The sequence below is a fragment of the Phyllobates terribilis genome, unplaced genomic scaffold (assembly GCF_046119375.1).
Source record: "Phyllobates terribilis strain yellow unplaced genomic scaffold, ASM4611937v1 Scaffold_4__5_contigs__length_816908805, whole genome shotgun sequence".
Lineage (NCBI taxonomy): Eukaryota > Metazoa > Chordata > Amphibia > Anura > Dendrobatidae > Phyllobates > Phyllobates terribilis.
Genome location: NW_027362764.1, coordinates 426,656,708 through 426,800,886, shown reverse-complemented (window position 1 = coordinate 426,800,886; position 144,179 = coordinate 426,656,708).

Below are 144,179 nucleotides of genomic sequence, written 5' to 3'. Positions count from 1 at the left end.
GTCTGTACTCGTTCTTTGCCTGTTCGTTCCGCCTTCCAGGAGGCTGTATTTCCAGGCCAGTCTGAACACGCTCCTTGCCTGTTCGTCCTGCCTCTCTGGGTGCCGTATTCCCAGACCCGCTCCTGTATCCCGCTGCAGTGTCGGTCTCCTCCGTACACTCAGTTCCAGTCTGAACTCTCTCCTATCTTTTACCTGTTTTTTCTCTATGTCCGTTCCTTTCCTTTTTCTGCAGAGTCTGAACTCGTACCTAACTCCTGCTCGTTGTCACTGTACTTCCATTTGCGAGTTTGTGGTCCACTCGCTACTTCTCTGCAAGTACCCTGTGGGTATCTGGTTCTGCCTTTCCTTTCTAGTCTGTTCCGTGTGAAAAGAGACCTGTTCCCACCGCGTCTGCGGTTTTCGCTTTGCTCAGCTCTGTCCGCCGCGTCTGCGGTTTTCGCTTTGCTCAGCTCTGTCCGCCACGTCTGCGGTTTTCGCTTTGCTCAGCTCTGTCCGCCGCGTCTGCGGTTTTCGCTTTGCTCAGCTCTGCCGCCGCGTCTGCGGTTTTCGCTTTGCTCAGCTCTGTCCGCCGCGTCTGCGGTTTTCGCTTTGCTCAGCTCTGTCCGCCGCGTCTGCGGTTTTCGCTTTGCTCAGTTCTGTCCGCCGCGTCTGCGGTTTTCGCTTTGCTCAGCTCTGTCCGCCGCGTCTGCGGTTTTCGCTTTGCTCAGCTCTGTCCGCCGCGTCTGCGGTTTTCGCTTTGCTCAGTTCTGTCCGCCGCGTCTGCGGTTTTCGCTTTGCTCAGCTCTGTCCGCCGCGTCTGCGGTTTTCGCTTTGCTCAGCTCTGTCCGCCGCGTCTGCGGTTTTCACTTTGCTCAGCTCTGCCCGCCGTGTCTGCGGTTTTCGCTTTGCTCAGCTCTGTCCGCCGCGTCTGCGGTTTTCGCTTTGCTCAGCTCTGTCCGCCGCGTCTGCGGTTTTTGCTTTGCTCAGCTCTGTCCGCCGCGTCTGCGGTTTTCGCTTTGCTCAGCTCTGTCCGCCGCGTCTGCGGTTTTCGCTTTGCTCTGCTCTGTCCGCCGCGTCTGCGGTTTTCGCTTTGCTCAGCTCTGTCCGCCGCGTCTGCGGTTTTCGCTTTGCTCAGCTCTGTCCGCCGCGTCTGCGGTTTGGCTGTGCTCGGCCCTGTCCACCGCGTCTGCGGTTTCGAATTTGTCTCCCAGTCTGTACTGGACCCTACCCAGCCTGCGCTCTAGTCTGCCTGTTCCTGTATTCCCCGGTGTGGGTCAACAGCCGTGTCCGGAGTCTGACCTGGAGTAGACCCTGGTTCCTCTGCTCGGTTCCTCCCTGGTGCACTGGCGTCGTATGCCATCGTGCAACCTTGGTCGGATCGGGCAGATACTTAGTTACGCCCCTCCAGGCACTCTCCGGATCATAGCACAGTGGAATCACTACATAAACACGCACACGCCAGTCAGTCCGGGCGTGTGCATTACAGCATGCTCAGGCCATGGTTCCCGTTGAGCCCCACGGCCTTCGCTCTCTGAGACTTTTATCCAGCGAATACGTGCATTAAAAATAAATAATTTTTTTTTTTTTTTTTCTCTAGCTGAGTTCCAGGCGAATTACGCACCCGTCCAGATGGATCTATCAGCTCTCGTTCCTGCGGATCCGCCACGTTACTATGGGGATCCAAGACAGAGTCGTGCATTTGTGGAGCAATGCATGCTACACTTCAAGTTCTACCGTCTTTGTTTTCCCACCGATCGGGTTAAGGTATGATTCATTATGTCTAACCTAGCGGGTGATGCCTTGGAATGGATCAACCCCCTATGGGAAACACAGGATCCTATTGTCCTGGACATAATGGCCTTCCTGGTGGCCTTTCTAATGGTCTTCGATGATCCTAACCCGGAGGCTCCTGCTGAAGCTTCACTTCCCAGTATCCCGTAGCAGCCCCGATGGGTAATGTGTGTGGGTAGCGCAATAGTCCTCCAGCCCAATGAGACTACTGCCCACCCAGAATCCTCACAGGGTGACTACACTCTCCGGAATACTTCTCCCAACCTCAAGAGGCAGTCCAGACGTGCTACACGTAGAGGCAAGCCGTCACGCCAGGGTCTGTCCTCCCTGAGACCTCCTGACCCCAACCTTGAAGTCCCTACTGAAGCTTCATCTCCCTGTATCCCGGAGAAGCCCCAACTGGTAATGTGCGTGGGTAGTGCACCAGTTCTCCTGCCCGAAGAGACTGCTGCCCACCCAGAATTCACACCGGAGGACCCCCTGTTGCCTCCTGAATCCCCCGGGATACCACTTGAGGACAATTGGAGAGAGACTTCCCTATACCCTGCACCTGATACCTCGCCCGCTTCGTCCAGTGAGTCCGACCTAGTGTTCTCTGAAGCAGAGGTTATCCCTGAGTCTCTACACCCCTCCGATCAGGCGGAGGATCTCCAGTTGTCTCCTGAACCCTTCGGGGTGCTGCCTGGTAGCGAAAGCACAGAGACTCTTCTATACTCTGTACCTGATACCTTGCTCGCTTCGTCCAGTGAGTCCCACCTAGTGTACTCCGAAGCAGAGGTTACTCCCGAGTCTCTACACCCCTCCAACCAGGCGGAGGACCTCCAGTTGTCTCTAGAACCCTTCGGGGTGCCACCTGGTGGTGAATGGACAGAGACTTTCCTATATCCTGGATCTGATACCTCGCTTGCTTCGTCCAGTGAGTCCGACCTAGTGTACTCTGAAGCAGAGGTTACCCATGAGTCTCTACACCCCTCTGACCAGGTGGAGGACCTCCAGTTGTCTCCAGAACCCTTCAGGGTGCCACCTGGTGGTGAATAGACAGAGACTTTCCAATACTCGCTACCCGATACCTCGCCTGCTTCGTCCAGTGAGTCCGACCTAGTGTACTCTGAAGCAGATGTTTTCCCCGAGCCTCTGCACTCTTCTGACCCGGCAGAGGACCTACAGTTGTTTCCTGACTCCTCCGGGGTACCACCAGATAACAAAGAGACAGTGACTTTTTCTCACCCTGTACCTGATAACCCGTCTATTTCTTCCTGTGAATTTGACAAGATGTATCTTGAAGCAGAGGTTATCCCCGAGTCTCTACACCCCTCCGACGAGGCGGAGGACCTCCAGTTGTCTCCTGAACCCTTCGGGGTGCTACCTGATAACGAATGGACAGGTACTCTTCTATATTCGGTACCTGATACCTCGCCCGCTTCATCCAGCGAGTCCGACCTAGTGTACTCCGAAGCAGAAGTTACCCCCGAGTCTCTGCACTATTCCGACCCGGCGGAGGACCCCCAGTTGTTTTCTGAATCCTCCTGGGTACCACCAGATAACAAGGTAACAGGGACTTTTCTACACCTTGTACCTGATACCTCGCCCATTTCATCCTGTGAGTTTGACAAGATGTACCCCGAAGCAGAGGTTATCCCCGAGTCTCTGCACTCCTCCAACCCGGCGGAGGACTTCCAGTTGTCTCCTGAACCCTCTGGGGTGCTACCTGATAATAAGTGGAGAGAGACTTCCCTGTGTGCTGTTCCTGGTACTCCACCTGTTTCGTCTGTTGCTGAGGATGGCTGGATAGGAGGTAGCATCCTAGCTACCCAGATGAGACCAGTTTCTCCAGTGGACAGTGGAAGTGATCTCCTTGAAGTAAACGATTGGCCCTCGAATTCCATGCGGAACATTCTGGCAGGCCTGAAGAAGAGGGGACGTAAGGGGGGGGTACTGTAACATACCTGGCGGCGTTCTTGCATAGTGGTCCATCTCCCACTGTGCAAGAGCGCGCACTTGATCTCCAGTCCAGGGTGTCTCTCTGGCTTCCCTCCATGCTGTCTGTTTGCTTCTGTGTCTGCTGCTTAAGGGCGGCGCCCGATCACTTCCTGCTTTTTGTACCTGCTGCAGGCACACCCCTTGTGCGTCCTCAGCCTATTGCTGTCTGTCACCTGGTATTTAAACCAGTTGCCCCAATTAACCCATGCCTGAGCATCTTGCCCTGTCAGTTGGCTTTTGTCTCTGACATGCCAGGTCCTGTCTATGTTACCTGTCTTGCAGTATCTGTTCCCATGTCTGTACTGTGTCCTATCTGTGTACCTTAACCTGCAGTCTGTACTCGTTCCTTGCCTGTTCGTTCCGCCTTCCTGGAGGCTGTATTTCCAGGCCAGTCTGAACACGCTCCTTGCCTTTTCGTCCTGCCTCTCTGGGTGCCGTATTCCCAGACCCGCTCCTGTATCCCGCTGCAGTGTCGGTCTCCTCCGTACACTCAGTTCCAGTCTGAACTCTCTCCTATCTTTTACCTGTTTTTTCTCTATGTCCGTTCCTTTCCTTTTTCTGCAGAGTCTGAACTCGTACCTAACTCCTGCTCGTTGTCACTGTACTTCCGTTTGCGAGTTTGTGGTCCACTCGCTACTTCTCTGCAAGTACCCTGTGGGTATCTGGTTCTGCCTTTCCCTTCTAGTCTGTTCCGTGTGAACAGAGCCCTGTTCCCACCGCGTCTGCGGTTTTCGCTTTGCTCAGCTCTGTCCGCCGCGTCTGCGGTTTTCGCTTTGCTCAGCTCTGTCCGCCGCGTCTGCGGTTTTCGCTTTGCTCAGCTCTGTCCGCCGCGTCTGCGGTTTTCGCTTTCCTCAGCTCTGTCCGCCGCGTCTGCGGTTTTTGCTTTGCTGAGCTCTGTCCGCCGCGTCTGCGGTTTTCGCTTTGCTCAGCTCTGTCCGCCGCGTCTGCGGTTTTCGCTTTGCTCAGCTCTGTCCGCCGCGTCTGCGGTTTTCGCTTTGCTCTGCTCTGTCCGCCGCGTCTGCGGTTTTCGCTTTGCTCAGCTCTGTCCGCCGCGTCTGCGGTTTTCGCTTTGCTCAGCTCTGTCCGCCGCGTCTGCGGTTTTCGCTTTGCTCAGCTCTGTCCGCCGCGTCTGCGGTTTTCGCTTTGCTCAGCTCTGTCCGCCGCGTCTGCGGTTTTCGCTTTGCTCAGCTCTGTCCGCCGCGTCTGCGGTTTTCGCTTTGCTCAGCTCTGTCCGCCGCGTCTGCGGTTTTCGCTTTGCTCAGCTCTGTCCGCCGCGTCTGCGGTTTCGCTTTGCTCAGCCCTGTCCACCGCGTCTGCGGTTTCGAATTTGTCTCCCAGTCTGTACTGGACCCTACCCAGCCTGCGCTCTAGTCTGCCTGTTCCTGTATTCCCCGGTGTGGGTCAACAGCCGTGTCCGGAGTCTGACCTGGAGTAGACCCTGGTTCCTCTGCTCGGTTCCTCCCTGGTGCACTGGCGTCGTATGCCGTCGTGCGACCTTGGTCGGATCGGGCAGATACTTAGTTACGCCCCTCCAGGCACTCTCCGGATCATGGCACAGTGGAATCACTACATAAACACGCACACGCCAGTCAGTCCGGGCGTGTGCATTACAGCGTGCCAGGAGACTCTATGGAATGCTTTCTCAGCATCCAACGAGAGTATCTAATTACCACGGGATACTCAGTGAAGGGCATCAGGAGGCACCCCAAGGCATAGAGGCTGGGACTGGCAGTAGGATGCCTTGCGGTGGACAGCCGAGCTCGATCCTTATAAAAGCTTTTTAACTGCAGCAGCTTTAGTGAACGCTACTGGAGCTGGAATTACGCGGCTGCTGGCATGAGACTTGCCCTCCAATAGATCCTTGTAAATGGATTTAAAGTGTATTCATTCAAATTAGAGAGACAATTTAAATTAAAAAGCTTAGAGCTGCCTCCACCACAGGGGGGCTCGCTCGACCCACCAGCAGACAGGCACCAGTATTGGGAGAGGGGGGCTGGCCGACAGGGTTCACCGCGGCTCTGGTACAAACCCGGCGACACGGAGGTGGCACGGGCAGGAGCGGACTGAACGTGTCGGCTTCTCACTTTTTGGATTTTAGAAGGGCATGACATGCCTATATCTGTGTCTCCCCTTCCTTTTACTCCTCCACCTCTTTTCTTTTCTCATGATTATATGTACTTGTCACTTTTTCATGTGTTAGTTGTGTCTTCTGAGCAGTTTGTCAGCTTTTGGACACCTTTGAAGGTGTTTTCTATGTGTTTTTGTTTGCCTGCCATTGGTTTTAACGGTGTTCGAAGGTGTTCGACGAACAGTTCGACGAACAGTTCGGCGAACACACGGGTGTTCGACGAACCGAACCGAACTCGAACACTACGGGGGTGGCTCAACACTACTACTGAACACTGAATGCCTCAAAAGGTCTAGTATTTAAACCCCAGACCACACCCTGGGGTGGAGATATGGTGAACAACCCCCTACCCGCTTTATAGTCGTTCACAAAAAAACTGGCCCATTACAAATGGCTGATTAACCTTCTTAACATATCATGCAGGAGTAAATTTCAAGGTTTCACATCACTGAAGCTAATAGCCTCAGTGCAACATATATCCCCACCAGAACTCTGCCAATGACTTTGTCACACCAGTGTTCACTCAGGGCTGGGACATTGACGTTCGCTGTGACCACCGGGGCCTTCGGATACAAGTCTCACTTTGATACGCACTCTAGGCCAGGACTTCTGATGTGCAGTAACCTTATATGGCTTGCTCAAGGATATAAAATCCAGCCTAAAATGAACGCCTGGATGAAAATGTGGTGTGACGGAGCGCGGAGAACCAGACAGCAGGGGAAGTTGGAGAGGTGATCGGTGAGTATGAGTTTTTTTGTCTTCTTACACCTTAGGTTTATTATGGTCTGGTATCTGAAGATTCTCATAGCATTCTAGAGAACATTCACTTTATGAAGAGTAACTGCGATTTGGCAAATTAAAATTTTTGCCAGATCTGCTCATTTCTAGACCATATCACTAGACCATATGGCGAACTTTAAATACAGAAAAGCAGTATAATAAGTGGAGCAGTGGGAAATAAAGACCGAAGATTTCCACTTTTTACCTGGAGATAGATTCTTTTAAAAAATCATTCCTTTGATGCATTTTTATGACTTGTAATACTTTGTTTCCAAACCACAGCGAAGATGAGAGACAGAAAAGTTTTGAAGCTCAGATGATAGATCAGGGTATTAGTCATTAAATATTGTATGCCAATGGCTCTATTAGTTCATACTTTCACAATAGTTTTTGCATAAATTGATACTAAGTGAAAAGAAAGCAATTTCAATAATATTTTCTTAAATTATTAGCCTTGTAAATGAGCTTAAAAATAGAACAATTAGCTTAATCTAGATTATGTTTTCGAAACAATAGAGAAACAAGGGAAAATTCTAATTTGTTTTATCCTAGCAACACAAAGATTGTGAAATAATTTGAACTGAAAAGTGGAGTCTGATGAAACAATATTAGAGGTAAAAATGTGTTTTTATAACTTCTTTCTTTTATGCCTTAGTTTCAAGTCTCTTGTTACTTCTTACTAGCATATAAGAGGATGACATTTTGTTCCAATAAAAAATAATTACAAAGGTTTATAGCCAAGCTAATGAACTGCCTTAGCAAGTATTTCTTTAATGTCACTCACATACTAAATTATATGCTTGGAAGAACTATTTTTAAAGACTACAAGGTGCCAGTTGGCACTTTACTAGTGAAACACATTTGATACAAACTTACATATATGCTTAAAATGCATTAAGTGGAGAAAATTATAAAAAGGTTACACTTTAAAATGTCATTTTTGTTTTCTATACATCTAGATTGTATATTGTTAAAACAAATAATGCATGACAAATGTTTGTTTAAAGGGGTTCTCCGAGAAATTCAACAAAATAAGTTAATAAAATTAATAATACACATCTAAATAATTAATATTTTTCTAAATAGCTTTATTTAGCAAAAGGAATTTTTTATCTAGTGCACTGTTTTAGGATTTTAAAGATGGCAACTGTCATATATTATTATGCAGCCCGTCCTAGATTTCAGAGGACATGTAGTAGGATGGACTTTGTGAAGTACATCTGCTCAAGACAGACATCAGGTCAGAGCCGCATTCTGTCAGGCATCCTGAATGTGCATTCCTCTGTTCAGCCAACTTTTACAAGATCATAGTTTTGCCTCTATACAAGTCACTAGTGCAGCCACACTTAGAATACTGTGTACAATTTTGGTCTCTAGTGTATAAGAAGGACATAGCTGAGCTAGCGCAAGTGCAGAAAAAAGAGACAAAGGTTATTAAGGGAATGGGTGAACTGTAATACCAAGATAGGTTATCAAACTTGGGGATATTCAGAGAGGAAGAAGACTACAAGCCTCGTTAGAGAGTTGATATTGACTTTTAGGATTGCTACTTCCTATAGGTGGCACTAGAGTTGTAGTTTTCTTCCTCTCTGAAGAGACAATTTGCAGATTTCGCAGAGGAGCATTGCAGCTTAAAAGTCTCCTCACCTTGGCATGTCAGGCATGACATGTCTCTCTCCACAAGGAAAAGCATTACCCTTTGGATCCCAGTCAGATGCCTCTCACCCAGCCAAACCAGATCTCACAATTTGCACTTATGAGGGGCAGTACCTCAAAACACAGTGTCTGCAAATTGAGATTTTGGTTTTGGCTATTATCCTAAGTAATATGACAAGGCTCGTAAAAGAGTCGATATTGACTTTTAGGATTGCTTCTTACTATAGGTGGCACTAGAGCTCTAGTCCTATTCCTCTCTGAGGAGACAATTTGAAAGATCTATTGATTAAAATGAACTTTGTTTGTGGGACAACTCCTTTAAGTTCACCGATCAGCTGATGGTCGCTTGACTTTAAGTGCCGTAGCATTCAGCTGATTGTCATGTGACCATCAGTTGATTGCTGAAGCCCGTAAAACTGAACATGGGAAAATTTACAAGAATTTTCCCATGCTCTCTATATCACCGTGGCTCATCAGCTGATCTTCAGCTGATGAACCCCAGTGACCCCCCTGAAGCACTGTATACTGATAGGGGTGATTTTACACCCCTGTCAGTATACAGTGCTGTATTCTACAGCTGTGACATCAATGATTGCTGATGTCACAGCTGTAGAAATGATCTGGATCGTCATGGGACATTTGCCGCTGATGAATTACGTCATTGACGGCGGACAGGTGAGGGATGCGGTTGTTGTTTTTTTATATTTTTGCAGGAGATTGAGGGCTTCGCGGAGGCGAGTAATAAAAGAAATTATAGAACTGTGTCTGTTTTAATTCATTAAAATAATTTATTATGGCCGTGTCTTTTTTTGAAAAAGCACAGTTCACTTTACCTTGTGGTTAGTATTCGGGGCGTCTTATAGACGCCCTCCATTACTTACCTGGGCTTCACGTCAGCCACCAATACTAGGCTGACATGAAGCCTAACCCCATTACCCCCTGCCACCGCTACAGGGCAGCGTGGAAGAGCGAGGCTAAGCATCAGATTTGGTGCATCTTATGGATGCGGCATTTCTGGGACCGCTGAACAGTGATATTAAAAGCTGTAGAGGGTATTAGTATTCATGGCCCCTTCCATGGCTATTAATATCAACCAGGAGCCATCTAGTTTAGCCTTTGCTGGCTAGATTTTATTATAGGGGGACCCCACGTCAATTTTTTTCTGGGGTCCCCATGTAATCTAGCCAGTAAAGGCTAAACAAACAGCTGCGGGCTGATATTAAGAGCCATGGAACATTGTTAGCTAATGGCCCCTTCCACGGCTACTAATATCAGCCCCAGAGCTTGGCTTTCCCTCTGCTGGTTATAAAAATGAGCCCACGCCATTATTTTTTTTAAATTTTAGCCTCAGTGCCTATAATTCAGACGTAGCACCGCTTTGGACGCAATTTTTTTCTGCGTCCAAAATGTTGTATTCTATTGAACGCAGGTAAATCCACATCTGTTCACTGAACCATGCGGATTTACCGCATTCAATACATTCTAGTGGTCAAATTTATGTTGCGGACACTAGTGACTCCAAAAGAGAAATTGACATGCTGCGGTCCTGAAAGATGCCCTGCATGTCAGTGTCCACGGGTTATCTGCGGCCTCTGATGCACGCATAGTGGACGTGAGATTTCTAGACATCCCATTCACTATAACGTAATATCTGGATGCTGCGGGTTTGGCGCTGTATATACATACAGCGTCAAATCTCCAGCGGCTCCTGATCGTGACCACGTACCCAAACTCATCCGCAGCGTATCAATTTCTGTAGTGGACCCGCTAGTCTCCACTGCAGATTTTGACCGATTGAACTGTCATTATACGTGGTGGATTCACATGTACTGACAACAAAAGTGCGGTGTTAAAACACCTCGTTTTGGATGCAACATAAATACGTTGTTTCCAAAGCGCTGCTGAGTGCTGATCTGGGAAGGGGGGCATACTGGCTAATGAACCAGCTGTGAGATGTTAATTATGGTCAGAGAAATGTTTGCCTAGAGGGACATTCCCTGGCTAAAAAAATATCTTCCAGCAGTAGTATAAATTACATGAAAAGAAATGCTAATGAAGACTGGGTGAATGGGACTGGCTGACACTCAGCTCTTTTGTTTCGTGATGTCAAGATGTCAATCAGACCTTTTCATGACCAAACAAAGTAAAGAAACCACATAGAAAGTGTAAACAAATCATTTGAAATACAATAGACACATTCCTTATTCATTTAAATGAACCAATATACTCACCTCAGCTCTTAAGTAATCCAAGGGCTTAAGCAAAGTCCCACCAACTTTATTTAGCTCCAAAAATCACTCATTGGATGCTCAAAAACGCTTCAAAGAATGCATGTAAAAACGCGTCAAAAATGCGTAAAAAAGCATGTGAATCTGCATGTGATTTTCTGCCAGGGAGAGGAAAAAATGCTCAGGAAATTTCTGCTTCAAATATGCATCGTGGGCACATACCCTTAGTGTATCCGTCACGTGCTTCATGCAGTCCATCCTACTGCATGTGTTCTAAAATCTCAGACGGGCTACACAATGATATAAGGCAGTTGTCATCTTTGAAATCCTGACAGAATGCTCTGAACAGTGTTTAATATTTAATTGTGTATAATTTATTTTATTTACTTATTTTATAACATGCCCTTCAGCTACTGTGCCAATGCGCTGTGACCCCATTTACTATGCCTCATTTTTTGGGAGGGTAGTAGCAATTACAATTTATGGCTACCCCTGACTTATATGTACATATATGGATGAACCACGTTAATCATGTCTCTCGTCTTATGGTTTTGATTAAAACTAAATAAACTTCACATAATGTTATATATAGTTGGTACAAGAAAGTGCGTGAATAAGTAACTAAATAAATAAAATCACACCTTTAATTTGATTTTCTGTATGAATTTTGACCAAACTTTTTATTCATAACACCATTGGGTGTTTATCAATATCAAAAACAATTTCAATTCTGATATTTATGATTCTTCATCAGCAGCTGTGGCTGATTATTGCTGGTCACAGGCATCAGCTGATGAAAGTGCTACTCTCAACAGCATATGCCTGCTCTTGCTGATAGCAGCGAGAGCAGGCAAGACTGATGAGAGCATTCATCAGCCAGGGCCTGTGTAATAAATAAATAATGACCGGCGGTAACCTTTTCACCGCTGGTCACAGCTGCTCGCTCACAGCTCTCTGACCAGCAGTAATGATCTTACCGCTGATCAGAGCCCTTGTTTGCAGCGCTGTCATGCATATGACAGTGTGGGAATCAACATATGTTCGGGTCCTGCATTTATCTGAATGGGGTCCAAGTTTGGGTTCGAGTTCGAGTACCGTCCTGGTAGCCGAACCAAACCTTTTTAAATGTTCGTCCCAACCCACCAGACCCAAACATTCATATGTTCGCCCATCACTAACCACAACTCACCTATAAAAGAAACCTATAGAGAGAGGAATTTGACCTCACTTTCTCCAGGCAGTGCAGCACTCTACATGCCTGTTGCTGGGGTCCTGATGACAATGGTTCCCCTGATCTATTCTAGGCCCCCCTCCAGTGCATTCCCTGCTCAATCCTCAAAATAGAGAAAGAAACAAGTCAGTGAGCTATTTGGGCTACTGTATGACATTATTGGCAGTCCTACACTTGTGTATTGCCCTTGTAAGGGCAGGAGCAAACACATTGGGCATGACAGGGAACTGTAGGCAATCTATAAACCGACATTAAAGGGGTTGTCCACTACTAGGGTAACCCCTTCTCATTCCTCATGTTTGGCACTGATAAAATAAAAACACTTATACTCACCTCCTGCGCTGATGCTGTTCCAGCGATGTCAGTACTCGTGTTCCCGGCGCTCACATGCAGTTGTTATGTCAATGTCGTCAGCACTATCTCCTGGCCTCCAGACAAATTGAACATCAAGAGGAAGTGAGAGCTGTGGCTGGCTGCTCAGTTCCTCTTGATTACTAATACACTTGATGCTATACATCACAGATCTGTTCCTAAAAATTAGGTGAGAGCAAACCATTTATTATCATTCATTGTTTTTCATGTGTACATTTTTGCACATTATTAGGCTAATTTGCGGCAATTAACTGCCACAGTTTGTTACTTTGTGAATCAGCCCCCTTTGGTAAAACTGGTTTAATTACTTCTATCCATTTCTGTATCTCCTTATAGGCCTTTGGGTTTTACTTGTTAATCCTAATATACAGTGCCTACAAGTAGTATTCAACCCCCTGCAGATTTAGCTGGTTGACACATGCGGAATTAACTTGGCATTGTGACATTTGTACTGTAGATCAGCCTGGAAGTGGGAAATGCACTGCAGCAACTTTTGTTTTTCTTTTTCTTTTTTTTTTTGTTTTTTTAAAACGTTAAAAGTTAATTCAGAGTGTCATTTATTATTCAACCCCTCAAACCACAAGAATTCTGTTTGGTCCCCCTAAAGTATTAAGAAGTAGTTCAGGCACCAAGAATAATGAGCTTCACATGTGTGGATTAAAGATCTCTTTTGCCAGCCTTTTCTGACTATTTAAGACCCTCCCCAAACTTGTGAACAGCACTCAGACATGGTCAACATGGGAAAGACAAAAGAGCATTCCAAGGCCATCAGAGACAAGATCGTGGAGGGTCACAAGGCTGGCAAGGGGTACAAAACCCTTTCCAAGGAGTTGGGCCTACCTGTCTCCACTGTTGGGAGCATCATCCGTAAGTGGAAGGCTTATGGAACTACTGTTAGCCTGCCACGGCCTGGACAGCCTTTGAAAGTGTCCTCCCGTGCCGAGGCCAGGCTTGTCCGAAGAGTCAAGGCTAACCCAAGGACAAGAAGGAAGGAGCTCCGGGAAGATCTAATGGCAGTGGGGACATTGGTTTCAGTCAATACCATAAGTAATGTACTCCACCGCAATGGTCTCAGTTCCAGACGAGCCCGTAAAGTACCTTTACTTTCAAAGCGTCATGTCAAGGCTTGTCTACAGTTTGCTCATGATCACTTGGAGGACTCTGAGACAGACTGGTTCAAGGTTCTATGGTCTGATGAGACCAAGATCGAGATCTTTGGTGCCAACAACACGTGACGTTTGGAGACTGGATGGCACTGCATACGACCCCAAGAATACCATCCCTACAGTCAAGCATGGTGGTGGCAGCATCATGCTGTGGGGCTGTTTCTCTGCCAAGGGGCCTGGCCATCTGGTCCGCATCCATGGGAAGATGGATAGCACGGCCTACCTGAAGATTTTGGCCAAGAACCTCCGCTCCTCCATCAAGGATCTTAAGATGGGTCGTAATTTCATCTTCCAACAAGACAACGACCCAAAGCACACAGCCAAGAAAACCAAGGCCTGGTTCAAGAGGGAAAAAGTCAAGGTGTTGGAGTGGCCTAGTCAGTCTCCTGACCTTAACCCAATTGAAAACTTGTGGAAGGAGCTCAAGAATAAAGTCCACATGAGACACCCAAAGAACCTAGATGACTTGGAGAAGATCTGCATGGAGGAGTGGGCCAAGATAACTCCACAGACCTGTGCCGGCCTGATCAGGTCTTATAAAAGACGATTATTAGCTGTAATTGCAAACAAGGGTTATTCCACAAAATATTAAACATAGGGGTTGAATAATAATTGACCCACACTTTTATGTTTAAAATTTAATAAAATTCAACTGAGCAACATAACTTTTTGGTTTGTAAGATTTATGCTTCTGTTCATAAATCCTACTCTCGTTTGCAGTTTGAAGGCTCTAACTTATTTACATCTTATCAAACCAGCTAAATCTGCAGGGGGTTGAATACTACTTGTAGGCACTGTACATTTAAAAATATATCACAATGCTTCTCCCCTTGTTATAAACAGAATATATTCTCTGATAGTATACACTCCCCATTAACTTTAGGATGCTGGTAAATTTCTTGGCTGTTTTTCTTGGCTGTTTCTTTGCGTGAATTTCTGCACATGGTGCTCATGCTCTGTATTGAATAAATCATTTGCATATCTTACCTATTGATTCTGCAATTTCTATAAATCCACATCTTTTCCTTCTTGGAGCTGCAGTGTCAATATTGAGGAGTGTAGGTAGGAAACTAATCTAAAGAGAGGTACTCAATGTATAGAAGAATTGGGCTATTCATAAAGAATCCTAAATCATGTTTAAGTTGATAATTAGTTTTCTAAACTCTTGTACAAAGACCAGGGCACATGACGAGCACAGAGACAAAGTTTTGCAGATGGATTTACTATATAAGGATGCTTTTCGGCCATTTACAGGAAAATTCCTTAAGAGACAAGAAAGAATAATGGATTTTTAAACCTATAACAATAGCTTCATACCATAATCTAACACCAAAAAAGGATAGAGAGGAGTGTAACCAAGAGCCACTAAGATATATCTGGAGGGCACCACTCTCAAACAAATACAGCCAGAGATATAACTATTAATGAGAAGAATAAATACATTTTATTATGCATAAGTTATTTTATATAATGAACAACAAGTAAAAACGTATTGTTAGCGACTGAGGTGAGGGGCCAAGCTAGGGATGAGATGGAATAACCCAAAGGAAAAATACACCATTTCACCAACTGCAGAGTGATCCACACTAGATATGCCCGGATATATATTCGGACATGCAGAACATAGCCTGTGTCCTGCTTATAAGAGAGACACCAGAGCTATATACATAAAGCTCAAAAGTCGCAAGTGCATTCAGAAACAATCTTTCAGAGTATGTACAAGATACTTTAACATAGTTCAATGTGTACAGATCTGATATTGAAAGACATTACCTTGGGACATATTAGTCAGAAGTGTGGAGGAGCTGCTGTGAATGAAAGGATAGCGCGCCTCTTGAACTTGTTGTTCATTATATAAAATAACTTATGCATAATAAAACGTATTTATTCTTCTCATTAATAGCTATATCTCTGGCTGTTTTTGTTTGAGAGTGGTGTCCTCAAGATATATCTTAGTGGATCTTGGTTACACTCCTCTCTATCCTTTTTTTGGTGTTAGAAGAAAGAATAATGGAATTAGTCATAACTTAAGTAACCCCAGCATATTGAAATCTGTGACCATGAGACGTGTTAGATCCAACGTCATCATGTAGTCCCAGTCTTATAAAGAAAAGGACCATATAAATATAGATAGGTAGATATTTTTTTTGCTCAAATAGAATGTGCTAGTATTATGTAAATTATAGGAAATAACATAATCATTTAAGCTGTGGCAACAAAATATTTACTCCAATATTGGAGAAAAATGGGCTAAATAGTAATCTAACATTCAGCAATAGAACATGTGATAGGTAAACAGGAATCTGTACTAGTACTGACAAAGAATATTGAAATTTATAATTTGGTCATTATTTTTGTCAGATTGTGAAAAGTAAAAGTTAGTGAAGAATATTTGCAACTAAATTCACATTAAAATCCTCTCATGGGGAAATATATTTATGAGTGGATTACTGGCAGTTTAAAAGTCATATGGATGGTTCAAACTATAAATAAAATATAATCACATTTATTCAGCAGGAATTTGTTTTAAATCATCAGTTATTTAAGAGAGTCTGCACTCGTCAGGCAAACATATTTTATTATATAACTAATCAAGTGTAATTACAAACGCTGTTGCTGAAAATAACATGGATACAAAATCAAATGCAAAATGCAAATTATTGCTGAACTTTATATTTCTGCCTCATACACAAATAACAGTGTATAAAAATGAAATGCATTAGTTTCTTGTTTTGGTGCTGTTTGTGTGTCCGCATCTAGAATGGTATTTCTAGAATAAAAGAAAGTTGTGTCCAGATGTTGTTTCTAGAAAAAAAGAAAACCCTCAAAGCACAATAGGAACTTATCCATGTAATTTAGTGAGGAAAGAAAGGGGTTTAAGCTCACCTGGAAAGGTTGTGTAAGACACAACCACTGATGAGATGAAAATGTCAGCTGCTGCAATATCCATGAGTGTTTTCAGAGAGATACCAGGGTAGGGTGGAGTTTTGATATGTGTTGCTGATTTAAATATGATCCAAGAGATCTCAGGAAAAAACAGTTTAACGTCAACGCGTTTCAGAGTCCATCTGACTCCTTCCTCCGGGCAACCACAAATGACTCATTTGTGTCATTGAGTCATGAGTCATTTCAATACCCCTCAATGTATTCAAAATGGCTTTCAGGTAGTTTATTAACCCTACAGGTGCTTTTCAGGAATTAATGCAAAGTGACATGACAGGAATGAAAAAATGTATTTTTACCACCTAAATGCTTTTAACTTCTGAACAGGCCTCTATAGCTGGAAGACTCTAAGCTTAGTCGTTATTTGGCTATGAATTTCCTTGGCAAACATCAGGACCCCACGATCAAGATCTCAAGGTGGCAATGAGGTTAAATAGGGAGTTCCTACACTCTACACTCTATTAACCATCTAGATGGTGTAGTCACTATTGCCAGCAGCATTTAAGGGATTAAATGGCCATGGTCGGTGCAGCAATAGTGTACAGCTGACAGCTGCTGGATTGTCACCCGTCAGAGGATGCTAGTCTCTTTTATCTCAGGTCAGTTTTAAGTCGTATTGGCGGTAATTAAGGGGTTAAAATGTGATAGAAATACATATCCAATTCATGCAACTTCCAGGACTTAAAAGATCTGCTGCTAATGTTTTGGCTCTAGTTACTACAAGATACCTTCAGAAGTCTTCATGCTGGTCATTGGGTGGTACTAGGGGCACTAATACAATATTAGACAAGTGGTTTTGATATTATTACAGATCAGTATAAAGCAGATATTGACAAAACGTAAAATGTAAGATCTTGACCATAGCAACTATTCTCATTTCTGCTATTATTTTTCCAATGGGTCTTAAGAAAATAAAATTAAATATTTACTGGTACTGTTAATGAATGATAAATACTCTCTTTAATATATAAAAATATGAATGTCATAATGTGTTAAAACAGTAATATTTAATTAATTATATCAATACAAATATATAAAAAATTCATTATGTTCCCATTAAAAAGACACAACAAATGAATACAGCTCAGATCGTGCAGCTAAATATCAGCAAAAAATGCATTTATATAACATAAGGAGCACTTAGCTACTAAAATGACCTCTAAGAAATGTCATTTTCTAATGGAATATGTTTTGTCATATGTGCAAGGAAAATAATTCTCCGACAGAATGTCTGACTTGCATACTTGATGTCAATCTTTAATTTGTAGGATAGGCAGTTATTATTATCTACACAAAAAGGCTTATTTATGTAAGGGGTATGGTAGAAATTGTCACATTGTGATGATTAAGGTGACCCTTTACTAGAATGTGCTATGCAATAATTTCTACCATTTACTTACGAGTTACAGAACATATTGACAGATATTCACTTCATTATCAATTGGGTAATATTTGCTTTACACCCAACACTCAGCCTAAAAATAATAACATTTCTGCCTTTAAAGAGAACCTGTCAGCAGCAGGTCTCTGCCCCTCCACCAACCTCCTCTGTTTCTTGTGCAGTTCACTGATTGTTCAGAGACCTTCTTCCTTTTTAAAATTCGGTGCACCGCCATCACTGTGTGGGCAGCGCGTGTACAGTGGGAGCCGGTGTCCCGTGTGCAGGACTTCAATAAAATGTCCCCGGAAGTGGAGCATGCACAGATCGTGATTTCGGCTCTGAACTAGGCTAAGGGATCACGTGTCATAACAACTGCATGTGAGCCCCAGGAAGGAGAGTGCTGACACCTCTGGAAAGTCGGTGGCACAGGAGATGAGTATAGGTGTTTTTTATTTTCATAGGCACAAACATTCAGATTGAGAATGGTTTGTACTAGTGGTGGATAACCCCTTTAATTTATGTCTGCCTTTTCCTTGGGACTCAACTTCCCTCTTCCCAACTATGAAAATCATTGAAAACATGGAGTAGCACAGTCCCAAATTAAGCACATATATCAAAATTTATTAAGAATAAATAAGGAATACATATCAGTACAATCAATGTAGACAAAGTCACTAGTAGGACACAGATGTTAAAAACACACTTCAACAACCAAATTTTATGGGTGGGAATAAAATAGAGATTCAAAATATATATATGCAAAGTGCCAGTGCTCCTATCCTCAATAGTATCAATGCAACCTATAATGGGGCCAGCAGACCCAAGATGTCAGTCTCTATTTAAACCACAGTACATAGATAGTAAATATATAACACAAACACTAGGGCCAACGATATCTAGGAGTATACAATGTATAATGTACCCGAGTGTGGTGTATCACTTTAAGGAAGCAGAGACTCACATACAGTGAACCCCATTTTAAATCTTACCAATTGTTCCCAATGTGGATCAGTGTAACGCCAGCCCCAACGTGAGTATAATTTGGGCTTCCTCAGGGGCCTTTGAATAACTGTGCGTTGGGGTCACATTTTAAATCACTCACCACAGGTGTGCCATATCGCAACTCCATTAGCGGTGCATGCATGGTAACACACGCCACGGTACTAGAATCACTTCCAGTCCCATCCATGACACGGCTGGTCAGAAGAAATCTCTGATGATGTAAGTTCCCCTGCTCACATCAGGGAAAGAGTGACCTTCAGCAATACTCCGCATCTCATGAGGTTACAGGCATGCGCAATGACAGGAAACCATTTTAAATGAGGGCAAAAGTGACCAGAGATGACACCGTATGTATGGGAAAAAAACACTCACCAGGTTATGGATGTGGAATGATCACCATAACATCAGAATAACAATAGCATCAATGGGTACGTACATAATACAGTCATATGAAAAAGTTTGGGCACCCCTATTAATCTTAAGCTTAATGTTCTATAAAAATTGGTGTTTTTGCAACAGCTATTTCAGTTTGATATATGTAATAACTGTTGGATACAGTAATGTTTCTGCCTTGAAATGAGGTTCATTGTACTAACAGAAAATGTGCAATCTGCATTCAAACAAAATTTGACAGGTGCATAAGTATGGGCACCTCACCAGAAAAGTGACATTAATAGTTAGTAGATCCTCCTTTTGCAAAAATAACAGCCTCTAGTCGCTTCCTGTAGCTTTTTATGAGTTCCTGGATCCTGGATGAAGGTATTTTTGACCATTCCTCTTTACAAAACAATTCCAGTTCAGTTAAGTTTGATGGTCGCCGAGCATGGACAGCCCTCTTCAAATGATCCCACAGATGTTCAATGATATTCAGGTCTGGGGACTGGGATGGCCATTCCAGAACATTGTAGTTGTTCCTCTGCATGAATGCCTGAGTAGATTTGGAGCGGTGTTTTGGATCATTGTCTTGCTGAAAGATCCATCCACTTTGTAACTTCATATTTATCACTGATTCTTGAACACTATTGTCAAGAATCTGCTGATACTGAGTGGAATCCATGCGTCCCTCAACTTTAACAAGATTCCCAGTGCCAGCATTGACCACACAGCCCCAAAGCATGATGGAATCTCCACCAAATTTTACTGTGGGTAGCAAGTGTTTTTCTTGGAATGCTGTGTTTTTTTGCCACCATGCATAACGCCTTTTTGTATGACCAAATAACTCAATCTTGATTTCATCAGTCCACAGGACCTTCTTCCAAAAAGAAATTGGCTTCTCCAAATGTGCTTTTGCATACCTCAGCCAACTCTGTTTGTGACGTGCTTGCAGAAACGGCTTCTTTCGCATCACTCTCCCATACAGCTTCTCCTTGTGCAAAGTGCCTTGTATAGTTGACCGATGCACAGTGACACCATCTGCAGCAAGTTGATGCTGCAGCTCTCTGGAGGTGGTCTGAGGATTGTCCTTGACTGATCTCACCATTCTTCTTCTCTGCCTTTCTGATGTTTTTCTTGGCCTGCCACTTCTGGCCTTAACAAGAACTGTCCCTGTGTTCTTCCATTTCCTTACTATGTTCCTCACAGTGGAAACTGACAGGTTAAATCTCTGAGACAGCTTTTTGTATGCTTCCCCTGAACAACTATGTTGAATAATCTTTGTTTTCAGATCATTTGACAGTTGTTTTGAGGAGCACATGATGCCACTCTTCAGAGGAGATTCAAACAGGAGAACAACTTGCAAGTGGCCACTTTAAGTAGCTTTTCTCATGATTGCATACACCTGGCTATAAAGTTCAAAGCTCCATGAGGTTACAAAACCAAAAAAAGTGCTTTAGTAAGTCAGTAAAAAGTAGGTAGGAGTATTTAAAACAAGAAAATGATAAGGGTGCCCATACTTATGCACCTTTCAAATTTTGTTTGAATGCAGATTGCACATTTTCTGTTAGTTCAATAAACCTCATTTCAAGGCAGAAACATTACTGTGTCCAACAGTTATTACATATATCAAACTGAAATAGCTGTTGCAAAAACACCAATTTTTATAAAACATTAAGCTTAAGATTAATAGGGGTGCCCAAACTTTTTCATATGACTGTATTTGTTAAAGTGACATTTCAAAACCAAAAAAAGGAAAAAATATATATTAACAAAATTAAATAAAGTGAAAGTGCAAAAGGACAATAAACCAGCCATATACAGTACAGACCAAAAGTTTGGACACACCTTCTCATTTAAAGATTTTTTTTTATTTTCATGACTATGAAGATTGTACATTCACACTGAAGGCATCAAAACTATGAATTAACACATGTGGAATTAAATACTATACAAAAAAGTGTGAAACAATTGAAAATATGTCTTATATTCCAGGTTCTTCAAAGTACCCACCTTTTACTTTGATGACTGCTTTGCACACTCTTGGCATTCTCTTGATGAGCTTCAAGGGGTAGTCACCGGAAATGCTTTTCACTTCACAGGTGTGCCCTGTCAGGTTTAATAAGTGGGATTTCTTGCCTTATAAATAGGGTTGGGACCATCAGTTGTGTTGTGCAGAAGTCTGGTGGAAACACAGCTGATAGTCCTACTGAATAGACTGTTAGAATTTGTATTATGGCAAGAAAAAAGCAGCTAAGTAAAGAAAAGCGAGTGGCCATCATTACTTTAAGAAATGACGGTCAGTCAGTCCGAAAAATTGGGAAAACTTTGAAAGTGTCCCCAAGTGCAGTTGCAAACACCATCAAGCGCTACAGAGTCACCTCTGCTTCTGAGGATAAGTTTATCCGAGTCACCAGCCTCAGAAATCGCAGGTTAACAGCAGCTCAGATTAGAGACCAGGTCAATGCCACACAGAGTTATAGCAGCAGACACATCTCTACAACAACTGTTAAGAGAAGACTTTGTGCAGCAGGCCTTCATGGTAAAATAGCTGCTAGGAAACCACCGCTAAGGACAGACAACAAGCAGAAGAGATTTGTTTGGGCTAAAGAACACAAGTAATGGATATTAGACCAGTGGAAATCTGTGCTTTGGTGTGATGAGTCCAAATTTGAGATCTTTAGTTCCAACCACCGTGTCTTTGTGGAACGCAGAAAAGGTGAACAAATGTACTCTACATGCCTGGTTCCCACCGTGAAGCATGGAGGAGGAGGTGTGATTGTGTGGGGGTGCTTTTCTGGTGACACTATTGGGGATTTATTCAAAATTGAAGGCATACTGAACCAGCATGGCTACCACAGCAATTTACAGGGGCATGCTATTGCATCTGGTTTGCATTTAGTTGGATCATCATTTATTTTTCAACAGGACAATGACCCCAAACACACCTCCAGGCTGTGTAAGGGCTATTTGACCAAGAAGGAGAGTGATGGACTGCTACGCCAGATGACCTGGCCTCCACAGTCACCAGACCTGAACCCAATCGAGATGCTTTGGGGTGAGCTGGACCGCAGAGTGAAGGCAAAAGGGCCAACAAGTGCTAAGTATCTCTGGGAACTCCTTCAAGATTGTTGGAAGACCATTCCCGGTGACTATCTCTTTTCTTTTCTTTTCAAAATTCTTTTTATTATTATTATCAAAGAGTAAATTTCACATACAGGTTACAAGATTTACTTGTGGAACAAGATTAAGTAATGTGTAATGAGCAATTGTTAAGCAATATGAAAACAAACTAGAAGAGAAATGGGGTCCGCACTATGATAGTGTTCCAGTCCTCGGAGAACCGGACGGACCAGTTGTAGTGCGGAATGTAAGTCTGTTGCAAGAGTAAAGTAATACATATTTGAGCCCGCTCATGTGTTCTAAGCTTGCCTGAAAATCAAGGTGCTTAGAATCAACGATATGCATAAATTTAATTAAAGATTAATAGAGAGTAAGATCAAAGAGAGAGGAAAGAAGAAGAATAGATACAGTAAGAGGGGGGGTAGATGGAAGAGAAGGATAAGGGGAGGGGGAGGGGGGAGGTAGGCACGATATGTCACGGAATGAGACAAGGTAAGATTTAATTTATTTATTAAGGGATAAGGATCTATAGGTAATCCCTGGGTGCCAAGTGTCTAGGAAGGAGGCTTGAGCGTGGTTCACCAATGACATCATTTCAGCCACGTGGTAAAGCATATGAACCTTATCCTGGAGGTGCAGTAAGGTGGGAAGGTTAGTGGTTTTCCAGTGGATCGGTATTAACAGTTTGGCTGCAGCAATAATATGCTGGGCCAAGATCGATGTCTTTCTATGTTCAGGCCAGATCAAAAAGTTCAATAAAACTGTCTCTGGTTTCAGAAGCAATTTTTTCTTTACCACAGTGTGAATAAGGCTCTCTACTTGTTGCCAGAATTTAAGGATGATGGGGCATTGCCACCAAATATGAAAGTACCTACCAGGACCCGTTCCGCATCTCCAGCACGAAGTTGATGCATCTGCACTCCAGCCTGAACTCCGGAGAGGTGTATGAAACCATCTCATGACTATTTTGAATGAGTTCTCTTGAGCTCGGACACACTGGATCGGGCCATGGGAGTGCTTAAATATAGAGAGAGTCTGGACCTGCATGAAATGATAACCTAAGTAATGTTCCCAATGGGAAATATATGCTCTTTTTGGGCAGGTATCAGAGGTCAGTAGGGTCTGGTAGATAGTAGAGAATATTTTCTTGGGTCTAGTGATCCTGGTGCAAAGCATTTCATAATCAGTTAGAGCTCTGGATAGATTGGAATGCTTAATATGTCGTTTTATAAATTCTTTGATGGAACCGTATTGGACAAAGTTTAGAGATGAAAAGCCCGGGTGATGCTACAATTCCGGTAGTGGGGCGAGCGATACTTCCCGTAGTAAATGATCGATAGAGATGTTAGAGTACTTTAGTTGGTCTCTAGTTTGCCCTGAGTGTGGCATTGAATGGGCTAGAATGTCCGAGAGCCTAAGTATGGGGGAGAGAGACGGGGCTAAGATGTCACTGGAGTCTTGCCATATTTTGAGTGTGGCTTTAGTAAGTGAGTTTGGTATAGAGGTGTTAGGTCGGTTGTGAGACTGTGTTAGGAAAAGGGATCTGAGAGGGAGAGGAGCAAGTGCCTCCTCCACCTTGATCCACTGCTTATCTTCGGAGCCTCGTATGATGTCCACCGTCCTAGACAAAATTGCGGCTCTATAGTAGCGCCTGATGTCTGGTGCGCCCATCCCCCACACGTCCTTGGTAGTGTCAGCAAGGGGTAAGATATGCGAGGCTTTTTGTAACGGGGCCGGGTGGTGGAACCTCTGTGCCTAGGAACAAGGAGGGATCCCGAGGGGCAGGTGTTAGTCTGGGGACGACCTTGTAATTGAGCAGGTGGCTCCCACGGATCAGATAGCGGGGACTGACCGGTGTAGCGGGTGGACACAACAGGAGGGTAGCAGTCTCTGGGTGAGCAGGCGGGTGGTCACATCAAGTGACGGCAGAACGGGTAAGAGTCTCTTGGCAGGCAGGCAGGTGGACACGGCAAGTGATGGCAGAACAGGTAAGAATCTCTTGGCTGGCAGGCAGGTGGTCACGGGAAGTGACGGCAGAACGGGTAAGAGTCTCTTGTAAGGCAGGCAGGTGGTCACGGAAAGTGATGGCAGAGCAGGTAAGAGACTCTTGGCTGGCAGGCAGGTGGTCACGGCAAGTGACAGCAGAGCCTCCAGGTAGGCTAGCAGGCAGGTAGCAGGTGAGTGCTCCCAAGTGAGCGGGCTAGCAAGTACGGCAGGTAGCAGGCAGGTAACTGGCAGGTGCTTCCTGGTCCATAGGTGAACTTGCCCATAGACAGACAGGTGGATGCTTGAGACCGACTGTCGGGCTGAAGAGCAGACAAGCAGGCAGACTGGACAGGTAGTCAGGCTGGCAACGGGACCTGAGGGCTGAAGCAGAGGTGAGTATGCTTTGCAACAACTTTGCTCGGGCACCTCCATTTTGGAGGAGGTGCCTTATATATGGGAGGTCCTCCGGCTATTGGCCGGGGACTCCTTAGAATGGCGCGCGCGGTCCCTTTAAGAGAGGGGGAGCGGGCGCCCTAAGCACAGTGCCCGGAAGGAGCGCGCACCGGCAGCAGCGAGGGAAAGAGCGCTGGAGGATGCCGTGCCTGGAACAGGAAGGTGAGAGGGACGGCATCTCTGCCTAGCAGGGGGCAGAGACGCCGATGCTACAGTACCCCCCACTTTAGGAGAAGCGGGGCGTTGATGTTCTCCCTGGGTTCCCAAGTTCTTTCCTCAGGACCAAACCCCTTCCAATCCACCAGAAAAAAAGGTTCTCCCCCTTACCCTCTTGGTGGCCAGGATACTCTCCACCACAAAGACGTCCTCAGCAGAAACCGGAGCAGGAGGAGTACCTGGATTATCGGAAAAAGTGTTAAGGACAACGGGTTTGAGGAGGGATATGTGGAAGGAGTTGAGAATGCGTACTGTGGCCGGGAATTTTAATTTGTAGGCCACTGGGTTAATTTGCCTGAGAACTTCGAATGGTCCGATGAATCGAGGGCCCAACTTGTAGGAGGGTACTTTGAGCTGCACATGTTTGGAGGAGAGCCAAACCTTGTCTCCAGGACGGAATTGAGGCGGATCCAGATGTCTCTTATCAGCATATCTCTTCATCCGCTTGGAGGACTGAAGAAGAGCGGTCCTGGTACTCTCCCAAATGGTAGAAAATTCGCTGACAAGAGACTCCACGGCAGGGTTGTCCACAGAAGCGGAGAAGGGGACTGGAATCCGGGGATGTTGGCCACAGACTATAAAGAAAGGGGACTTGGAAGAGGATTCGCTCTCATGGTTATTATAAGAGAATTCGGCCCAAGGTAGGAGATCCACCCAATTGGAATGGTGGGCATCAACGAAGTGCCGAAGGTAACTGGTAAGGATCTGTTTGATCCGCTCCACTTGACCATTGGACTGTGGGTGGTAAGCAGAGGAGAAATCCAGGGTGACGTCTAGCAGCTTATATGTGGCTCTCCAGAAGCGTGAGGTGAAGTGAACCCCACGATCCGACATGATGTGGAGGGGTAGGCCATGGAGACGGAAGATATGGCGGATAAAGTCTTTAGCCAGTTCGGGTGCAGATGGGAGACCAGGCAGGGGAATGATGTGGGCCATTTTCAAAAGGCGGTCAGCGACCACTCAAATGACTGTAAACCCGGCAGAAACAGGAAGATCGGTGATAAAATCCATAGCTATGTGCTGCCATGGAGCAGCAGGTACGGGAAGGGGCAAGAGATGGCCGGCTGGTAGGTGTCTGGGCACTTTGTTACGGGCACAAGATGAACAGGCCACGACGAAGTCTACAAGGTCCTTACGCAGGGTAGGCCGGGCAATGAGCTGGAAGGTCTTCTTTTGGCCAGCTTGGCCAGCTAGTTTAGAAGAATGGCCCCAACGAAGAACCCTCTCTCGATCTGGTACTGCTACAAACGTCTTACCGGGTGGAAGACGAGTCAGATCCAGTGGGGCCACCTTCATTACCTTGGAGGGGTCAATGATGTGCGTAGGCTCCTCCTCTTGATCGGAGGACACTAAGGAACGGGACAAGGCATCAGCTTTGACGTTCTTGTCCGCTGGACGGAAATGAAGGATGAAGTCGAAGCGAGCAAAAAACAAAGACCACCGGGCCTGGCAAGGATTAAGTCTCTGGGCATTTTGGAGATATGCCAGATGTTTGTGATCCGTGTAGATGATCACCGGGTATAGAGCCCCTTCAAGCAGATAGCGCCACTCCTCCAGTGCTAATTTGACGGCTAGCAATTCACGGTCTCCTATAGAGTAGTTGTGCTCAGACGATGAGAAGATTTTGGAGAAGAAGCCGCACTTTTTACTCTTCCAGATATATGAAGAGAAAAGGGAATTCACCCTCTAAAGATAAGACAATGGTAATTTTATGGGCAACATCTGAAATAAGTAGGTAAATTTAGGCAGAATCAGACTTTTCATTATATTCTTCCTCCCCATCCACGATAGATAGGAGTCTCTCCGCTGCTTAATGAGATTTACTGTGGAGTCAAGCAGAGGGAGAAAGTTCAATTTAAATAATTCTCTGTCTGTTCTGCCTACCTTCACTCCAAGGTATGTGATATGGGCCTTAGGCCAAGTGAATGGGTATAAGTTTTTCAGTTTTGCTAGGGAGTGCGTGGGGACATGAAAGTCCAGAGCTTCAGATTTGGTAAGGTTTATTTTGAAATTAGAGAGGCTGCCGTATTGCTCCACCAGTGCAATCAAGGCAGGGAGACCCCTTAGAGGCTTGGTTAAGAGGACCAGAAGGTCATCAGCAAAAGCTGCCGTTTTAAAATGTGAGTTGTGTATTGTGATGCCCTCTATCCTCTGATTTTCTTGTATTGAGATCATTAAAGGGTCCACTGCCAGGACAAACAACAGCGGAGACATCGGGCAGCCTTGTCTGGTCCCATTGTGTATGGTAAATGTGTTTGTCAAGGAATCGTTGATCTTGTAGCGTGCAGTCGGGTTATGACACATAGCCATAATGGCAGTAACCAGTGCAGGTGGTAAGCCCAATAGTAGGAGTGTCTCCTCTAAGTAGATCCAGTCCACCCTGTCGAAGGCCTTTTCATCATTTGTACCCCACAATACTAAAGGGATCTTGTGGGCTTTGGCATACTGAAAAAGGTGCAAAATTTTGTGAGTATTGTCCTTTCCTTCTCTCCAGCCAACAAATCCAGTTTGATTCAATGAGATAAGATTTGGCAAGAACTCGGCAATCCTACATGCAAACATACTGGCCAGTAGTTTCAGGTCAACTTTCAACAGAGATATTGGTCTGTAACTGCTACATAAGGTCGGGTCCTTGCCATCTTTGTGTATTAATGATATTTTGGCTTTGAGCATTTGTTGTGGAAGGGGTTGACCCTCTAGTGTTTCATTACAAATCTTCAGAAGATGGGGCAAGAGGAGGGGGGCGAAAGTTTTATAATATTGCCCAGAGAACCCATCTAGGCCAGGGGCTTTGCCTTTCGGGCACCTCGACAGGGTGGACCGGAGTTCTTCTAGTGTGAAAGGTTTAGTTAGTTTGTTTTGTTGGGATGTTGTTAATACAGGGAGATTCAGTGTCCGCAAAAAGTGAGCAGTGTCTGACTTTCTCTGCATCACATGAGCCTATGTGTCATTTGGACGGAGATTATAGAGCTGTGAGTAGTATTCCAGAAAGGCCGTCACAATATGAGTGGGGTTCTGAGCTGTAACACCACTGGAGTTCACAATGGAGTGGATGTAGGTGCGGGCTTGTCTTTTGCGGAGCTGGGATAAAAGAAATTTTGAGGCCTTATCTCCATGTGCAAACATCATGTTTTTCCACTACGCATACATTTTCGCCAAACTGACATTGAGAATATCTTTCAATTTTTGTTTCTTGCTGGTGATGGAGGCAAAAGTTGTATTGTCAATGGTTTTTTTGTGGTGCAGCTCCAGCTCTGCTATATCGTCGTATAAGCTTTAAACTTCCTGATGTCTCTTTTTATTATAATAAGATGCAATGGAGATAAGTTCGCCTCTTAGCACTGTTTTATGTGCTTCCCAAAGGGTCTGGGGGGAGGTCCCCTCTATTTCGTTTTGTTGGAAGTATTGGTAAAGTTTTTTACTCAATCGCGCCCGGATATCAGGGAGGCCCAGTAGTGTTTCATTTATTTGCCAAGATCTGGAACCTGAGTGCATTCTGGGTGTATTTATTAATGGTAATACAGTGGCGTGGTCTGAATAAACGTTCGGGGTTATATTTGCAGTAGACAGTCTAGGCAGGAGCGATCTTGATACAAAAATGTAATCTATACGGTGGTAGGATTTATGAGGATTGGAATAGAAAGTGTAATCTAGTATGGAGGGATTTAAGTATCTCCATGAGTCAATTAGCTGCATAGAATCAGAAAGGTACGCAGTCTCACTAGGTCTCTAGGAGAGATAGCGCTTTTTTGTTTGGAAGTATCCAGCATAGGTTCCAGCACAATGTTGAGGTCTCCTCCAATCAAGAGCATATCCTATCTAAAGCTCTCTATCTTTTTTAAAGTCGATATTAACCATTTTACCATTTTTTTGTTGGGTGCGTACAGGCTACATAGGATCACCAATGACGCATTGAGTAACCCCTTAACACATATGTAGCGCCCTTGAGGATCTACGAGGGATTCTCTGAACTGGAATGAAACTCCCCGCAGCATAGCGATGGAGACTCCTCTCGAGCCAGATTGGGTTGAGGTGGCATGGTACCATGTGTCATAGAGTGATCGTTCAAAGTTCGGTAGTCTGTTGGGTTTAAAATGGGTCTCCTGGATGAATAGCACATCCGCCTTTTGTTTTTTAAGTATATGTAGTGTGGGGTGTCAGGATCTCGGCGAGTTTAGACCATGGGCGTTTAGGGATGCAAAAGTAATTACCTTATCAGCGTCCATCTTGGTGGTATAGGGCTTTCTCAGATGGCGTTTCCCTTGAAAAGGAGTTGTTTGTGCCTATAGGGATTAAAAGATGGGAGGGGATAGGAAGAGGGGAAGGAGGGTAGGAAAGACTAGGAGTCATAGAGAGATGGAAAGGGAGAAGCATTAGTTTTGTTAATTGAAACAATATATAACAATTCCAGATTCAAACTCAAACAACATATATAATGTGTGGTATTGGTAGCCAGTTTTGGGGAGCATGTCCAACATACATATTTATATTAAACTAAAACATCCTTGTAGAGCGTTGTATAACAGGAGCTATGTGAAGTAGCGAATAGCGGAGCCAAGACCTGAAGGGAGAATGGTATAATGAGTCAAACAACATACTTAGGAATTCAAAAGAGGGGGAAGGCCACAGCCCGTTCCTGAATTCCTTGACCAAGACCAACAGAGTCCCAAGGGAAAGAAACAAAACAGTTTTCCCCTCCTCAATTGTCCCGAAAAGGACAGGCGATAAGATGGGACAGCAGTGAGTGCAAATACCACTCAGGTGGCATCATCAGGCTTTTTAGGAGTCGGAGATTTAGCTGACTTTCTCTTCGCGCGCTGTGCCTTCAGGGTCGCTTGTTGCCAAGGGACTGGGCTCGGAAAAGGTTGAATCAGCGCCGCAGAACGGAATGACTCCAGATCAGGGTAGGATTCAAGAGTTATGTCAAGGGTTTTGCAGGCAGCTTTGCGGAAGATCTGGCGACAATCCTCATGTCTCCTGCTGTCACGTGGACCCGGAAGGGGAATAGCCAACAAAAACGGTGACCCCTCTGCAAAATAGCATCCGTGAAAGGTTTCAACAACCATCATTTTTTCAAGGTGATAGCCGACAGATCTTGAAAGAGCTGGATCCGTGTGTCCTCATAGATGACCTCCTGTTGTTCCCTTGCTCTACGGAGAATCAGATCTTTGACTCGGTAGTCCAGAAAGCGACATAATACATTTTGGGGCGCCTCTCCTTCGGGCAGTTTGGGGCGGAGGGCCCTATGGACCCGGATTAGCTCAATTTCTCAGAGATCATCATCAGCAAGCAGGCCCCTGAAACTTTCTATGTTGGGCTCCTCGGGTCCCAGAAGCTGTCGGCGGCAGGCACTGAAGTCCTAGGTAGAGATGAGCGCTGTTCGACTCGAACTGTTCGCCAATCTCAAATTCGAGCTGTTTTGGGTGGTGTTCGAGCCAATTATTAATTAATGTTAATACGCAGTTTGAGTGTACAGCGGGGCGGGGGGGGGCGGGGGATGGATCTCTGCAGGAATAATGAAGATCTCTATTTTTTTTTTCTCTTTCCTGCATTTACAGTGGGGAGGTGCAATCTGTCAGCCTATAAGCAGCGCACACACGGAGCGAAGTGCTTTTTTTCACACAAGCAAGGGCATGTGTCATTGGCAGTGTTTGTCACATGTCCTTGCCCTATAAGACCCAGCCATTTTCCCCGTCACCACCATTTTTTCACTGCTGCAGCCGCATGTTAGACGGCACCGCTGATAGCTTGGGAGTAGGGAATAGTTGTGATTGCAGTCCTTTTAAGGACTAGGTTACAGCATTTCCTACGACTTTTATCAGGCAGGTCTGTGCTCTTAAATAGATAGGTTGTGGGAGTAAAGACTAATTGTAATTGCAGTCTCTTTCAGGACTAAGTTACATGAGTTCCTATCAGTTTTTGCCAGACAGGTCTGTGCCAGTGCTGTGCAAGTTTTTTTCACAGCATTTGGCTAAATCTAGCAAAGCTAATCCTTTTTGGCCTATTGCAGAGTGTGTTAGTCAGTGTCGTAGCCTATCTGGGTTGCAAGCTACACAGCCTGTGTATAGAGAACCAATTTTTTTACTGCACCTAGTGAAGGAAAACCTTTTGGGCATAGCATCATTCTACTAGTCCATCTATACTGACCTCCATAAGGTTGCAAAAGGAATATAATTTTTTTCTGCATCTAGCTCTGAAAAAATATTTGGCTTTCGAGCAGTGTGTGGGACTTGTTCTATTAGTCCATCTATACTGACCTCCATCAGGTTGCAAATTAAAAATAATTTTTATCTGCATCTAGCTCTGAAAAAATATTTGGCCTTCTAGCAGTATGTGGGACTTGTTCTATTAGTCCATCTATACTGACCTCCATCAGGTTGCAAACTGAATATAATTTTTTTCTGCATCTAGCTCTGAAAAAATATTTGGCCTTCTTGCAGTGTGTGGGACTTGTTCTATTAGTCCATCTATACTCACGTCCATCAGGTTGCAAACTGAATATAATTTTTTTCTGCATCTAGCTCTGAAAAAATATTTGGCCTTCTAGCAATGTGTGGGACTTGTTCTATTAGTCCATCTATACTGACCTCCATCAGGTTGCAAATTCAGAATAATTTTTTGTCTGCATCTAGCTCTGAAAAAATATTTGGCCTTCTAGCTGTGTGTGGGACTTGTTCTATTAGTCCATCTATACTGACCTCCATCAGGTTGCAAACTGAATATAATTTTTTTCTGCATCTACCTCTGAAAAAATATTTGGGCTTCTAGCTGTGTGTGGGACTTGTTCTAGTAGTGCATCTATACTGACCTCCATCAGGTTGCAAATTGAATACAATATTTTTCTGCATCTAGCTCTGAAAAAATATTTGGGCTTCTAGCTGTTTCTGGGTCTTGTTCTATTAGTCCATCTATGCTGACCTCCATCAGGTTGCAAATTAAAAATAATTTTTATCTGCATCTAGCTCTGAAAAAATATTTAGCCTTCTAGCAGTGTGTGGGACTTGTTCTATTAGTCCATCTACAGTACAGACCAAAAGTTTGGACACACCTTCTCATTTAAAGATTTTTCTGCATTTTCATGACTATGAAAATTGTACATTCACATTGAAGGCATCAAAACTATGAATTAACACATGTGGAATTATATACTTATCAAAAAAGTGTGAAACAACTGAAAATATGTCTTATATTCTAGGTTCTTCAAAGTAGCCACCTTTTGCTTTGATGACTGCTTTGCACACTCTTGGCATTCTCTTGATGAGCTTCAAGAGGTAGTCACCGGAAATGGTCTTCCAACAATCTTGAAGGAGTTCCCAGAGATGCTTAGCACTTGTTGGCCCTCTTGCCTTCACTCTGCGGTCCAGCTCACCCCAAACCATCTCGATTGGGTTCAGGTCTGGTGACTGTGGAGGCCAGGTCATCTGGCGTAGAACCCCATCACTCTCCCTCTTGGTCAAATAGCCCTTACACAGCCTGGAGGTGTGTTTGGGGTCATTGTCTTGTTGAAAAATAAATGATGGTGCAACTAAACGCAAACCGGATGGAATAGCATGCCGCTGCAAGATGCTGTGGTATCCATGCTGGTTCAGTATGCCTTCAGTTTTGAATAAATCCCCAACAGTGTCACCAGCAAAGCACCCCTACACCATCACACCTCCTCCTCCATGCTTCACGGTGGGAACCAGGCATGTAGAGTCCATCCGTTCACCTTTTCTCGTCGCACAAAGAGACGGTGGTTGGAACCAAAGATCTCAAATTTGGACTCATCAGACCAAAGCACAGATTTCTACTGGTCTAATGTCCATTCCTTGTGTTCTTTAGCCCAAACAAGTCTCTTCTGCTTGTTGCCTGTCCTTAGCAGTGGTTTCCTAGCAGCTATTTTACCATGAAGGCCTGCTGCACAAAGTCTCCTCTTAACAGTTGTTGGAGAGATGTGTCTGCTGCTAGAACTCTGTGTGGCATTGACCTGGTCTCTAATCTGAGCTGCTGTTAAACTGCAATTTCTGAGGCTGGTGACTCGGATAAACTTATCCTCAGAAGCAGAGGTGACTGTTGGTCTTCCTTTCCTGGGGCGGTCCTCATGTGAACCAGTTTCTTTGTAGCGCTTGATGGTTTTTGCAACTTCACTTGGGCACACTTTCAAAGTTTTCCCAATTTTTCGCACTGACTGACCTTCATTTCTTAAAGTAATAATGGACACTCGTTTTTCTCTACTTAGCTGCTTTATGTTTGCCATAATACAAATTAAAACAGTCTATTCAGTAGGACTAACAGCTGTGTATCCACCTGACTTCTGCACAACACAACTGATGGTCCCAACACCATTTATAAGGCAAGAAATCCCACTTATTAAACATGACAGGGCACACCTGTGAAGTGAAAACCATTTCCGGTGACTACCTCTTGAAGCTCATCAAGAGAATGCCAAGAGTGTGCAAAGCAGTTATCAAAGCAAAAGGTGGCTACTTTGAAGAACCTAGAATATAAGACATATTTTCAGTTGTTTCACACTTTTTTGCTAAGTATATAATTCCACATGTGCTAATTCATAGTTTTGATGTCTTCAGTGTGTATGTACAATTTTCATAGTCATGAAAATACAGAAAAATCTTTAAATAAGAAGGTGTGTCCAAACTTTTGGCCTGTACTGTATACTGACCTCCATCAGGTTGCAAACTGAATATAATTTTTTCTGCATCTACCTCTGAAAAAATATTTGGCCTTCTAGCTGTGTGTGGGACTTGTTCTATTAGTCCATCTATACTGACGTCCATCAGGTTGCAAATTAAAAATAATTTTTATCTGCATCTAGCTCTGAAAAAATATTTGGCCTTCGAGCAGTGTGTGGGACTTGTTCTATTAGTCCATCTATACTGACCTCCATCAGGTTGCAAACTGAATATAATTTTTTTCTGCATCTAGCTCTGAAAAAATATTTGGCCTTCTAGCAGTGTGTGGGACTTGTTCTATTAGTCCATCTATACTCACGTCCATCAGGTTGCAAACTGAATATAATTTTTTTCTGCATCTAGCTCTGAAAAAATATTTGGCCTTCTAGCTGTGTGTGGGACTTGTTCTATTAGTCCATCTATACTGACCTCCATCAGGTTGCAAACTGAATATATTTTTTTCTGCATCTACCTCTAAAAAAATATTTGGGCTTCTAGCTGTGTGTGGGACTTGTTCTAGTAGTCCATCTATACTGACCTTCATCAGGTTGCAAATTGAATATAATATTTTTCTGCATCTAGCTCTGAAAAAATATTTGGGCTTCTAGCTGTTTGTGGGTCTTGTTCTATTAGTCCATCTATACTGACCTCCATCAGGTTGCAAATTCAAAATAATTTTTATCTGCATTTAGCTCTGAAAAAATATTTGGCCTTCTAGCAGTGTGTGGGACTTGTTCTATTAGTCCATCTATACTGACCTCCATCAGGTTGCAAATTAGAAATAATTTTTATCTGCATCTAGCTCTTAAAAAATATTTGGCCTTCTAGCAGTGTGTGGGACTTGTTCTATTAGTCCATCTATACTGACCTCCATCAGGTAGCAAACTGAATATAATTTTTTTCTGCATCTAGCTCTGAAAAAATATTTGGCCTTCTAGCAGTGTGTGCGATATGTTCTATTAGTCCATCTATACTGACCTCCATCAGGTTGCAAATTGAATATAATATTTTTCTGCATCTAGCTGTGAAAAAATATTTGTGATTCTAGATGTGTGTGGGACTTATTCTATTAGTCCATCTATACTGACCTCCATCAGGTTGCAAATTAAAAATAATTTTTATCTGCATCTAGCTCTGAAAAAATATTTGGCCTTCGAGCAGTGTGTGGGACTTGTTCTATTAGTCCATCTATACTGACCTCCATCACGTTGCAAACTGAATATAATTTTTTTCTGCATCTACCTCTGAAAAAATATTTGGCCTTCTAGCTGTGTGTGGGACTTGTTCTATTAATCCATCTATACTGAACTCCATCAGATTGCAAATTCAAAATAATTTTTATCTGCATCTAGCTCTGAAAAAATATTTTGCTTTCAAGCAGTGTGTGGCACTTGTTCTATTAGTCCATCTATACTGACCTCCATCAGGTTGCAAATTAAAAATAATTTTTATCTGCATCTAGCTCTGAAAAAATATTTGGCCTTCGAGCAGTGTGTGGGACTTGTTCTATTAGTCCATCTATACTGACCTCCATCAGGTTGCAAACTGAATATAATTTTTTTCTGCATCTACCTCTGAAAAAATTTTTGGGCTTCTAGCTGTGTGTGGGACTTGTTCTATTAGTCGAACTATACTGACCTCCTTCAGGTTGCAAATTAAAATAATTTTTATCTGCATCTAGCTCTGAAAAAATATTTGGCCTTCTAGCAGTGTGTGGGACTTGTTCTATTAGTCCATCTATACTGACTTCCATCTGGTTGCAAACTGAATATAATTTTTTTCTGCATCTAGCTCTGAAAAAATATTTGGCCTTCTAGCAGTGTGTGGGACTTGTTCTATTAGTCCATCTATACTCACCTCCATCAGGTTGCAAACGGAATATAATTTTTTTCTGCATCTAGCTCTGAAAAAATATTTGGCCTTCTAGCAGTGTGTGGGACTTGTTCTATTAGTCCATCTATACTGACCTCCATCAGGTTGCAAATTCAAAATAATTTTTTGTCTGCATCTAGCTCTGAAAAAATATTTGGCCTTCTAGCTGTGTGTGGGACTTGTTCTATTAGTCCATCTATACTGACCTCCATCAGGTTGCAAACTGAATATAATTTTTTTCTGCATCTACCTCTGAAAAAATATTTGGGCTTCTAGCTGTGAGTGGGACTTGTTCTATTAGTCCATCTATACTGACCTCCATCAGGTTGCAAATTGAATATAATATTTTTCTGCATCTAGCTCTGAAAAAATATTTGGGCTTCTAGCTGTTTGTGGGTCTTGTTCTATTAGTCCATCTATACTGACCTCCATCAGGTTGCAAATTAAAAATAATTTTTATCTGCATATAGCTCTGTAAAAATATTTGGCCTCCTAGCAGTGTGTGGGACTTGTTCTATTAGTCCATCTATACTGACCTCCATCAGGTTGCAAACTGAATATAATTTTTTTCTGCATCTACCTCTGAAAAAATATTTGGCCTTCTAGCTGTGTGTGGGACTTGTTCTATTAGTCCATCTATACTGACCTCCATCAGGTTGCAAATTAAAAATAATTTTTATCTGCATCTAGCTCTGAAAAAATATTTGGCCTTCTAGCAGTGTGTGGGACTTGTTCTATTAGTCCATCTATACTGACCTCTATCAGGTTACAAACTGAATATAATTTTTTTCTGCATCTACCTCTGAAAAAATATTTGTCCTTCTAGCTGTGTGTGGGACTTGTTCTATTAATCCATCTATACTGAACTCCATCAGATTGAAAATTCAAAATAATTTTGATCTGCATCTAGCTCTGAAAAAATATTTTGCCTTCTAGCAGTGTGTGGGACTTGTGCTATTAGTCCATCTATACTGACCTCCATCAGGTTGCAAATTAAAAATAATTTTTATCTGCATCTAGCTCTGAAAAAATATTTGGCCTTCTAGCAGTATGTGGGACTTGTTCTATTAGTCCATCTATACTGATCTCCATCAGGTTGCAAACTGAATATAATTTTTTTCTGCATCTAGCTCTGAAAAAATATTTGGCCTTCTAGCAGTGTGTGGGACTTGTTCTATTAGTCCATCTATACTCACGTCCTTCAGGTTGCAAACTGAATATAATTTTTTTCTGCATCTAGCGCTGAAAAAATATTTGGCCTTCTAGCAATGTGTGGGACTTGTTCTATTAGTCCATCTATACTGACCTCCATCAGGTTGCAAACTGAATATAATTTTTTTCTGCATCTACCTCTGAAAAAATATTTGGCCTTCTAGCTGTGTGTGGGACTTGTTCTATTAGTCCATCAATACTGACCTCCATCAGGTTGCAAATTAAAAATATTTTTTATCTGCATCTAGCTCTGAAAAAATATTTGGCCTTCTAGCAGTGTGTGTGACTTGTTCTATTAGTCCATCTATACTGACCTCCATCAGGTTGCAAACTGAATATAATTTTTTTCTGCATCTACCTCTGAAAAAGTATTTGGGCTTCTAGATGTGTGTGGGACTTGTTCTATTAGTCCATCTATACTGACCTCCATCAGGTTGCAAATTAGAAATATTTTTTATCTGCATCTAGCTCTTAAAAAATATTTGGCCTTCTAGCAGTGTGTGGGACTTGTTCTATTAGTCCATCTATACTGACCTCCATCAGGTAGCAAACTGAATATAATTTTTTTCTGCATCTAGCTCTGAAAAAATATTTGGCTTTCTAGCAGTGTGTGCGATATGTTCTATTAGTCCATCTTTACTGACCTCCATCAGGTTGCAAATTGAATACAATATTTTTCTGCATTTAGCTGTGAAAAAATATTTGTGCTTCCAAATGTGTGTGGGACTTATTCTATTAGTCCATCTATACTGACCTCCATCAGGTTGCAAATTAAAAATAATTTTTATCTGCATCTAGCTCTGAAAAAATATTTGGCCTTCTAGCAATGTGTGGGACTTGTTCTATTAGTCCATCTATACTGACCTCCATCAGGTTGCAAACTGAATATAATTTTTTTCTGCATCTACCACTGAAAAAATATTTGGCCTTCTAGCTGTGTGTGGGACTTGTTCTATTAATCCATCTATACTGAACTCCATCAAATTGAAAATTCAAAATAATTTTTATCTGCATCTAGCTCTGAAAAAATATTTTGCTTTCTAGCAGTGTGTGGGACTTGTTCTATTAGTCCATCTATACTGACCTCCATCATGTTGCAAATTAAAAATAATTTTTATCTACATCTAGCTCTGAAAAAATATTTGGCCTTCGAGCAGTTTGTGGGACTTGTTCTATTAGTCCATCTATACTGACCTCCATCAGGTTGCAAACTGAAAATAATTTTTTTCTGCATCTACCTCTGAAAAAATATTTGGGCTTCTAGCTGTGTGTGGGACTTGTTCTATTAGTCGATCTATACTGACCTCCTTCAGGTTGCAAATTAAAAATAATTTTTATCTGCATCTAGCTCTGAAAAAATATTTGGCCTTCTAGCAGTGTGTGCGATATGTTCTATTAGTCCATCTATGCTGACCTCCATCAGGTTGCAAATTGAATATAGTATTTTTCTGCATCTAATTGTGAAAAAATATTTGTGCTTCTAGATGTGTGTGGGACTTATTCTATTAGTCCATCTATACTGACCTCCATCAGGTTGCAAATTAAAAATAATTTTTATCTGCATCTAGCTCTGAAAAAATATTTGGCATTCTAGCAGTGTGTGGGACTTGTTCTATTTCCATCTATACTGACCTCCATCACGTTGCAAACTGAATATAATTTTTTTCTGCATATACCTCTGAAAAATATTTGACCTACTAGCTGTGTGTGGGACTTGTTCTATTAATCCATCTATACTGAACTCCATCAGATTGCAAATTCAAAATAATTTTTATCTGCATCTAGCTCTGAAAAAATATTTTGCCTTCTAGCAGTGTGTGAGACTTGTTCTATTAGTCCATCTATACTGACCTCCATCAGGTTGCAAATTAAAAATAATTTTTATCTGCATCTAGCTCTGAAAAAATATTTGGCCTTCTAGCAGTGTGTGGGACTTGTTCTATTAGTCCATCTATACTGACCTCCATCAGGTTCCAAACTGAATATAATTTTTTTCTGCAACTACCTCTGAAAAAATTTTTGGGCTTCTAGCTGTGTGTGGGACTTGTTCTATTAGTCGATCTATACTGACCTCCTTCAGCTTGCAAATTAAAAATAATTTTTATCTGCATCTAGCTTTGAAAAAATATTTGGCCTTCTAGCAGTGTGTGGGACTTGTTCTATTAGTCCATCTATACTGACTTCCATCTGGTTGCAAACTGAATATAATTATTTTCTGCATCTAGCTCTGAAAAAATATTTGGCCTTCTAGCAGTGTGTGGGACTTGTTCTATTAGTCCATCTATACTCAACTCCATCAGGTTGCAAATGGAATATAATTTTTTTCTGCATCTAGCTCTGAAAAAATATTTGGCCTTCTAGCAGTGTGTGGGACTTGTTCTATTAGTCCATCTATACTGACCTCCATCAGGTTGCAAATTCAAAATAATTTTTTGTCCGCATCTAGCTCTGAAAAAATATTTGGCCTACTATCTGTGTGTGGGACTTGTTCTATTAGTCCATCTATACTGACCTCCATCAGGTTGCAAACTGAATATAATTTTTCTCTGCATCTACCTCTGAAAAAATATTTGGGCTTCAAGCTGTTTGTGAGACTTGTTCTATTAGTCCATCTATACTGACCTCCATCAGGTTGCAAATTGAATATAATATTTTTCTGCATCTAGCTCTGAAAAAATATTTGGGCTTCTAGCTGTTTGTGGGTCTTGTTCTATTAGTCCATCTATACTGACCTCCATCAGGTTTCAAACTGAATATAATTTTTTTCTGCATCTACCCCTGAAAAAAATATTTGGGCTTCTAGCTGTGTGTGGGACTTGTTCTATTAGTCCATCTATACTGACCTCCATCAGGTTGCAAATTCAAAATCATTTTTTGTCTGCATCTAGCTCTGAAAAAATATTTGGTCTTCTAGCAGTGTGTGGGACTTGTTCTATTAGTCCATCTATACTGACCTCCATCAGGTAGCAAACTGAATATAATTTTTTTCTGCATCTAGCTCTGAAAAAATATTTGGCCTTCTAGCAGTGTGTGCGATATGTTCTATTAGTCCATCTATACTGACCTCCATCTGGTTGCAAATTGAATATAATATTTTTCTGCATCTAGCTGTGAAAAAATATTTGTGCTCCTAGATGTGTGTGGGACTTATTCTATTAGTCCATCTATACTGACCTCCATCAGGTAGCAAACTGAATATAATTTTTTTTTGCATCTAGCTCTGAAAAAATATTTGGCCTTCTAGCAGTGTGTGCGACTTGTTCTATTAGTCCATCTATACTGACCTCCATCAGGTTGCAAATTCAAAATAATTTTTTGTCAGCATCTAGCTCTGAAAAAATATTTGGCCTTCTAGCAGTGTGTGGGACTTGTTCTATTAGTCCATCTATACTGACCTCCATCAGGTTGCAAATTAAAAATAATTTTTATCTGCATCTAGCTCTGAAAAAATATTTGGCCTTCTAGGAGTGTGTGGGACTTGTTCTATTAGTGCATCTATACTGACCTCCATCAGGTTGCAAACTGAATATAATTTTTTTCTGCATCTACCCCTGAAAAAATATTTGGGCTTCTAGCTGTGTGTGGGACTTGTTCTATTAGTAAATCTATACTGACCTCCATCAGGTTGCAAATTGAATATAATATTTTTCTTCAACTAGATCTGAAAAAATATTTGGCCTTCTAGCAGTGTGTGGGACTTGTTCTATTAGTCCATCTATACTGACCTCCATCAGGTTGCAAACTAAATATAATTTTTTTCTGCATCTAGCTCTGAAAAAATATTTCACCTTCTAGCAGTGTGTGGGACTTGTTCTATTAGTCCATCTATACTGACCTCCATCAGGTTGCAAATTCAAAATCATTTTTTGTCTGCATCTAGCTCTGAAAAAATATTTGGTCTTCTAGGAGTGTGTGGGACTTGTTCTATTAGTCCATCTATACTGACCTCCATCAGGTTGCAAATTAAAAATAATTTTTATCTGCATCTAGCTCTGAAAAAATATTTGGCATTCTAGCAGTGTGTGGGACTTGTTCTATTTCCATCTATACTGACCTCCATCACGTTGCAAACTGAATATAATTTTTTTCTGCATATACCTCTGAAAAATATTTGACCTACTAGCTGTGTGTGGGACTTGTTCTATTAATCCATCTATACTGAACTCCATCAGATTGCAAATTCAAAATAATTTTTATCTGCATCTAGCTCTGAAAAAATATTTTGCCTTCTAGCAGTGTGTGAGACTTGTTCTATTAGTCCATCTATACTGACCTCCATCAGGTTGCAAATTAAAAATAATTTTTATCTGCATCTAGCTCTGAAAAAATATTTGGCCTTCTAGCAGTGTGTGGGACTTGTTCTATTAGTCCATCTATACTGACCTCCATCAGGTTCCAAACTGAATATAATTTTTTTCTGCAACTACCTCTGAAAAAATTTTTGGGCTTCTAGCTGTGTGTGGGACTTGTTCTATTAGTCGATCTATACTGACCTCCTTCAGCTTGCAAATTAAAAATAATTTTTATCTGCATCTAGCTTTGAAAAAATATTTGGCCTTCTAGCAGTGTGTGGGACTTGTTCTATTAGTCCATCTATACTGACTTCCATCTGGTTGCAAACTGAATATAATTATTTTCTGCATCTAGCTCTGAAAAAATATTTGGCCTTCTAGCAGTGTGTGGGACTTGTTCTATTAGTCCATCTATACTCACCTCCATCAGGTTGCAAATGGAATATAATTTTTTTCTGCATCTAGCTCTGAAAAAATATTTGGCCTTCTAGCAGTGTGTGGGACTTGTTCTATTAGTCCATCTATACTGACCTCCATCAGGTTGCAAATTCAAAATAATTTTTTGTCCGCATCTAGCTCTGAAAAAATATTTGGCCTACTATCTGTGTGTGGGACTTGTTCTATTAGTCCATCTATACTGACCTCCATCAGGTTGCAAACTGAATATAATTTTTCTCTGCATCTACCTCTGAAAAAATATTTGGGCTTCAAGCTGTTTGTGAGACTTGTTCTATTAGTCCATCTATACTGACCTCCATCAGGTTGCAAATTGAATATAATATTTTTCTGCATCTAGCTCTGAAAAAATATTTGGGCTTCTAGCTGTTTGTGGGTCTTGTTCTATTAGTCCATCTATACTGACCTCCATCAGGTTTCAAACTGAATATAATTTTTTTCTGCATCTACCCCTGAAAAAAATATTTGGGCTTCTAGCTGTGTGTGGGACTTGTTCTATTAGTCCATCTATACTGACCTCCATCAGGTTGCAAATTCAAAATCATTTTTTGTCTGCATCTAGCTCTGAAAAAATATTTGGTCTTCTAGCAGTGTGTGGGACTTGTTCTATTAGTCCATCTATACTGACCTCCATTAGGTAGCAAACTGAATATAATTTTTTTCTGCATCTAGCTCTGAAAAAATATTTGGCCTTCTAGCAGTGTGTGCGATATGTTCTATTAGTCCATCTATACTGACCTCCATCTGGTTGCAAATTGAATATAATATTTTTCTGCATCTAGCTGTGAAAAAATATTTGTGCTCCTAGATGTGTGTGGGACTTATTCTATTAGTCCATCTATACTGACCTCCATCAGGTAGCAAACTGAATATAATTTTTTTTTGCATCTAGCTCTGAAAAAATATTTGGCCTTCTAGCAGTGTGTGCGACTTGTTCTATTAGTCCATCTATACTGACCTCCATCAGGTTGCAAATTCAAAATAATTTTTTGTCAGCATCTAGCTCTGAAAAAATATTTGGCCTTCTAGCAGTGTGTGGGACTTGTTCTATTAGTCCATCTATACTGACCTCCATCAGGTTGCAAATTAAAAATAATTTTTATCTGCATCTAGCTCTGAAAAAATATTTGGCCTTCTAGGAGTGTGTGGGACTTGTTCTATTAGTGCATCTATACTGACCTCCATCAGGTTGCAAACTGAATATAATTTTTTTCTGCATCTACCCCTGAAAAAATATTTGGGCTTCTAGCTGTGTGTGGGACTTGTTCTATTAGTAAATCTATACTGACCTCCATCAGGTTGCAAATTGAATATAATATTTTTCTTCAACTAGATCTGAAAAAATATTTGGCCTTCTAGCAGTGTGTGGGACTTGTTCTATTAGTCCATCTATACTGACCTCCATCAGGTTGCAAACTAAATATAATTTTTTTCTGCATCTAGCTCTGAAAAAATATTTCACCTTCTAGCAGTGTGTGGGACTTGTTCTATTAGTCCATCTATACTGACCTCCATCAGGTTGCAAATTCAAAATCATTTTTTGTCTGCATCTAGCTCTGAAAAAATATTTGGTCTTCTAGGAGTGTGTGGGACTTGTTCTATTAGTCCATCTATACTGACCTCCATCAGGTTGCAAATTAAAAATAATTCTTATCTGCATCTAGCTCTGAAAAAATATTTGGCCTTCTAGCAGTGTGTGGGACTTGTTCTATTAGTCCATCTATAGTGACGTCCATCAGGTTGCAAATTGAATATAATTTTTTTCTGCATCTACATCTGAAAAAATATTTGGCCTTCTAGCAGTGTGTGGGACTTGTTCTATTAGTCCATCTATAGTGACGTCCATCAGGTTGCAAATTGAATATAATTTTTTTCTGCATCTACCTCTGAAAAAATATTTGGCCTTCTAGCAGAGTGTGGGACTTGTTCTATTAGTCCATCTATACTGACCTCCATCAGGTTGCAAATTAAAAATAATTTTTATCTGCATCTAGCTCTGAAAAAATATTTGGCCTTCTAGCAGTGTGTGGGACTTGTTCTATTAGTCCATCTATACTGATCTCCATCAGGTTGCAAATTGAATATAATTTTTTTCTGCATCTACCTCTGAAAAAATATTTGGGCTTCTAGCTGTGTGTGGTACTTGTTCTATTAGTCCATCTATACTGACCTCCATCAGGTTGCAAATTGAATATAATATTTTTCTGCACCTAGCTCTGAAAAAATATTTGCCCTTCTAGCAGTGTGTGGGACTTGTTCTATTAGTCCATCTATACTGACCTCCATCAGGTTGCAAACTGAATATAATTTTTTTCTGTATCTAGCTCTGAAAAAATATTTGGCCTTCTAGCAGTGTGTGGGACTTGTTCTATTAGTCCATCTATATTGACCTCCATCAGGTTGCAAATTGAATATAATATTTTTCTTCAACTAGATCTGAAAAAATATTTTTCCTTCTAGCAGTGTGTGGGACTTGTTCTATTAGTCCATCTATACTGACCTCCATCAGGTTGAAAACTAAATATAATTTTTTTCTGCATCTAGCTCTGAAAAAATATTTGGCCTTCTAGCAGTGTGTGGGACTTGTTCTATTAGTCCATCTATACTGACCTCCATCAGGTTGCAAATTCAAAATCATTTTTTGCCTGCATCTAGCTCTGAAAAAATATTTGGTCTTCTAGCAGTGTGTGGGACTTGTTCTATTAGTCCATCTATACTGACCTACATCAGGTTGCAAATTAAAAATAATTTTTATCTGCATCTAGCTCTGAAAAAATATTTGGCCTTCTAGCAGTGTGTGGGACTTGTTCTATTAGTCCATCTATACTGACGTCCATCAGGTTGCAAATTGAATATAATTTTTTTCTGCATCTACATCTGAAAAAATATTTGGCCTTCTAGCTGTGTGTGGGACTTGTTCTCTTAGTCCATCTATACTGACCTCCATCAGGTTGCAAATTCAAAACAATTTAAATCTGCATCTAGCTCTGAAAAAATATTTGGCCTTCTAGCAGTGTGTTGGACTTGTTCTATTAGTCCATCTATATTGACCTCCATCAGGTTGCAAATTAATAATAATTTTTAACTGCATCTAGCTCTGAAAAATATTTGGCCTTCTAGCAGTGTGTGGGACTTGTTCTATTAGTCCATCTATACTGAACCCCATCAGGTTGAAAACTGAATATAATTGTTTTCTGCATCTACCTCTGAAAAAATATTTGGCTTTCTAGCAGAGTGTGGGACTTGTTCTATTAGTCCATCTATACTGACCTCCATCAGGTTGCAAATTAAAAATAATTTTTATCTGCATCTAGCTCTGAAAAAATATTTGGCCTTCTAGCAGTGTGTGGGACTTGTTCTATTAGTCCATCTATACTGATCTCCATCAGGTTGCAAACTGAATATAATTTTTTTCTGCATCTACCTCTGAAAAAATATTTGGGCTTCTAGCTGTGTGTGGTACTTGTTCTATTAGTCCATCTATACTGACCTCCATCAGGTTGCAAATTGAATATAATATTTTTCTGCACCTAGCTCTGAAAAAATATTTGGGCTTCTAGCTGTGTGTGGGACTTGTTCTATTATTTCATCTATACTGACCTCCATCAGGTTGCAAATTGAATATATTTTTCTTCAACTAGCTCTGAAAAAATATTTGCCCTTCTAGCAGTGTGTGGGACTTGTTCTATTAGTCCATCTATACTGACCTCCATCAGGTTGCAAACTGAATATAATTTTTTTCTGCATCTACCCCTGAAAAAATATTTGGGCTTCTAGCTGTGTGTGGGACTTGTTCTATTAGTAAATCTATACTGACCTCCATCAGGTTGCAAATTGAATATAATATTTTTCTTCAACTAGATCTGAAAAAATATTTGGCCTTCTAGCAGTGTGTGGGACTTGTTCTATTAGTCCATCTATACTGACCTCCATCAGGTTGCAAACTAAATATAATTTTTTTCTGCATCTAGCTCTGAAAAAATATTTCACCTTCTAGCAGTGTGTGGGACTTGTTCTATTAGTCCATCTATACTGACCTCCATCAGGTTGCAAACTGAATATAATTTTTCTCTGCATCTACCTCTGAAAAAATATTTGGGCTTCTAGCTGTTTGTGAGACTTGTTCTATTAGTCCATCTATACTGACCTCCATCAGTTGCAAATTGAAAATAATATTTTTCTGCATCTAGCTCTGAAAAAATATTTGGGCTTCTAGCTGTTTGTGGGTCTTGTTCTATTAGTCCATCTATACTGACCTCCATCAGGTTTCAAACTGAATATAATTTTTTTCTGCATCTACCCCTGAAAAAAATATTTGGGCTTCTAGCTGTGTGTGGGACTTGTTCTATTAGTCCATCTATACTGACCTCCATCAGGTTGCAAATTAAAAATAATTTTTATCTGCATCTAGCTCTGAAAAAATATTTGGCCTTCTAGCAGTGTGTGGGACTTGTTCTATTAGTCCATCTATACTGACCTCCATTAGGTAGCAAACTGAATATAATTTTTTTCTGCATCTAGCTCTGAAAAAATATTTGGCCTTCTAGCAGTGTGTGCGATATGTTCTATTAGTCCATCTATACTGACCTCCATCTGGTTGCAAATTGAATATAATATTTTTCTGCATCTAGCTGTGAAAAAATATTTGTGCTCCTAGATGTGTGTGGGACTTATTCTATTAGTCCATCTATACTGACCTCCATCAGGTAGCAAACTGAATATAATTTTTTTTTGCATCTAGCTCTGAAAAAATATTTGGTCTTCTAGCAGTGTGTGCGACTTGTTCTATTAGTCCATCTATACTGACCTCCATCAGGTTGCAAATTCAAAATAATTTTTTGTCAGCATCTAGCTCTGAAAAAATATTTGGCCTTCTAGCAGTGTGTGGGACTTGTTCTATTAGTCCATCTATACTGACCTCCATCAGGTTGCAAATTAAAAATAATTTTTATCTGCATCTAGCTCTGAAAAAATATTTGGCCTTCTAGCAGTGTGTGGGACTTGTTCTATTAGTGCATCTATACTGACCTCCATCAGGTTGCAAACTGAATATAATTTTTTTCTGCATCTACCCCTGAAAAAATATTTGGGCTTCTAGCTGTGTGTGGGACTTGTTCTATTAGTAAATCTATACTGACCTCCATCAGGTTGCAAATTGAATATAATATTTTTCTTCAACTAGATCTGAAAAAATATTTGGCCTTCTAGCAGTGTGTGGGACTTGTTCTATTAGTCCATCTATACTGACCTCCATCAGGTTGCAAACTAAATATAATTTTTTTCTGCATCTAGCTCTGAAAAAATATTTCACCTTCTAGCAGTGTGTGGGACTTGTTCTATTAGTCCATCTATACTGACCTCCATCAGGTTGCAAATTCAAAATCATTTTTTGTCTGCATCTAGCTCTGAAAAAATATTTGGTCTTCTAGGAGTGTGTGGGACTTGTTCTATTAGTCCATCTATACTGACCTCCATCAGGTTGCAAATTAAAAATAATTCTTATCTGCATCTAGCTCTGAAAAAATATTTGGCCTTCTAGCAGTGTGTGGGACTTGTTCTATTAGTCCATCTATAGTGACGTCCATCAGGTTGCAAATTGAATATAATTTTTTTCTGCATCTACATCTGAAAAAATATTTGGCCTTCTAGCAGTGTGTGGGACTTGTTCTATTAGTCCATCTATAGTGACGTCCATCAGGTTGCAAATTGAATATAATTTTTTTCTGCATCTACCTCTGAAAAAATATTTGGCCTTCTAGCAGAGTGTGGGACTTGTTCTATTAGTCCATCTATACTGACCTCCATCAGGTTGCAAATTAAAAATAATTTTTATCTGCATCTAGCTCTGAAAAAATATTTGGCCTTCTAGCAGTGTGTGGGACTTGTTCTATTAGTCCATCTATACTGATCTCCATCAGGTTGCAAATTGAATATAATTTTTTTCTGCATCTACCTCTGAAAAAATATTTGGGCTTCTAGCTGTGTGTGGTACTTGTTCTATTAGTCCATCTATACTGACCTCCATCAGGTTGCAAATTGAATATAATATTTTTCTGCACCTAGCTCTGAAAAAATATTTGCCCTTCTAGCAGTGTGTGGGACTTGTTCTATTAGTCCATCTATACTGACCTCCATCAGGTTGCAAACTGAATATAATTTTTTTCTGTATCTAGCTCTGAAAAAATATTTGGCCTTCTAGCAGTGTGTGGGACTTGTTCTATTAGTCCATCTATATTGACCTCCATCAGGTTGCAAATTGAATATAATATTTTTCTTCAACTAGATCTGAAAAAATATTTTTCCTTCTAGCAGTGTGTGGGACTTGTTCTATTAGTCCATCTATACTGACCTCCATCAGGTTGAAAACTAAATATAATTTTTTTCTGCATCTAGCTCTGAAAAAATATTTGGCCTTCTAGCAGTGTGTGGGACTTGTTCTATTAGTCCATCTATACTGACCTCCATCAGGTTGCAAATTCAAAATCATTTTTTGTCTGCATCTAGCTCTGAAAAAATATTTGGTCTTCTAGCAGTGTGTGGGACTTGTTCTATTAGTCCATCTATACTGACCTACATCAGGTTGCAAATTAAAAATAATTTTTATCTGCATCTAGCTCTGAAAAAATATTTGGCCTTCTAGCAGTGTGTGGGACTTGTTCTATTAGTCCATCTATACTGACGTCCATCAGGTTGCAAATTGAATATAATTTTTTTCTGCATCTACATCTGAAAAAATATTTGGCCTTCTAGCTGTGTGTGGGACTTGTTCTCTTAGTCCATCTATACTGACCTCCATCAGGTTGCAAATTCAAAACAATTTAAATCTGCATCTAGCTCTGAAAAAATATTTGGCCTTCTAGCAGTGTGTGGGACTTGTTCTATTAGTCCATCTATATTGACCTCCATCAGGTTGCAAATTAATAATAATTTTTAACTGCATCTAGCTCTGAAAAATATTTGGCCTTCTAGCAGTGTGTGGGACTTGTTCTATTAGTCCATCTATACTGAACCCCATCAGGTTGCAAACTGAATATAATTGTTTTCTGCATCTACCTCTGAAAAAATATTTGGCTTTCTAGCAGAGTGTGGGACTTGTTCTATTAGTCCATCTATACTGACCTCCATCAGGTTGCAAATTAAAAATAATTTTTATCTGCATCTAGCTCTGAAAAAATATTTGGCCTTCTAGCAGTGTGTGGGACTTGTTCTATTAGTCCATCTATACTGATCTCCATCAGGTTGCAAACTGAATATAATTTTTTTCTGCATCTACCTCTGAAAAAATATTTGGGCTTCTAGCTGTGTGTGGTACTTGTTCTATTAGTCCATCTATACTGACCTCCATCAGGTTGCAAATTGAATATAATATTTTTCTGCACCTAGCTCTGAAAAAATATTTGGGCTTCTAGCTGTGTGTGGGACTTGTTCTATTATTTCATCTATACTGACCTCCATCAGGTTGCAAATTGAATATATTTTTCTTCAACTAGCTCTGAAAAAATATTTGCCCTTCTAGCAGTGTGTGGGACTTGTTCTATTAGTCCATCTATACTGACCTCCATCAGGTTGCAAACTGAATATAATTTTTTTCTGCATCTACCCCTGAAAAAATATTTGGGCTTCTAGCTGTGTGTGGGACTTGTTCTATTAGTAAATCTATACTGACCTCCATCAGGTTGCAAATTGAATATAATATTTTTCTTCAACTAGATCTGAAAAAATATTTGGCCTTCTAGCAGTGTGTGGGACTTGTTCTATTAGTCCATCTATACTGACCTCCATCAGGTTGCAAACTAAATATAATTTTTTTCTGCATCTAGCTCTGAAAAAATATTTCACCTTCTAGCAGTGTGTGGGACTTGTTCTATTAGTCCATCTATACTGACCTCCATCAGGTTGCAAATTCAAAATCATTTTTTGTCTGCATCTAGCTCTGAAAAAATATTTGGTCTTCTAGGAGTGTGTGGGACTTGTTCTATTAGTCCATCTATACTGACCTCCATCAGGTTGCAAATTAAAAATAATTCTTATCTGCATCTAGCTCTGAAAAAATATTTGGCCTTCTAGCAGTGTGTGGGACTTGTTCTATTAGTACATCTATAGTGACGTCCATCAGGTTGCAAATTGAATATAATTTTTTTCTGCATCTACATCTGAAAAAATATTTGGCCTTCTAGCAGAGTGTGGGACTTGTTCTATTAGTCCATCTATAGTGACGTCCATCAGATTGCAAATTGAATATAATTTTTTTCTGCATCTACCTCTGAAAAAATATTTGGCCTTCTAGCAGAGTGTGGGACTTGTTCTATTAGTCCATCTATACTGACCTTCATCAGGTTGCAAATTAAAAATAATTTTTATCTGCATCTAGCTCTGAAAAAATATTTGGCCTTCTAGCAGTGTGTGGGACTTGTTCTATTAGTCCATCTATACTGATCTCCATCAGGTTGCAAATTGAATATAATTTTTTTCTGCATCTACCTCTGAAAAAATATTTGGGCTTCTAGCTGTGTGTGGTACTTGTTCTATTAGTCCATCTATACTGACCTCCATCAGGTTGCAAATTGAATATAATATTTTTCTGCACCTAGCTCTGAAAAAATATTTGGGCTTCTAGCTGTGTGTGGGACTTGTTCCATTAGTTCATCTATACTGACCTCCATCAGGTTGCAAATTGAATATATTTTTCTTCAACTAGCTCTGAAAAAATATTTGCCCTTCTAGCAGTGTGTGGGACTTGTTCTATTAGTCCATCTATACTGACCTCCATCAGGTTGCAAACTGAATATAATTTTTTTCTGTATCTAGCTCTGAAAAAATATTTGGCCTTCTAGCAGTGTGTGGGACTTGTTCTATTAGTCCATCTATATTGACCTCCATCAGGTTGCAAATTGAATATAATATTTTTCTTCAACTAGATCTGAAAAAATATTTTTCCTTCTAGCAGTGTGTGGGACTTGTTCTATTAGTCCATCTATACTGACCTCCATCAGGTTGAAAACTAAATATAATTTTTTTCTGCATCTAGCTCTGAAAAAATATTTGGCCTTCTAGCAGTGTGTGGGACTTGTTCTATTAGTCCATCTATACTGACCTCCATCAGGTTGCAAATTCAAAATCATTTTTTGTCTGCATCTAGCTCTGAAAAAATATTTGGTCTTCTAGCAGTGTGTGGGACTTGTTCTATTAGTCCATCTATACTGACCTACATCAGGTTGCAAATTAAAAATAATTTTTATCTGCATCTAGCTCTGAAAAAATATTTGGCCTTCTAGCAGTGTGTGGGACTTGTTCTATTAGTCCATCTATACTGACGTCCATCAGGTTGCAAATTGAATATAATTTTTTTCTGCATCTACATCTGAAAAAATATTTGGCCTTCTAGCTGTGTGTGGGACTTGTTCTCTTAGTCCATCTATACTGACCTCCATCAGGTTGCAAATTCAAAACAATTTAAATCTGCATCTAGCTCTGAAAAAATATTTGGCCTTCTAGCAGTGTGTGGGACTTGTTCTATTAGTCCATCTATATTGACCTCCATCAGGTTGCAAATTAATAATAATTTTTAACTGCATCTAGCTCTGAAAAATATTTGGCCTTCTAGCAGTGTGTGGGACTTGTTCTATTAGTCCATCTATACTGAACCCCATCAGGTTGCAAACTGAATATAATTGTTTTCTGCATCTACCTCTGAAAAAATATTTGGGCTTCTAGCTGTGTGTGGTACTTGTTCTATTAGTCCATCTATACTGACCTCCATCAGGTTGCAAATTGAATATAATATTTTTCTGCACCTAGCTCTGAAAAAATATTTGGGCTTCTAGCTGTGTGTGGGACTTGTTCTATTATTTCATCTATACTGACCTCCATCAGGTTGCAAATTGAATATATTTTTCTTCAACTAGCTCTGAAAAAATATTTGCCCTTCTAGCAGTGTGTGGGACTTGTTCTATTAGTCCATCTATACTGACCTCCATCAGGTTGCAAACTGAATATAATTTTTTTCTGTATCTAGCTCTGAAAAAATATTTGCCCTTCTAGCAGTGTGTGGAACTTGTTCTATTAGTCCATCTATACTGACCTCCATCAGGTTGCAAACTGAATATATTTTTTTTCTGTATCTAGCTCTGAAAAAATATTTGGCCTTCTAGCAGTGTGTGGGACTTGTTCTATTAGTCCATCTATATTGACCTCCATCAGGTTGCAAATTGAATATAATATTTTTCTTCAACTAGATCTGAAAAAATATTTGGCCTTCTAGCAGTGTGTGGGACTTGTTCTATTAGTCCATTTATACTGACTTCCATCAGGTTGCAAACTAAATATAAATTTTTTCTGCATCTAGCTCTGAAAAAATATTTGGCCTTCTAGCAGTGTGTGGGACTTGTTCTATTAGTCCATCTATAGTGACGTCCATCAGGTTGCAAATTGAATATAATTTTTTTCTGCATCTACCTCTGAAAAAATATTTGGCCTTCTAGCAGAGTGTGGGACTTGTTCTATTAGTCCATCTATACTGACCTCCATCAGGTTGCAAATTAAAAATAATTTTTATCTGCATCTAGCTCTGAAAAAATATTTGGCCTTCTAGCAGTGTGTGGGACTTGTTCTATTAGTCCATCTATACTGACGTCCATCAGGTTGCAAATTGAATATAATTTTTTTCTGCATCTACCTCTGAAAAAATATTTGGGCTTCTAGCTGTGTGTGGGACTTGTTCTATTAGTCCATCTATACTGACCTCCATCAGGTTGCAAATTGAATATAATATTTTTCTGCACCTAGCTCTGAAAAAATATTTGGGCTTCTAGCTGTGTGTGGGACTTGTTCCATTAGTTCATCTATACTGACCTCCATCAGGTTGCAAATTGAATATATTTTTCTTCAACTAGCTCTGAAAAAATATTTGCCCTTCTAGCAGTGTGTGGGACTTGTTCTATTAGTCCATCTATACTGACCTCCATCAGGTTGCAAACTGAATATAATTTTTTTCTGTATCTAGCTCTGAAAAAATATTTGGCCTTCTAGCAGTGTGTGGGACTTGTTCTATTAGTCCATCTATATTGACCTCCATCAGGTTGCAAATTGAATATAATATTTTTCTTCAACTAGATCTGAAAAAATATTTTTCCTTCTAGCAGTGTGTGGGACTTGTTCTATTAGTACATCTATACTGACCTCCATCAGGTTGAAAACTAAATATAATTTTTTTCTGCATCTAGCTCTGAAAAAATATTTGGCCTTCTAGCAGTGTGTGGGACTTGTTCTATTAGTCCATCTATACTGACCTCCATCAGGTTGCAAATTCAAAATCATTTTTTGTCTGCATCTAGCTCTGAAAAAATATTTGGTCTTCTAGCAGCGTGTGGGACTTGTTCTATTAGTCCATCTATACTGACCTACATCAGGTTGCAAATTAAAAATAATTTTTATCTGCATCTAGCTCTGAAAAAATATTTGGCCTTCTAGCAGTGTGTGGGACTTGTTCTATTAGTCCATCTATACTGACGTCCATCAGGTTGCAAATTGAATATAATTTTTTCTGCATCTACATCTGAAAAAATATTTGGCCTTCTAGCTGTGTGTGGGATTTGTTCTCTTAGTCCATCTATACTGACCTCCATCAGGTTGCAAATTCAAAACAATTTAAATCTGCATCTAGCTCTGAAAAAATATTTGGCCTTCTAGCAGTGTGTGGGACTTGTTCTATTAGTCCATCTATATTGACCTCCATCAGGTTGCAAATTAATAATAATTTTTAACTGCATCTAGCTCTGAAAAATATTTGGCCTTCTAGCAGTGTGTGGGACTTGTTCTATTAGTCCATCTATACTGAACCCCATCAGGTTGCAAACTGAATATAATTGTTTTCTGCATCTACCTCTGAAAAAATATTTGGCTTTCTAGCAGAGTGTGGGACTTGTTCTATTAGTCCATCTATACTGACCTCCATCAGGTTGCAAATTAAAAATAATTTTTATCTGCATCTAGCTCTGAAAAAATATTTGGCCTTCTAGCAGTGTGTGGGACTTGTTCTATTAGTCCATCTATACTGATCTCCATCAGGTTGCAAACTGAATATAATTTTTTTCTGCATCTACCTCTGAAAAAATATTTGGGCTTCTAGCTGTGTGTGGTACTTGTTCTATTAGTCCATCTATACTGACCTCCATCAGGTTGCAAATTGAATATAATATTTTTCTGCACCTAGCTCTGAAAAAATATTTGGGCTTCTAGCTGTGTGTGGGACTTGTTCTATTATTTCATCTATACTGACCTCCATCAGGTTGCAAATTGAATATATTTTTCTTCAACTAGCTCTGAAAAAATATTTGCCCTTCTAGCAGTGTGTGGGACTTGTTCTATTAGTCCATCTATACTGACCTCCATCAGGTTGCAAACTTAATATAATTTTTTTCTGTATCTAGCTCTGAAAAAATATTTGCCCTTCTAGCAGTGTGTGGGACTTGTTCTATTAGTCCATCTATACTGACCTCCATCAGGTTGCAAACTGAATATAATTTTTTTCTGTATCTAGCTCTGAAAAAATATTTGGCCTTCTAGCAGTGTGTGGGACTTGTTCTATTAGTCCATCTATATTGACCTCCATCAGGTTGCAAATTGAATATAATATTTTTCTTCAACTAGATCTGAAAAAATATTTGGCCTTCTAGCAGTGTGTGGGACTTGTTCTATTAGTCCATCTATACTGACTTCCATCAGGTTGCAAACTAAATATAAATTTTTTCTGCATCTAGCTCTGAAAAAATATTTGGCCTTCTAGCAGTGTGTGGGACTTGTTCTATTAGTCCATCTATACTGACCTCCATCAGGTTGCAAATTCAAAATCATTTTTTGTCTGCATTTAGCTCTGAAAAAATATTTGGTCTTCTAGCAGTGTGTGGGACTTGTTCTATTAGTCCATCTATACTGACCTCCATCAGGTTGAAAATTAAAAAAAAATTTTATCTGCATCTAGCTCTGAAAAAATATTTGGCCTTCTAGCAATGTGTGGGACTTGTTCTATTAGTCCATCTATACTGACGTCCATCAGGTTGCAAATTGAATATAATTTTTTTCTGCATCTACATCTGAAAAAATATTTGGCCTTCTAGCTGTGTGTGGGACTTGTTCTATTAGTCCATCTATACTGACCTCCATCAGGTTGCAAATTCAAAACAAATTAAATCTGCATCTAGCTCTGAAAAAATATTTGGCCTTCTAGCAGTGTGTGGGTCTTGTTCTATTAGTCCATCTATATTGACCTCCATCAGGTTGCAAATTAAAAATATTTTTTAACTGCATCTAGCTCTGAAAAAATATTTGGCCTTCTAGCAGTGTGTGGGACTTGTTCTATTAGTTCATCTATACTGACCTCCATCAGGTTGCAAACTGAATATAATTTTTTTCTGCATCTACCTCTGAAAAAATATTTTGCCTTCTAGCAGAGTGTGGGACTTGTTCTATTAGTTCATCTATACTGACCTCCATCAGGTTGCAATTAAAAATAATTTTTATCTGCATCTAGCTCTGAAAAAATATTTGGCCTTCTAGCAGTGTGTGGGACTTTTTCTATTAGTCCATCTATACTGATCTCCATCAGGTTGCAAACTGAATATAATTTTTTTCTGCATCTACCTCTCAAAAAATATTTGGGCTTCTAGCTGTGTATGGGACTTGTTCTATTAGTCCATCTATACTGACCTCCATCAGGTTGCAAATTGAATATAATATTTTTCTGCACCTAGCTCCGAAAAAATATTTGGGCTTCTAGCTGTGTGTGGGACTTGTTCTATTATTTCATCTATACTGACCTCCATCAGGTTGCAAATTGAATATATTTTTCTTCAACTAGCTCTGAAAAAATATTTGCCCTTCTAGCAGTGTGTGGGACTTGTTCTATTAGTCCATCTATACTGACCTCCATCAGGTTGCAAATTCAAAATAATTTTTTGTCTGCATCTAGCTCTGAAAAAATATTTGGCCTTCTAGCATTGTGTGGGACTGGTTCTATTAGTCCATCTATATTGACCTCCATCAGGTTGCAAATTCAAAATAATTTTTTGTCTGCATCTAGCTCTGAAAAAATATTTGGCCTTCTAGCATTGTGTGGGACTGGTTCTATTAGTCCTTCTATACTGACCTTCATCAGGTTGAAAATTAAACATAATTTTTATTTGCATCTAGCTCTGAAAAAATATTTGGCCTTCTAGCAGTGTGTGGGACTTGTTCTATTAGTCCATCTATACTGACCTCCATCAGGTTGAAAATTAAAAAAAATTTTTATCTGCATCTAGCTCTGAAAAAATATTTGGCCTTCTAGCAGTGTGTGGGACTTGTTCTATTAGTCCATCTATACTGACCTCCATCAGGTTGCAAACTGAATATAATTTTTTTCTGCATCTACCTCTGAAAAAATATTTGGCCTTCTAGCTGTGTGCGGGACTTGTTCTATTAGTCCATCTATACTGACGTCCATCAGGTTGCAAATTCAAAATCATTTTTTGTCTGCATCTAGCTCTGAAAAAATATTTGGTCTTCTAGCAGTGTGTGGGACTTGTTCTATTAGTCCATCTATACTGACCTCCATCAGGTTGCAAATTAAAAATAATTTTTATCTGCATCTAGCTCTGAAAAAATATTTGGCCTTCTAGCAGTGTGTGGGACTTGTTCTATTAGTCCATCTATACTGACCTCCATCAGGTTGCAAATTGAATATAATTTTTTTCTGCATCTAGCTCTGAAAAAATATTTGGCCTTCTAGCAGTGTGTGGGACTTTTTCTATTAGTCCATCTAACCTGACCTCCATCAGGTTGCAAATTAAAAATAATTTTTATCTGCATCTAGCTCTGAAAAAATATTTGGCCTTCTAGCAGTGTGTGGGACTTGTTCTATTAGTCCATCTATACTGACCTCCATCAGGTTGCAAATTAAAAATAATTTTTATCGGCATCTAGCTCTGAAAAAATATTTGGCCTTCTAGCAGTGTGTGGGACTTGCTCTATTAGTCCATCTATACTGACCTCCATCAGGTTGTAAACTGAATATAATTTTTTTCTGCATCTACCTTTGAAAAAATATTTGGGCTTCTAGCTGTGTGTGGGACTTGTTCTATTAGTCCATCTATACTGACCTCCATCACGTTGCAAATTGAATATAATTATTTTCTGCATCTAGCTCTGATAAAATATTTGGCCTTCTAGCAGTGTGTGGGACTTGTTCTATTAGTCCATCTTTACTGACCTCAATCAGGTTGCAAATTCAAAATAATTTTTGTCTGCATCTAGCTCTGAAAAAATATTTGGCCTTCTAGAAGTGTGTGGGACTTGTTCTAGTAGTCCATCTATACTGACCTCCATCAGGTTGCAAAGTAAAAATAATTTTTATCTGCATCTAGCTCTGAAAAAATATTTGGCCTTCTAGCAGTGTGTGGGACTTGTTCTATTAGTCTATCTATACTGACCTCCATCAGGTTGCAAATTAAAAATAATTTTTATCTGCATCTAGCTCTGAAAAAATATTTGGCCTTCTAGCAATGTGTGGGACTTCTTCTATTAGTCCATCTATACTGACCTCCATCAGGTTGCAAACTGAATATAAATTTTTTCTGCATCTACCCCTGAAAAAATATTTGGGCTTCTAGCTGTGTGTGGGACTTGTTCTATTAGTCCATCTATACTGACCTCCATCAGGTTGCAAATTGAATATAATATTTTTCTGCATCTAGCTCTGAAAAAATATTTGGGCTTCTAGCTGTGTGTGGGACTTGTTCTATTAGTCCATCTATACTGACCTCCATCAGGTTGCAAATTGAATATAATATTTTTCTTCAACTAGATCTGAAAAAATTTTTGGCCTTCTACCAGTGTGTGGGACTTGTTCTATGAGTCCATCTATACTGACCTCCATCAGGTTGCAAATTCAAAATAATTTTTTGTCTGCATCTAGCTCTGAAAAAATATTTGGTCTTCTAGCAGTGTGTGGGACTTGTTCTATTAGTCCATCTATACTGACCTCCATCAGGTTGCAAATTAAAAATAATTTTTTTCTGCATCTACATCTGGAAAAATATTTGGCCTTCTAGCTGTGTGTGGGACTTGTTCTATTAGTCCATCTATACTGACCCCCATCAGGTTGCAAATTCAAAACAATTTAAATCTGCATCTAGCTCTGAAAAAATATTTGGCCTTCTAGCAGTGTGTGGGACTTGTTCTATTACTCCATCTATATTGACCTCCATCAGGTTGCAAATTAAAAATAATTTTTAACTGCATCTAGCTCTGAAAAAATATTTGGCCTTCTAGCAGTGTGTGGGACTTGTTCTATTAGTCCATCTATACTGACCTCCATCAGGTTGCAAACTGAATATAATTTTTTTCTGCATCTACCTCTGAAAAAATATTTGGCCTTCTAGCAGAGTGTGGGACTTGTTCTATTAGTCCATCTATACTGACCTCCATCAGGTTGCAAATTAAAAATAATTTTTATCTGCATCTAGCTCTGAAAAAATATTTGGGCTTCTAGCTGTGTGTGGGACTTGTTCTATTAGTCCATCTATACTGACCTCCATCAGGTTGCAAATTGAATATAATATTTTTCTGCACCTAGCTCTGAAAAAATATTTGGGCTTCTAGCTGTGTGTGGGACTTGTTCTATTAGTTCATCTATACTGACCTCCATCAGGTTGCAAATTAAAAATAATTTTTATCTGCATCTTGCTCTGAAAAAATATTTGGCCTTCTAGCAGTGTGTGGGACTTGTTCTATTAGTCCATCTATACTGACGTCCATCAGGTTGCAAATTAAATATAATTTTTTTCTGCATCTACATCTGGAAAAATATTTGGCCTTCTAGCTGTGTGTGGGACTTGTTCTATTAGTCCATCTATACTGACCCCCATCAGGTTGCAAATTCAAAACAATTTAAATCTGCATCTAGCTCTGAAAAAATATTTGGCCTTCTAGCAGTGTGTGGGACTTGTTCTATTACTCCATCTATATTGACCTCCATCAGGTTGCAAATTAAAAATAATTTTTAACTGCATCTAGCTCTGAAAAAATATTTGGCCTTCTAGCAGTGTGTGGGACTTGTTCTATTAGTCCATCTATACTGACCTCCATCAGGTTGCAAACTGAATATAATTTTTTTCTGCATCTACCTCTGAAAAAATATTTGGCCTTCTAGCAGAGTGTGGGACTTGTTCTATTAGTCCATCTATACTGACCTCCATCAGGTTGCAAATTAAAAATAATTTTTATCTGCATCTAGCTCTGAAAAAATATTTGGGCTTCTAGCTGTGTGTGGGACTTGTTCTATTAGTCCATCTATACTGACCTCCATCAGGTTGCAAATTGAATATAATATTTTTCTGCACCTAGCTCTGAAAAAATATTTGGGCTTCTAGCTGTGTGTGGGACTTGTTCTATTAGTTCATCTATACTGACCTCCATCAGGTTGCAAATTGAATATATTTTTCTTCAACTAGCTCTGAAAAAATATTTGCCCTTCTAGCAGTGTGTGGGATTTGTTCTATTAGTCCATCTATACTGACCTCCATCAGGTTGCAAACTGAATATAATATTTTTCTGTATCTAGCTCTGAAAAAATATTTGCCCTTCTAGCAGTGTGTGGGACTTGTTCTATTAGTCCATCTATACTGACCTCCATCAGGTTGCAAACTGAATATAATTTTTTTCTGTATCTAGCTCTGAAAAAATATTTGGCCTTCTAGCTGTGTGTGGGACTTGTTCTATTAGTCCATCTATATTGACCTCCATCAGGTTGCAAATTGAATATAATATTTTTCTTCAACTAGATCTGAAAAAATATTTGGCCTTCTAGCAGTGTGTGGGACTTGTTCTATTAGTCCATCTATACTGACCTCCATCAGGTTGCAAACTAAATATAATTTTTTTCTGCATCTAGCTCTGAAAAAATATTTGGCCTTCTAGCAGTGTGTGGGACTTGTTCTATTAGTCCATCTATACTGACCTCCATCAGTTTGCAAATTCAAAATAATTTTTTGTCTGCATCTAGCTCTGAAAAAATATTTGGTCTTCTAGCAGTGTGTGGGACTTGTTATATTAGTCCATCTATACTGACCTCCATCAGGTTGCAAATTAAAAATAATTTTTATCTGCATCTAGCTCTGAAAAAATATTTGGCCTTCTAGCAGTGTGTGGGACTTGTTCTATTAGTCCATCTATACTGACGTCCATCAGGTTGCAAATTGAATATAATTTTTTTCTGCATCTACATCTGAAAAAATATTTGGCCTTCTAGCAGTGTGTGGGACTTGTTCTATTAGTCCATCTATACTGACCTCCATCAGGTTGCAAATTCAAAACAATTTAAATCTGCATCTAGCTCTGAAAAAATATTTGGCCTTCTAGCAGTGTGTGGGACTTGTTCTATTAGTCCATCTATACTCACCTCCATCAGGTTGCAAATTAAAAATAATTTTTAACTGCATCTAGCTCTGAAAAAATATTTGGCCTTCTAGCAGTGTGTGGGATTGTTCTATTAGTCCATCAATACTGACCTCCATCAGGTTGCAAACTGAATATAATTTTTTTCTGCATCTACTTCTGAAAAAATATTTGCCCTTCTAGCAGTGGGTGGGATTTGTTCTATTAGTCCATCTATACTGACCTCCATCAGGTTGCAAATTAAAAATAATTTTTAACTGCATCTAGCTCTGAAAAAATATTTGGCCTTCTAGCAGTGTGTGGGACTTTTTCTATTAGTCCATCTATACTGATCTCCATCAGGTTGCAAACAGAATATAATTTTTTTCTGCATCTACCTCTGAAAAAATATTTGGGCTTCTAGCTGTGTGTGGGACTTGTTCTATTAGTCCATCTATACTGACCTCCATCAGGTTGTAAATTGAATATAATATTTTTCTGCACCTAGCTCTGAAAAAATATTTGGGCTTCCAGCTGTGTGTGGGACTTGTTCTATTAGTTCATCTATACTGACCTCCATCAGGTTGCAAATTGAGTATATTTTTCTTCAACTAGCTCTGAAAAAATATTTGCCCTTCTAGCAGTGTGTGGGACTTGTTCTATTAGTCCATCTATACTGACCTCCATCAGGTTGCAAACTGAATATAATTTTTTTCTGTATCTAGCTCTGAAAAAATATTTGGCCTTCTAGCAGTGTGTGGGACTTGTTCTATTAGTCCATCTATATTGACCTCCATCAGGTTGCAAATTCAAAATAATTTTTTGTCTGCATCTAGCTCTGAAAAAATATTTGGCCTTCTAGCAGTGTGTGGGACTGGTTCTATTAGTCCTTCTATACTGACCTCCATCAGGTTGAAAATTAAACATAATTTTTATTTGCATCTAGCCCTGAAAAAATATTTGGCCTTCTAGCAGTGTGTGGGACTTGTTCTATTAGTTCATCTATACTGACCTCCATCAGGTTGAAAATTAAAAATAATTTTTATCTGCATCTAGCTCTGAAAAAATATTTGGCCTTCTAGCAGTGTGTGGGACTTGTTCTATTAGTCCATCTATACTGACCTCCATCAGGTTGCAAACTGAATATAATTTTTTTCTGCATCTACCTCTGAAAAAATATTTGGCCTTCTAGCTGTGTGCGGGACTTGTTCTATTAGTCCATCTTTACTGACCTCCATCAGGTAGCAAATTCAAAATAATTTTTATCTGCATCTAGCTCTGAAAAAATATTTGGCCTTCTAGCAGTGTGTGGGACTTGTTCTATTAGTCCATCTATACTGACCTCCATCAGGTTGCAAATTAAAAATAATTTTTATCTGCATCTAGCTCTGAAAAAATATTTGGCCTTCTAGCAGTGTGTGGAACTTGTTCTATTAGTCCATGTATACTGACCTCCATCAGGTTGCAAACTGAATATAATTTTTTTCTGCATCTACCTCTGAAAAAATATTTGGGCTTCTAGCTGTGTGTGGGACTTTTTCTATTAGTCCATCTATACTGACCTCCATCAGGTTGCAAATTGAATATAATATTTTTCTGCATCTAGCTCGGAAAAAATATTTGGGCTTATAGCTGTGTGTGGGACTTGTTCTATTAGTCCATCTATACTGACCTCCATCAGGTTGCAAATTGAATGTAATATTTTCTGCATCTAGCTCTGAAAAAATATTTGGCCTTCTAGCAGTGTGTGGGACTTGTTCTATTAGTCCATCTATACTTACCTCCATCAGATTGCAAACTGAATATAATTTTTTTCTGCATCTACCTCTGAAAAAATATTTGGGCTTCTAGCTGTGTGTGGGACTTGTTCTATTAGTCCATCTATACTGACCTCCATCAGGTTGCTGTTGCTGATCCTCTTAGAAGGGGGGGTACTGTTAGAACCTTGCTCTTAGGTTTTTTCTATTGCTGGTCACATGACCTTGTTGGCCTATTTAGTCCTGCTCCGCCCTTCTGGCTTTGCTGGACTTCATTGTATTACTACTCTTTAGCTAGCCGGTGCTCAGTATCTTACTCTGTTAGTTTGCTTGGTCTTCGGACCTCTGTGTTCTATATTTATTGTTTGTTCGTCTGTCTGCTTCTATTTCTGTTAGGAGGTGTCCATTTTGCTCCCAGTCCCTAGTACTTGTAGGGATTCCTTCCCCACATCTATAGGTCTCCGTACAGACTAGCTGAGGACTTTAGCAGGTCTGATCGCAGGATCAGGTCCCCTGTTACATCGTAGGGATCAAGCTGAGTTCTATCGTAGGGACAGATCTCCTCTCTTTCCTTAGCTCTGGTAGCAGAACATAACAGTAAGTCCAGCCCGCAAATTCTCTAAGGAAAGATTTTTCTGTTCCATCATGGTGTCGGTTCTGGATTTGGCTAAACGCCTGCAGGGTCTCTCTCTGGAGGTGGCTGAGCTCCGTCAGCACGTGAGAAACTGTTCTGGAGCACATTTCTTGGAGCCTAAGGTACGTTTGCCTGATTTATTTTTTGGTGAAAATCAAGAATTTTTTTGATTTAAAAATGCTTGCTTATTGTATTTTCGTTTGAGACCCAGGTCCTCTGGGGATGAATCCCAGCGCATAGGGTTCATAATGTCACTTTTGCGCAAAGAGCCTCAGGAGTGGGCCTTTTCTTTGCAACCTAGTGATACATGCTTTAGATCAGTGGATAGTTTTTTTTCTGCTTTGGGGCTATTATATGATGATCCTGACCGTGTCTCATCTGCTGAGACTGAGTTGAAACGTTTGAGACAGGGATCAGGTAATGTGGAAAAATATTGTACACATTTCCGTCGGTGGTCTACTCAAATAGGGTGGAACGATTCTGCTCTGAAGAGTCTGTTTCTTGCAGGGCTTAGTGAAAGGGTAAAAGACCTGCTAATTGCTTATCCCACACCTGAAGATTTGCAACAGGCTATGCAATTAGCTATACGGGTGGATAGGAGACTGCGTGCAAGGGTTAATGAGAGCAAATCCTCTGCTATTTCAGTTTCTGGTCATGAGAATGTGTGTACTGACATTGGAGAGCCGATGGAGATTGGAGCGATGGCACCTCGCTCTCAAGAAAAGGACCGCAGATTTTCTGAAGGTTTGTGTTTCTATTGCGGAAATTCTGGTCATTTCATTAAAAGCTGTGTGCTTCGTATGAAGAAAGAAAAAAAAAATGGTCAGTCATGCCCGTATTGCCTGTTTAAATTCCAAGGGTGTATTTTTAGCTGCTTCCAATATTGCTCAGGAAAAATTAATGGAATTTCGGGTGTTTGTCGATTGTGGGTCTACTCTGAATGTAATTGATGGGGGATTCTTGGAAAAACTCAATTTAAAACCCGAACCTTTGTCATCCCCCATTGCTGTGGTTTCTGTGGATGGCTCCCCTTTGAAGAATGTTACTCTCAAGGTCTGTGAATTTCCCCTCACTATTAATGGTGTTCACCATGAGAATTTGAATTTGGTCGTTTTGAATAACTTGCCTTCTCCGGTGGTGTTGGGATTGCCCTGGTTAAAATTGCACAATCCTGTACTGGATTGGTCTACCAATGAAATTAAATCCTGGCGCCATAAATGTTATGACAAGTGTTGTAACGGGCGTATTGCAGCTGTGGATAGGGGGGAATTGCCTGTTCCTATTCAGGATTTTTGGAGAGTTTTTTCTGAGAAGGAATCGCAGGTTTTGCCTCCCCATAGAGACTATGATTGTACTGAATTTGTCCCTGGAGCGACTCTTCCTAAAAGTCGTTTATTTAACCTTACTATTCCTGAGAGAAAGGCTTTGGAGGAATACATACAGACAAGTTTGGCCGCCGGTCACATTAGGCCCTCTAAGTCTCCTGTGGCGGTTGGATTTTTTTTTGTAAAAAAAAAGGACGGCGGTTTACGTCCTTGTCTGGATTTTCGTGAGATTAACAAAATTACTGTACGCAATCCGTACCCACTGCCATTGATTGCTGATCTGTTTAACCAGTTAGTGGGGGCCAAGTGGTTCTCTAAAATTGACCTTCGGGGGGCATACAATCTGTTGCGCATGAAGGAGGGTGACGAATGGAAGACTGCTTTTAACACTCCTGTGGGTCATTTTGAGAATTTGGTTATGCCTTTTGGTCTTACTAATGCTCCTGCATTTTTTCAGAATCTTATTAATGACATCCTTAGACCTTTGATCGGCAAAAATGTGGTTGTGTATTTGGATGACATTTTGATTTATTCGCCGGATCTGGAATCTCATTGGCGGAGCGTACGTGAAGTATTACAGTTATTAATTGACAATTCGCTTTTTGCTAAGCTGGAGAAATGTGAGTTCGCTGTACAGAGAATTAGTTTTTTGGGCTACATTATCTCCAGCAAAGGTTTTGAGATGGACCCGGTGAAAGTTCAAGCTGTGCAGGAATGGCCTAGGCCTATTGGTTTGAAATCGATACAGAGGTTTTTGGGTTTCGCCAATTATTATAGAAAATTCATTAAAAATTTTTCTATTATTGTCAAACCTCTGACCGATCTCACCAGGAAAGGTGCTGATGCGGTTCAGTGGACTACTGAGGCCATTGAAGCTTTTGTGTATCTCAAGGAGAGGTTCACCTCTGCTCCCATCCTTATGCAGCCTGATGTGACTAAGCCGTTTTTGGTTGAGGTTGATGCTTCTTCGGTGGGGGTTGGCGCAGTATTGTCTCAGGATAACGGGGATGGAGTACATCCCTGTGCCTTTTTTTCAAAAAAAATTTCGGAGACTGAACTGAATTACGATATTGGTAATCGGGAATTATTGGCTATTAAACTCGCATTTGAACACTGGCGCCACCTCTTGGAAGGTGCTGAATTTCCCGTTCAGGTTTTTACGGATCATAAAAATCTGATATATCTTGATGCTGCCAAGCGCCTGAATGCCCGTCAGGCTAGGTGGGCACTGTTTTTCTCGCGGTTTAATTTTTCCGTTATTTACATCCCAGATACTAAGAATGTTAAGGCGGATGCCTTGTCTCGCAGTTTTTCTCCCATAGTCGGTGCTGAGAAAGAGGAGAACATTTTACAAGAAGGTGTTGTGATAGCTGCTTTGGACTCCGTTTTGGAGGATGAGATTCTTAGAGCACAGGAGAATGCCCCATCTAACACTCCCCATGGGAGGTTGTTTGTGCCTGGGACCTTTAGGAGAGATTTGTTTGTTGAGTGTCACGAATCTCGGTTGGCAGGTCATCCCGGAATCTCTGAGACCAAGAGACTGGTGGGTCGCAGTTTTTGGTGGCCTGGATGGCAGAAGGAAGTCATTAAGTGGGTGCGCCAATGTATTGTGTGTGCTAGATCCAAGTCCTCACATACTCCTGCTGCGGGGTTGCTTTGCCCTCTGGAGGTTCCCAGTGCTCCTTGGACACATTTGGCTATGGACTTTATAACTGACCTTCCCCCCTCTGAGGGTTTTACTGTCATCTGGGTGGTCGTGGACCGTTTTAGCAAGATGTGTCACTTGGTTCCCTTCGTCAAACTGCCCTGCGCTAAGACTCTCGCTAAGGCCTTTGTCAAGGAAATTTTCAGACTTCATGGCGTTCCTACTGACATTGTTTCTGATAGGGGACCTCAGTTCGTGGCTCGTTTTTGGCGCGCCTTTTGTGACAGGTTGGGAGTTCATTTGTCGTTCTCATCCGGATATCATCCTGAATCTAATGGCCAGACAGGAAGGAAAAACCAGGATGTTGAGCAGTTCTTGCGTTGTTTTGTGGCAGACAATCAAGAGGGGTGGTCTGAGTTTCTGCCACTTGCTGAATTTGCTCTGAACAATCATACATCTTCTTCTGCTGGTTGTTCGCCTTTTTTTTGTTGTTCTGGGAGACATTCGTCGTTTGGGTCGTTCTCCAAGTTGGTATCTGCCGTGCCCGAGGAGGAGAATTTTTCCGGCGATTTGGAGAGAGTTTGGACGGATGTGCGTGGTAATCTTTAGGAGGCTAACAGAAAATCTAAAGACTACTTTGATAGGAAACGACAGGAAGTTTTGTTCGCTGTTGGTGACATGGTTTGGTTGTCCTCTAGGAATCTGCGGTTGAGGATTCTTTCTAAGAAATTGGGTCCCAAGTCTGTAGGGCCCTTTAAGGTGCTTCAGGTTGTCAACCAATCTGCTGTTAGGTTGGAGGTTCCTACCTCCTGGAGAATTAATCCCGTGTTTCATGTCTCTCTGTTGAAAAAAGCTGTTGTGTCGGATTGTGACGCCTCTGCCTCTGTTCCTCCGGTGGTGGAGGACGGGGAATATGAAATTTCTCGCATCCTTAATTCTAGACGGTATAGAGGTAGTTTGCAGTATCTCGTGGCCTGGAAAGGTTTCGGTCCCGAGGATAACTCATGGGTGAGGTCGGATGATGTTTCCGCGTCCAGACTTATCAGAGCGTTTCACAGGAGATTTCCTGATAAGCCTGGTCCTAGGGGATCCGGAGGATCCTCTTAGAAGGGGAGGTACAGTTAGAACCTTGCTCTTGGGTTTTTTCTATTGCTGGTCACATGACCTTGTTGGCCTATTTAGTCCTGCTCCGCCCTTCTGGCTTTGCTGGACTTCATTGTATTACTACTCTTTAGCTAGCCGGTGCTCAGTATCTTACTCTGTTAGTTTGCTTGGTCTTCGGACCTCTGTGTTCTATATTTATTGTTTGTTCGTCTGTCTGCTACTATTTCTGTTAGGAGGTGTCCATTTTGCTCCCAGTCCCTAGTACTTGTAGGGATTCCTTCCCCACATCTATAGGTCTCCGTACAGACTAGCTGAGGACTTTAGCAGGTCTGATCGCAGGATCAGGTCCCCTGTTACATCGTAGGGATCAAGCTGAGTTCTATCGTAGGGACAGATCTCCTCTCTTTCCTTAGCTCTGGTAGCAGAACATAACAGTTGCAAATTGAATATAATTTTTTCTGCATCTAGCTCTGAAAAAATATTTGGCCTTCTAGCAGTGTGTGGGACTTGTTCTATTAGTCCATCTAACCTGACCTCCATCAGGTTGCAAATTAAAAATAATTTTTATCTGCATCTAGCTCTGAAAAAATATTTGGCCTTCTAGCAGTGTGTGGGACTTGTTCTATTAGTCCATCTATACTGACCTCCATCACGTTGCAAATTAAAAATAATTTTTATCGGCATCTAGCTCTGAAAAAATATTTGGCCTTCTAGCAGTGTGTGGGACTTGTTCTATTTGTCCATCTATACTGACCTCCATCAGGTTGCAAACTGAATATAAGTTTTTTCTGCATCTAGCTCTGAAAAAATATTTGGGCTTCTAGCTGTGTGTGGGACTTGTTCTATTAGTCCATCTATACTGACCTCCATGAGGTTGCAAATTGAATATAATATTTTTCTTCAACTAGATCTGAAAAAATATTTGGCCTTCTAGCAGTGTGTGGGACTTGTTCTATTAGTACATCTATACTGACCTCCATCAGGTTGCAAACTGAATATAATTTTTTTCTGCATCTAGCTCTGAAAAAATATTTGGCCATCTATCAGTGTGTGGGACTTGTTCTATTAGTCCATCTATACTGACCTCCATCAGGTTCAAATTCAAAATCATTTTTTGTCTGCATCTAGCTCTGAAAAAATATTTGGTCTTCTAGCAGTGTGTGGGACTTGTTCTATTAGTCCATCTATACTGACCTCCATCACGTTGCAAATTGAATATAATTATTTTCTGCATCTAGCTCTGATAAAATATTTGGCCTTCTAGCAGTGTGTGGGACTTGCTCTATTAGTCCATCTATACTGACCTCCATCAGGTTGCAAACTGAATATAATTTTTTTCTGCATCTACCTCTGAAAAAATATTTGGGCTTCTAGCTGTGCGTGGAACTTGTTCTATTAGTCCATCTATACTGACCTCCATCACGTTGCAAATTGAATATAATTATTTTCTGCATCTAGCTCTGATAAAATATTTGGCCTTCTAGCAGTGTGTGGGACTTGTTCTATTAGTCTATCTATGCTGACCTCCATCCGGCTGCAAAGTAAAAATAATTTTTATCTGCATCTAGCTCTAAAAAAATATTTGGCCTTCTAGCAGTGTGTGGGACTTGTTCTATTAGTCCATCTATACTGACCTCCATCAGGTTGCAAATTAAAAATAATTTTTATCTGCATCTAGCTCTGAAAAAATATTTGGCCTTCTAGCAGTGTGTGGGACTTGTTCTTTTAGTCCATCTATACTGACCTCCATCAGGTTGCAAATTAAAAATAATTTTTATCTGCATCTAGCTCTGAAAAAATATTTGGCCTTCTAGCAGTGTGTGGGACTTGTTCTATTAGTCCATCTATACTGACCTCCATCAGGTTGAAAATTAAAAATAATTTTTATCTGCATCTAGCTCTGAAAAAATATTTGGCCTTCTAGCAGTGTGTGGGACTTGTTCTATTAGTCCATCTATACTGACCTCAATCAGGTTGCAAACTGAATATAATTTTTTTCTGCATCTACCTCTGAAAAAATATTTGGCCTTCTAGCTGTGTGCGGGACTTGTTCTATTAATCCATCTATACTGACCTCCATCAGGTTGCAAATTCAAAATAATTTTTATCTGCATCTAGCTCTGAAAAAATATTTGGCCTTCTAGCAGTGTGTGGGACTTGTTCTATTATTCCATCTATACTGACCTCCATCAGGTTGCAAATTAAAAATAATTTTTATCTGCATCTAGCTCTGAAAAAATATTTGGCCTTCTAGCAGTGTGTGGGACTTGTTCTATTAGTCCATGTATACTGACCTCCATCAGGTTGCAAACTGAATATAATTTTTTTCTGCATCTACCTCTGAAAAAATATTTGGGCTTCTAGCTGTGTGTGGGACTTGTTCTATTAGTCCATCTATACTGACCTCCATCAGGTTGCATATTGAATATAATATTTTTCTGCATCTAGCTCTGAAAAAAGATTTGGGCTTCTAGCTTTGTGTGGGACTTGTTCTATTAGTCCATCTATACTGACCTCCATCAGGTTGAAAATTGAATATAATATTTTCTGCATCTAGCTCTGAAAAAATATTTGGCCTTCTAGCAGTGTTTGGGACTTGTTCTATTAGTCCATCTATACTGACCTCCATCAGGTTGCAAATTGAATATAATTTTTTTCTGCATCTACCTCTGAAAAATATTTGGGCTTATAGCTGTGTGTGGGACTTGTTCTATTAGTCCATCTATACTGACCTCCATCAGGTTGCAAATTGAATATAATTTTTTTCTGCATCTACCTCTGAAAAAATATTTGGCCTTCTAGCAGTGTGTGGGACTTGTTCTATTAGTCCATCTAACCTGACCTCCATCAGGTTGCAAATTAAAAATAATTTTTATCTGCATCTAGCTCTGAAAAAATATTTGGCCTTCTAGCAGTGTGTGGGACTTGTTCTATTAGTCCATCTATACTGACCTCCATCAGGTTACAAATTAAAAATAATTTGTATCTGCATCTAGCTCTTGAAAAATATTTGGCCTTCTAGCAGTGTGTGGGACTTGTTCTATTAGTCCATCTATACTGACCTCCATCAGGTTGCAAACTGAATATAATTTTTTTCTGCATCTACCTCTGAAAAAATATTTGGGCTTCTAGCTGTGTGTGGGACTTGTTCTATTAGTCCATCTATACTGACCTCCATCACGTTGCAAATTGAATATAATTTTTTTCTGCATCTAGCTCTGATAAAATATTTGGCCTTCTAGCTGTGTGTGGGACTTGTTCTATTAGTCCATCTATACTGACCTCCATCATTTTGCAAACTAAAAATAATTTTTATCTGCATCTAGCTCTGAAAAAATATTTGGCCTTCTAGCAGTGTGTGGGACTTGTTCTCTTAGTCCATCTATACTGACCTCCATCAGGTTGCAAACTGAATATAATTTTTTTCTGCATCTACCACTGAAAAAATATTTGGCCTTCTAGCAGTGTGTGGGACTCATTGTATTAGGCCATCTATACCAAGCTCCACCAGCTATTAAATTAATAATAATTTTTAGCTGCATCTAGCCCTTAAAATAATTTTTCTTCCCAATAGTGGTAGCAATAGAAATATGGGGCGCGCTCTTGGCTTACAAAAATATACGCTTTATAACAAAAAACACCAGCCTAGCGCACTGCATTAATAAGATGGCATCATCGTCTCTCCCAGTGCTAGGCCTACTAAACAGGCTAGCATTCCTGTGCCTAAAACACAATGTATGGGTCCGCGCTAGCCACTATGCTGAGGGGTCTAAAGCTGCTGCTAACGCTTTATAACAATTCAATTGGCAGATTTTCACAGAGCTCTTCCACAATGCCCACCCTATGGGATCTAGTGGCGAATAGTTGATGCCATTAATCAGAGCGTCAGTTGCCCCGTCGACGTGGCAAGCATACGGTAAGGCATGGGAAGAGTGGATACAACTAGTAGCAGGCAGACGGGTTGACCAATGTGAACAAGCCAGATCACAAGTCACCATAGAATTTCTCCACCAGCTAATGATGAGGGACATATTCCTGTCAGGACTCCAGGACGGAGTGGAACAAGTGTTAAGAGTGATGGGTGGGGGTCAGAGTCCTGCATACGAGTACGCAGGATCCTCCGTGGCCTGGAAATAGAAAGGACATGTTGGAGAGTTACACTTGTTGACCAAGTTGCCGGAGTGGAGACCCAGGGCATGCTGCAACAAGCTGAATTATTTTAGAAATAAAATGCCTTTCTAATGGAATGAGTATAAAAAGTTAATAAAGCTGTGACCGATCCTCACCCATCCAGTTGTAAGAGTTACATTATTGTATTGTCAAGGAAAGGGGGGCGGTAGGGGGGCTGAGCGTCTTGGTTTGGTTGGGGGTCCCCACAGTCTGCCTAGGCTAGATGCATTTAAAAATTCTTATTAGATACACAGGCGGTGCAGCTTGCTTCGCAGCTGGGCTACTATGCCCAAAGTATTGCCTAAGCTAGATGCAGTTAAAAATTCTACACTGACTAGCAGACACTGAAGATTTGGAGCAGACCTCTGAGTAAACAGCTCTTCAGACTCAACCATCTGTGTTACCCCAAGCCATAGTGTATGTAATTTCTTACAGTTAAAAGGGGGGGGAGCGACCCAACCCACCTGGAATTGACGATGCCAACGTCACGTAAGACACAGCAAGGGGACTCCAAAAAGAGTCTCCATTTTTTCCCAAAATTGTGGCACAGACACCACTTAACCCTAGAACGCATACCTGGGGCCTCGCAGTCCCGCCCTGCTAATTGTTTTCTATTTTCTGCAAGATTACTTTAGTTAGAATTTTGAAACTCTAGGTATTCTTCTTGGAGCCAGATAGAGCTTAAGGTGTGCCGGCGCCATAAGATCGGTGAAGCGCTGCAAGTTGCCGTTAGTGTGTATAGCCTAGTGAGGGCCCGAGTAGGCCGAAGGCGAGTGGCGAGTTAGTACATAAAGGGCAGAGGAGCTTAACCAGCTCACCCCGAAGCATTTACCGGACACCGGATCCGAGCTTACGGGGATCTCTATGACCCAGTAAGGCATAACCGGAATCCCTGGAGAACTACAAGTCCCAGGATCGCTAAGTTGCTGATACGTAACAGAGCCAGGAGACGCTTAGGCCATGCATACTGAGAGCGTGAACTCCAAGAGAAGGCCCTACCACGAGGTTAGCCAGCACAGGACAGAGACAAAGTTAGGCCTAGCTCCAGGCAGGTCAGAAACTTACTACGCAGAGGCAAGAAACAGGAGGACCTACACCCGCTCATTGGGGAGGATCCTGATATGCACCCTTCACCCTACAGTGCTCCGGGATGTGCCTGAATTTCCTCCAGTAAAAGGTACTGAAGTGACTACCGTGTCCGTTCTCGTTCTTGCTCTGACCCAGCTGGGTCTCGCCTATCCTGCATTCCCCATGCATACGCTGCCCTGAGACCTAGCTCCACCTGTGGGGAGCTATACCATCGAGCTGCTTTATCACGGGCCTCAGTGGACTGCTGCAGCGCTGGTGCTTCTCACCAGATACCACAGGTGTCGTCACAAACTCTTATAAAATTAACAATTATCCACCCTTTTAAAGACTGACCCCAGGGTACGGGCCAGGGAGCCGACCACCGCGACATCCCCAAGGCCAGGCAAAGGCCCGGGTGACCTCATTGACTGGCTGACTGTGGGTTGACAGTAAGTGGGATCTCCAACCTTGTCATCATCACCCTGTGTGTTATCACACCCGTCGTCCTCAAAGCCAACCTCTCCTGCCCTGACCGAAAAGTCAGGTTGTCGCTCCAATCAGGTATTTGAGTCTCATCATCATCTTCATCATTGTCTCCACCAACAGGAGTTACAGTTTGGGAACGAGGGTCTACATTATGCTCAGAACCTTCTTCATCTGGTCCTGGATCCGACTTATAAAGATTCTGGGCATCAGTGCTGATCATTTCCTCATATGGATAAACAGAAGCTCTGGAGCAGACCTCCGTTTCCCAGGCTATAGTATGAGTAAACAGCTCTGCAGACTCAACCATCTGTGTTACCCCATACTCAGACGGGCCGCTGGAGACTTGGGAGCTGTGAGGAAGCAAGTGCGATTGGGGTGACACCTCTGAGGACTGGAGTATTTGTGATGTTAAAGTTGAGGTGGAGGAGAGCCCACTTGAAGGAGCACTTGATATCCGCTGAAGCACCTGCTGTTTTTGTGCCTCATCTGGAATTTGTAGCGATGGGCGTGTCCGTAACAAAGGGATCGTATCACATTGTCCACGAAAAGAAGTCGACATGTTAGTTTGGCTGGAAGATGGTCTTTCTTCTGCAGATGTTACTCCCCCCCACCGCGGGGGGGCTCGGCCCACCAGCGGACAGGCACCAGTATTGGGAGAGGGGGGGCTGGCCGTCAGGGTCCACCGCGGCTCTGGCACAAGCCCGGCGACACGGAGGTGGCACGGGCAGGAACGGGCTGGCCGTGTCAGCTTCTCACTTTTTGGATTTTAGAAGGGCATGACATGCCTATATCTGTGTCTCCCCCTCCTTTTACTCCTCCACCTCTTTTCTTTTCGCATGACTATATGTACTTGTCACTTTTCCATGTGTTAGTTATGTCTTCTGAGCAGTTTGTCAGCTTTTGGACACATTTGAAGGTGTTTTCTATGTGTTTCTATGTGTTTTTGTTTGCCTGCCATTGGTTTTAACGGTGTTCGAAGGTGTTCGACGAACAGTTCGATGAACAGTTCGGCGAACACAAGGGTGCTCGACGAACCGAACCGAACTCGAACACTACGGGGGTGGCTCAACACTAGTCCTAGGGGATGGATGGCATCTTTGCGAGGCTAGATGGCACGGATGCTGTAGGTCTGGAGAGGAGCTCTGTCTGCAACAGCCTGCTCAGTCAGCGGCCATCTTGGATCTCCGGTGACTACCTCTTGTAGCTCATCAAGAGAATGCCAAGAGTGTGCAAAGCAGTCATCAAAGCAAAAGGTGGCTAATTTGAAGAACCTAGAATGTAAGACATATTTTCAGTTGTTTCACACTTTTTTGTTAAGTATATCATTCCACATGTGTTAATTCATAGTTTTGATGCCTTCAGTGTGAATGTACAATTTTCATAGTCATGAAAATACAGAAAAATCTTTAAATGAGAAGGTGTGTCCAAACTTTTGGTCTGTAATATATATATATTTATATATATCTCCTTGTGGCACATAATGAAGTGGTTTTGATATATTCACTTTACTGGTGAAGAATGAGGGTGTTTAAACTGTTTTGTTCCCCTCTCTTTATATAGTATGTACACTTCTAAGATTGTGGCATCTTGGGGTGTGCTGCATTGGTTCCTGCTGAGTTTTTGGCATGAGCTTGTAGAGCTTATCTCATAATGAACTGCTGTATATATGGCTGGTTTATTGTCCTTTTGCACTTTCACTTTATTTAATTTTGTTAATATATATTTTTTCCTTTTTTTGGTTTTGCACTGTCACTTTAACAAATATTATGTATGTACCCATTGATGCTATTGTTATTCTGTGATATTATGGTGATCATTCCACATCCATAACCTGGTGATTGTTTTTTTCCCATACATACGGTGTCATCTCTGGTCAGTTTTGCCCTCATTTAAAATGGTTTCCTGTCAGAGCGCATGTCTGTAAACTCATGAGATGCGAAGTATCGCTGAAGGTCTCTCTTTCCCTGATGCGAGCGGGGGAAATTACATCATCAGAGATTTCCTCTGACCCGCAGCGTCATGGATGGGACCAGAAGTGATTCTAGTACCGTGGCTTGTGTTACCATGCATGCGCCGCTAATGGAGCTTCGATATGACACACCTGTGGTGAGTGATTTAAAAGATGAACCCAACGTAGTTATTCACAGCCCCCTGAGGAAGCCCATACGAAACACACATTGGGGTTGGCATCATACTTATCCATTCTGGGAACAATGGGTAAGATTTAAAATGGGGTTCTCTATATGTAAGTCTCTGCTTCCTTAAAGTGGTATACCACACTCGGGTACATTATACATTGTATACTCCTAAATACCATTGGGCCTAGTGTTAGTGTTATATATTTACTTTCTATGTACTGTGGTTTAAATAGAGACTGACATCTTGGGTCTGCTGACCCCATTATAGGTTGCATTGATACTATTGAGGATAGGAGCACTGGCACTTTACATATATATTTTTTGAATATCCGTTTTTTTTTTCCCACCCATAAAATTTGGTTGTGGACAGTGTGTTTTTAACATCTGTGTCCTACTAGTGACTTTGTCTATATTGATTGTACTGATATTTATTCTCAATAAATTTTGATATATGTACTTAATTTGGGACTGTGCTACTCCATGTTTTCTGTGTAGAGATTCCAACCTGGGAGTGTCCTTGTAAATTGATTGTTTAGGTGCTTAGATTGTCTGACATAGGGCCCTACAGATTATTTTTATTATTAATTCTGTTCTAGTGATTCTGTTTCTATGACAATCATTGAGAAGGAAAAAGAGGTTTTGAGCCCTTTAAAAAATAACAATAATAACATATTTCTTTTTTTCCCTGTTGTCACTGAAGTCAATGACTTTTTTATGGAAAAATTATAATGTCCAGTATAATAACTATATAATAGCATTACCGGACAGGTTAAGTTTTCCAAACTTACCATGCTCAACACATCAGCAAATGAAATATGAAAAACTGGGTATAAGAAATTAAATATTTTTTATTCTTGAGATAGTTATACCATATGTAAAGCTGCACAGCTACCCAGTAGGCAAATGGGACCACCGCCAAACTAACCGAGAGGTATGTACCATTTGGAACATTTATGGGAAAGCGATAAACTATCCTATAAATATTTAACAGAAGCAGTTTTATCACTGGGCTCTCAAGATCAGGGCATCAATACATGCTCTCAGCTGTCTGGAATGGAGAGCTGGCCGTACTTATATGGCCTTTTACAGTATGTTCTCTATTATGGGAGGACAGAAAATATACCACAAATGTCAGATATGGTACAACAAAATTAAAAAGAACCTGTCATATTTTACATTCAGTCTAATCTGTTGACAGCATTGTATAGAAAAGGATAAGTTGAGAGAAATTATATTAAGGTTTGTTGGAAAAGATTTAATATAACTTGTATTATTTATCAATTGAAATTCCTGGTGTTTACATATGAGTCCAATGAGTGGTCCTACTCAATGATTGACTGGTGTTTCTGCATGCACAGTAATGCAGGGAAGACTGTCAGTCACTGAATAGGACCACCTACTGAACTCATATTCATACAAACACCAGAGATTTCAAAGAATAAACTGACATCTTTCTTATAAAAATGTGCATCAAGCTGATCTGATCTGATCCACCAGCCCTATAACATCCTGCCATGAGATACCATTTTCAACATGACAGGTTCCCTTTAAATATAGTCTGCAATTTCCACTTGTCCTTTTACTTTCTACTGTTTTTGCACAGGAATTCTCTGCTGTCTATGACCTCCATAGTATGTATCTCATTTTTTTCTATTTTGTATAACTGCCTACAGAGAGTGATCAGTATACAGACATTCTAATTCAGTTTCTACATGTTGGATTAACTTGAATAACTTATATATTTAAAAATAGTTCACAAACTGAAAGGTGTTATTTTCATTGATCTGCTGCCAATATCACAAATACAGAGGAAATATAAGAGCAAGGGCAAAAGTAAGCCCTTACTTCCAAGGTAGTCATGAAACTTTAATGAGACCTCAGGACAGGAAACCCAAAGTTCAGATCTTTTGAAAAGTTTTATTCATGATTCCAGGCAGCTAGTATTTCTGAAATAGTGTATCTTGCTGAGCAAATAATGAACTCAGAGATTTTGGAAATAAGATAAAGAATAGCTTGTGGATTATGAGGTTATATAAAATCCACTTGTTTGGCAATTTATTATAATGAAGCAACATCTGAATATTTCACTCATACCATTCAGAGTTAATGAAGCATTTATAAACACCAATAGAATCTACAAATACACAAAATGTATTTCAAGTATCTTATTTTTATAGGCAGAATTTTCTCTGCTGAAATTATATCAATTATATTCTTCAAAATGATGGCAGTAGTTTATGGGAAATTGTTCATAAAAAATGGGTGTAAAGCCAAATGTCTAAATTTAGGCTGGGTTCACACTTGCAGTTTTTTTTCTTTCTGAAATTGATTTAAGCTAATTAAAAAGCTACCGTCAGTTTGTATCACCTTTCCAGTCAGTCACTCACTGCTCTCAAAATGAATATGATCACGACAGATCCTGTAAAAAATATTATAATGAAATAACTGATTAAGATTGATGCAAACTGATTAATGCGTGAAAGGCTCATAGTAAAAAATGGGATGATTTAAAAGAAACGAGATTCCTATGTGAAAAATAAAGACTTTGTACACTTCAGGGGTTCAATCAGGGTTTCCATAGCTTTTGACAGCAAGAATGTCACAGTATGTAGCACTATTCTTGCAGTCAAAATAACAAATACCTTGATAGAACCTTTACAGACCCCATTATAAATCAATGGGGATCCTCTGTCACTATGTGGATACAGAAAATGACAGATCCGGCACAGTGTCATGGCACAGTTGTAAACATTTAACATGGCTCTGGTACTGTACAACCTCTGAACACATCGATTTAGTTAACTCTTTTTTTGTAAAATAAATATCTAAAATCACTAGGCACTCCTAGCTGCATGACAAAATCACATAGATCCACCAAATGTACATATAATCTGTATTACTAATAAAATATCTATACTGTATATGTAAAATATTTAGTTATTATTGGCGCATTTTGAATATATGCTATATTATATAAAAATATCAACATAACACTTTTATTTTTGCCCCCATTTTTCATGAGCAGAACTCGAAGATCTAGCACTTTTTCTATTTACACAAAAGGCCTTTTTCTCTCAAATATTGTTCACAAATTTGCCTACATCTGTGTTAGTGAGCTCTTCTCCTTTACTGAGATAATCCATCCACCTCACAAGTGTGGCATATCCAGATGCTGATTAGACTGCATGATTATTGCACAGTGCGCCTTAGGCTGGCCACAATAAAAGACCACTCTAAAATGTGCAGTTTACAGTATTGGAGTGCACCGGGGGGATCAGAAAACCGGTCAGTATATGGAGTGACCACCATTTGCCTCACACAGTGCAACACCTCTTCTTTGAATAGAGTTGATCAGATTGTTGATTATGGCCTGTGGTATGTTGGTCCTCTCCTCTACAATGGCTGTGCGAAGTTGCTGGATGTTGCCAGGAACTTGAATACGCTGTAGTTTACGGCAATCTAGAGCATCCCAAACATGCTCAATGGGTGACATGTCCGGTGAGTATGCTGGTCATGCAAGCACTGGGATGTTTTCAGCTTCCCAGAATTTTGTAAAGATCCTTCCAACAAAGGGCCTTGCATTATCATGCTGCAATATCTCGTCATGAGATCTCTGTGCAATAAAATTCACCTGTGTTTGTTGTCCATAACATATACCTGCCCATACCCTACATACCATAACCCCACCACCACCATGGGCCCCTCGATTCACAATGTTGACATCAGCAAACCACTCACTCACACGACGCCATACATACAGTCTGCCATCTGCCCTGTACAGTGAAAACCGGGATACATCTGTGAAGAGAAAACCTCTCCAATGTGCCAGACGCCATTGAATGTGAGCATTTACCCACTCAACTCGGTTACAACGAATAACTGCAGTCTGGTGGATGAGACCTGGATGAGGACGACAAGCATGCAGATGAGATTCCCAAAAATAATTTCTTACAGTTTGTGCAGAAATTCTTTGGTTATGCAAACCAAAATTTTGCACCAGCTGTCCGGGTGGCTGATCTCAGATGATCTTGTAGGTGAAGATCCTGGATGTTGAGGTCCTGGGCTGGTACGGTTACACGTAGTTTGCGGTTTTGAGGCCGGATGGATGTACTGCCAAATCTCTGAAACGCCTCTGTAGACAGCTTATGGTAGAGAAATGTACATTCAATTCATGGGCAACAGCTCTGGTGGATATTCCTGAGGTCAGCATGCCAATTGCACACTCCCTCCAAACTTGTGACGTCTGTGACATTGTGCTGTGTAATAAAACTGCACATTTTAGAGTGGCCTTATATTATGGCCAACCGAAGGGACACCTGTGCAATAATCATGTGTCTAATCAGCATCTTGATATGCCACACCTGTGAGGTGGATGGATTATCTCAGCAAGGGAGAAGAGCTCACTGACACAGATGTAGGCAAATTTGTGAACAATATTTGAGAGAAAAAGGCCTTTTGTATAGATAGATAGATACATAGAAAAAGTCTTAGATCCTTGAATTCTGCTCATGAAAAATAAGAGCAAAAACAAAAGTGTTGCGTTTATATTTTTGCCCAGTGTAAAGTGCTAATAGCAGTGATTGTCAGTGTTTTACCTTAATGAGGGTTCCTGGTATTGGTGAGTGCGATATTTCACTGATCCAAGGTCCAGCCAAAATAATTTTCAAGGTTGGAGATAAAGTCCAATGTGCAGATGAAGATGACTCCCATTCGACGTGAAAAAAATAGGATGGTGGGAAGCGTAGAGTGTCCCGGCTGGAGGCTTGATAGTTAAATCAAAGTCAAACTTCCTCTCGAGACCTGTATAGTGTGATGTCACAACAACGGAAAGGTGCCAAGGACCAAGGCAAGATCTTACATTTTACGGAAAATTTGTTTTCCTTCAACAGGGACTGTTTTTTTCTACATTTGCAAGCAAATATATAAATGATAAAATACAAAAAAAGTTCCTATAAACAAGACAATTGTAAATCTATCGACCTGTGCATAAGATTCAATCGCTTAAACTCCTCAGCGTAAAAAAGTTCAAACATTCAAGGTACAAATCTCATGCATTATTAGATTGGTTTGCTGCTTAATATGAAACAATATAATCAATCTAAACTTACTATCAATAATGTTGCTAGTATACCAAGTCCCCTCTCTATGCTATAAGTTTCTTCTGTGGTAGATTAGCTTTGCTATATATCTCTGATGCTGTCGTAAGCCATTAGGATAGTTTGAACAAAGCATTAAAACCTTATTATGAAAGAGAAGACCAGTACTGTATGAAAACCCCAAAACTATTCATTCATCCTGGTTTTGGCTAGAGAACAAAGCATGCAAAAATGCACTATAGCTATAAAATCTATGGACTATTCAGCAAGACTAGAGTTTGGCATGTTAGTTGTGATCCAGGGTGTGTTTGAGTAAAATGTGCAAAATTGACCAAGAGAATTTGGACATTCAGCTACTGTGGAATTGAGTACATTCTGTTTTAATCTTTGCCACTTCTAAGGCATAAATTATGAGCAATTTGTTGGGCAGCATTCTGCCATACATCCTCCTGCTAACCACTGCCTAAAAGTTTAATAAAGCTGCCATAAAAACAGTAAGTTGTGAAAGAATTTGGGAGAAAAAAGCGGTTCTTAACAATATTGTAACAATATTGCATCAATAGGAGTTATTAACTTTCCAACAGGTAACCGTAAGTTCTCTAAAGAGTAAGTAAACTTTATTTTTAGTTTCATTATTTTTCAGGCATTACAAGTAGTGTTGAGCGATACGTTCCGATATCAGGAAATATCGGATCGGATTGGATCGGGCCGATACCCAAAAAGTATCGGATATCGCCGATTCCGATACTGGAAACCAATACAAGTCAATGGGACACAAATATCGGAATGAAAATAAACCCTTTCTTTCCTTGTAGGTTAATTCTACATGAAGGAAAACAACTAACAATAATGTAGAATGTATTGGGGGAGGTGGTTGCCCAAATCGATGAGAACAGTGCTCACAGTGAAACATGAAACGCCGGCAATTCAGAAGCAGCATACACCGGTACCCGACAATTTAGAACAGAAAGAATAGAGCTTCACACATAGATTAGATAGATAGAAACATGTCAGTCACATATATAATAAGTACAGTGACAGTGTTGCTTACTGTACTTGTCATTTAGTGTTAAATGATTTATTTAAAAAAATAATAGTGTTTTCATGCACCGTCTCTTTAAAAAAGCAGGCCGGCAATTCAGCAGCGGTACCCGACAATTTAGAACAGAAAGATAGAGCATCACACATAGATTAAATAGATAGAAACATGTCAGTCACATATATAAGAAGTACAGTGACAGTGTTGGTTAATGTACTTGTCATTTAGTGTTAAAGGATTTATTTAAAAAATAATAGTGTTTTCATGCACCATCTCTTTAAAAAAGCCGGCCGGCAATTCAGCATCGGTACCCGACAATTTAGAACAGAAAGATAGAGCATCACACATAGATTAGATAGAAAGAAACATGTCAGTCACATATATAAGAAGTACAGTGACAGTGTTGGTTACTGTACTTCTCATTTAGTGTTAAAATAAAGGATTTATTTTAAAAAAAATTGGCGTGGGGTTCCCCGTAATTTTAGTCTCTAGCAGAGGTTAAGCAGAAGGCTGGGGCAGATGTTTGAAGCCTGGGAAGGGGGTAATACCCACAGAGCTTCCCAGGCTACTAATATCAGCCCCCAGGTGAATACCTAGCCTTTACTAGCTATTAAAATGGGGGACCCCCAAAAAAATTGACGTGGGGTCCCCCCTATTTTAATAGCTAGCAAAGGCAAGGCAGACAGCTGGGGGCTGATATTAATAGCCCAGGAAGGGTGCCATGAATATTGGCCCCCTCATAGACTAGAAACACTAGCCGTCAGCCGCCCCAGAAATGACGCATCCATAGGATGCGCCAATTCTGGCACTTAGCCTCACTCTTCCCACTGCCCTGTAGCGGTGGCAGTGGGGTAATAGGGCTGGGGTTGATGTCAGCTTATAATGCCAGCTGACATCAAGCCCAGGTTAGTAATGGAGAGGCGTCTATAAGACACCCCCATTACTAACCCCATAGTGAAAGTTAAAAAAAACACAAACACCCAGAATAAAGTCCTTTAATTGAAATAAACACACAATTCTTTATTGTTCTAAATGAAGCCATACTTACCGTCACGCCCATTCCAGCTGAAGCCAACGATCTCCTGCAATAAAAGTAAAATAACAAACCAACATCATCCTTACCTTTGCATGGTTACCAGGACATTTCCAGCTCTGCTACATCGAGATGACAGGCTGGACCACAGCAGAAAGCTGCCATCCAGCCTGTCATGCTGCAGGCAGACACTGAGAAGCGCAAGCATGCTTGCGCTCCTCAGTGTCAGGCTGTGACAGCATCCAGATGACTGGAAGCTAGAAAGCTCACCTTGGCTGAAGACACTAAACCCGGACACGGAGTCCGAGGCTGTGGGGACATCCAGGTCCAGCAACAGAATCCAACCTGCAGGGGATTCCATGTCCTCTGGCCATAGAAGCCCGGAGGCACGGTCACAAGCAAGGGACCAGCACCGCCATCGTGAAGCGGAGGCTAACGGAAGGCCCCAAGTCACCGGCCATACGGGTGAGCATCACAAGGTATACTCAGGGACGTGGGCTACTTCTACCCGCATAGAGCAAGGTAGCCAGGAAAGAGTGCAGATAGTCAGGGAGGCCTACAACTCCACCTGGCCAGGAGAGATCCTACTTGTTTACAGACTGACCAGGCCCCTACTGCTAACCAGTCCTCCCGGGAGGGTCTGCGTTATTCCATCAGTAAAGACCCTGAACTGCACCACACGTCTCTGTGTTTCATTGCCGCACCAGCACCATCAGTACTGGGATGCTCACACCATCATTCCCATCATCCACACTAGCTGCCCTGAGGCAATACTTCTCCCGTGGTGAGTTATCCCATGCTTGGCTGCGCATACAACATCAGCCTCAGCGGTCTGCAGCGCAGCGGCGGTCCCCACTGACCGCAATCTACGGGTGGCGTAGTCGGACATTTGTCACATTACTAATACTGCCACTGGTTTGACCGCCCTGGGCACGTACTGGGTCACCGCCACGGAGGACTACAACCCCCAGCGATTCGGCTCCGGGTATCCCCTGCACAGCACAGGCCCAGGGGTGGCGTCACATATGTGATATAGAGCTATATCTGTTTCCATTACCATGCGACTGTTATCTGTCTCCTCCTATACCCCTTCTGGATACTGTTCAAGTGACCCGCCTATATTCGCAACAGCCAAAGGGTGCATAATTAATTCTACACACTGACCTCTTTCTTTTCACTCATATGAGGCAAGAAACATACCATACAAAGCATTGCAAGGCAATTTTACTGCTTGAAAGCATGGGGGAGAAAAGTCAAAAGGTGGACAAGTTGCTGTTATGCATTATGCAGCAACATTCCCGCTGGATAGCTTTCTGTAAACTGCAATTTGGAATTACCATGAGCAACATTGCTCAGAATATTCTGGCTGCCTTCTAGTCAGGAAAGTAACTCATGATCCATGCACGGCCCACATACTGAATTTAACAATACAACATTTTTTCACAAATATCAGCGCTTGAGGAAGGTGGTGGCTATGGCCAGAAAAGTGCAAGCTATTTAAATAAATTTTATGTGACAAGGCACGCCCCCCTGGCCTTGCAAAAAAAGGCCTCTGGAGTGCAATCTGGTTTCTGAAGTCCCAACCCACAGGAATTTATTGCTGTATATGATGCAGTGTCTGTAAGAACAGCATAAAGTGGTGACAGAGGACATCATACAACAGGCAAACTGGAGTGAGGATTACTTTGAGATTCAGCATTTATAGCTAATGAGGGATGCATGTTGCCTATTGAACTCCTTTTGAAAAGGGAATATTTGTCATTAGGGACATGCAATATAGTCACAATGTAGTCCCGCTAATATTTATCATGTAAAAAACACTCATCATCATACAAGAGGGGTTGGAGGAAGAATACCAATTTGCACCTGTTCTTCACCACCATGTGTCTGCTGGAGACCCTCAAGTTCATGTCACATTCTGCAGCATTTGGAATAAGAGGAAAAAGAGGAAGAAAATGAGGATGATCATCAGTCAATGGATGTGTAGGGTGACATAAATTTAGCATGGACATGGGACGTGGAAGATAGTCAAAATGGAAATGATGACGATGTTGGCGCTGCCAATGACAATAAAAGATGTAGATAATAAAACAACAGGACCTTTGGATATGCCGATGAGCATGGCATGAAGCTGCATGGTAGAGTGTTTAGACAGGGCTGGCAAGAATATGTCGAAAAGTGTAATGTCAGCAATGACAATCCTAACAGCAGCAGTATGGTCTAGTTCTAAAAAAAACACATGAGGTAAGTCACCAGGAGATGTTTGGCTGATAAGACTGTTAAGTGTCAGATTATTCATCAATGTCCACTATTGTTCAAAATAATGGCACTTCCTAACAAATGCAAAACAGAAAAACTTTGACTACAATAAAGTCACAGTATAGAAGAGATCCATATTAAAATTCAAGTTTATTCAAACAAATAAAACAAAAAGTTAAAAAAGCAGAATGTCTTACAGGAGACGCTAATGTGACCAATAAACTAGTAATATTGGTAAATAACATAAACAGTGGTGTAAACAACCAGGGTACTATTTTACATTATAGCAGGAACCAAAAATATCTATTGCACATCAAATGATTACAAGCCCTAAACATTTGTATACAGCACCATGAAATCCCTAAACGTGTCAAAGCCAATTGTATCAATTCCCAGTGCATTCAATGGCTGTAGGGCCAATCCTGATAGTTTGGAAGCACATGTGTCTATTGCAGCACAAGCTGCATGGTAGAGCATTAGAACTGGGCAAGCAAGAATAAGACTTGCAGTGTAAGGCCAGCAATGGCAGCCCTGGCAGCAGCTCTACTACAGTATTCTTGACATGATGGACAGTGAGTAGATGTTCAGCTGAGCATGGGCCATTGACCCTGCTGATAGAGGAACTGTATATAAGACACACAAAGGACATCAACCGTAGGTGAATAGAAGTTGGCACTGATATATGCATGATTTATTTTGACAAATGTAAGGTTGTCCACATTTGAGACAGATAAACCAGTCCGCTTGGGTGTAACAAAGCCATTAATCCATTTTTACAGTACACTGGAGGCTTTACTTTACAGTAATATTATAGCAAACTTGGCCAATTCTTACCACTGGTCCAATCTTCCCAGCTAGAAAGTTATGGTATTGGGGCTCAGGGCGTCTATCAGAAAAAGTGCACAGTGCAGGTATGACTGAACCTATTGTTCTGGTGGTGTGACTCTGTTTACTGGTATGAATCAGGTTGGTGCACAGATAAAGCATCATACATAATGTAATCACTGCTGCTTTGGTTATTTGTTGTATCTGTAGTGCTGGCACACACAGGGGAAAACTGTCCCACAAAACCATTAAGAATTCTGACAAAAAAAGAATAATTTTGTAAAAGAAAATTGCAATACAGAATTCCCAAGAATTTTGATCTGATAATTTACAACATATTTTGCCGATTGTGCCCTTCCTTGTGCAGGGGCCAGATATGCATGGAAGTGCTGACTTTACTGGGAGTGGAGAGGGTACTGTTGCTCTGATAAGTGGTCAGGAGCTGTCCACTCTTCACTGATTTTCGATTATAGCTTATTCAGGTCATAGGACAATTCTCGTGCAGCAAAAATTCCTTAACAGTTTCAGCAAAAATTGTGAATTTTAAAGAAAAAAATGTAATTTATTCCAGGAATTTTTTTTTTTGATAAATTTCAACAATTTTTGCCTATGCCTCTTGCCCAATCCTGTGCAAGATGCTGCAGTACAATAAAATTAAATTTCAGAAACAATTACAAAGAATGTGAGAGTGATTAGATGTATTTGCAATTTGATGCCTAGAAAATGGTAAATTGTTTTTTGGGAAAAATTTAGCATTTTCGGCCAAAATCTGATGAGCATGGCTTTTTTCATAAAATAATAGCAGCTAGTTATACTCCATTGCAGCTTTCACTAGAGGCAGTGCAAGGTGTGTATGCATTGATTGTGGTGAACTTGGACTTGTGGCACCTCAATTTCCATACAAACAGTGAATGGATGCATGCTTCTTGGGTACAAAATTGGCTTACTGATGACGTAGTAGAGGAAGAAGAAGAAGACTATGTCATGGGACTAGTTGTTGATAAGGACTGATTACCAGAAAGATGATTATAAAGAGAAAAAGGATGGTTTGATCCATCCTTAGCTCCTGGTTATTTTGATTTCCTCATAGGAGCAGGTGATGTTGTTCCATATTCTGATGAAGTGATGTGACTCCAAATCAATGTGTGCCCAGATGGACATGGCTAATTTTCCAAACATGCAGCCTGTACAATGCAATAGTTTGGTTCTCCAGCAATGTAGAAAATAATTCCTTCACCCGAGATGCCCACACAAAAAACACCAGTTCAGCTTTTAGGCACTGTTAATTCTCCTCTACGAACAGCAAATGTGGTAATACCTGCTAAAAAAGCTAACCACTAAACAAGCAGATTTTATCACCGAGGCAAACACCCTCCTCAAAACTCCTGTATGGTTTCTAGGTCTTTTCCACCACAGAATCATCATCCCTGATTTGACTGGCAGTTTACTATGTGCGAGAAATGGTCTGGGCTCCTTGCTTCCCTGCTTAATTACTACCTAGATATTTACTCTGGCTCAGATTGCTACTACCACAGTCAGTGCCATTACCACCTCATGCTCGTAACACAGTTTGGCATTAGAATTGTGTCCTTCATCTTTTCCTGCTCCATGTTTGCGTCTTCCCCATTGATATGCTTTCCAGAGGCAAAGTAGACTAATTTTGATCTGCATTTGGTTCTACTACTGAGTGAATAATTGCAGCCAGAAGTGCTGGTTGTGCTGCTGCTGGTGACTCTATTTATTGCTTTGGTATGGGTTGCTTTATCTCTCATGGTAACACATTCGTTGCCAGTGACACATTTTGGTTAATCATACATTTTGGATGGAAACAAGTATAATATTTAAGTCCTTTACCTCTTTTCGTTACCACACCTAACCAACACTAGTAAACTGTGGAATTAACCACAAATGACAGGCAGGGTTCACATGATGGATAAAAAGGTTCATGTAACACTAGCGTGCCCATAATATTAGTATGGTGTGTACGTGTTTCCAATTTACAATTTAAACAGGTGTGCCAAAACAGACTTGTTAAATGTCTTAATTTACTCTAATAATTGGGATTGATATATTTAGTTAAAGCAGAGTAATTCCCCCTGAAAAAAATGGAACACACAGCAACAACAGATGCCAGATGCCAGAAGGTAAGAACCAGCCTGAAAATTCAGCAACAAAATAGTTTTGAGGTTTTAGGTTGCCAAATTGAAGTAATTAAACAGTTTTGCAAAAAGTAAAATGTGTGTATAATGTTTTCAAGTTTCTATTATTGTTTTTTAAGACACAAATATCCCAACTGAACAAAAAACTTAATCCGGAATGCTATGTTGTTGTTGCTCACGTTGAGCAATTTGTGGCAACAACCTGCAGTATTTTTGTGGCATGTGCAGGGGTTAAATTCGACTTCTGAACGAATTGTAAACCTTTTTTTATATAGTTATTCCTCTGCTTGACAAAAACTGAAGCATGCTTAATCTTAAAATACCATGTTACTAGGTAAAGCAGAAGGATTCCAGCTTCAAAGATCTTCTTAAAATCATCATCTTCTATATATATCTTATATATGCAATGATTAAAGACTAGTGTTGAGCGAGCACTAAAATGCTCGGGTGCTCGAAGCTCGGGCCGAGCTTGCCGTGATACTCGGGTGCTCGAGCAACGAGCCCAATGTTAGTCTATGGGAGACTCGAGCATTTTTGCGGTGGCACCCCCGGCAGTCTTTTAAAAGCCTAACAAGTGCCCAAAACGATAGTGACAGTGCTCAAATGACATGGGGACAGCATGGGGATCGCCCCAGGAAGCATTTCTGACCCCCAGGTCACTGCTGTCAACAATGTGGTCAGAGGTATTAAGCCACTTTTACGGGCTCACAATAAAACGTTCAAAAACGAAAGTGAAACTTTTTTCCTGTGAAATATGTTAAGGAACATCCTTTCCAGGGAAAAGACTTATGTATAAGTTAAAATAAATGACCAAAAACAAAAATACTCCTCCACACCTTCGGCTATGTTCACAAGTAGCATTTTTTATGCATTTTTGCACTTTTGTATTGCTTTCAACTATGACAAATGCATTCACCGGGAAATGTCATTTTAACATTTTACAACCTTATCTGGCCATGTGCTGTGTGACACATGCATAAAGTGCTGAAAAGACATGGGAACAGCATGGGGAAGACCCCTTGAAGCATCTCTGACTCCCAGGTCACTGTCTAAAAGTGTGCCCATCATAAGTGATCCTTGCCGCATCAGAAGATGCAGACTTGCAACTATCCCCATGCAAGTTCTAGTCAAAGGGCAGTGTTCAATTGTACCTCCCCCATTCCTTGCAATACAAGCGCAAGTATGCAGCCTGCCACCCACCCACCCCCAGGCTGCAATACCATACTGTTTGCTTGCTTGAACTTGAAATTGGGCCTTTTAGGCATGTGGAGGCGGAATCTGGCCACCACGTCATGGCTATGTTGGCGGCCTGGAATCCATACTCAGTCCCCAGCCGCCCGGCGGCCGGGTGTCCATACTCGGTCCCCAGCCGCCCCGCTACCGGGTGTCCACACACGGTCCCCAGCTGCCTGGGGGCAGCCGGGTGTCCATAAACGGTCCCCAGCCGCCCCTATTTCTCCTTGGAACATCCCCCCACACACTTTTCTTAGCCCGGCCTGCTTTAGGCAGCATTGGACGAGCCCACCAGAGAACCAGACTCCTCCGGTGGGCCCTGACTTCTCCATCGGTGGAGTTGAGAGTGCCAAGGTGAGGAGTATGATGATGATGACAGAAGTTAGCATCTGCTATGTTTTCTTTTAATGCAAGTGTAAGTGTGCAGCCTGCCACCCACCCACCCCCAGACTGCAATTCCATACTGCTAGCTTGCACTCGAAATGGGGCCTTTTAGTTTGGAGGAGGCCAAAGCTGGCCACTACCTCATGGCTACTTCGGCAGCGAGGTATCCATACTCAGTCCCCAGCCGCCCCTATTTGTCCTGGTGTGCCTTATACATAAGATTAAGCGCGTATACCAAAACATTACCTGTGCCCTCCCCAGTGCATTTAGTGGGAAGGAGAGCCTATTCCGCTGTAGTGTGTGTATGCCAAACCCCTGTTCATGGTAAATGCGAAGATGCCTCCCACCTTGCACCAGGCTGCAATACCATACTGCTTGCTTGCTTGCACTTTAAATTGGGCCTTTTAGGCATGTGGAGGCGGAATCTGGCCACCACGCCATGGCTGTGTCAGCGGCCTGGTATCCATACTCAGTCCCCAGCCGCCTGGTGGCCGGGTGTCCCCGCTTGCTCCCCAGCCTCCAGGGGGTGGCCGGGTGTCCATACTCGGTCCCCAGCCACCCCTATTAGTCCCGGTAACCTTTCCCACACGTTTCTTAGCCTGGCCTGCTTTAGGGCAGCATTGGCCGAGCCCACCGGACTATCAGACTCCTCCGGTGGACCCTGGCTTCTCCATCAGGGGAGTTGAGAGTGCCAAGGTGAGGAGCATGATGATGATGATAGAAGTTAGCATCTGCTTTGTTTTGTTGTAATGCAAGCGCAAGTATGTAGTAGCGGCTAGGCCTGAGGTGGTCAGCGTTTTGGCGCATATCCTACCTCCTCCGAGGATTACTGGATGTTTTCCTGCTACTATCCAAGTTCTATGACTCCCGTTAAAACAAAGCTTCAGGTGATAAATGATGGATGAGGTAGTGGCAAAGGAGAAAGAGCAGGAGGAACAGGGACCATTCACATCAATATCAGGCCAGTCAACCAGATATGTCTTGTAGGATATGTTTCTGTAACAAAAGGAGCGGTTCGGCTACACAGTTATAGGGCATACAGTGAGTGCAATGCCTACCAAAAATTTCGAGGCACTCCAATGCCCCTTGGAAATGACATGGAGGTCAGAGGGCGTTAACTAAACCTTTTTTTCCATTTAGAGCAACTGGGTCTCCTGTGCACTGTTGGTCTAAGCAGTGAATGGAAGGCTTTCCAAAAATTATGAGGAACTGCAATGCCCCTTACAAGAGCCATGTGTGGCACCCCAGGGGTCTGGTCACCACAGTAATAGAGATATTACGTCGGAGAGCAAGTGGGAGGTTTCCTGGTCCGGATCCCTTAAACATGCAACATCCTCCTGCCCCAGTCCTGGGAGGGGAGAATTCTGCCCTTATAAACTGGATCTGGGGCGGGGTTGAGTGAGTCAGAGAACAGTCAGAGTCAGAGTGAGAGCAAGGGAAAGTAACAGCAAGGAGCTCTGTAGGAGCTAGGAGCTAAAGACCAGGGGCTGGAAGCTGAGCAGAGCTCGCCCTGGCAGAAGACAATAGGAACCGGACACAGGAGTCCGAGGCTGTGATGACTTATATATCCAGCAGCAGAAACCAGCCGGCAGGGGATTTCAGGTCCTCTGGCCATAGAAGCCCGGAGGCTCAGTCACAAGCAAGGGACCAGCACCGCCGTCATTGAGTGGAGGCTAACAGAAGGCCCCAAGTCACCAGCCATAAGGGTGAGCACTACACTGTACACTCAGGGACGTGGGCTACTTCTACCCGCTTACAGCAAGGTAGCCAGGAAGAGTGCAGACAGACGGGGAGGTCTACAACTCCACCTGGCCACGGGAACTCCTGCTTGCTCACAGACTGACAAGGCCTCTTATGCTAGCCAGTACTCCCGGGAGGGTCTACCTTATTATCATCAGTAAAGACCCTGAACTGCACTGCAAAGACTCTGAGTCGTTCCTGCTGCGCTAGTGCAGCATCACCCCCATCATCCACACTCACTGCCCTGAGGCTATACTCCTAGCGTGGGGAGTTATCTCATTCTCTGCTGCTCACACAACACCAGCCTCAGAGGTCTGCCTCGCAGCGGTGGTACTCCCTGACCGCAATCCACGGGTGGCGCAGTCGGACAATTAACCTCAAAACCTAAGAAAGGCTGCCACTGGTTTGACCAGCCTGAGCCACGGGACCGGGTCACTGCCACGGAGACTACAGACCCCAGAGACCCGGCACTGGGTATCCTACACACGTGTACACACGGCCCAGGGGGCGCGTCACATGCAGTACAGCATATTACAAACATAAGTCCCATTATTGGGGAGTGGGTCTCCCATAGTATTTGCTTATGCCTTGCAAGCAAAAGCTGCCAAAAAATTAGGACGGAGCAACTTGCAATGCCCCTTACAAGAGCCATGCAGTACAGCATATTACAAACATAAGTCCCATTATTGGGGAGTGGGTCTCCCATAGTATTTGCTTATGCTTTCCAAGCAAAAGCTGCCAAAAATTAGGATGGAGCAACTTGCAATGCCCCTTACAAGAGCCATGCAGTACAGCATATTACAAACATAAGTCCCATTATTGGGGAGTGGGTCTCCCATAGTATTTGCTTATGCCTTGCAAGCAAAAGCTGCCAAAAATTAGGACGGAGCAACTTGCAATGCCCCTTACAAGAGTCATGCAGTACAGCATATTACAAACATAAGTCCCATTATTGGGGAGTGGGTCTCCCATAGTATTTGCTTATGCTTTCCAAGCAAAAGCTGCCAAAAATTAGGACGGAGCAACTTGCATTGCCCCTTACAAGAGCCATGCAGTACAGCATATTTCAAACATAAGTCCCATTATTGGGGAGTGGGTGTCCCATAGTATTTGCTTATGCCTTGGAAGCAAAAGCTGCCAAAAATTAGGATGGTACAACTTGCAATGCCCCTTACAAGAGCCATGCAGTACAGCATATTACAAACATAAGTCCCATTATTGGGGAGTGGGTCTGTCATAGTATTTGTTTATGCTTTCCAAGCAAAAGCTGCCAAAAGTTAGGAAGGAGCAACTTGCAATGCCCCTTACAAGAGCCATGCAGTACAGCATATTACAAACATAAGTCCCATTATTGGGGAGTGTGTCTCCCATAGTATTTGCTTATGCTTTACAAGCAAAAGCTGCCAAAAATTAGGAACGAGCAACTTGCAATGCCCCTTACAAGAGCCATGCAGTACATCATATTACAAACATAAGTCCCACTATTGGGGAGTGGGTCTCCCATAGTATTTGCTTATGCCTTGCAAGCAAAAGCTGCCAAAAATTAGGATGGAGCAACTTGCAATGCCCCTTACAAGAGCAATGCAGTACAGCATATTACAAACATAAGTCCCATTATTGGGGAGTGGGTCTCCCATAGTATTTGCTTATGCCTTGCAAGCAAAAGCTGCAAAAAATTAGGACGGAGCAACTTGCAATGCCCCTTACAAGAGCCATGCAGTACAGCATATTACAAACATAACTCCCATTATTGGGGAGTGGGTCTCCCATAGTATTTGCTTATGCCTTGCAAGCAAAAGCTGCCAAAAATTAGGATGGAGCAACTTGCAATGCCCCTTACAAGAGCCATGCAGTACAGCATATTACAAACATAACTCCCATTATTGGGGAGTGTGTCTCCCATAGTATTTGCTTATGCTTTGCATGCAAAAGCTGCCAAAAATTAGGATGGAGCAACTTGCAATGCCCCATACAAGAGCCATGCAGTACAGCATATTACAAACATAAGTCCCATTTTTGGGGAGTGGGTCTCCCATAGTATTTGCTTATGCTTTCCAAGCAAAAACTGCCAAAAATTAGGACGGAGCAACTTGCAATGCCCCTTACAAGAGCCATGCAGTACAGCATATTACAAACATAAGTCCCATTATTGGGGAGTGGGTGTCCCATAGTATTTGCTTATGCCTTGCAAGCAAAAGCTGCCAAAAATAAGGACGGAGGAACTTGCAATGCTGGCACCCTGGTGGTATAGTGGTGGTGGAGGCTGAGGATAAGGAGAAGAAGATAAAACAGCTGAAACGAGGAAGCGTATACCAATGTGTGGGTGTGAAGCGGTGCATGTGAAAACACCTCCCGAAATAACACAGTGGATTTGACTTTATGTTACTCTGCTGTCATTTGGTGGTGATGAGAAGTCTGGCCCAATCCAGCCCTTGTTCATTTTGATAAGGGTCAGCTTGTCAGCATTGTCAGTTGACAGGCGAGTGCGCTTATCAGTTATAATTCCCCCAGCAGCACTAAAAACACGCTCCGATAACATGCTAGAGGCAGGGCAGGCCAGGACCTCCAAGGTGTACAGAGCGAGTTCATTCCAAGCGTCCAGCTTGGATACCCAATAATTAAAAGGCACAGAGGAAACACGGAGGAAGCTGGTACGGTCAGCAAGGTACTCCCTCACCATCTTTTGAAACTTTCCACTCCTTGTGAGAGTACACCGCGCCTCAGGGCCTGTAAGCTGGGCGGGTGTCAGAAAACTGTCCCAGAACGTTGACAGTGTTCCCCTGCATCTGCTGGATTGGAGTTGCATCTCTCTCGTCTGTACACCTTGGTTGGGCAACGAACTGTGACCTCTGCCGCTAGCGTGTTCAGATGGGAATTTTTTTAAGAGTTCTGCAGCAAGGACCTTCAGGTACTGCCCCATTTTTGTAGACCTCTCCACCTCAGGAATACGAGAGTGAAAGTTCTCCTTCTAGCGGGGGTCTACAAGTGTCACCAACCAGTAATGGCTGTCACCCAACATTTTGACAACGCGAGGGTCACGGTTAAGGCAGCGTAACATAAAGTCAGCCATGCGTGCAAGACTGGTAACGGGCAAGATTTCCGTGTCCTCACCAAGGTGACGACTGACCATGCTCTCCTCCTCCTCCTCCTCTTCCTCCTCCCCCCTGTCCTCAGGCCACCCACGCTGAACCGACGGTATGACACTTGTACAGGTACTACCATCTACAACGCATGATAGCAGCTCCTGTTCTTCCTCCTCCTCCTCCTCTCCCTCATTGTCCCCCAATGCACATTGGGATGAGATGAGGCTGGGCTTTGTGTAATCGCCCGCTACGGCTTCTTGATCCAGCTCATCATACTCTGGCTGCAATGCCTCCTCTTTAATTCTCTGCAGAGAGTGTTGCAAAAGACAGACAAGTGGGATGCTGACACTAATGATGGCGTCATCGCCACTCACCATCTTGGTGGCCTCCTCAAAGTTTGTCAGGATGGTACATATGTCAGACATCCAGGTCCACTCCTGAGGTCTTATGTGTGGAGTCTGACCTGAATATCGATGGCCTTGTTGCAGCTGGTACTCCACAACTGATCTCTTCTGCTCACAAATCCTTTGCAACATGTGGAGGGTAGAGTTCCAACGTGTGGGGACATCACACACCAGTCGGTGTGCCGGAAGCTGCAAACGCTGCTGCAACACAGCAAGGGCGGCGGAAGCTGTAGCCGACATGCGAAAATGAGCTGACAGGTGGCGTAATTTCACGAGCAGATCTGGCAACTCGGGGTACGATTTAAGAAACCGCTGAACCACGAGGTTAAGCACCTGAGCCAGGCATGGTACGTGTGTGATCTCACCTCGCCTCAGAGCCGCCACCAGGTTACGGCCATTGTCACACATGACCATGCTGGGATGTAGGTTCAGCGGTCTCAGTCACAGATCTGCCTGCTCTTTTACAGCTGTCCACAACTCACAAGCAGTGTGAGGTTTATCACCTAAGCTTATGAGTTTCAGCACAGCCTGTTGCCGCTTGGCAGAGGCAGTACTGCAATGCTTCCAGCTTGTAACTGATGTGGTGATATCTGAGATGGAGGCTGAACATGAGGAGGAGGAGGAGGATGCGCAGGAGCTGTACACTGTGGGGGCAACTCTGACTGACATAGCACCCGAAATCCTCGGTGTGGGGAGGATGTGTTCCGTCCCAAAGTCCGACTGGGTCCCGGCTTCCACTATGCTTACCCATTGTGCCGTCAGAGAGATGTACCGTCCCTGGCCACAAGTACTTGTCCACGTGTCCATTGTCAGGTGGACTCTCCCAGTAACTGCGTTGTTGATGGCAAGGCAGATGCTTTGGGACACGTGCTTGTGTAGTGCGGGGATGGCACACCGGGCAAAATAGTGTCGGCTGGGGACCGAGTACCGAGGGATGGCCACCGCCATAAGATTGCGGAAGGATTCCGCCTCCGCCAGCCTAAAAGGCAGCATTTCCAACGCAAGCAGTCGTGAAATGTGCGAATTTAGGACTGTGGCCTGCGGGGCGTTAGATCATCCACCACCTCCTCCTCTTCCACTTGCGCACCACGATCCTCCGCCTCACTTCCTTTCAATTGTGTCTCGTAATCGTCCACCTCTTGTGATAGATTGCCAAAGTCGACTTCCTGTGGCCGTGCCTGTTCAAATATTTGGGCATCGCAACATGGGATCTCCTCTTCCACCACTTCAAGCGTATCAGGCGAGGGGCCCAAATATGGAAATGGACCAGTGAACAGCTCTTCAGAGTGTCCAAGTGTGGGATCACTTGCTGTCTGACAACACTCGGCATGGTGGGAGGAAGGAGCATCAGGGTGAGGAGGAGTATGCGGTCGAGACTCACGGCTACTAAGAGTTGACCGTGTGGAAGACAGACCGGAGGTGGTGGTGCCCAGGTAACTGGAAGTATTATCTGCTATCCAATTAATAACCTGTTCACACTGATCAGTTCTCAATACTGGTGTTGTTCTGTGCTTCCCTAGTAATTCGGTCAAGAAGTGGGAGCGAGAAGATGTGGCTGTTGGTTGTGGCACATTTTCACCTTGGCCACGGCCCCGTCCTCTGCACGAACCATCACCAGAACGTCCACTTCCACGTCCCTTGCCACGCACCTTGCCCATTGTAAATGAAGTAAAATAGCTTACACTTGCACTATCAATGGAAAAAGGGTAATAAAGAGTAGATTAGAACCGTGGAAGAGGAAAACCACAGTTATTGTTTACTGGGGTATACCACACTTTTTTAAATAGAGATATTTGCGGCTGAACAGTGAGCGACACACTCAAACTGCTTGTTTTTTAGATACCAAAGGCCCAAAACTGGATAGTACAGCGATTTAACCCGTGGAACTGCGAAACCATACTGGGATGTCGGGCCTACACAAGGCTATTTTCAACAGATATATTTTTGTGTCACAACAGTCAGGAGACACTACTGTATTTCTTTACGGAAAAAACTACCAAAGGCTGAATAATAGAGATTTTTTACCGTGGGATGGAAAAACCACAGCTATTGTTTACTGGGGTATACAACACTTTTCTAAATAGAGATATTTGCGGCTGAACAGTGAACGACACACTCAAACTGCTTTTTTTTACATACCAAAGGCCCAAAACTGGATAGTACAGCGATTTGACCCGTGGAACTGCGAAACCACACTGGGATGTCGGGCCTACACAAGACTATTTTCAACAGATATATTTTTGTGTCACAGTCAGGAGACACTACTGTTTTTCTTTACGGAAAAAACTACCAAAAGCTGAGTAATAGAGATTTTTTACCGTGGGATGGCAAAACCACAGTTATTGTTTACTGGGGTATACCACACTTTTTTAAATAGAGATATTTGCAGCTGAACAGTGAGCGACACACTCAAACTGCTTTTTTATTAGATACCAAAGGCCCAAAACTGGATAGTACAGCGATTTGACCCGTGGAACTGCGAAACCACACTGGGATGTCGGGCCTACACAAGACTATTTTCAACAGATATATTTTTGTGTCACAACAGTCAGGAGATAATACTGTTTTTCTTTACGGAAAAAACTACCAAAAGCTGAATAATAGAGATTTTTTACCGTGGGATGGCAAAACCACAGTTATTGTTTACTGGGGTATGCCACACTTTTTTAAATAGAGATATTTGCGGCTGAACAGTGAGCGACACACTCAAACTGCTTTTTTTTTTAGATACCAAAGGCCCAAAACTGGATAGTACAGCGATTTGGCCCGTGGAACTGAGAAAACACACTGGGATGTCGGGCCTACACAAGACTATTTTCAACAGATATATTTTTGTGTCACAACAGTCAGGAGACTCTACTGTTTTTCTTTACGGAAAAAACTACCAAAAGCTGAATAATAGAGATTTTTTACCGTGGGATGGCAAAACCACAGTTATTGTTTACTGGGGTATACCACACTTTTTTAAATAGAGATATTTGCGGCTGAATAGTGAGCGACACACTCAAACTGCTTTTTTTTTAGATACCAAAGGCCCAAAACTGGATAGTACAGCGATTTGACCCGTGGAACTGCGAAACCACACTGGGACGTCGGGCCTACACAAGACTATTATCAACAGATATATTTTTTTGTCACAACAGTCAGGAGACACTACTATTTTTCTTAACGGAAAATATACCAAAACCTGAATAATAGAGATTTTTTACCGTGGGATGGCAAAACCACAGTTATTGTTTACTGGGGTATACCACACTTATTTAAATAGAGATATTTGCGGCTGAACAGTGAGCGACACACTCAGACTGCTTTTTTTTTAGATACCAAAAGCCCAAAACTGGATAGTACAGCGATTTGACCCGTGGAACTGCGAAACCACACTGGGATGTCGGGCCTACACAAGAATATTTTCAACAGATATATTTTTGTGTCACAACATTCAGGAGACACTACTGTTTTTCTTTACGGAAAAAAACTATCAAAAGCTGAATAATAGAGATTTTTTACCGTGGGATGGCAAAACCACAGTTATTGTTTACTGGGGTATACAACACTTTTCTAAATAGATATATTTGCGGCTGAACAGTGAGCGACACACTCAAACTGCTTTTTTTTACATACCAAAGGCCCAAAACTGGATAGTACAGCGATTTGACCCGTGGAACTGCGAAACCACACTGGGATGTCAGGCCTACACAAGACTATTTTCAACAGATATATTTTTGTGTCACAGTCAGGAGACACTACTGTTTTTCTTTGCGGAAAAAACTACCAAAAGCTGAATAATAGAGATTTTTTACCGTGGGATGGCAAAACCACAGTTATTGTTTACTGGGGTATACCACACTTTTTTAAATAGAGATATTTGCGGCTGAATAGTGAGCGACACACGCAAACTGCTTTTTTTTAGATAACAAAGGCCCAAAACTGGATAGTTCAACCATTTGACCCGTGGAACTTCGAAACCACACTGGGATGTCGGGCCTTCACAAGACGATTTTCAACAGATATATTTTTGTGTCACAACAGTCAGGAGACTCTACTGTTTTTCTTTACGGAAAATACTGAATAATAGAGATTTTTTACCGTGGGATGGCAAAACCACAGTTTTTGTTTACTGGGGTATACCACACTTTTTTAAATAGAGATATTTGCGGCTGAACAGTGAGAGACACACTCAAACTGCTTTTTTTTTAGATACCAAAGGCCCAAAACTGGATAGTACAGCGATTTGAACCATGGAACTGCGAAACCACACTGGTATGTCGGGCCTACACAAGACTATTTTCAACAGATATATTTTTGTGTCATAACAGTCTGGAGAGACTACTCTTTTTCTTTACAGAAAAAACTACCAAAAGCTGAATAATAGAGATTTTTTACCGTGGGATGGCAAAACCACAGTTATTGTTTACTGGGGTATACAACACTTTTCTAAATAGAGATATTTGCGGCTGAACAGTGAGCGATACACTCAAACTGCTTTTTTTTACATACCAAAGGCCCAAAACTGGATAGTACAGCGATTTGACCCGTGGAACTACGAAACCACACTGGGATGTCGGGCCTACACAAGACTATTTTCAACAGATATATTTTTGTGTCACAGTCAGGAGACACTACTGTTTTTCTTTACGGAAAAAACTACCAAAAGCTGAATAATAGAGATTTTTTACCGTGGGATGGCAAAACCACAGTTATTGTTTACTGGGGTATACCACACTTTTTTAAATAGAGATATTTGCAGCTGAACAGTGAGCGACACACTCAAACTGCTTTTTTATTAGATACCAAAGGCCCAAAACTGGATAGTACAGCGATTTGACCCGTGGAACTGCGAAACCACACTGGGATGTCGGGCCTACACAAGACTATTTTCAACAGATATATTTTTGTGTCACAACAGTCAGGAGACAATACTGTTTTTCTTTACGGAAAAAACTACCAAAACCTGAATAATAGAGATTTTTTTACCGTGGGATGGCAAAACCACAGTTATTGTTTACTGGGGTATACCACACTTTTTTAAATAGAGATATTTGCGGCTGAACAGTGAGCGACACACTCAGACTGCTTTTTTTTTAGATACCAAAAGCCCAAAACTGGATAGTACAGCGATTTGACCCGTGGAACTGCGAAACCACACTGGGATGTCGGGCCTACACAAGAATATTTTCAACAGATATATTTTTGTGTCACAACAGTCAGGAGACACTACTGTTTTTCTTTACGGAAAAAAACTATCAAAAGCTGAATAATAGAGATTTTTTACCGTGGGATGGCAAAACCACAGTTATTGTTTATTGGGGTATACCACACTTTTTTAAATAGAGATATTTGCGGCTGAATAGTGAGCGACACACGCAAACTGCTTTTTTTTAGATAACAAAGGCCCAAAACTGGATAGTTCAACGATTTGACCCGTGGAACTTCGAAACCACACTGGGATGTCAGGCCTTCACAAGACGATTTTCAACAGATATATTTTTGTGTCACAACAGTCAGGAGACTCTACTGTTTTTCTTTATGGAAAATACTGAATAATAGAGATTTTTTACCGTGGGATGGCAAAACCACAGTTTTTGTTTACTGGGGTATACCACACTTTTTTAAATAGAGATATTTGCGGCTGAACAGTGAGCGACACACTCAAACTGCTTTTTTTTTAGATACCAAAAGCCCAAAACTGGATAGTACAGCGATTTGAACCATGGAACTGCGAAACCACACTGGTATGTCGGGCCTACACAAGACTATTTTCAACAGATATATTTTTGTGTCATAACAGTCTGGAGAGACTACTCTTTTTCTTTACAGAAAAAACTACCAAAAGCTGAATAATAGAGATTTTTTACCGTGGGATGGCAAAACCACAGTTATTGTTTACTGGGGTATACAACACTTTTCTAAATAGAGATATTTGCGGCTGAACAGTGAGCGACACACTCAAACTGCTTTTTTTTACATACCAAAGGCCCAAAACTGGATAGTACAGCGATTTGACCCGTGGAACTACGAAACCACACTGGGATGTCGGGCCTACACAAGACTATTTTCAACAGATATATTTTTGTGTCACAGTCAGGAGACACTACTGTTTTTCTTTACGGAAAAAACTACCAAAAGCTGAATAATAGAGATTTTTTACCGTGGGATGGCAAAACCACAGTTATTGTTTACTGGGGTATACCACACTTTTTTAAATAGAGATATTTGCAGCTGAACAGTGAGCGACACACTCAAACTGCTTTTTTATTAGATACCAAAGGCCCAAAACTGGATAGTACAGCGATTTGACCCGTGGAACTGCGAAACCACACTGGGATGTCGGGCCTACACAAGACTATTTTCAACAGATATATTTTTGTGTCACAACAGTCAGGAGACAATACTGTTTTTCTTTACGGAAAAAACTACCAAAAGCTGAATAATAGAGATTTTTTACCGTGGGATGGCAAAACCACAGTTATTGTTTACTGGGGTATACCACACTTTTTTAAATAGAGATATTTGCGGCTGAATAGTGAGCGACACACTCAAACTGCTTTTTTTTTAGATACCAAAGGCCCAAAACTGGATAGTACAGCGATTTGACCCGTGGAACTGCGAAACCACACTGGGATGTCGGGCCTACACAAGACTATTATCAACAGATATATTTTTTTGTCACAACAGTCAGGAGACACTACTATTTTTCTTAACGGAAAATATACCAAAACCTGAATAATAGAGATTTTTTTACCGTGGGATGGCAAAACCACAGTTATTGTTTACTGGGGTATACCACACTTTTTTAAATAGAGATATTTGCGGCTGAACAGTGAGCGACACACTCAGACTGCTTTTTTTTTAGATACCAAAAGCCCAAAACTGGATAGTACAGCGATTTGACCCGTGGAACTGCGAAACCACACTGGGATGTCGGGCCTACACAAGAATATTTTCAACAGATATATTTTTGTGTCACAACAGTCAGGAGACACTACTGTTTTTCTTTACGGAAAAAAACTATCAAAAGCTGAATAATAGAGATTTTTTACCGTGGGATGGCAAAACCACAGTTATTGTTTATTGGGGTATACCACACTTTTTTAAATAGAGATATTTGCGGCTGAATAGTGAGCGACACACGCAAACTGCTTTTTTTTAGATAACAAAGGCCCAAAACTGGATAGTTCAACGATTTGACCCGTGGAACTTCGAAACCACACTGGGATGTCAGGCCTTCACAAGACGATTTTCAACAGATATATTTTTGTGTCACAACAGTCAGGAGACTCTACTGTTTTTCTTTATGGAAAATACTGAATAATAGAGATTTTTTACCGTGGGATGGCAAAACCACAGTTTTTGTTTACTGGGGTATACCACACTTTTTTAAATAGAGATATTTGCGGCTGAACAGTGAGCGACACACTCAAACTGCTTTTTTTTTAGATACCAAAGGCCCAAAACTGGATAGTACAGCGATTTGAACAATGGAACTGCGAAACCACACTGGTATGTCGGGCCTACACAAGACTATTTTCAACAGATATATTTTTGTGTCACAACAGTCTGGAGACACTACTCTTTTTCTTTACAGAAAAAACTACCAAAAGCTGAATAATAGAGATTTTTTACCGTGGGATGGCAAAACCACAGTTATTGTTTACTGGGGTATACCACACTTTTTTAAAAAGAGATATTTGCGGCTGAACAGTGAGAGACACACTCAAACTGCTTTTTTTTTAGATACCAAAGGCCCAAAACTGGATATTACAGCGATTTGACCCGTGGAACTGCGAAACCACACTGGGATGTCGGGCCTACACAAGTCTATTTTCAACAGATTTATTTTTGTGTCATAACAGTCTGGAGACACTACTCTTTTTCTTTACAGAAAAAACTACCAAAAGCTGAATAATAGAGATTTTTTACCGTGGGATGGCAAAACCACAGTTATTGTTTACTGGGGTATACAACACTTTTCTAAATAGAGATATTTGCGGCTGAACAGTGAGCGACACACTCAAACTGCTTTTTTTTACATACCAAAGGCCCAAAACTGGATAGTACAGCGTTTTGACCCATGGAACTGCGAAACCACACTGGGATGTCGGGCCTACACAAGACTATTTTCAACAGATATATTTTTGTGTCACAGTCAGGAGACACTACTGTTTTTCTTTACGGAAAAAACTACCAAAAGCTGAATAATAGAGATTTTTTACCGTGGGATGGCAAAACCACAGTTATTGTTTACTGGGGTATACCACACTTTTTTAAATAGAGATATTTGCAGCTGAACAGTGAGCGACACACTCAAACTGCTTTTTTATTAGATACCAAAGGCCCAAAACTGGATAGTACAGCGATTTGACCCGTGGAACTGCGAAACCACACTGGGATGTCGGGCCTACACAAGACTATTTTCAACAGATATATTTTTGTGTCACAACAGTCAGGAGACAATACTGTTTTTCTTTACGGAAAAAACTACCAAAAGCTGAATAATAGAGATTTTTTACCGTGGGATGGCAAAACCACAGTTATTGTTTACTGGGGTATGCCACACTTTTTTAAATAGAGATATTTGCGACTGAACAGTGAGCGACACACTCAAACTGCTTTTTTTTTAGATACCAAAGGCCCAAAACTGGATAGTACAGCGATTTGACCCGTGGAACTGCGAAACCACACTGGGATGTCGGGCCTACACAAGAATATTTTCAACAGATATATTTTTGTGTCACAACAGTCAGGAGACACTACTGTTTTTCTTTACGGAAAAAAACTATCAAAAGCTGAATAATAGAGATTTTTTACCGTGGGATGGCAAAACCACAGTTATTGTTTATTGGGGTATACCACACTTTTTTAAATAGAGATATTTGCGGCTGAATAGTGAACGACACATGCAAACTGCTTTTTTTTAGATAACAAAGGCCCAAAACTGGATAGTTCAACGATTTGACCCGTGGAACTTCGAAACCACACTGGGATGTCAAGCCTTCACAAGACGATTTTCAACAGATATATTTTTGTGTCACAACAGTCAGGAGACTCTACTGTTTTTCTTTATGGAAAATACTGAATAATAGAGATTTTTTACCGTGGGATGGCAAAACCACAGTTTTTGTTTACTGGGGTATACCACACTTTTTTAAATAGAGATATTTGTGGCTGAACAGTGAGCGACACACTCAAACTGCTTTTTTTTAGATACCAAAGGCCCAAAACTGGATAGTACAGCGATTTGAACCATGGAACTGCGAAACCACACTGGTATGTCGGGCCTACACAAGACTATTTTCAACAGATATATTTTTGTGTCACAACAGTCTGGAGACACTACTCTTTTTCTTTACAGAAAAAACTACCAAAAGCTGAATAATAGAGATTTTTTACCGTGGGATGGCAAAACCACAGTTATTGTTTACTGGGGTATACCACACTTTTTTAAAAAGAGATATTTGCGGCTGAACAGTGAGAGACACACTCAAACTGCTTTTTTTTTAGATACCAAAGGCCCAAAACTGGATATTACAGCGATTTGACCCGTGGAACTGCGAAAGCACACTGGGATGTCGGGCCTACACAAGTCTATTTTCAACAGATTTATTTTTGTGTAACAACAGTCAGGAGACACTACTGTTTTTCTTTAAGGAAAATATACCAAAATCTGAATAATAGAGATTTTTTACCGTGGGATAGCAAAACCACAGTTATGGTTTACTGGGGTATAGCACACTTTTTTAAATAGAGATATTTGCGGCTGAGCAGTGAGCGACACACTCAAACTGCTTTTTTTTTAGATACCAAAGGCCCAAAACTGGATAGTACAGCGATTTGTCCCGTGGAACTGCGAAACCACACTGGGATGTCGGGCCTACACAAGACTATTTTCAACAGATATATTTTTGTGTCACAACAGACTGGAGACACTACTGTTTTTCTTTAAGGAAAATATACCAAAAGCTGAATAATAGAGGTTTTTTACCGTGGGATGGCAAAACCACAGTTATTGTTTACTGGGGTATACCACACTTTTTTAAATAGAGATATTTGCGGCTAAACAGTGAGCGACACACTCAAACTGCTTTTTTTTAGTTACCAAAGGCCCAAAACAGGATAGTACAGCGATTTGACCCGTGTAACTGCGAAACCACACTGGGATGTCGGGCCTACACAAGACTATTTTCAACAGATATATTTTTGTGTCAAAACAATCTGGAGACACTACTCTTTTTCTTTACGGAAAAAACTACCAAAAGCTGAATAATAGAGATTTTTTACCGTGGGATGGCAAAACCACAGTTATTGTTTACTGGGGTATACCACACTTTTTTAAATAGAGATATTTGCGGCTGAACAGTGAGAGACACACTCAAACTGCTTTTTTTTTAGATACCAAAGGCCCAAAACTGGATAGGACAGCGATTTGACCCGTGAACTGCGAAAGCACACTGGGATGTCGGGCCTACACAAGACTATTTTCAACAGATTTATTTTTGTGTAACAACAGTCAGGAGACACTACTGTTTTTCTTTACGGAAAAAACTACCAAAAGTTGAATAATAGAGATTTTTTACCAGGGTATGGCAAAACCACAGTTATTGTTTACTGGGGTATACCACACTTTTTTAAATACAGATATTTGCAGCTGAACAGTGAGCGACACACTCAAACTGCTTTTTCTTTAGATACCAAAGGCCCAAAACTGGATAGTACAGCGATTTGACACGTGGAACTGCGAAACCACACTGGGATGTCGGGCCTACACAAGACTATTTTCAACAGATATATTTTTGTGTCACAACAGTCTGGAGACACTACTGTTTTTCTTTAAGGAAAATATACCAAAATCTGAATAATAGAGATTTTTTACCGTGGGATAGCAAAACCACAGTTATTGTTTACTGGGGTATAGCACACTTTTTTAAATAGAGATATTTGCGGCTGAGCAGTGAGCGACACACTCAAACTGCTTTTTTTTTAGATACCAAAGGCCCAAAACTGGATAGTACAGCGATTTGACCCGTGGAACTGCGAAACCACACTGGGATGTCGGGCCTGCAGAAGACTATTTTCAACAGATATATTTTTGTGTCACAACAGTCAGGAGACACTACTCTTTTTCTTTACGGAAAAAACTACCAAAAGCTGAATAATAGAGATTTTTTACCAGGGTATGGCAAAACCACAGTTATTGTTTACTGGGGTATACCACACTTTTTTAAATAGAGATATTTGCGGCTGAACAGTGAGCGACACACTTAAACTGCTTTTTTTTAGATACCAAAGGCCCAAAACTGGATAGTACAGCGATTTGACCCGTGGAACTGCGAAACCACACTGGGATGTCGGGCCTACACAAGACTATTTTCAACAGATATATTTTTGTGTCACAACAGTCTGGAGACACTACTGTTTTTCATTAAGGAAAATATACCAAAAGCTGAATAATAGAGGTTTTTTACCGTGTGATGGCAAAACCACAGTTATTGTTTACTGGGGTATACCACACTTTTTTAAATAAAGATATTTGCGGCTGAACAGTGAGCGACACACTCAAACTGCTTTATTTTTAGATACCAAATGCCCAAAACTGAATAGTACAGCGATTTAACCCGTGGAACTGCGAAACCACACTGGGATGTCGGGCCTACACAAGGCTATTTTCAACAGATTTATTTTTGTGTCACAACAGTCAGGAGACACTACTGTTTTTCGTTAAGGAAAATATACCAAAACCTGAATAATAGAGATTTTTTAACGTGGGATAGCAAAACCACAGTATTGTTTATTGGGGTATACTACACTTTTTTAAATAGAGATATTTGCGGCTGAACAGTGAGCGACACACTCAAAGTGCTTTTTTTTTAGATACCAAAGGCCCAAAACTGGATAGTACAGTGATTTGACCCGTGGAACTGCGAAACCACACTGGGATGTCGGGCCTACACAAGACTATTTTCAACAGATATATTTTTGTGTCACAACAGTCAGGAGACACTACTGTTTTTCGTTGCGGAAAAAGATACCAAAAGCTGAATAATAGAGATTTTTTACCATGGGATGGCAAAACCACAGTTTTTGTTTACTGGGGTATACCACACATTTTTTAAATAGAGATATTTGCGGCTAAACAGTGAGCGACACACTCAAACTGCTTTTTTTTTAGATACCAAAGGCCCAAAACTGGATAGTACAGCGATTTGACCCGTGGAACTGCGAAACTACACTGGGATGTCGGGCCTACACAAGACTATTTTCAACAGATATATTTTTGTGTCACAACAGTCAGGAGACACTACTGTTTTTCTTTACGGAAAAAACTACCAAAAGCTGAATAATAGAGATTTTTTACCAGGGTATGGCAAAACCACAGTTATTGTTTACTGGGGTATACCACACTTTTTAAAATAGAGATATTTGCAGCTGAACAGTGAGCGACACACTTAAACTGCTTTTTTTTTAGATACCAAAGGCCCAAAACTGGATAGTACAGCGATTTGACCCATGGAACTGCGAAACCACACTGGGATGTCGGGCCTACACAAGACTATTTTCAACAGATATATTTTTGTGTCACAGTCAGGAGACACTACTGTTTTTCTTTACGGAAAAAACTACCAAAAGCTGAATAATAGAGATTTTTTACCGTGGGATGGCAAAACCACAGTTATTGTTTACTGGGGTATACCACACTTTTTTAAATAGAGATATTTGCAGCTGAACAGTGAGCGACACACTCAAACTGCTTTTTTATTAGATACCAAAGGCCCAAAACTGGATAGTACAGCGATTTGACCCGTGGAACTGCGAAACCACACTGGGATGTCGGGCCTACACAAGACTATTTTCAACAGATATATTTTTGTGTCACAACAGTCAGAAGACAATAGTGTTTTTCTTTACGGAAAAAACTACCAAAAGCTGAATAAAAGAGATTTTTTACCGTGGGATGGCAAAACCACAGTTATTGTTTACTGGGGTATACCACACTTTTTTAAATAGAGATATTTGCAGCTGAACAGTGAGCGACACACTCAAACTGCTTTTTTATTAGATACCAAAGGCCCAAAACTGGATAGTACAGCGATTTGACCCGTGGAACTGCGAAACCACACTGGGATGTCGGGCCTACACAAGACTATTTTCAACCGATATATTTTTGTGTCACAACAGTCAGGAGACACTACTGTTTTTCTTTACGGAAAAAACTACCAAAAGCTGAATTATAGAGATTTTTTACCGTGGGATGGCAAAACCACAGTTATTGTTTACTGGGGTATACCACACTTTTTTAAATAGAGATATTTGCGGCTGAATAGTAAGCGACACACTCAAACTGCTTTTTTTTTAGATACCAAAGGCCCAAAACTGGATAGTACAGCGATTTGACCCGTGGAACTGCGAAACCACACTGGGATGTCGGGCCTACACAAGACTATTATCAACAGATATATTTTTTTGTCACAACAGTCAGGAGACACTATTATTTTTCTTAACGGAAAATATACCAAAACCTGAATAATAGAGATTTTTTACCGTGGGATGGCAAAACCACAGTTATTGTTTACTGGGGTATACCACACTTTTTTAAATAGAGATATTTGCGGCTGAACAGTGAGCGACACACTCAGACTGCTTTTTTTTTAGATACCAAAAGCCCAAAACTGGATACTACAGCGATTTGACCCGTGGAACTGCGAAACCACACTGGGATGTCGGGCCTACACAAGAATATTTTCAACAGATATATTTTTGTGTCACAACAGTCAGGAGACACTACTGTTTTTCTTTACGGAAAAAAACTATCAAAAGCTGAATAATAGAGATTTTTTACCGTGGGATGGCAAAACCACAGTTATTGTTTACTGGGGTATACCACACTTTTTTAAATAGAGATATTTGCGGCTGAATAGTGAGCGACACACGCAAACTGCTTTTTTTTAGATAACAAAGGCCCAAAACTGGATAGTTCAACGATTTGACCCGTGGAACTTCGAAACCACACTGGGATGTCAGGCCTTCACAAGACGATTTTCAACAGATATATTTTTGTGTCACAACAGTCAGGAGACTCTACTGTTTTTCTTTACGGAAAATACTGAATAATAGAGATTTTTTACTGTGCGATGGCAAAACCACAGTTTTTGTTTACTGGGGTATACCACACTTTTTTAAATAGAGATATTTGCGGCTGAACAGTGAGCGACACACTCAAACTGCTTTTTTTTTAGATACCAAAGGCCCAAAACTGGATAGTACAGCGATTTGACCCATGGAACTGCGAAACCACACTGGTATGTCGGGCCTACACAAGACTATTTTCAACAGATATATTTTTGTGTCACAACAGTCTGGAGACACTACTGTTTTTCTTTAAGGAAAATATACCAAAAGCTGAATAATAGAGATTTTTTACCGTGTGATGGCTAAACCACAGTTATTGTTTACTTAGGTATACCACACTTTTTTAAATAGAGATATTTGCGGCTGAACAGTGAGCGACACACTCAAACTGCTTTATTTTTAGATACCAAAGGCCCAAAACTGGATAGTACAGCGATTTGACCCGTGGAACTGTGAAACCACACTGGGATGTCGGGCCTACACAAGACTATTTTCAACAGATTTATTTTTGTGTCACAACAGTCAGGAGACACTACTGTTTTTCTTTGCGGAAAAAGGTACCAAAAGCTGAATAATAGAGATTTTTTACCGTGGGATGGCAAAACCACAGTTTTTGTTTACTGGGGTATACCACACTTTTTTAAATAGAGATATTTGCGGCTAAACAGTGAGCGACACACTCAAAGTGCTGTTTTTTTAGATACCAAAGGCCCAAAACTGGATAGTACAGCGATTTGACCCGTGGAACTGCGAAACCACACTGGGATGTCGGGCCTACACAAGACTATTTTCAACAGATATATTTTTGTGTCACAACAGTCAGGAGACACTACTGTTTTTCTTTATGGAAAAAACTACCAAAAGCTGAATAATAGAGATTTTTTACCAGGGTATGGCAAAACCACAGTTATTGTTTACTGGGGTATACCACACTTTTTTAAATACAGATATTTGTGGCTGAACAGTGAGCGACACACTCAAACAGCTTTTTTTTAAGATACCAAAGGCCCAAAACTGGATAGTACAGCGATTTGACCCGTGGAACTGCGAAACCACACTGGGATGTCGGGCCTACACAAGGCTATTTTCAACAGATATATTTTTGTGTCACAACAGTCTGGAGACACTACTCTTTTTCTTTACAGAAAAAACTACCAAAAGCTGAATAATAGAGATTTTTTACCGTGGGATGGCAAAACCACAGTTATTGTTTACTGGGGTATACCACACTTTTTTAAAAAGAGATATTTGCGGCTGAACAGTGAGAGACACACTCAAACTGCTTTTTTTTTAGATACCAAAGGCCCAAAACTGGATATTACAGCGATTCGACCCATGGAACTGCGAAAGCACACTGGGATGTCGGGCCTACACAAGTCTATTTTCAACAGATTTATTTTTGTGTAACAACAGTCAGGAGACACTACTGTTTTTCTTTAAGGAAAAAAAAACAAAATCTGAATAATAGAGATTTTTTACCGTGGGATAGCAAAACCACAGTTATTGTTTACTGGGGTATAGCACACTTTTTTAAATAGAGATATTTGCGGCTGAGCAGTGAGCGACACACTCAAACTGCTTTTTTTTTAGATACCAAAGGCCCAAAACTGGATAGTACAGCGATTTGACCCGTGGAACTGCGAAACCACACTGGGATGTCGGGCCTACACAAGACTATTTTCAACAGATATATTTTTGTGTCACAACAGTCTGGAGACACTACTCTTTTTCTTTACGGAAAAAACTACCAAAAGCTGAATAATAGAGATTTTTTACCAGGGTATGGCAAAACCACAGTTATTGTTTACTGGGGTATACCACACTTTTTTAAATAGAGATATTTGCGGCTGAACAGTGAGCGACACACTTAAACTGCTTTTTTTTTAGATACCAAAGGCCCAAAACTGGATAGTACAGCGATTTGACCCGTGGAACTGCGAAACCACACTGGGTTGTCAGGCCTACACAAGGCTATTTTCAACAGATTTATTTTAGTGTCACAACAGTGAGGAGACAGTACTGTTTTTCGTTAAGGAAAATATACCAAAACCTGAATAATAGAGATTTTTTAACGTGGGATAGCAAAACCACAGTATTGTTTATTGGGGTATACTACACTTTTATAAATAGAGATATTTGCGGCTGAACAGTGAGCGACACACTCAAAGTGCTTTTTTTTTAGATACCAAAGGCCCAAAACTGGATAGTACACTGATTTGACCCATGGAACTGCGAAACCACACTGGGATGTCGAGCCTACACAAGACTATTTTCAACAGATATATTTTTGTGTCACAACAGTCAGGAGACACTACTGTTTTTCTTTGCGGAAAAAGATACCAAAAGCTGAATAATAGAGATTTTTTACCGTGGGATGGCAAAACCACAGTTTTTGTTTACTGGGGTATACCACACTTTTTTAAATAGAGATATTTGCGGCTAAACAGTGAGCGACACACTCAAACTGCTTTTTTTTAGATACCAAAGGCCCAAAACTGGATAGTACAGCGATTTGACCCGTGGAACTGTGAAACCACACTGGGATGTCGGGCCTACACAAGACTATTTTCAACAGATATATTTTTGTGTCACAACAGTCAGGAGACACTACTGTTTTTCTTTACGGAAAAAACTACCAAAAGCTGAATAATAGAGATTTTTTACCAGGGTATGGCAAAACCACAGTTATTGTTTACTGGGGTTTACCACACTTTTTTAAATACAGATATTTGCGGCTGAACAGTGAGCGACACACTCAAACAGCTTTTTTTTTAGATACCAAAGGCCCAAAACTGGATAGTACAGCGATTTGACCCGTGGAACTGCGAAACCACACTGGGATGTCGGGCCTACACAAGACTATTTTCAACAGATATATTTTTGTGTCAAAACAGTCTGGAGACGCTACTCTTTTTCTTTACGGAAAAAACTACCAAAAGCTGAATAATAGAGATTTTTTACCGTGGGATGGCAAAACCACAGTTATTGTTTACTGGGGTATACCACACTTTTTTAAATAGAGATATTTGCGGCTGAACAGTGAGAGACACACTCAAACTGCTTTTTTTTTAGATACCAAAGGCCCAAAACTGGATAGTACAGCGATTTGACCCGTGAACTGCGAGAGCACACTGGGATGTCGGGCCTACACAAGACTATTTTCAACAGATTTATTTTTGTGTAACAACAGTCAGGAGACACTACTGTTTTTCTTTAAGGAAAATATACCAAAATCTGAATAATAGAGATTTTTTACCGTGGGATAGCAAAACCACAGTTATTGTTTACTGGGGTATAGCACAGTTTTTTAAAAAGAGATATTTGCGGCTCAGCAGTGAGCGACACACTCAAACTGCTTTTTTTTTAGATACCAAAGGCCCAAAACTGGATAGTACAGCGATTTGACCCGTGGAACTGCGAAACCACACTGGGATGTCGGGCCTACACAAGACTATTTTCAACAGATAGATTTTTGTGTCACAACAGTCTGGAGACACTACTGTTTTTCTTTAAGGAAAATATACCAAAAGCTGAATAATAGAGATTTTTTACCGTGTGATGGCAAAACCACAGTTATTGTTTACTGGGGTATACCACACTTTTTTAAATAGAGATATTTGCGGCTGAACAGTGAGCGACACACTCAAACTGCTTTATTTTTAGATACCAAAGGCCCAAAACTGGATATTACAGCGATTTGACCCATGGAACTGCGAAACCACTTTGGGATGTCGGGCCTACACAAGACTATTTTCAACAGATAAATTTTTGTGTCACAACAGTCAGGAGACACTACTGTTTTTCTTTGCGGAAAAAGATACCAAAAGCTCAATAATAGAGATTTTTTACCGTGGGATGGCAAAACCACAGTTTTTGCTTACTGAGGTATACCACACTTTTTTAAATAGAGATATTTGCGGCTAAACAGTGAGCGACACACTCAAACTGCTTTTTTTTTAGATACCAAAGGCCCAAAACTGGATAGTACAGCGATTTGACCCGTGGAACTGCGAAACCACACTGGGATGTCGGGCCTACACAAGACTATTTTCAACAGATATATTTTTGTGTCAAAACAGTCTGGAGACACTACTATTTTTCTTTACGGAAAAAACTACCAAAAGCTGAATAATAGAGGTGTTTTACCGTGGGATGGCTAAACCACAGTTATTGTTTACTGGGGTATACCACACTTTTTTAAATAGAGAAATTTGCGGCTGAACAGTGAGAGACACACTCAAACTGCTTTTTTTTTAGATACCAAAGGCCCAAAACTGGATAGTACAGCGATTTGACCCGTGGAACTGCGAAAGCACACTGGGATGTCGGCCCTACACAAGACTATTTTCAACAGATTTATTTTTGTGTAACAACACTCAGGAGACACTACTGTTTTTCTTTAAGGAAAATATACCAAAATCTGAATAATAGAGATTTTTTACCGTGGGATAGCAAAACCACAGTTATTGTTTACTGGGGTATAGCACACTTTTTTAAATAGAGATATTTGCGGCTGAGCAGTGAGCGACACACTCAAACTGCTTTTTTTTTAGATACCAAAGGCCCAAAACTGGATAGTACAGCGATTTGACCCGTGGAACTGCGAAACCACACTGGGATGTCGGGCCTACACAATTCTATTTTCAACAGATATATTTTTGTGTCACAACAGTCAGGATACACTACTGTTTTTCTTTACAGAAAAATCTACCAAAAACTGAATAATAGAGATTTTTACCGTGGGATGGCAAAACCACAGTTATTGTTTACTGGGGTATACCACACTTTTTTAAATAGAGATATTTGCGGCTGAACAGTGAGCGACACACTCAAAATGCTTTTTTTTAAGATACCAAAGGCCCAAAACTGGATAGTACAGCGATTTGACCCGCGGAACTGCGAAACCACACTGGGATTTCGGGCCTACACAAGACTATTTTCAACAGATATATTTTTGTGTCACAACAGTCAGGAGACACTACTGTTTTTCTTTGCGGAAAAAACTACCAAAAGCTGAATAATAGAGATTTTTTACCGTGGGATGGCAAAACCACAGTTTTTGTTTACTGGGGTATACCACACTTTTTTAAATAGAGATATTTGCGGCTGAACAGTGAGCGACACACTCAAACTGCTTTATTTTTAGATACCAAAGGCTCAAAACTGGATAGTACAGTGATTTGATCCGTGGAACTGCGAAACCACACTGGGATGTCGGGCCTACACAAGACTATTTTCAACAGATTTATTTTTGTGTCACAACAGTCAGGAGACACTACTGTTTTTCTTTAAGGAAAATATACCAAAACTTGTATAATAGAGATTTTTTACCGTGGGATAGCAAAACCACAGTTATTGTTTATTGGGGTATACTACACTTTTTTAAATAGAGATATTTGCGGCTGAACAGTGAGCGACACACTCATAGTGCTTTTTTTTTAGATACCAAAGGCCCAAAACTGGATATTACAGCAATTTGAGCCATGGAACTGCGAAACCACACTGGGATGTCGGGCCTACACAAGACTATTTTCAACAGATATATTTTTGTGTCACAACAGTCTGGAGACACTACTCTTTTTCTTTACGGAAAAAACTACCAAAAGCTGAATAATAGAGATTTTTTACCGTGGGATGGCAAAACCACAGTTATTGTTTACTGGGGTATACCACACTTTTTTAAATAGAGATATTTGCGGCTGAACAGTGAGCGACACACTCAAACTGCTTTATTTTTAGATACCAAAGGCTCAAAACTGGATAGTACAGCGATTTGATCCGTGGAACTGCGAAACCACACTGGGATTTCGGGCCTACACAAGACTATTTTCAACAGATTTATTTTTGTGTCACAACAGTCAGGAGACACTACTGTTTTTCTTTAAGGAAAATATACCAAACCTGAGTAATAGAGATTTTTTACCGTGGGATTGCAAAACCACAGTTATTGTTTATTGGGGTATACTACACTTTTTTAAAAAGAGATATTTGCGGCTGAACAGTGAGCGACACACTCAAAGTGCGTTTTTTTTAGATACCAAAGGCCCAAAACTGGATATTACAGCAATTTGACCCATGGAACTGCGAAACCACACTGGGATGTCGGGCCTACACAAGACTATTTTCAACAGATATATTTTTGTGTCACAACAGTCTGGAGACACTACTCTTTTTCTTTACGGAAAAAACTACCAAAAGCTGAATAATAGAGATTTTTTACCGTGGGATGGCAAAACACAGTTATTGTTTACTGGGGTATACCACACTTTTTTAAATAGAGATATTTGCGGCTGAACAGTGAGAGACACACTCAAACTGCTTTTTTTTTAGATACCAAAGTCCCAAAACTGGATATTACAGCGATTTGACCCATGGAACTGTGAAACCACACTGGGATGTCGGGCCTACACAAGACTATTTTCAACAGATATATTTTTGTGTCACAACAGTCAGGAGACACTACTGGTTTTCTTTACGGAAAAATCTACCAAAAGATGAATAATAGAGATTTTTTACCGTGGGATGGCAAAACCACAGTTTTTGTTTACTGGGGTATACCACACTTTTTTAAATACAGATATTTGCAGCTGAACAGTGAGCGACACACTCAAACAGCTTTTTTTTTAGATACCAAAGGCCCAAAACTGGATAGTACAGCGATTTGACCCGTGGAACTGCGAAACCACACTGGGATGTCGGGCCTACACAAGATTATTTTCAACAGATATATTTTTGTGTCACAACAGTCAGGAGACACTACTGTTTTTCTTTAAGGAAAATATACCAAAACCTGAATAATAGAGATTTTTTACCATGGGATAGCAAAACCACAGTTATTGTTTATTGGGGTATACTACACTTTTTTAAATAGAGATATTTACGGCTGAACAGTGAGCGACACACTCAAAGTGCTTTTTTTTAGATACCAAAGGCCCAAAACTGGATATTACAGCGATTTGACCCATGGAACTGCGAAACCACTTTGGGATGTCGGGCCTACACAAGACTATTTTCAACAAATAAATTTTTGTGTCACAACAGTCAGGAGACACTACTGATTTTCTTTGTGGAAAAAGATACCAAAAGCTCAATAATAGAGATTTTTTACTGTGGGATGGCAAAACCACAGTTTTTGCTTACTGGGGTATACCACACTTTTTTAAATAGAGATATTTGCGGCTAAACAGTGAGCGACACACTCAAACTGCTTTTTTTTTAGATACCAAAGGCCCAAAACTGGATAGTACAGCGATTTGACCCGTGGAACTGCGAAACCACACTGGGATGTCGGGCCTACACAAGACTATTTTCAACAGATATATTTTTGTGTCACAACAGTCAGGAGACACTACTGTTTTTCTTTACAAAAAAACTACCAAAAGCTGAATAATAGAGATTTTTTACCAGGTATGGCAAAACCACAGTTACTGTTTACTGGAGTATACCACACTTTTTTAAATACAGATATTTGTGGCTGAACAGTGAGCGACACACTCAAACAGCTTTTTTTTTAGATACCAAAGGCCCAAAACTAGATAGTACAGCGATTTGACCCGTGGAACTGCGAAACCACACTGGGATGTCGGGCCTACAAAAGACTACTTTCAACAGATATATTTTTTTGTCAAAACAGTCTGGAGACACTACTCTTTTTCTTTACGGAAAAAACTACCAAAAGCTGAATAATAGAGATTTTTTACCGTGGGATGGCTAAACCACAGTTATTGTTTACTGGGGTATACCACACTTTTTTAAATAGAGATATTTGCGGCTGAACAGTGAGAGACACACTCAAACTGCTTTTTTTTTAGATACCAAAGGCCCAAAACTGGATAGTACAGCGATTTGACCCGTGGAACTGCGAAAGCACACTGGGATGTCGGCCCTACACAAGACTATTTTCAACAGATTTATTTTTGTGTAACAACAGTCAGGAGACACTACTGTTTTTCTTTAAGGAAAATATACCAAAATCTGAATAATAGAGATTTTTTACCGTGGGATAGCAAAACCACAGTTATTGTTTACTGGGGTATAGCACACTTTTTTAAATAGAGATATTTGCGGCTGAGCAGTGAGCGACACACTCAAACTGCTTTTTTTTAGATACCAAAGGCCCAAAACTGGATAGTACAGCGATTTGACCCGTGGAACTGCGAAACCACACTGGGATGTCGAGCAAACACAATACTATTTTCAACAGATATATTTTTGTGTCACAACAGTCAGGATACACTACTGTTTTTCTTTACAGAAAAATCTACCAAAAACTGAATAATAGAGATTTTTACCGTGGGATGGCAAAACCACAGTTATTGTTTACTGGGGTATACCACACTTTTTTAAATAGAGATATTTGCGGCTGAACAGTGAGCGACACACTCAAATTGCTTTTTTTTAAGATACCAAAGGCCCAAAACTGGATAGTACAGCGATTTGACCCGCGGAACTGCGAAACCACACTGGGATGTCGGGCCTACACAAGACTATTTTCAACAGATATATTTTTGTGTCACAACAGTCAGGAGACACTACTGTTTTTCTTTACGGAAAAAACTACCAAAAGCTGAATAATAGAGATTTTTTACCGTGGGATGGCAAAACCACAGTTATTGTTTACTGGGGTATACCATACTTTTTCAAATAGAGATATTTGCGGCTGAACATTGAGTGACACACGCAAACTGCTTTTTTTTTAGATACCAAAGGCCCAAAACTGGATAGTACAGCGATTTGACCCGTGGAACTGCGAAACCACACTGGGATGTCGGGCCTACACAAGACTATTTTCAACAGATAAATTTTTGTGTCACAGCAGTCAGGAGACACTACTGTTTTTCTTTACAGAAAAAACTACCAAAAGCTGAATAATAGAGATTTTTTACCGTGGGATGGCTAAACCACAGTTATTGTTTACTGGGGTATACCACACTTTTTTAAATAGAAATATTTGCGGCTGAACAGTGAGCGACACACCCAAACTGCTTTTTTTTTAGATACCAAACACCCAAAACTGGATAGTACAGTGATTTGACCCGTGGAACTGCGAAAGCACACTGGGATGTCGGGCCTACACAAGACTATTTTCAACAGATTTATTTTTGTGTCACAACAGTCAGGAGACACTACTGTTTTTCTTTAAGGAAAATATACCAAAATCTGAATAATAGAGATTTTTTACCGTGGGATAGCAAAACCACAGTTATTGTTTACTGGGGTATAGCACACTTTTTTAAATAGAGATATTTGCGGCTGAGCAGTGAGCGACACACTCAAACTGCTTTTGTTTTAGATACCAAAGGCCCAAAACTGGATATTACAGCGATTTGACCCATGGAACTGGGAAACCACACTGTGATGTCGGGCCTACACAAGACTATTTTCAACAGATATATTTTTGTGTCACAACAGTCAGGAGACACTACTGGTTTTCTTTACGGAAAAATCTACCAAAAGCTGAATAATAGAGATTTTTTACCGTGGGATGGCTAAACCACAGTTATTGTTTACTGGGGTATACCACACTTTTTTAAATAGAGATATTTGCGGCTGAACAGTGAGCGACACACCCAAACTGCTTTTTTTTTAGATACCAAACGCCCAAAACTGGATAGTACAGTGATTTGACCCGTGGAACTGCGAAACCACACTGGGATGTCGGGCCTACACAAGACTATTTTCAACAGATATATTTTTGTGTCACAACAGTCAGGAGACACTACTGTTTTTCTTTACAGAAAAAACTACCAAAAGCTGAATAATAGAGATTTTTTACCGTGGGATGGCTAAACCACAGTTATTGTTTATTGGGGTATACCACACTTTTTTAAATAGAAATATTTGCGGCTGAACAGTGAGCGACACACCCAAACTGCTTTTTTTTTAGATACCAAACACCCAAAACTGGATAGTACAGTGATTTGACCCGTGGAACTGCGAAAGCACACTGGGATGTCGGGCCTACACAAGACTATTTTCAACAGATTTATTTTTGTGTCACAACAGTCAGGAGACACTACTGTTTTTCTTTAAGGAAAATATACCAAAATCTGAATAATAGAGATTTTTTACCGTGGGATAGCAAAACCACAGTTATTGTTTACTGGGGTATAGCACACTTTTTTAAATAGAGATATTTGCGGCTGAGCAGTGAGCGACACACTCAAACTGCTTTTGTTTTAGATACCAAAGGCCCAAAACTGGATATTACAGTGATTTGACCCATGGAACTGGGAAACCACACTGTGATGTCGGGCCTACACAAGACTATTTTCAACAGATATATTTTTGTGTCACAACAGTCAGGAGACACTACTGGTTTTCTTTACGGAAAAATCTACCAAAAGCTGAATAATAGAGATTTTTTACCGTGGGATGGCTAAACCACAGTTATTGTTTACTGGGGTATACCACACTTTTTTAAATAGAGATATTTGCGGCTGAACAGTGAGCGACACACCCAAACTGCTTTTTTTTTAGATACCAAACGCCCAAAACTGGATAGTACAGTGATTTGACCCGTGGAACTGCGAAACCACACTGGGATGTCGGGCCTACACAAGACTATTTTCAACAGATATATTTTTGTGTCACAACAGTCAGGAGACACTACTGTTTTTCTTTACGGAAAAAACTACCAAAAGCTGAATAATAGAGATTTTTTACCGTGGGATGGCAAAACCACTGTTATTGTTTACTGGGGTATACCATACTTTTTCAAATAGAGATATTTGCGGCTGAACATTGAGTGACACACGCAAACTGCTTTTTTTTTAGATACCAAAGGCCCAAAACTGGATAGTACAGCGATTTGACCCGTGGAACTGCGAAACCACACTGGGATGTCGGGCCTACACAAGACTATTTTCAACAGATAAATTTTTGTGTCACAGCAGTCAGGAGACACTACTGTTTTTCTTTACAGAAAAAACTACCAAAAGCTGAATAATAGAGATTTTTTACCGTGGGATGGCTAAACCACAGTTATTGTTTACTGGGGTATACCACACTTTTTTAAATAGAAATATTTGCGGCTGAACAGTGAGCGACACACCCAAACTGCTTTTTTTTTAGATACCAAACACCCAAAACTGGATAGTACAGTGATTTGACCCGTGGAACTGCGAAAGCACACTGGGATGTCGGGCCTACACAAGACTATTTTCAACAGATTTATTTTTGTGTCACAACAGTCAGGAGACACTACTGTTTTTCTTTAAGGAAAATATACCAAAATCTGAATAATAGAGATTTTTTACCGTGGGATAGCAAAACCACAGTTATTGTTTACTGGGGTATAGCACACTTTTTTAAATAGAGATATTTGCGGCTGAGCAGTGAGCGACACACTCAAACTGCTTTTGTTTTAGATACCAAAGGCCCAAAACTGGATATTACAGCGATTTGACCCATGGAACTGGGAAACCACACTGTGATGTCGGGCCTACACAAGACTATTTTCAACAGATATATTTTTGTGTCACAACAGTCAGGAGACACTACTGGTTTTCTTTACGGAAAAATCTACCAAAAGCTGAATAATAGAGATTTTTTACCGTGGGATGGCTAAACCACAGTTATTGTTTACTGGGGTATACCACACTTTTTTAAATAGAGATATTTGCGGCTGAACAGTGAGCGACACACCCAAACTGCTTTTTTTTTAGATACCAAACGCCCAAAACTGGATAGTACAGTGATTTGACCCGTGGAACTGCGAAACCACACTGGGATGTCGGGCCTACACAAGACTATTTTCAACAGATATATTTTTGTGTCACAACAGTCAGGAGACACTACTGTTTTTCTTTACGGAAAAAACTACCAAAAGCTGAATAATAGAGATTTTTTACCGTGGGATGGCAAAACCACAGTTATTGTTTACTGGGGTATACCATACTTTTTCAAATAGAGATATTTGCGGCTGAACATTGAGTGACACACGCAAACTGCTTTTTTTTTAGATACCAAAGGCCCAAAACTGGATAGTACAGCGATTTGACCCGTGGAACTGCGAAACCACACTGGGATGTCGCGCCTACACAAGACTATTTTCAACAGATATATTTTTGTGTCACAACAGTCAGGAGTCACTACTGTTTTTCTTTACGGAAAACATATCAAAACCTGAATAATAGAGATTTTTTACCATGGGATGGCAAAACCATAGATATTGTTTACTGGGGTATACCACACTTTTTTAAATAGAGATATTTGTGGCTGAACAGTGAGCGACACACTCAAACTGCTTTTTTTTTAGATACCAAAGGCCCAAAACTGGATAGTACAGCGATTTGACCCGTGGAACTGCGAAACCACACTGGGATGTCGGGTCTACACAAGACTATTTTCAACAGATATATTTTTGTGTCACAACAGTCTGGAGACACTACTCTTTTTCTTTACGGAAAAAACTACCAAAAGCTGAATAATAGAGATTTTTTACCGTGGGATGGCAAAACCACAGTTATTGTTTACTGGGGTATACCACACTTTTTTAAATAGAGATATTTGCGGCTGAACAGTGAGAGACACACTCAAACTGCTTTTTTTTTAGATACCAAAGGCCCAAAACTGGATAGTACAGTGATTTGACCCTTGGAACTGCGAAACCACACTGGGATGTCGGGCCTACACAAGACTATTTTCAACAGATATATTTTTGTGTCACAACAGTCAGGAGACACTACTGTTTTTCTTTACGGAAAAAACTACCAAAAGCTGAATAATAGAGATTTTTTACCGTGGGATGGCAAAACCACAGTTATTGTTCACTGGGGTATACCATACTTTTTCAAATAGAGATATTTGCGGCTGAACATTGAGCGACACACGCAAACTGGTTTTTTTTTTAGATACCAAAGGCCCAAAACTGGATAGTACAGCGATTTGACCCGTGGAACTGCGAAACCACACTGGGATGTCGGGCCTACACAAGACTATTTTCAACAGATATATTTTTGTGTCACAACAGTCAGGAGTCACTACTGTTTTTCTTTACGGAAAATATATCAAAACCTGAATAATAGAGATTTTTTACCATGGGAAGGCAAAACTATAGTTATTGTTTACTGGGGTATACCACACTTTTTTAAATAGAGATACAGTACAGACCAAAAGTTTGGACACACCATCTCATTTAAAGGTTTTTCTGTATTTTCATGACCATGAAAAATGTACATTCACACTGAAGGCATCAAAACTATGAATTAACACATGTGGAATTATATACTTAACAAAAAAGTGTGAAACAACTGAAAATATGTCTTATATCCTAGGTTCTTCAAAGTAGCCACATATTGCTTTGATTACTGCTTTGCACACTCTTGGCATTCTCTTGATGAGCTTCAAGAGGTAGTCACCGGAAATGGTCTTCCAACAATCTTGAAGAAGTTCCCAGAGATGCTTAGCACTTGTTGGCCCTTTTGCCTTCACTCTGCGGTCCAGCTCACCCCAAACCATCTCGATTGGGTTCAGGTCTGGTGACTGTGGAGGCCAGGTCATCTGGCGTAGCACCCCATCACTCTCCTTCTTGGTCAGATAGCCCTTACACAGCCTGGAGGTGTGTTTGGGGTCATTGTCCTGTTGAAAAATAAATGATGGTCCAACTAAACGCAAACCGGATAGAATAGCATGCCGCTGCAAGATGCTGTGGTAGCCATGCTGGTTCAGTATGCCTTCAATTTTGAGTAAATCCCCAACAGTGTCACCAGCAAAGCACCCCCACACCATCACACCTCCTCCTCCATGCTTCACGGTGGGAACCAAGCATGTAGAGTCCATCCGTTCACCTTTTCTGCGTCGCACAAAGACACGGTGGTTGGAACCAAAGATCTCAAATTTGGACTCATCAGACAAAAGCACAGATTTCCACTGGTCTAATGTCCATTTCTTGTGTTCTTTAGCCCAAACAAGTCTCTTCTGCTTGTTGCCTGTCCTTAGCAGTGGTTTCCTAGCAGCTATTTTACCATGAAGGCCGGCTGCACAAAGTCTCCTCTTAACAGTTGTTGTAGAGATGTGTCTGCTGCTAGAACTCTGTGTGGCATTGATCTGGTTTCTAATCTGAGCTGCTGTTAACCTGTGATTTCTGAGGCTGGTGACTCGGATAAACTTATCCTCAGAAGCAGAGGTGACTCTTGGTCTTCCTTTCCTGGGGTGGTCCTCATGTGATCAAGTTTCTTTGTAGCGCTTGATGGTTTTTGCAACTGCACTTGGGGACACTTTCATAGTTTGCCTAGTTTTTGGGACTGACTGACCTTCATTTCTTAAAGTAATGATGGCCACGCGTTTTTCTTTACTTAGCTGCTTTTTTCTTGCCATAATACAAATTCTAACAGTCTATTCAGTAGGACTATCAGCTGTGTATCCACCTGACTTCTGCACAACACAACTGATGGTCCCAACCCCATTTATAAGGCAAGAAATCCCACTTATTAAACCTGACAGGGCACGCCTGTGAAGTGAAAACCATTTCCGGTGACTACCTCTTGAAGCTCATCAAGAGAATGCCAAGAGTGTGCAATGCAGTCATCAAAGCAAAAGGTGGCTACTTTGAAAAACCTAGAATATAAGACATATTTTCAGTTGTTTCACACTTTTTTGTTAAGTATATAATTCCACATGTGTTAATTCATAGTTTTGATGCCTTCAGTGTGAATGTACAATTTTCAAAGTCATGAAAATACAGAAAAATCTTTAAATGAGAAAGTGTGTCCAAACTTTTGGTCTGTACTGTATTTGTGGCAGAACAGTGAGCGACACACTCAAACTGCTTTTTTTTTAGATACCAAAGGCCCAAAACTGGATAGTACAGCGATTTGGCCCGTGGAACTGCGAAACCTCACTGGGATGTCGGGCCTACACAAGACTATTTTCAACAGATATATTTTTGTGTCACAACAGTCAGGAGACACTACTGTTTTTCTTTACGGAAAAAAACTACCAAAAGCTGAATAATAGAGATTTTTTCCCTTGGGATGGCAAAACCACAGTTATTGTTTACTGGGATATACCACACTTTTTTAAATAGAGATATTTGCGGCTGAACAGTGAGCGACACACTCAAACTGCTTTTTTTTTAGATACCAAAGGCCCAAAACTGGATAGTACAGCGATTTGACGCGTGGAACTGCGAAACCACACTGGGATGTCGGGCCTACACAAGACTATTTTCAACAGATATATTTTTGTGTCACAACAGTCAGGAGACACTATTGTTTTTCTTTACGGAAAAAACTACCAAAAGCTGAATAATAGAGATTTTTTACCGTGGGATGGCAAAATCACAGTTTTTGTTTACGGGGGTATACCACACTTTTTTAAATAGAGATATTTGCAGCTAAACAGTGAGCGACACACTCAAACAGCTTTTTTTTTAGATACCAAAGGCCCAAAACTGGATAGTACAGCGATTTGACCCGTGGAACTGCGAAACCACACTGGGATGTGGGGCCTACACAAGACTATTTTCAACAGATATATTTTTGTGTCACAACAGTCAGGAGACACTACTGTTTTTCTTTACGGAAAAAACTACCAAAAGCTGAATAATAGAGATTTTTTACTAGGGTATGGCAAAACCACAGTTATTGTTTACGGGGGTATACCACACTTTTTTAAATACAGGTATTTGTGGCTGAACAGTGAGCGACACACTCAAACACCTTTTTTTTTAGATACCAAAGGCCCAAAACTGGATAGTACAGCGATTTGACCCGTGGAACTGCGAAACCACACTGGGATGTCGGGCCTACACAAAAATATTTTCAACAGATATATTTTGGTGTCACATCAGTCAGGAGACACTACTGTTTTTCTTTACGGAAAATATACCAAAACCTGAATAATAGAGATTTTTTACTGTGGGATAGCAAAACCACAGTTATTGTTTACTGGAGTATACCACACTTTTTTAAATAGAGATATTTGCGGCTGAACAGTGAGCGACACACTCAAACTGCTTTTTTTTTAGATACCAAAGGCCCAAAACTGGATAGTACAGCGATTTGACCCGTGGAACTGCGAAACCACACTGGGATGTCGGGCCTACACAAGACTATTTTCAACAGATATATTTTTGTGTCACAACAGTCAGGAGACACTACTGTTTTTCTATACGGAAAAAATTACCAAAAGCTGAATAATAGAGATTTTTTACCTTGGGATGGAAAAACCACAGTTATTGTTTACTGGGATATACCACACGTTTTTAAATAGAGATATTTGCGGCTGAACAGTGAGCGACACACTCAAACTGCTTTTTTTTTAGATACCAAAGGCCCAAAACTGGATAGTACAGCGATTTGACCCGTGGAACTGCGAAACCACACTGGGATGTCGGGCCTACACAAGACTATTTTCAACAGATATATTTTTGTGTCACAACAGTCTGGAGACACTACTCTTTTTCTTTACGGAAAAAACTACCAAAAGCTGAATAATAGAGATTTTTTACCGTGGGATGGCAAAACCACAGTTATTGTTTACTGGGGTATACCACACTTTTTTAAATAGAGATATTTGCGGCAGAACAGTGAGAGACACACTCAAACTGCTTTTTTTTTAGATACCAAAGGCCCAAAACTGGATAGTACAGCGATTTGACCCGTGGAACTGCGAAAGCACACTGGGATGTCGGGCCTACACAAGACTATTTTCAACAGGTTTATTTTTGTGTAACAACAGTCAGGAGACACTACTGTTTTTCTTTACGGAAAAAACTACCAAAAGCTGAATAATAGAGATTTTTTACCGTGGGATGGCAAAATCACAGTTTTTGTTTACTGGGGTATACCACACTTTTTTAAATAGAGATATTTGCAGCTAAACAGTGAGCGACACACTCAAACAGCTTTTTTTTTAGATACCAAAGGCCCAAAACTGGATAGTACAGCGATTTGACCCGTGGAACTGCGAAACCACACTGGGATGTGGGGCCTACACAAGACTATTTTCAACAGATATATTTTTGTGTCACAACAGTCAGGAGACACTACTGTTTTTCTTTACGGAAAAAACTACCAAAAGCTGAATAATAGAGATTTTTTACTAGGGTATGGCAAAACCACAGTTATTGTTTACGGGGGTATACCACACTTTTTTAAATACAGATATTTGTGGCTGAACAGTGAGCGACACACTCAAACACCTTTTTTTTTAGATACCAAAGGCCCAAAACTGGATAGTACAGCGATTTGACCCGTGGAACTGCGAAACCACACTGGGATGTCAAGCCTACCCAAGACTATTTTCAACAGATATATTTTTGTGTCACAACAGTCTGGAGACACTACTCTTTTTCTTTACGGAAAAAACTACCAAAAGCTGAATAATAGAGATTTTTTACCGTGGGATGGCAAAACCACATTTATTGTTTACTGGGGTATACCACACTTTTTTAAATAGAGATATTTGCGGCTGAACAGTGAGAGACACACTCAAACTGCTTTTTTTTTAGATACCAAAGGCCCAAAACTGGATACTACAGCGATTTGACCCGTGGAACTGCGAAAGCACACTGGGATGTCGGGCCCACACAAGACTATTTTCAACAGATTTATTTTTGTGTAACAACAGTCAGGAGACACTACTGTTTTTCTTTAAGGAAAATATACCAAAATCTGAATAATAGAGATTTTTTACCGTGGGAAAGGAAAACCACAGTTATGGTTTACTGGGGTATAGCACACTTTTTTAAATAGAGATATTTGCGGCTGAGCAGTGAGCGACACACTCAAACTGCTTTTTTTTAGATACCAAAGGCCCAAAACTGGATAGTACAGCGATTTGACCCGTGGAACTGCGAAACCACACTTGGATGTCGGGCCTACACAAGACTATTTTCAACAGATATATTTTTGTGTCACAACAGTCAGGAGACACTACTGTTTTTCTTTACTGAAAAATCTACCAAAAGCTGAATAATAGAGATTTTTACCGTGGGATGGGAAAACCACAGTTATTGTTTACTGGGGTATACCACACTTTTTTAAATAGAGATATTTGCGGCTAAACAGTGAGCGACACACTCAAACTGCTTTTTTTTTAGATACCAAAGGTCCAAAACTGGATAGTACAGCGATTTGACCCGTGGAACTGCGAAACCACACTGGGATGTCGGGCCTACACAAGACTATTTTCAACAGATAAATTTTTGTGTCACAGCAGTCAGGAGACACTACTGTTTTTCTTTACGGAAAAAACTACCAAAAGCTGAATAATAGAGATTTTTTACCGTGGGATGGCTAAACCACAGTTATTGTTTACTGGGGTATACCAAACTTTTTTAAATAGAGATATTTGCGGCTGAACAGTGAGCTACACACTCAAACTTCTTTTTTTTAGATACCAAAGGCCCAAAACTGGATAGTACAGCGATTTGACCCATGGAACTGCGAAACCACACTGGGATGTCAGGCCTACACAAGACTGTTTTCAACAGATATATTTTTGTGTCACAACAGTCAGGAGACAATACTATTTTTCTTTACGGAAAAAACTGCCAAAAGCAGAATAAAAGAGATTTTTTACCAGGGTATGGCAAAACCACAGTTATTGTTTACTGGGGTATACCACACTTTTTTAAATAGAGATATTTGCGGCTGAACAGTGAGCAACACACTCTAAGTGCTTTTTTTTTTAGATACCAAAGGCCCAAAACTGGATAGTACAGCGATTTGACCCATGGAACTGCGAAACCACACTGGGATGTCGGGCCTACACAAGACTATTTTCAACAGATATATTTTTGTGTCACAACAGTCAGGAGACACTACTATTTTTCTTTACTGAAAAAACTACCAAAAGCTGAATAATAGAGATTTTTTACCGTGGGATGGCAAAACCACAGTTATTGTTTACTGGGGTATACCACACTTTTTTAAATAGAGATATTTGCGGCTGAACAGTGAGCGACACACTCAAACTGCTATTTTTTTAGATACCAAAGGCCCAAAACTGGATAGTACAGTGATTTGACCCGTGGAACTGCGAAACCACACTGGGATGTCGGGCCTACACAAGACTATTTTCAACAGATATATTTTTGTGTTACAACAGTCAGTAGACACTACTGTTTTTCTTTACGGAAAAAACTGCCAAAAGCAGAATAAAAGAGATTTTTTACCAGGGTATGGCAAAACCACAGTTATTGTTTACTGGGGTATACCACACTTTTTTAAATAGAGATATTTGCGGCTGAACAGTGAGCGACACACCCAAACTGCTTTTTTTTTAGATACTAAACGCCTAAAACTGGATAGTACAGTGATTTGACCCGTGGAACTGCGAAACCACACTGGGATGTTGGGCCTACACAAGACTATTTTCAACAGATATATTTTTGTGTCACAACAGTCAGGGACCCTGCTATTTTTCTTTACGGAAAAAACTACCAAAAGCTGAATAATAGAGATTTTTTACCGTGGGATGGCAAAACCACAGTTATTGTTTACTGGGGTATACCACACTTTTTTAAATAGAGATATTTGCGGCTGAACAGTGAGCGACACACTCAAACTGCTTTTTTTAGATACCAAAGGCGCAAAACTGGATAGTACAGCGATTTGACCCGTGGAACTGCGAAACCACACTGGGATGTCGGGCCTACACAAGACTATTTTCAACAGATATATTTTTGTGTCACAACAGTCAGGAGACACTAGTGTTTTTCTTTACGGAAAATATATCAAAACCTGAATAATAGAGATTTTTTACCGTGGGATGGCAAAACCATAGTTATTGTTTACGGGGGTATACCACACTTTTTTAAATAGAGATATTAGCGGCTGAACAGTGAGCGACACACTCAAACTGCTTTTTTTTAGATACCAAAGGCCCAAAACTGGATAGTACAGCTATTTGACCCATGGAACTGCGAAACCACACTGGGATGTCGGGCCTACACAAGACTATTTTCAACAGATATATTTTTGTGTCACAACAGTCAGGAGACACTACTGTTTTTCTTTACGGAAAAAACTACCAAAAGCTGAATAATAGAGATTTTTTACAATGAGATGGCAAAACCACAGTTATTGTTTACTGGGGTATACCACACTTTTTTAAATAGAGATATTTGCGGCTGAACAGTGAGCGACACACTCAAACTGCTTTTTTTAGATACCAAAGGCCCAAAACTGGATAGTACAGCGATATAACCCGTGCAACTGCGAAACCACACTGGGATGTCGGGCCTACACAAAAATATTTTCAACAGATATATTTTGGTGTCACATCAGTCAGGAGACACTACTGTTTTTCTTTACGGAAAATATACCAAAAACTGAATAATAGAGATTTTTTACTGTGGGATAGCAAAACCACAGTTATTGTTTACTGGAGTATACCACACTTTTTTAAATAGAGATATTTGCGGCTGAACAGTGAGCGACACACTCAAACTGCTTTTTTTTTAGATACCAAAGGCCCAAAACTGGATAGTACAGCGATTTGACCCGTGGAACTGCGAAACCACACTGGGATGTCGGGCCTACACAAGAATATTTTCAACAGATATATTTTTGTGTCACAACAGTCAGGAGACACTACTGTTTTTCTTTACGGAAAAAACTACCAAAAGCTGAATAATAGAGATTTTTTACCTTGGGATGGCAAAACCACAGTTATTGTTTACTGGGATATACCACACGTTTTTAAATAGAGATATTTGCGGCTGAACAGTGAGCGACACACTCAAACTGCTTTTTTTTTAGATACCAAAGGCCCAAAACTGGATAGTACAGCGATTTGACCCGTGGAACTGCGAAACCACACTGGGATGTCGGGCCTACACAAGACTATTTTCAACAGATATATTTTTGTGTCACAACAGTCAGGAGACACTACTGTTTTTCTTTGCGGAAAAAACTACCAAAAGCTGAAAAATAGAGATTTTTTACTAGGGTATGGCAAAACCACAGTTATTGTTTACTGGGGTATACCACACTTTTTTAAATACAGATATTTGTGGCTGAACAGTGAGCGACACACTCAAACACCTTTTTTTTTAGATACCAAAGGCCCAAAACTGGATAGTACAGCGATTTGACCCGTGGAACTGCGAAACCACACTGGGATGTCGGGCCTACACAAGACTATTTTCAACAGATATATTTTTGTGTCACAACAGTCTGGAGACACTACTCTTTTTCTTTACGGAAAAAACTACCAAAAGCTGAATAATAGAGATTTTTTACCGTGGGATGGCAAAACCACAGTTATTGTTTACTGGGGTATACCACACTTTTTTAAATAGAGATATTTGCGGCTGAACAGTGAGAGACACACTCAAACTGCTTTTTTTTTAGATACCAAAGGCCCAAAACTGGATAGTACAGCGATTTGACCCGTGGAACTGCGAAAGCACACTGGGATGTCGGGCCTACACAAGACTATTTTCAACAGGTTTATTTTTGTGTAACAACAGTCAGGAGACACTACTGTTTTTCTTTAAGGAAAATATACCAAAATCTGAATAATAGAGATTTTTTACCGTGGGAAAGGAAAACCACAGTTATTGTTTACTGGGGTATAGCACACTTTTTTAAATAGAGATATTTGCGTCTGAGCAGTGAGCGACACACTCAAACTGCTTTTTTTTAGATACCAAAGGCCCAAAACTGGATAGTACAGCGATTTGACCCGTGGAACTGCGAAACCACACTTGGATGTCGGGCCTACACAAGACTATTTTCAACAGATATATTTTTGTGTCACAACAGTCAGGAGACACTACTGTTTTTCTTTACTGAAAAATCTACCAAAAGCTGAATAATAGAGATTTTTACCGTGGGATGGGAAAACCACAGTTATTGTTTACTGGGGTATACCACACTTTTTTAAATAGAGATATTTGCGGCTAAACAGTGAGCGACACACTCAAACTGCTTTTTTTTTAGATACCAAAGGTCCAAAACTGGATAGTACAACGATTTGACCCATGGAACTGCGAAACCACACTGGGATGTCGGGCCTACACAAGACTATTTTCAACAGATAAATTTTTGTGTCACAGCAGTCAGAAGACACTACTGTTTTTCTTTACGGAAAAAACTACCAAAAGCTGAATAATAGAGATTTTTTACCGTGGGATGGCTAAACCACAGTTATTGTTTACTGGGGTATACCAAACTTTTTTAAATAGAGAAATTTCGGCTGAACAGTGAGCTACACACTCAAACTTCTTTTTTTTAGATACCAAAGGCCCAAAACTGGATAGTACAGCGATTTGACCCATGGAACTGCGAAACCACACTGGGATGTCAGGCCTACACAAGACTGTTTTCAACAGATATATTTTTGTGTCACAACAGTCAGGAGACAATACGGTTTTTCTTTACGGAAAAAACTGCCAAACGCAGAATAAAAGAGATTTTTTACCAGGGTATGGCAAAACCACAGTTATTGTTTACTGGGGTATACCACACTTTTTTAAATAGAGATATTTGCGGCTGAACAGTGAGCGACACACCCAAACTGCTTTTTTTTTAGATACTAAACGCCTAAAACTGGATAGTACAGTGATTTGACCCGTGGAACTGCGAAACCACACTGGGATGTCGGGCCTACACAAGACTATTTTCAACAGATATATTTTTGTGTCACAACAGTCAGGAGACACTACTGTTTTTCTTTACGGAAAAAACTACCAAAAGCTGAATAATAGAGATTTTTTACCGTGGGATGGCAAAACCACAGTTATTGTTTACTGGCGTATACCACACTTTTTTAAATAGAGATATTTGCGGCTGAACATTGAGCGACACACGCAAACTGCTTTTTTTTTTTAGATACCAAAGGCCCAAAACTGGATAGTACAGCGATTTGACCCGTGGAACTGCGAAACCACACTGGGATGTCGGGCCTACACAAGACTATTTTCAACAGATATATTTTTGTGTTACAACAGTCAGTAGACACTACTGTTTTTCTTTACGGAAAAAACTGCCAAAAGCAGAATAAAAGAGATTTTTTACCAGGGTATGGCAAAACCACAGTTATTGTTTACTGGGGTATACCACACTTTTTTAAATAGAGATATTTGCGGCTGAACAGTGAGCGACACACCCAAACTGCTTTTTTTTTAGATACTAAACGCCTAAAACTGGATAGTACATTGATTTGACCCGTGGAACTGCGAAACCACACTGGGATGTCGGGCCTACACAAGACTATTTTCAACAGATATATTTTTGTGTCACAACAGTCAGGAGACACTAGTGTTTTTCTTTACGGAAAATATATCAAAACCTGAATAATAGAGATTTTTTACCGTGGGATGGCAAAACCATAGTTATTGTTTACGGGGGTATACCACACTTTTTTAAATAGAGATATTAGCGGCTGAACAGTGAGCGACACACTCAAACTGCTTTTTTTTAGATACCAAAGGCCCAAAACTGGAAAGTACAGCTATTTGACCCATGGAACTGCGAAACCACACTGGGATGTCGGGCCTACACAAGACTATTTTCAACAGATATATTTTTGTGTCACAACAGTCAGGAGACACTACTGTTTTTCTTTACGGAAAAAACTACCAAAAGCTGAATAATAAAGATTTTTTACAATGAGATGGCAAAACCACAGTTATTGTTTACTGGGGTATACCACACTTTTTTAAATAGAGATATTTGCGGCTGAACAGTGAGCGACACACTCAAACTGCTTTTTTTAGATACCAAAGGCCCAAAACTGGATAGTACAGCGATATAACCCGTGCAACTGCGAAACCACACGGGGATGTCGGGCCTACACAAAAATATTTTCAACAGATATATTTTGGTGTCACATCAGTCAGGAGACACTACTGTTTTTCTTTACGGAAAATATACCAAAACCTGAATAATAGAGATTTTTTACTGTGGGATAGCAAAACCACAGTTATTGTTTACTGGAGTATACCACACTTTTTTAAATAGAGATATTTGCGGCTGAACAGTGAGCGACACACTCAAACTGCTTTTTTTTTAGATACCAAAGGCCCAAAACTGGATAGTACAGCGATTTGACCCGTGGAACTGCGAAACCACACTGGGATGTCGGGCCTACACAAGACTATTTTCAACAGATATATTTTTGTGTCACAACAGTCAGGAGACACTACTGTTTTTCTTTACGGAAAAAACTACCAATAGCTGAAAAATAGAGATTTTTTACTAGGGTATGGCAAAACCACAGTTATTGTTTACTGGGGTATACCACACTTTTTTAAATAGAGATATTTGCGGCTGAACAGTGAGCGACACACTCAAACACCTTTTTTTTTAGATACCAAAGGCCCAAAACTGGATAGTACAGCGATTTGACCCGTGGAACTGCGAAACCACACTGGGATGTCGGGCCTACACAAGACTATTTTCAACAGATATATTTTTGTGTCACAACAGTCTGGAGACACTACTCTTTTTCTTTACGGAAAAAACTACCAAAAGCTGAATAATAGAGATTTTTTACCTTGGGATGGCAAAACCACAGTAATTGTTTACTGGGGTATACCACACTTTTTTAAATAGAGATATTTGCGGCTGAACAGTGAGAGACACACTCAAACTGCTTTTTTTTTAGATACCAAAGGCCCAAAACTGGATAGTACAGCGATTTGACCCGTGGAACTGCGAAAGCACACTGGGATGTCTGGCCTACACAAGAATATTTTCAACAGGTTTATTTTTGTGTAACAACAGTCAGGAGACACTACTGTTTTTCTTTAAGGAAAATATACCAAAATCTGAATAATAGAGATTTTTTACCGTGGGAAAGGAAAACCACAGTTATTGTTTACTGGGGTATAGCACACTTTTTTAAATAGAGATATTTGCGGCTGAGCAGTGAGCGACACACTCAAACTGCTTTTTTTTAGATACCAAAGGCCCAAAACTGGATAGTACAGCGATTTGACCCGTGGAACTGCGAAATCACACTTGGATGTCGGGCCTACACAAGACTATTTTCAACAGATATATTTTTGTGTCACAACAGTCAGGAGACACTACTGTTTTTCTTTACTGAAAAATCTACCAAAAGCTGAATAATAGAGATTTTTACCGTGGAATGGGAAAACCACAGTTATTGTTTACTGGGGTATACCACACTTTTTTAAATAGAGATATTTGCGGCTAAACAGTGAGCGACACACTCAAACTGCTTTTTTTTTAGATACCAAAGGTCCAAAACTGGATAGTACAGCGATTTGACCCGTGGAACTGCGAAACCACACTGGGATGTCGGGCCTACACAAGACTATTTTCAACAGATATATTTTTGTGTCACAACAGTCTGGAGACACTACTCTTTTTCTTTACGGAAAAAACTACCAAAAGCTGAATAATAGAGATTTTTTACCGTGGGATGGCAAAACCACAGTTATTGTTTACTGGGGTATACCACACTTTTTTAAATAGAGATATTTGCGGCTGAACAGTGAGAGACACACTCAAACTGCTTTTTTTTTAGATACCAAAGGCCCAAAACTGGATAGTACAGCGATTTGACCCGTGGAACTGCGAAAGCACACTGGGATGTCTGGCCTACACAAGAATATTTTCAACAGGTTTATTTTTGTGTAACAACAGTCAGGAGACACTACTGTTTTTCTTTAAGGAAAATATACCAAAATCTGAATAATAGAGATTTTTTACCGTGGGAAAGGAAAACCACAGTTATTGTTTACTGGGGTATAGCACACTTTTTTAAATAGAGATATTTGCGGCTGAGCAGTGAGCGACACACTCAAACTGCTTTTTTTTAGATACCAAAGGCCCAAAACTGGATAGTACAGCGATTTGACCCGTGGAACTGCGAAACCACACTTGGATGTCGGGCCTACACAAGACTATTTTCAACAGATATATTTTTGTGTCACAACAGTCAGGAGACACTACTGTTTTTCTTTACTGAAAAATCTACCAAAAGCTGAATAATAGAGATTTTTACCGTGGAATGGGAAAACCACAGTTATTGTTTACTGGGGTATACCACACTTTTTTAAATAGAGATATTTGCGGCTAAACAGTGAGCGACACACTCAAACTGCTTTTTTTTTAGATACCAAAGGTCCAAAACTGGATAGTACAACGATTTGACCCGTGGAACTGCGAAACCACACTGGGATGTCGGGCCTACGCAAGACTATTTTCAACAGATAAATTTTTGTGTCACAGCAGTCAGAAGACACTACTGTTTTTCTTTACGGAAAAAACTACCAAAAGCTGAATAATAGAGATTTTTTACCGTGGGATGGCTAAACCACAGTTATTGTTTACTGGGGTATACCAAACTTTTTTAAATAGAGAAATTTGCGGCTGAACAGTGAGCTACACACTCAAACTTCTTTTTTTTAGATACCAAAGGCCCAAAACTGGATAGTACAGCGATTTGACCCATGGAACTGCGAAACCACACTGGGATGTCAGGCCTACACAAGACTGTTTTCAACAGATATATTTTTGTGTCACAACAGTCAGGAGACAATACTGTTTTTCTTTACGGAAAAAACTGCCAAACGCAGAATAAAAGAGATTTTTTACCAGGGTATGGCAAAACCACAGTTATTGTTTACTGGGGTATACCACACTTTTTTAAATAGAGATATTTGCGGCTGAACAGTGAGCGACACACCCAAACTGCTTTTTTTTTAGATACTAAACGCCTAAAACTGGATAGTACAGTGATTTGACCCGTGGAACTGCGAAACCACACTGGGATGTCGGGCCTACACAAGACTATTTTCAACAGATATATTTTTGTGTCACAACAGTCAGGAGACACTACTGTTTTTCTTTACGAAAAAAACTACCAAAAGCTGAATAATAGAGATTTTTTACCGTGGGATGGCAAAACCACAGTTATTGTTTACTGGCGTATACCACACTTTTTTAAATAGAGATATTTGCGGCTGAACATTGAGCGACACACGCAAACTGCTTTTTTTTTTTAGATACCAAAGGCCCAAAACTGGATAGTACAGCGATTTGACCCGTGGAACTGCGAAACCACACTGGGATGTCGGGCCTACACAAGACTATTTTCAACAGATATATTTTTGTGTCACAACAGTCAGCAGTCACTACTGTTTTTCTTTACGGAAAATATATCAAAACCTGAATAATAGAGATTTTTTACCGTGGGATGGCATAACCACAGTTATTGTTTACTGGGGTATACCACACTTTTTTAAATAGAGATATTTGCGGCTGAACAGTGAGCAACACACTCAAACTGCTTTTTTTTTAGATACCAAAGGCCCAAAACTGGATAGTACAGTGATTTGACCCGTGGAACTGCGAAACCACACTGGGATGTCGGGCCTACACAAGACTATTTTCAACAGATATATTTTTGTGTCACAACAATCAGTAGACACTACTGTTTTTCTTTACGGAAAAAACTACCAAAAGCTGAATAATAGAGATTTTTTACTGTGGGATGGCAAAACCACAGTTATTGTTTACTGGGGTATACCACACTTTTTTAAATAGAGATATTTGCGGCTGAACAGTGAGCGACACACCCATACTGCTTTTTTTTTAGATACAAAACGCCCAAAACTGGATAGTACAGTGATTTGACCCGTGGAACTGCGAAACCACACTGCGATGTCGGGCCTACACAAGACTATTTTCAACAGATATATTTTTGTGTCACAACAGTCAGGAGACACTACTGTTTTTCTTTACGGAAAAAACTACCAAAAGCTGAATAATAGAGATTTTTTACCGTGGGATGGCAAAACCACAGTTATTGTTTACTGGGGTATACCACACTTTTTTAAATAGAGATATTTGCGGCTGAACATTGAGCGACACACGCAAACTGCTTTTTTTTTTTAGATACCAAAGGCCCAAAACTGGATAGTACAGCGATTTGACCCGTGGAACTGCGAAAGCACACTGGGATGTCGGGCCTACACAAGACTATTTTCAACAGATATATTTTTGTGTCACAACAGTCAGGAGTCACTACTGTTTTTCTTTACGGAAAATATATCAAAACCTGAATAATAGAGATTTTTTACCATGGGATGGCAAAACCATAGTTATTGTTTACTGGGGTATACCACACTTTTTTAAATAGAGATATTTGCGGCTAAACAGTGAGCGACACACTCAAAGTGCTTTTGTTTTAGATACCAAAGGCCCAAAACTGGATAGTACAGCAATTTGACCTATGGAACTGCGAAACCACACTGGGATGTCGGGCCTACACAAGACTATTTTCAACAGATATATTTTTGTGTCACAACAGTCAGGAGACTCTACTCTTTTTCTTTACGGAAAAAACTACCAAAAGCTGAATAATAGAGATTTTTTACCGTGGGATGGCAAAACCACAGTTATTGTTTACTGGGGTATACCACACTTTTTTAAATAGAGATATTTGCGGCTGAACAGTGAGCGACACACTCAAACTGCTTTTTTTTTAGATACCAAAGGCCCAAAACTGGATAGTACAGCGATTTGACCCGTGAAGCTGCAAAACCACACTGGGACGTCGGGCCTACACAAGACTATTTTCAACAGATATATTTTTGTGTCACAACAGTCAGGAGACACTACTGTTTTTCTTTATGGAAAAAACTACCAAAAGCTGAATAATAGAGATTTTTTACCGTGGGATGGCAAAACCACACTTATTGTTTACTGTGGTATACCACACTTTTTTAAATAGAGATATTTGCGGCTGAACAGTGAGCGACACACTCAAACTGCTTTTTTTAGATACCAAAGGCCCAAAATTGTATAGTGCAGCGATTTGACCCGTGGAACTGCGAAACCACACTGGGATGTCGGGCCTACACAAAACTGTTTTCAACAGATATATTTTTGTGTCACAACAGTCAGGAGACACTACTGTTTTTCTTTACGGAAAAAACAATTAAAAACTGAATAATAGAGATTTTTTACCGTGGGATAGCAAAACCACACTTATTTTTTACTGGGGTATACCACACTTTTTTAAATAGAGATATTTGCGGCTGAACAGTAAGCAACACACTCAAAGTGGTTTTTTTTTTAGATACCAAAGGCCCAAAACTGGATAGTACAGCAATTTGACCCATGGAACTGCGAAACCACACTGGGATGTCGGGCCTACACAAGACTATTTTCAACAGATATATTTTTGTGTCACAACAGTCAGGAGACACTACTGTTTTTCTTTACGGAAAATATATCAAAACCTGAATAATAGAGATTTTTTACCGTGGGATGGCAAAACCATAGTTATTGTTTACTGGGGTATACCACACTTTTTTAAATAGAGAAATTTGTGGCTGAACAGTGAGCTCACACTCAAACTGCTTTTTTTTTAGATACCAAAGGCCCAAAACTGGATAGTACAGCGATTTGACCCGTAGAACTGCGAAACCACACTGGGATGTCGGGCCTACACAAGACTATTTTCAACAGATATATTTTTGTGTCACAACAGTCAGGAGACACTACTGTTTTTCTTTATGGAAAAAACTACCAAAAGCTGAATAATAGAGATTTTTTACCTTGGGATGGCATAACCACAGTTATTGTTTACTGGGGTATACCACACTTTTTTAAATAGAGATATTTGCGGCTAAACAGTGAGCGACACACTCAAACTGCTTTTTTTTTAGATACCAAAGGCCCAAAACTGGATAGTACAGCGATTTGACCCGTGGAACTGCGAAACCACACTGGGATGTCGGGCCTACACAAGACTATTTTCAACAGATATATTTTTGTGTCACAACAGTCAGGAGACACTACTGTTTTTCTTTAAGGAAAAAACTACCAACAGCTGAATAATAGAGATTTTTTACCGTGGGATGGCAAAACCACAGTTATTGTTTACTGGGGTATACCACACTTTTTAAATAGAGATATTTGCGGCTGAACAGTGAGCGACACACTCAAACTGCTTTTTTTAGATACCAAAGGCCCAAAATTGTATAGTGCAGCGATATGACCCGTGGAACTGCGAAACCACACTGGGATGTCGGGCCTACACAAAACTGTTTTCAACAGATATATTTTTGTGTCACAACAGTCAGGAGACACTACTGTTTTTCTTTACGGAAAAAACAATTAAAAACTGAATAATAGAGATTTTTTACCGTGGGATAGCAAAACCACACTTATTTTTTACTGGGGTATACCACACTTTTTTAAATAGAGATATTTGCGGCTGAACAGTAAGCAACACACTCAAAGTGGTTTTTTTTTTAGATACCAAAGGCCCAAAACTGGATAGTACAGCAATTTGACCCATGGAACTGCGAAACCACACTGGGATGTCGGGCCTACACAAGACTATTTTCAACAGATATATTTTTGTGTCACAACAGTCAGGAGACACTACTGTTTTTCTTTACGGAAAATATATCAAAACCTGAATAATAGAGATTTTTTACTGTGGGATAGCAAAACCACAGTTATTGTTTACTGGAGTATACCACACTTTTTTAAATAGAGATATTTGCGGCTGAACAGTGAGCGACACACTCAAACTGCTTTTTTTTTAGATACCAAAGGCCCAAAACTGGATAGTACAGCGATTTGACCCGTGGAACTGCGAAACCACACTGGGATGTCGGGCCTACACAAGACTATTTTCAACAGATATATTTTTGTGTCACAACAGTCAGGAGACACTACTGTTTTTCTATACGGAAAAAACTACCAAAAGCTGAATAATAGAGATTTTTTACCTTGGGATGGCAAAACCACAGTTATTGTTTACTGGGATATACCACACGTTTTTAAATAGAGATATTTGCGGCTGTACAGTGAGCGACACACTCAAACTGCTTTTTTTTTAGATACCAAAGGCCCAAAACTGGATATTACAGCGATTTGACCCGTGGAACTGCGAAACCACACTGGGATGTCGGGCCTACACAAGACTATTTTCAACAGATATATTTTTGTGTCACAACAGTCAGGAGACACTACTGTTTTTCTTTACGGAAAAAACTACCAATAGCTGAAAAATAGAGATTTTTTACTAGGGTATGGCAAAACCACAGTTATTGTTTACTGGGGTATACCACACTTTTTTAAATACAGATATTTGTGGCTGAACAGTGAGCGACACACTCAAACACCTTTTTTTTTAGATACCAAAGGCCCAAAACTGGATAGTACAGCGATTTGACCCGTGGAACTGCGAAACCACACTGGGATGTCGGGCCTACACAAGACTATTTTCAACAGATATATTTTTGTGTCACAACAGTCTGGAGACACTACTCTTTTTCTTTACGGAAAAAACTACCAAAAGCTGAATAATAGAGATTTTTTACCGTGGGATGGCAAAACCACAGTTATTGTTTACTGGGGTATACCACACTTTTTTAAATAGAGATATTTGCGGCAGAACAGTGAGAGACACACTCAAACTGCTTTTTTTTTAGATACCAAAGGCCCAAAACTGGATAGTACAGCGATTTGACCCGTGGAACTACGAAAGCACACTGGGATGTCGGGCCTACACAAGACTATTTTCAACAGGTTTATTTTTGTGTAACAACAGTCAGGAGACACTACTGTTTTTCTTTACGGAAAAAACTACCAAAAGCTGAATAATAGAGATTTTTTACCGTGGGATGGCAAAATCACAGTTTTTGTTTACTGGGGTATACCACACTTTTTTAAATAGAGATATTTGCAGCTAAACAGTGAGCGACACACTCAAACAGCTTTTTTTTTAGATACCAAAGGCCCAAAACTGGATAGTACAGCGATTTGACCCGTGGAACTGCGAAACCACACTGGGATGTGGGGCCTACACAAGACTATTTTCAACAGATATATTTTTGTGTCACAACAGTCAGGAGACACTACTGTTTTTCTTTACGGAAAAAACTACCAAAAGCTGAATAATAGAGATTTTTTACTAGGGTATGGCAAAACCACAGTTATTGTTTACGGGGGTATACCACACTTTTTTAAATACAGATATTTGCAGCTAAACAGTGAGCGACACACTCAAACAGCTTTTTTTTTAGATACCAAAGGCCCAAAACTGGATAGTACAGCGATTTGACCCGTGGAACTGCGAAACCACACTGGGATGTCAAGCCTACACAAGACTATTTTCAACAGATATATTTTTGTGTCACAACAGTCAGGAGACACTACTCTTTTTCTTTACGGAAAAAACTACCAAAAGCTGAATAATAGAGATTTTTTACCGTGGGATGGCAAAACCACATTTATTGTTTACTGGGGTATACCACACTTTTTTAAATAGAGATATTTGCGGCTAAACAGTGAGCGACACACTCAAACTGCTTTTTTTTTAGATACCAAAGGTCCAAAACTGGATAGTACAGCGATTTGACCCGTGGAACTGCGAAAGCACACTGGGATGTCGGGCCTACACAAGACTATTTTCAACAGATTTATTTTTGTGTAACAACAGTCAGGAGACACTACTGTTTTTCTTTAAGGAAAATATACCAAAATCTGAATAATAGAGATTTTTTACCGTGGGAAAGGAAAACCACAGTTATGGTTTACTGGGGTATAGCACACTTTTTTAAATAGAGATATTTGCGGCTGAGCAGTGAGCGACACACTCAAACTGCTTTTTTTTAGATACCAAAGGCCCAAAACTGGATAGTACAGCGATTTGACCCGTGGAACTGCGAAACCACACTTGGATGTCGGGCCTACACAAGACTATTTTCAACAGATATATTTTTGTGTCACAACAGTCAGGAGACACTACTGTTTTTCTTTACTGAAAAATCTACCAAAAGCTGAATAATAGAGATTTTTACCGTGGGATGGGAAAACCACAGTTATTGTTTACTGGGGTATACCACACTTTTTTAAATAGAGATATTTGCGGCTAAACAGTGAGCGACACACTCAAACTGCTTTTTTTTTAGATACCAAAGGTCCAAAACTGGATAGTACAGCGATTTGACCCGTGGAACTGCGAAACCACACTGGGATGTCGGGCCTACACAAGACTATTTTCAACAGATATATTTTTGTGTCACAACAGTCAGGAGACACTACTGTTTTTCTTTACGGAAAAAACTACCAATAGCTGAAAAATAGAGATTTTTTACTAGGGTATGGCAAAACCACAGTTATTGTTTACTGGGGTATACCACACTTTTTTAAATACAGATATTTGTGGCTGAACAGTGAGCGACACACTCAAACACCTTTTTTTTTAGATACCAAAGGCCCAAAACTGGATAGTACAGCGATTTGACCCGTGGAACTGCGAAACCACACTGGGATGTCGGGCCTACACAAGACTATTTTCAACAGATATATTTTTGTGTCACAACAGTCTGGAGACACTACTCTTTTTCTTTACGGAAAAAACTACCAAAAGCTGAATAATAGAGATTTTTTACCGTGGGATGGCAAAACCACAGTTATTGTTTACTGGGGTATACCACACTTTTTTAAATAGAGATATTTGCGGCAGAACAGTGAGAGACACACTCAAACTGCTTTTTTTTTAGATACCAAAGGCCCAAAACTGGATAGTACAGCGATTTGACCCGTGGAACTACGAAAGCACACTGGGATGTCGGGCCTACACAAGACTATTTTCAACAGGTTTATTTTTGTGTAACAACAGTCAGGAGACACTACTGTTTTTCTTTACGGAAAAACTACCAAAAGCTGAATAATAGAGATTTTTTACCGTGGGATGGCAAAATCACAGTTTTTGTTTACTGGGGTATACCACACTTTTTTAAATAGAGATATTTGCAGCTAAACAGTGAGCGACACACTCAAACAGCTTTTTTTTTAGATACCAAAGGCCCAAAACTGGATAGTACAGCGATTTGACCCGTGGAACTGCGAAACCACACTGGGATGTGGGGCCTACACAAGACTATTTTCAACAGATATATTTTTGTGTCACAACAGTCAGGAGACACTACTGTTTTTCTTTACGGAAAAAACTACCAAAAGCTGAATAATAGAGATTTTTTACTAGGGTATGGCAAAACCACAGTTATTGTTTACGGGGGTATACCACACTTTTTTAAATACAGATATTTGTGGCTGAACAGTGAGCGACACACTCAAACACCTTTTTTTTTAGATACCAAAGGCCCAAAACTGGATAGTACAGCGATTTGACCCGTGGAACTGCGAAACCACACTGGGATGTCAAGCCTACACAAGACTATTTTCAACAGATATATTTTTGTGTCACAACAGTCAGGAGACACTACTCTTTTTCTTTACGGAAAAAACTACCAAAAGCTGAATAATAGAGATTTTTTACCGTGGGATGGCAAAACCACATTTATTGTTTACTGGGGTATACCACACTTTTTTAAATAGAGATATTTGCGGCTGAGCAGTGAGAGACACACTCAAACTGCTTTTTTTTTAGATACCAAAGGCCCAAAACTGGATACTACAGCGATTTGACCCGTGGAACTGCGAAAGCACACTGGGATGCCGGGCCTACACAAGACTATTTTCAACAGATTTATTTTTGTGTAACAACAGTCAGGAGACACTACTGTTTTTCTTTAAGGAAAATATACCAAAATCTGAATAATAGAGATTTTTTACCGTGGGAAAGGAAAACCACAGTTATGGTTTACTGGGGTATAGCACACTTTTTTAAATAGAGATATTTGCGGCTGAGCAGTGAGCGACACACTCAAACTGCTTTTTTTTAGATACCAAAGGCCCAAAACTGGATAGTACAGCGATTTGACCCGTGGAACTGCGAAACCACACTTGGATGTCGGGCCTACACAAGACTATTTTCAACAGATATATTTTTGTGTCACAACAGTCAGGAGACACTACTGTTTTTCTTTACTGAAAAATCTACCAAAAGCTGAATAATAGAGATTTTTACCGTGGGATGGGAAAACCACAGTTATTGTTTACTGGGGTATACCACACTTTTTTAAATAGAGATATTTGCGGCTAAACAGTGAGCGACACACTCAAACTGCTTTTTTTTTAGATACCAAAGGTCCAAAACTGGATAGTACAGCGATTTGACCCGTGGAACTGCGAAACCACACTGGGATGTCGGGCCTACACAAGACTATTTTCAACAGATAAATTTTTGTGTCACAGCAGTCAGGAGACACTACTGTTTTTCTTTACGGAAAAAACTACCAAAAGCTGAATAATAGAGATTTTTTACCGTGGGATGGCTAAACCACAGTTATTGTTTACTGGGGTATACCAAACTTTTTTAAATAGAGATATTTGCGGCTGAACAGTGAGCTACACACTCAAACTTCTTTTTTTTAGATACCAAAGGCCCAAAACTGGATAGTACAGCGATTTGACCCATGGAACTGCGAAACCACACTGGGATGTCAGGCCTACACAAGACTGTTTTCAACAGATATATTTTTGTGTCACAACAGTCAGGAGACAATACTATTTTTCTTTACGGAAAAAACTGCCAAAAGCAGAATAAAAGAGATTTTTTACCAGGGTATGGCAAAACCACAGTTATTGTTTACTGGGGTATACCACACTTTTTTAAATAGAGATATTTGCGGCTGAACAGTGAGCAACACACTCAAAGTGCTTTTTTTTTTAGATACCAAAGGCCCAAAACTGGATAGTACAGCGATTTGACCCATGGAACTGCGAAACCACACTGGGATGTCGGGCCTACACAAGACTATTTTCAACAGATATATTTTTGTGTCACAACAGTCAGGAGACACTACTATTTTTCTTTACTGAAAAAACTACCAAAAGCTGAATAATAGAGATTTTTTACCGTGGGATGGCAAAACCACAGTTATTGTTTACTGGGGTATACCACACTTTTTTAAATAGAGATATTTGCGGCTGAACAGTGAGCGACACACTCAAACTGCTATTTTTTTAGATACCAAAGGCCCAAAACTGGATAGTACAGTGATTTGACCCGTGGAACTGCGAAACCACACTGGGATGTCGGGCCTACACAAGACTATTTTCAACAGATATATTTTTGTGTTACAACAGTCAGTAGACACTACTGTTTTTCTTTACGGAAAAAACTGCCAAAAGCAGAATAAAAGAGATTTTTTACCAGGGTATGGCAAAACCACAGTTATTGTTTACTGGGGTATACCACACTTTTTTAAATAGAGATATTTGCGGCTGAACAGTGAGCGACACACCCAAACTGCTTTTTTTTTAGATACTAAACGCCTAAAACTGGATAGTACAGTGATTTGACCCGTGGAACTGCGAAACCACACTGGGATGTTGGGCCTACACAAGACTATTTTCAACAGATATATTTTTGTGTCACAACAGTCAGGGACCCTGCTATTTTTCTTTACGGAAAAAACTACCAAAAGCTGAATAATAGAGATTTTTTACCGTGGGATGGCAAAACCACAGTTATTGTTTACTGGGGTATACCACACTTTTTTAAATAGAGATATTTGCGGCTGAACAGTGAGCGACACACTCAAACTGCTTTTTTTAGATACCAAAGGCGCAAAACTGGATAGTACAGCGATTTGACCCGTGGAACTGCGAAACCACACTGGGATGTCGGGCCTACACAAGACTATTTTCAACAGATATATTTTTGTGTCACAACAGTCAGGAGACACTAGTGTTTTTCTTTACGGAAAATATATCAAAACCTGAATAATAGAGATTTTTTACCGTGGGATGGCAAAACCATAGTTATTGTTTACGGGGGTATACCACACTTTTTTAAATAGAGATATTAGCGGCTGAATAGTGAGCGACACACTCAAACTGCTTTTTTTTAGATACCAAAGGCCCAAAACTGGATAGTACAGCTATTTGACCCATGGAACTGCGAAACCAC